This window comes from Cynocephalus volans, chromosome 1 (genome assembly GCF_027409185.1).
Source record: "Cynocephalus volans isolate mCynVol1 chromosome 1, mCynVol1.pri, whole genome shotgun sequence".
NCBI classification, from domain to species: Eukaryota; Metazoa; Chordata; class Mammalia; order Dermoptera; family Cynocephalidae; genus Cynocephalus; species Cynocephalus volans.
In genome coordinates, this window is record NC_084460.1 from 241,898,466 (window position 1) to 242,020,361 (window position 121,896).

A 121,896-nucleotide genomic window follows, 5' to 3' on the forward strand; every position below is an offset into this window, starting at 1 on the left:
CCCCCAGTCCGTTTTCTGCTTGCAGACTGCTGGCGAGAGTTGACATTTTCATTTCTGCCCCAGGAGCTAGACATTAGCGCTGGCTTCATAAAGCGTCCTCTTCACCTGTGGAGCCAGAGAGGCCAGAGTATTTGCTTCCTTTCCTAACTACTGAGGGCGAGTCGCCCTCCGACCAGCGCTGGGAGACGCGCCGAGGCCGGGCGAGCTTAGGCGGGAACTGGCTGGCGAGGGCGCGCGGCGGCCCCGACGCGCCGAGCCCCGGACGCAGCTAACCAGGCCGGCAGCCTCCCGGAAGGGCCCGGGGATTTCTCCCGGGTGGGTTTGGGCCACAAAAGCGCGGGGGACCCGGGCAGAGAGCTAACCCGCGCCCTTTCCTGTTACATCTTGTGGGTAGGGAGTCAAGCGGCCTCCTCGCGCGGTAGGCGTCTCTTCTAGAAGGGTATGCGCCCCTAATTCTCAGCCTTCCATTTAGGTTTGGTGTTCAAAAGGTTGCCAGACGCGCGTGCAGAAGGCAAGCACCAGAGTGCGCAAGGTGCTGTCGCCCCTCTGGGGGTGGGAAGGGGAGACCCCTACCAGCCCCCTGCCAGCTCCCTTCCGGTTTGGGGCGATGTCCTTGGAAGCCACGCTCTGGTCAGCACCCGAGCCTCCAGACCTCCACCCCTGTCCACCCCCTCGGGAAGCCCGTCGAGCCGACCAGACTGGGGTTTTCTGCGGCTCCGAGCCGGGGAAGGCGGCCCACGAGCGTGCACTTCTTTTCATACCAAGCTGCACCTCGCTTCATTATAACTGTTACCTTCTAGGGATTCTGGGGATGATGATAAGTGTGGCGGGAAGGGAGGAGAGAGAGGGAAGGCGGTGAGGAGTTACCTGCTTCCTTTTCCGTCAGCAGGAACTGGGTTTTAGGAGCCTCAAGAAGTCAGGAGAGCTCTCAGTCGCCATCGCGTTTCCCAAACATTAGAAAACCTTCCCTTGATCTCAGTTATTCCTCACAACTTTTAGAAAGCGTTTCTCCTTTTTAATCTGAAAACGCTCCCAAGGCCTGCAGCTATTGCATGCCTTTCCTTATCTCTTTTCAAGAAGTGGTAACTAAGCAAAAATAGGGTTTTAAAATATAATCCATTGAAGCTAAAAATGCAGATTTCTTCGTGGTCATAAACACAGGGCGTGGAGGACGCGGCCTTCCTGAGCGGCCTCCACCAGCGTCTCTGGCCCGGCGGTGATTAGGTAAGGGAAGAGTGAAATGGCTCAGGTGGATTTTGGACTCTTTTAGCTTCAATACTAAAGCATATTAAATGTTTGGTGATTAAAACTGGGAAAGCCTGCTCCCAGCAGCGTGGACTGATCTGATTCAGTATCAGCAAGCAGTCTCAAGGAAGAACAGCAAGAAAGGTCTCTCCAATCCTTTCAGATAAAAAGCTTTCTTCAGATTACAGCCATATGATTCAAAACACGATCTCCACTTCACAGTGCAAGGTAAGCAGACCTTCCACTATGCTACAGCAACCTCTGCCAATTTTGGCATTCATTAAAATAAATTATGACTCATTTACTATGTAGACATTCAGATAAACAAGTCCTAACCCTAGCAACCTGATCTTTCCTGGACATTTATAAATCGACAGCACCTCCTACAGGAATTAATTTGCTAGTGTTATGTTAAATGTTAGGCCAGGCAAAAAGGGGGAGGACAGTGTCCCCCAAATGTGTCCTATGCCTTTCAGTGCAGTTCCAGGCCTATGCACAAGTAAAAAATATTACACAGATTTCTTAAAAAGAACTTCTCTATTAAGGATAAGAATGACAAATTTCACCAGACTTGTTTTCTAAAAAACAACACTGTGGAAGACGTTTGTTTGGGTTCTTAAATCATATCATTAAATTTAGAGGATTCTTCTTTGTATTTCTATACTTAGAGGAACTATACATACAAACAGACATACTTTTTTATTATGAGGTTCATCTCTTTGGTTTCTTCCATTACATTTCAAAAGCAAAATTAGATGCCTGATATTTTTATTTAAAAAAACACTTTTAATTTTTTCCCCCCAGTATCCTTAGGGTAGAACACAAGGTGAGTCTTTTTAAAGCTGTTTGTCATCATGTTATGATTGTGTATGAAAATGCTTCCCTTCCATTCTCAAGTTTACAAAGTTAGAATGCTAGCCCATTTGGGGCTGTTTAGCACTCTTGGATGACCAAGGCTGAAAGCCTAACAGCAAATCAACATCTTGCGTAACTACATGGGAATTTTTTTCAGAATTGGATAGTAAGAATATTGGGATTTGGATAGCACTATATAGTTTCTCAATCTTAAGAATAAAGTGTAATTAAATCATAGATTTAAAAAAAAATTTTTTTTTTTGCTGGCTGGTCGGTAAGGGGATCTGAACCCTTGACCTTGGTGTTACAACACTGAGTTCTAATCAACTGAGCTAACTGGCCAGCCCCAGCTTTTAAAAAAATTCAAAGGGCCTTTATAAACTTTATAACTTTATAAAATTAAAAGTAGACACACTTTTGTGTAAATCAGATGAAAAAAGTGTAAGAAATGATCATATATTTCTTTAATGCATTTTTAATTACAGGATGCATTTCAACATTTCTCTTAACAAACACTATGGTGGGGTTCAGAAACTAGTTCAGCAGTGAGTATTGCATAGGTTTTGACATAAAAATTACAAAGTCTAAAAAGGTATAAGGTAGAAAATAATGACTGCAGTACTGATGAACTCAAGATGTAAATTAGCAGTCCTTATCATTTTCAAATGCATGCTTTTTGTTTGTTTAGAAGGAAAGGGATCTTTGAGATGCACTGTGAGTTGTTAGTCCTTCCTACTGTAGAAGGAATTCAAGTTCCTGCTCCCCTCCAACTCTCTTAAAAATCTAAATAATCAAGTTTTCTTACACCTTTACTTAGCTTCTTTTAAATTAGAGGACATTTGTTTTGTGTTTACATAGGCAAGACAAAGACATATATATCAGACTCAATGGAGTGGTTTTCACTCTTTTTTCACAGCTATTTACTTTTTTACAGAATTTATGAAATTGTGACTGCCAACTATCAAAACCACTGAATCAGTACTTGTTTTGTACTAAATAACAGATGTTTTTAAAATGTGGAGTCTTGATAACAAAAATACTTGTGTCCATGATGTGTTTTTTGGAATTCATGTTACTTATAATTTGTACTGATTTTTTTCTATAATTGTCCTTTCAGATCATTTGAAACACATGGGAAATTTGCAGCTAAATTTAAATATGCCTTATATACCTATACTCATTAAACATATCTAAGTAATCTGCATTTTCATTTATGACATTATATAAATGCTGAACCTTTAAAAGTAAAATCTTGGGCCGGGCCCATAGCTCACTCGGGAGAGTGTAGCGCTGGTAGCACCGAGGCCGCGGTTTCGGATCCTATATAGGGATGGCCTGTGCGCTCACTGGCTGAGCATGGTGCAGACACCGAGGCCGCGGTTTCGGATCCTATATAGGGATGGCCTGTGCGCTCACTGGCTGAGCGTGGTGCAGACAACACCGTGCTGAGGATCGCGATCCCCTTACCGGTCAGAAAAACAAAAAAAATAAAAATAAAAATAAAAGTAAAATCTTTAATAGTTGTATGCCAGTAGCACAAAGGTCATCTATGATAGGCAGAATAATGGTCCCCTAAAGATATACATGTCCTAATCCCTGGAACCTGTGACTATGTTGCACTACATGGAAAAGGGGAATTAAGGTTGTGGATCAAAGAATCTTGGTTATAGGCTGGCCGGTTAGCTCAGTTGGTTAGAGCATGGTGTTGATAACACCAAAGTCCGGGGTTTGATCCATGTATTGGCCAGTCACCCCCAGAAAACCCTCCAAAACCAAAACAAACCAAACAAGGTGTATTCTAAAAAAAAAAAAAAATCTTGGTTGCTAATCAGTTGATCTTAAAATGTGGAGATTATCCAGGATTCTTTGGGTGAGTCCAATGTAATCACAAGGGCCCTTAAAAGTGGAAGAAGGATGCAGAAGTGTCAGAGTGATTAGGTGTGAGAAGGACTTGACTCCCCTTTGTTAGCTTTGAAAATAGAGGAAGGTCGCCAGGAGCCAAGGAATGTGGGAGGCATCTGAAGTCGGAATAGGCAAGCAAACTTCTTCCCCTAGAGCTTCCAGGAGGAACACTGTCCTTCTGACACCTTGATTTTAGCCTAGTGAGATCTGTGTTAGACTTCTGATCTCCAGAACTATTAAGATAATACATTTGTGTTGTTTTAAGTTTGAGGTAATTTGTATGACAGCATAGGAAATGAATACATCATCCAAATTTAAATAGCTTGCTCTGTAGAACAAAACACCTGAACGGAGTTTAAAAGTCTTAAATACTGATCAATCCATTGTTTAATTCACACTAGTGAATTTCAACAATGATTACACTGTTTCAAGCAAATTCAAATCTTAAAATAACAAATTTTGAATTAAAAAAAGAATTAAATTATACCCATTCAATGTACTGTCACTCTTTTTAATGATGTTTCAGAACAAAGAAAATGTCACAGAGTTATACTGGGATTTTTATCTGGTATAGGGCACAAGAAACAGTTGCCAACAGAAAATATTTCTCCAGCCCCAAAATAGATTACTCACAAATATTTGCAAAATTCATTCTTACGGTACTCATATAGTTTTTTATACTTGAAATGACAGTTTACAGAGAGAGGAAATTAAAATAGAGCTTTTTATTAGAAAGATAATAGTACATAATTTATCTCTTGCTAAAGGTATTCAATAAGAAAGTGGAGATATTTTTATTCCCAGGTAACTGTTACATAGTTTCTCTTTATTCTCTCTCTACTGCTTCTTTCTCTTTATGCCACTTTAGTATGCTTATATCCCGAGTGCTCTCTCTGCATTTTTTTCTCCTCTGTATATATCTGTGCCATGGCTTCTGGTATCATTTCTTCTATTCTGTTCTTCACTGGGACTTCGCTGTGGCCCTTTTCTTATCACCCTTTGCTTACAGCTACCATGACTTCTGCTCCGGCTTCTCCTACGTCTCTCATCCCTGGTGTGGTTTATGCAGCTCCGCTCATTTCTCTCAGCTCCTCTCTTCTCTGGGCTATGATTACGGCTTCTGGACTTTATGTCAGAATCAGAATGGCTCCATTTGCTGTTCTCCCCAGAATGCTCTTGTTTTAAAAACCTAGGCTTTTCCTTGGCTTTTTTCTTGTTACTGTGACTGCTAGAAGTTTCTTCATAAAGTTTTCTCTTCTTAGACTTGTCCTTCTCTTCAGAATCACTGTTGTTATTCCTTGAACACTTGTTTTTCTTTCTTTTCCTCTTTTCTATTTTTTTTTCTTTGTTGTCACTCTCACTGTCACTACTGCTTTCTGAAGTCTCAGTGGAGGAGGAGGAAGACGAGGAGGATGAGGAGGAGGAGGATGAGGAGGAAGATTTGTTTTTATGTTTTTTGTGTTTACTTCTGCTCTTCTGAAACTTTTTCTTTTTTTTACCATTTCTCTTTTTCTTTTTTTTTTTCTCAAGTCGATCCAATTTCCTATAATTGGAAAAAACAGTAACAGAGTATAAAAAAAGTCCTTTATCAACAACTATAAAATTATGAATAGACAATATATTTTCTTAGAAACTACTAAAAATGGTATCCATATATGAACACATTATTTATTTTATTAAATGGAAAATCACTTTCTTCCTTTTAAATTACTCCAGGCGTACATTAAGCTTAAATAAGAGAATTAAATGCATCAAGCCAATTCTTCAACTATACTCCATATACATAACTATACTTTAATAACCATTAAAAAAAAATTCTTACTGAGTCAGAATTTGAAACTACATCGCTCTCTGAGTAAATGGTAATCCTGATCTAAAGAAAGCCTGTGAAAAGTGTGTAACATTAGTTGAGTCTATTGCAAACTCAAATATATAGCTATAGCCAGATTAAAATAATACATACATAAAATTAATTTTAAGTGTCAACATCACATTAACAAAGTTCTAGAGTATAGTCTCCAGAAATTCTGAATAAGTATACACTCTAAAATTTTGATACCAAAAAAGGTTATATAAAACAAAATAATCACATATTAGTTTTGAACAATTATTTAGTTTTCTAAATAATTAGGACAATTCTATTAGGGTATTCAGAATTTCTAAAGACTATTTCACATTCTCAGAAGAGTAACTTGTTTATATTTGTTTCAGTTACTCTGAAATAAGTGTATTCAGTAGGTTCTGTCCAGCTGTTGTCAAAATTCCACATACTTAACAATATCATGAGCTCCCTCTATTGGACTCAGCAGACATTTCTTGGATTCTTTAATCCAGAAATAGTATGTTTAACAAAATTCATATTTGTCTTAAAATTTAAGCATTCCTTCAGCATTCCTCATAAAATTTTTATAAAATGTGAAAAATACATGACCAAAAATATTTTCTATGAACAAACTGTGTGCAAAGATACATATAAATCTGTTATGAAAATTAATATCTATAACTAAGTCTGTTTCCAAATGAAATGTTAAAAGTGCAATAGTTTTGTGGTATAATCTGAGTATGCAATATTATACTCATTTTCCTCTTACTGAAAAGAAAGACAAAATTGTATTACTATAGCTGAAGAATAAATCAATAAATGTGATGCTTGGTCTAAGTACTTTCATGAGTTCTTAGGATCAGAGTTGAATACAATACTAACATGAAACAGAAAGAAAAAAATAAATCCATTAAATATATACTTTTTAATTACCTGAGAAGTTTCTGTTTTTGTTTGGTTGTTAGTGACTTTAAAAATTCAACTTCTGGATCTTCTTCACCTTCACTTGCAACATATTCCTGAGTCAACAAAGACATCATTAAATTGCTAGATTTCAAGATAAGTTAATTATTAGACAGGAAAGGAAACATTTATAAATGAAAAGTTTTGTACTTGGGACATGCTGTAGATGAACGCAGTATTTTGGACTGGGAAATGGGAGGGAATTTAAAATATTTTTTTGTAGTTTACCTGCCCAGGTGGATCATAATGCTTTAAGAGGTAAACGTGACTGTTTTGTCAGCATTAAACTTTAACAGGAAGAGGGCAACAGAGAAACACAGATAAAATATTTATCGCATGGCTTCTACTATCTCTTGTATTTAAACATTTGCCTGTTTAAATATTTTATTTTTAAGTTAAGGAAATACAAAAACCAAGAAGACTGTGAGCCTTACAGGAAGGTCATAATATCCATAATTTTAGCCTTTATAATTTCAACAGTACATTATCAAATATATGATAATATAGCCTTTCAAATTCAACCATTTTCTGGATCTATGCATATGTAACAAATTAAATAAGTTTAAAATATTTTCTATAATTTTGGGGGGTTTGTTTTTATATACTTCTTCCCATCAGTTCTATTTAATATCACTTCAGGAGTAAGTTAGCAGGAAGGAAAAAACCACCTCATTGCCAGTTCGGTTAGATATACTTTATCCACATAAGCCCAAAGAAGCAGTTTTATTTATTAAAATATAGGTTTAACAAATAATTTCTCATTTAGGTTAAAATAATAAAGAAGCAAAATCAAAATACATTTTAGGAATTTTCTTTGCTCTGTCTTACTTTCCTATGGATATATGCATATTGGAAAACATTAAGTAGCAATTCACAAGCAATCACATTTAGGTTTATAGACATTTTCAGCTTACTGATAAAAAGATCATTACCTGTGATGGATCATTTGCGGTCAAGTTTCTCCCCAGTACATTTCGTTTCAGTGCAAACCCACTGTTTCTCATCTCCGCTATTAGCTCCGAGGGGTGCATCGATGGCCCTGTTCACAAAAATCACAGTTTGAATGTATCATTTATATCTCTCTACCTTTTTCGGACTCCACAGTAGGAATGCAGTTGAAGCTTTGTTAAGTAAAATCACAGCTAAATCAACTCAATAATCTTCTGCTGAGCAAATAATCAGATATGATTTTCTAAAACAGCAGTCTGGAGATTCAGAATAGAAAATAATTGCATTTTTCTTTACGTGCAAGGGGAGTCTCTTCTTATGTAACTTTGTCATATTGAAAAAGATACATTTAGAAATTGTCTGGTTGGCAGTTTTCAGAATAAAATCAAAGCAAAATGATAAAAAACTACTATTAGACTTTTAATAGTCTCTCTGAGTTCATTTAAGAGATACTTTTAAAGGTACATGACCAATTTATTGTCCTAGTTTCCAGTTCAGAATTCCTTACCCTTATTTATGAAATACCAATATTGAATACATTGCCATGTAGTTGCTAACTATCAACAACACACACACACACACAACACAGCCTATAGGGTAACCATCAAGTACTTTAGTTAATCTCATTTACATACACATCCAGATTTTGAAATTTCTAGTTATTAGTTTGGGACTGGTAACAAGCAATTTTAGGCTCGCTATAGGTGTGTATGTTTTATATTTTTCTCAAGCTGCTGTTTCCACTTTTTCAAAATCCCAAACTGAAAAGTATGCTTCTTTTTGGTGCCATAATATGTATTAACAATAGATAAATCTTTTTAAAAAGGTTTGTAAAGGTCCACCCCACTCCCTTGAACATAAGGTTTATAAGGTAGGAAAGACTATTTCCTCCTTTTTTTGTATATTTCCATTTCACTTTGTTTTTCCAGCAGGTAGCAAACTAATGACATTTCATGGCAGCTATTTAAAGTTTCTGGCCTAAATCATCTACATAGTTTTTAACTATCCTGGGCAATGTATCTTTAAAATAAGGAAGAACAAGATAGTTACTACTGACAAGGAATTCATAAGGGAGGGTAGGGGGATAGATATTCAGAAATGAATTCTCTAGTTTGTTGATTAAATATTTTGTCTATTTCTGTTTCTTTTTATTGCTGTATTGGTCTTTTACCATTTATTTGCATGTTCACCTACATCCAAAGTTACCATGGAAAGCAAAAGGTAATCAACCCAAATCTGTTCACTTGTCAGTAGGAGCTTTGGAAAAAAATTGGTGGGAAAAGTTCAGGTATAGGTTAATATCTTTTATGGGACTCTGGGCTTTATCATTTTATTCATATTACCAAGAACAACTGAAAGTTGTTAGGGAGATTATAGGAAAAAACTGCCAATTATTGGAGTATGGGGGTTATTAATAATGTGATGCTTTAACTTATTAGGGGGAAAAAAGCCTTATTTAGTTGAAAACAAACAAAAACACCATAAAGCAGCATCTTTATTTCTTTATATTAATTTGGGGGGGGAGCTGGCTAGTACAGAGATTGAACCCTGGACCTTGGAGTTATCAGCACCATGCTCTAACCAACCGAGCTAACTGGCCAGCCCCAGTATTTTATTTTAGAACAATATAGGATTTTTTATTTGATATGTTTTTCTTCTATACAAGATATTTAATTCCTATGGATTACTTTAGTGACACTTTCCTCAATTTGGTTGCTAATGATGACAATAAAGTCTTATATAAAAATTGAATTTTTAAATATTAGTACTGGTTGCCTCTAAACGGCATAAAAGTGCTCATATAACTAATAGCTTTAAATGAATGTTCACTTTGGTGGCTTCTCAAATTTCACATGTAGGAACACAATTTTATAAAGTAGAAAATGTCTCTTCTGAAGTGTCAAAACTACATAACTACATTTCCTTGTCAACAACTTTATTAGATGTCAAATGAATTCAGAAAGCAAACACATTAAGAATTAGGATAAAAACTACTCTAGTAAAGGCACAAAGAGCTTGGCCATTATGATGAGAGGTTACTAATTTGATCAGTCTTTATCACAAGATGGGTAATTTTAATAAGATGTTTTAGAAAACATGCCTTCTTTATAGTACTTCCAACTACTTCAAGAAAATGATCTCTTTCCCCTGTGTGACAGATTATACAGATTACAAAACATTACTCTTCTAGCATTTATATTTCTCTAAAACCCCAACTAAACTCTTTGTGTAGTACATAAACTTAGCATACACTTCCATGGTAACAGTGTAAATATAGTGCTTAGTGAAGTGCCTGACAGTACTCAATAAATAGTAACAACTTATTTTTACCCATAGCTATACAACTCTCATGACTATTTTATGGTATAGTCTTTACAATTTAAAAAAATGCTCTTAGTAGTAACATTTTTCAAAATCCAGTCTTACTCAGATTTTTTTTTTAAACCTTCTTCTATCAAAAGTTCTGGGTTTAAAATTCTGGGTTTCTAAGATGTGACAAGTCAGGATTAATTAAGATATATCACATTTAGCAAAATATCTATACGTTCGTGTCAGTGTGTGACAGTGGCTATGTACAGTTACAATGACAGAAATGACTCGATCTCTAAGAACTCAAAATTTAGTTGATATGAAAGATTTTACAGATAAGTTGATAAAATAGATTACAGAAATATTTTCAAATGCAAAATAACTACTTTTATGCATGGTGCCTTCATAACTTAAATTACAGCTGGAGTTGGGTCTCAGGAATGTTTGGCTCACTCTTAAATTTACTATGGCAGAATAATCCTAGAGAATTCAGAAAAAGGGCATTTTTTCTAAAATGTAGATTTGTGTGGACTCCTTTCTAGAGCATCTCAGCCAAGCTGCGTTAAGCATCCACAGGATGAAAACCAATATTAGAACTTAGAAAAGGAGGTCCACTGAAGAAACTGCTTTCAACATTCATTTATTTTACAAACTTCTTTGCTGCGATATAAATGTGTCAAAATACCAGTTGTGACCATGGTGTTCAATTCCATATCCTGATAACATTAGACCCAGACTATTTTCTACGAGGAAAATATCATGAAATCAGTGTCTCAGGAAAGAAAAAATTCCCAGAAGGTGAATTATGTTGTAAAAAATTATGTTTTTAAAGGGCTTAATCTACTTATGAAGAGTATTATTTTCACATAACCAAACAAAAGCAACGAAAGGTAAAAAATGTTCTGTAGTAAAATAGGTGTTTTATCAGAGAGTAATATATGAAGTCAAAAGTTGTGTCTATGAGGAAAGGCCATGTAACTGACCCCACAGTTAGAGAATGGAAGCCCCAGGTGAATGCCACAAATGGCACAGGAAGGACACTAAGGCCAAAGGCAAAGTTGTGTTTCACTGCAAGCCCTAGGTCCATCTGCTCTTCCCAAGGTCAGATGAATCTTCCATTCAGAGTTCATCATTCTTTTCAAACAATGCATTATCATCTACAATTTTATGGTATTAAGTGGCAGAAGAGTGGGCAATAAGTTGTAGGTTAAATAAGGCTAAATTAGAAAGGCCTTTCCCTCCGTCCCCCAAGTTTAACACATTAATTTAATTTATAGGATGCTGCTGTTTGCTGAAACTAAATTGCTATTCCTAAAGTGATTATAGTTTTGTTTGCTATTACAGTGGTGGTCTGTTTTCTTTGTCTTTCCATTGTGTGAGTGTTTTAATTTAACTTTATAATATTGAAAATTTCAAACCTACAACACACAGCTTAAACAATTAACATTATTTTGCTTTTCTTGTTTTATCTGTTATCTCCAACTTTCTTTTTGGTAGAGTATTTTAAATACAATCTGAGACATTATTTTGGTGTAAATCACTAACAGAAAAAGGACTTTCCTAAAACTGTAATACCTTTATTATACCTATCAATATCGATAATTTAGAAATATCATGTAACATCCAGTCAAGATTCAGATTTCTCCAATTATCTCAAAAGTATCTTTTTACAGTTGGTTCGTTCAGATTAGGATCCAAACATATGGTCCACACACTTGCATTTGCTTTATAAATCTTTTAAATTTCTTTTAATCCAAAAAACTTACCCACCTTTTCCCCCCTATTGCTATTCACTTGTTGAAGTAACTGGGCAGAATTCCCATATTCTGAACAGTGATGCCATTTAGCATGTTCTTCTAGCTCTTGGATTTCCTGTAAATTGGTAGTTAGATCTAGAGGCTTATTATGAAATTATTTTGGTATTTTATACTATATACTTTGGGGCAATATATGGAAAGTTTGCTAAAGTTTGGATTCAGGAAAATGGCAGCCAAAAAGGCGAGACCTCTACTTGGTATGTTCTTGTAACCTCTTTCATCACACATTTATTGTAGTCATAGTAACAACAGTATAACCTTAAAAGTGTGTGTTTTAAAATAAATCCCCAAACATTATCACAAATAAAATGATTATTATTTCCGTGAAAGTACAGCCTTCTGTACTTTTTTCTTTTCTAAAGTTAAATTGATTATATCTAGTGAAATAAGCCTCTCCCTGTCACTAAATGTAAAAAGGACACTTACAGACACTAGTTATAGTATGTGATCAAGAGGGAGATCTGTGTCTAGTGGGAATTATCAAGAATTATCTTACATTTATATTTCATTCCTAATATTACCATAACCTTTTTGCTTTTAAGAAAGATTATAGAAAGTTATCTTTAAAAAAGACTAAAAAAGGGGGGCACAGTAGGAACATGCAGTATAAGAACTGGGAAAAAAGTGAACAAAAAGCTATTAATAAAGTGTGTGGGTGATTTTTATTTATATAGATGAGAATGTTTTATGTATGATTTTCTAAAGGTTATGCAAGAACCAACTGTACTGAATTGTAATAAAACTGCTCCATGCTGGGAATTTTCCTGACACACTGCCAGTTCATCTTAGTGGAGGCTGGAAACAATAGGATTTCTTATTGCCCTTATCCCAAGTTCATACTAAAGACAGCTAACTGATCTCTATTAAAACATACAATGTAAAGGGAAAGTTAAACATTTCATTTTAGTCTGTGTGTCTGGAAAATACACAAAGGCAAAGAAATATGAAACTGTCTTTATTGTATGCTAGTAAAAATCACTGTTTATTAAAAACAACCTTGCCTTACAGAATCAATATAAAGATATATGACTTATATGAGGGTACTTCAAAAAGTTTGTGGAAAAACAGAATAGAAAGATAATATGAATCCTTCCATAAACTTTCTAAAGTACCTTTGTATTTGGTTATGTCTTTTTTACTTATATCTTTTTACTTATATTTTCAACCTAATTTATATGCAACTATTTTAGTTATGATATATCCGGCAATAATAAATTTAATTCATAGCTCTAGAAGACTAAGGAAAATTTGTGTTGGGATGAACATGAAGTATTAGAAGTTAGATTATGTTTTAAACAAGTTATGGGAATATGAATGCTCTTGGAAGGTTGTGCATCCACGAACCTCAAAAACATTATGTTGAATCAAAGAAGTCAGACACAAAAGAGTACATACTACTTATTTCATTTCTATGAAGTTCAAGAACAGGTAAAACCAATATACGGATGGGATTAGAAATTAGAAAAGTGGTAGTGGGGGGAGGAGATGGGCTAGAAAAGAACAGAAAGGCACTTTCTAAGGTGATGACAATGCTCTATATCTTTTCAGAAATGTTGGTTACCTGGGTGTATACATCTGTCAAACTCAAACTCTACAGTAAGACAGCGTATTTTCCTTTTTTTTTTTAAAAAAGGTCACACAATATTTTAAATCATTCAACAATAATTACTGAGTGACTGTACTACTATAGACTCTCACTATATAATAATTTCTCTCTCTAACCATGAGGAGGGCCCTGCATAGGCAATATGAACTTACAGATCCCTAGTATATAACGTAGAAGATGATTTTAAAAATCTGTGTACTATTGAGGGTTTATTATTTTATCTCACTAGTTTCTTGAGAAACCTTGGCTTTTGCCTTCAAGATTATAATATTTTTGGGAAAATAAGTTCATAGGAAAAACATAAATTGTAAATTTGTATTATAAAGTATATTCAGAAGAAATGATAAACAGTGATGTTTAGAATAGTTAGCAAAGCCTTTCCATTCACTCATTCACTAAATTATTATTTACTAAGCATTTATATTGTGTAAGGCATTGGGTATATAAAGACAGATAAGATACAGTCTATTTCAGATGAACTTATACTTTCTAGGAAAGAACCATAAATTGAGTTTGATTTTCAAACTCTCATAGGATTTAGGAAAAGGTAAAAAGCAGGTCATTCTAAGTTAGTGAAAGTTAATTAAGTTTGATTTGGGTAGAAGAATTAATATTTCCTAGGTGGACTAAGTTTAATCCTTTCTCCTTCTCCCAGGTAATCAAATAAAGCTAATTTCCTTTATTTGAAGCTGGCAGAACTTGAGTACATGGAATATTAATAGGAAAAGTCATGTAAAAGTTATGACTGTGATCACAGAATCATAATACCCCTTTCAGATTATGGGAGGTGCAGCATCCACTAGACCCACACAAGCCTTTAACAAGAGTAGAGTCATTTACTGACTGAACAGGATTACAATTAATTTGTTCACATCGATGGAATTTCAAGGAACAGCCACTCTGACAACAAATTTAATCACTAAATTATAATAATGCATATCAATAGTTTGAAATGACTTAACTATTAGTAATCACTCAAAATAAAATAGTCATAACTTAAAATACTTATAAAGAGCATTATTTTGACCTGTGAAGCACTATGACTTGATAACTTTTAATGAAAAATCTCAATATTTCTTTGCAGCTAACCAGCTTCCTTACATAAAAAAATTTTATAACAACATAAAATCACCCGTATATTATAAAAGACAGAAGAACTACAATCAACTACAATCAAGTACAATAAACTACATTCAACTACATATTATAAAGGAGAGAAGTGGTGCCTAACTTCACATCTGTATTTTGAGGTCAATCCTTTATTTATTAGTTTCAATATCTACCTATTTAAGGAGTTTAGCTTTAATGAGATTCTGGCAATACAAATGCTTTTTGTGCAACTGGAGGATTAAAAAGAAGACTGCCATCAGATGTAGGCTCTCTTAGTAGCTATGCTGGTAGGATTTAGCCTCTTCAAGGAATTGTATAAAGGAACTCCATAACAGATTCAGATGGGTATGCCAAGAGGGCAACTGAGTTTATCATCTTTCTACTACAGAAAGTCCCTCCAACATGCTCCTAGTTGTCTTTCCAGCAAAGCTTATGATAAGACAATTATTTTGGTAAATTTCCCAAACATGTTCACAAGCAGCAAAATGCCTTCAACATGAAAGGTTGATGAAAAGATGGAGGAGCATCATTCGCGAGCTTTTGTTTCAGAAGACCCCTATTAGTACTACGGCTTAGTATAACATTCTTCAAGAAACATTATATCAAGAATTAGGGAAAATTAGGCAAGGAAAAAAGCACTGATCCACAAATCTTTGCAACAAGTGTAAAATAAAACTTTCTTTAATTTAAACTATTTATTCATTTTCATATAGTTAAAACACACTAAAAGCTATAGTGTAAACATGATTGGATAGAGACACTTGAAACATTAAGTATCTATCATCATGTTAGCCATCTGTAGTGTGTCCAGACTCAGACTTAGGCAATATAAAGGAAAAGCAATTTTGTATTTGTCTACTACATCCAGTGACACTATTTTGAATTTGAAATTTACTTTTACTAAAATATGAAATTTGCCATATTATCATATCTAGTCAGTTGCAAATATTTAAAAAATTATAGCTAAGTAAAAAGAAAAATTATGGCAAGATATATAAATATATAGTAACTTAAACCTGAAAATCCAAAACTCAAATAGTTGGTAAAATATGAAACAGATGTTAAACTTGGTGATGTTTAGTCACTTTTATATTGCTTTTTACAGGGCCGAGCCCATCGTGCACTCAGGAGAGTGCGGCGCTGGGAGCGCGGCGACGCTCCCACCGCGGGTTCGGATCCTATATAGGAATGGCTGGTGCACTCACTGGCTGAGTACCAGTCACGAAAAAGACAAAAAAAAAAAAAAAAATATATATATATATATATATATATTGCTTTTTACAACTACTGGGTTTCATTCCCATATATAAAGAGCTTGAAAGTTCTCCTAGCCTCACAACAAGAAAAAAGCTGAAAAAAACTGAAAATAAACAAAATCTTACATCTACCAGACAGTTGTGGTCACAGGACGAACCACTTCCCTGAAAACTGGAGAGGCAGGTGATATGGAGAATTTTAGCTTACTGGAATCAGAAATTGCTACTGGAACCAGCAACTGGTAGGAATACTTAAAGAGTAACTGATTAATTATTGGAGACTGAGCATGGACTAGCTGCACAAAAACTCCTAGGGGCCCAACCTCCTGTGGGGTATCCCACACTTCGTGAGTTTTACTTCCAGGAGCTCCACCAAATTCTCACTGTGAAGGCCAACCTCCTTGTGCTTCCATCACTGGGAAGAGAAAAGTAACTATTTTGAAATATGTCCAAACACTTTGTTGTCCTTAACAAATGCTTACTCTCCAGGGAAACTATTTTACCAGAGCCTAACCACATGGGAAAACAAGTAGAGAAGTGGGGCAAAAAAGCTGAGAAGCACTTGTGAAGGTTACAGACCAGGTGCACGGGTTTGCTAAAAGACTGAGATATAATCAGAGGATTACAGAATGCTTCCTTTTCCCCCACCTCTTTACCATCACATCAAGAGAGCTCCTGTATAATATCACAGGATTACAAATGAAAGGACTGCAAGGCTCAGACCCTTAATATTAAAGAAAGAATCTCTTGGGAAACACAAAGATAACAAGTGGACACTACAGGAAATTTTAGCCTCTGACATCTACAGCTATAGCAAACAGTACATACAGCCTAACTCACAGCCTAATAAACATCAAACTTCACTCTAAAGGCCTATTTACCTTAGAGTCCTTTTACCTGATCTATTATGTCTGGCTTTCAACCAAAAAATTACAAGACACACTAAAGGCAAAAACCACATTCTGAATAGCAAAGCAGGTGTCAGAGAATCAGCCTCAGATATGGCAGAGATTCTGGAATTATAAGACTGGGAATATTTAAAATAACTAAGATTAATATGCTAAGGGCTCTAATGGAAAAAGTGGGCATCATGCAAGAACAGATGGGTAATGTAAACAGAGATGGAAACTCCAAGAAAGAATCAAAAGGAAACGCTAGAAATCAAAAACACTAACAGTAATAAAGAGTGCTTTTGATGGGCTCATCAGTAGGAAAGAAATCAGTGAGCTTTAAGATATATCAAAAGAAACTTCCTAAACTGAAAAGAGAGGAAAAAAAAGAATATCCGAGAACTGTGGTACAATTACAAAAGGCACAACCTATACATAATGGGAATACAAAAAGGAGCCTAAAGAGAAAAAGGAATAGAAGAAATAGAAATAACTGAAATAATAATATCTGAGAATTTCACAAAACTAATGATATACAACAAAACATAGAACCAGAAATCAGAGAACACCAAGCAGGGTATTTCAAAAAGTTCATGGAAAGATTCACATTATCTTTTAATTCTATTTTTTCACTTTTTGAAGTACTTTCATACCAAAAAATCTATACCTAAGCACATCATATTCAAACTACAAAAAAATCAAAGATGAGGAGACAATCTTGAAAGATGCCAGAGGAAAAAACACCTTACCTAGAGAGGAACAAGGATAAGAATTACATCAGACTTCTCTTAAGAAACCATGTAGGCAAGAGAGTGGTGTGAAATATTTAAAGCGTTGAAAGAAAAAAAACCCAGCAACACAGAATTCAGAATCTAATGAAATTATCCTTCAAAAGTAAAGGAGAGGCAGGCCACTGTCCTGTGAAGGTGGGGCTCAAAAACAAACAAACAAACAATGTGAAGGAGAAATAAAGATCTTCTCGGATAAACAAAAATTGAGAAATTTGTTGCCAGCAGACCTGCTTTGCAGGAAATATTAAAAGTAGTTCTTCAGAGAGAAGGAAAATGAAGTAGGTCAGAAACTAAGCTGAACATAAAGAAAGAAAGAGCGTTTAAGAAAAAATAAAGGTAAAGTAAAATCTTTTATTTTTCATATTCTTTAATTTAAAAGATAAAAATTGGTTTAAAACAATAATAGCAACAATATCCTGGATGATTATAGCTTGTGAAATGTATGAGAGCAGCACTAAGGGACAGGTGGGAGAAATTCAGTTATATGATAGGAATTGGGTTATTCTGTTATAAGATAGCTGAACTATCCATGAAGTTATATAGTGTTACCTGAAAGTGGACTTAGAGTAGTTGTAAATGCATATTGCAAACTTTAGGGCAACCACTAATTAAAAAAAATTGTTTTTAAAGTATAATTGATATGCTAAGAGAGAAGAGAAAATGGAATCATATAAAAGGCTCCAAACCAGAGAAAGGAGAAAGAGGAGAGACAAAAAAAGAAATAAAGAACCAGGGCAGTGAATAGAAAACAATTACAAATATGTTAGATATTAATCTAACTGTATCAATCACCACTTTTAATATGAATGGTCTTAACAGACCAATTAAAAGACAGATTTAGAGTAGATTAAAAAAATAAGACAACTATATGTTGTCTACAAGAAACCCACTTTAAATATAAAAACACAAATAGATTAAAAGGATGGACAAAGATATTCCTTGCTAACACTAATCACAGCAAGAGTATGTATATTAATTTCAGACAAACAGATTTCAGAGCAAAGAAAATTAAGGATAAAGAGAGGCATCACATAATGATAAAAGGGTTAGTTCTCCAAGAAGACATAATCCCAAATGCGTATGCACCTAACAACAGAGCATCAAAATATATGAGGCAAAAACTAATAGACATCCATTTATATAGCTGGAAATATCAACACCTTTCTATGAGTAATTGACAGATCCAGCAGGCAGAAAATCAGCAGGATAGAGTTGAAATGAATAGCACCATCCAACAACTGGATCTAGTTGACATTTATAGAATATTTCACCTAACAGCCTAACAGCAGAAAGTACATTCTTCTCACACTCATATAGAGCATTCACCAAACAGACCACATTCTAGGCCATATAACACACCTTAACAAATGTAAAAGAATATAAATTATACAAAGTATGCTCTCAGACCACAGTGGAATTAAACTAGAAATCAGTAACAGAAAGATAGCTAGAAAATCCCAAAATATTTGGAAATTAAACAAAACAGGTCAAAGAAGTCTTAAGATACAGTAAAAAATACTTTGAACTAGTGACAACGAAAATACAACTGCTGTGTAATAAAGAATTTGGCTAACCTTTGTCCTCAGTTCCTGGGAGGGAGCCTCTAAACCTTGAAGTTTCCTGAGTGATAGGAGTATCTTTGTTATTCATGGTGGACCCTGATAGTTTGTGTTAATGAGGTGACTCATGGTGGGCCCCTAGATAGTTTATGCTAAGGAGATGACACAGGATAATGGCTGGTCAGAATGAGAAACCAGGTGAGTAGACAGTTGGGCTTTGAGCCAGATATCAGCCCTCTGAGGGGAGGAGAAGGGCTAGCGAGGGGAGATGGTCTGAAGATTGAATTTAATCACATGGCCAATGTTCAATCAATCATGCCTATGTAGGGGATGGCCCGTGGCTTACTTGAGAGAGTGTGGTGCTGATGGTACCAAGGCCATGGGTTTGGATACCTATATAGGGATGGCCGGATGGCTCACTTGGGAGAGCATGGTGCTGACAACACCAAGTCAAAGGTTGGGATCCCCTTATCAGTCATCTTTAAAAAAAAAAAAAAAAAAAAAAAATCATGCCTATGTAATTAAACCCCAATAAAAACTTTGGACAGCTCGGGTAAGCTTCCCTGGTTAACAATATTCTGTGCTTATTGTTAAACATCAGTGTGCAAGGAGGGTGACATGTCCTGATTCCATGGGGAGAGGACACTGGAAGCTTCATGTTTGGGACCTTCTCAGACTTCTTTCTATGCATCTCTTCTTTTGGCTGGTCCTGATTTGTATCCTTTTTGCTATAATAAAACTGTAATCCTAAGTATAGTGCTTTCTTGAATTCTGTAGGTTGGTCTGGTGAATTATTGAATGTGAGGGCATAGAACCTCTGAATTTGTAGCAGGTTGGGAGGATGGCCTGGGAACCCCCAAGCTTGCAGCTGGTATCTGAGGTGAAGGCAGTCTTTTGGAAGACTATTAACCTGTGAAGTTTAGCCTAACTCCAGGCAGTTAGTGTCAGAAATCATTGAAACAAAACCTATCAAAATGGGATACAGCAAAAGCAGTGTTTAGAGGAAAATTTGTAGCATTGAATGCATATATTAGAAAATAAGAAAAACCTAAAATCAATAATGTAATATTTCATCTTAGGTAACTAAAGAAAGAAGAGCAAGTTAAATCCAAAGCAAGCAGAAGAAAAGAAATTAAAAAATAACAAATTTGAAAATAGGAAAACGAGAGAAAAAAGTCAATGTAATTGAAAGCTGGTTCTTTGAAAAGATCAATAAAATTGAGAAACCTCTAACCAGGCTAACTAAGAAAAGAGGGAAGACACAAATTACTAATATCAGAAATGAAAGAGGGGCCATCACTGCAGATCCCATGGACAGTAGACGGGTAATAAAGGAATACTATAAACAACTATATGTCCTCAAATATGTTTTTTTGTTGGTGTTTTGGTGGCCGGCCAGTATGGGAAGCTGAACCCTTGACTTCGGTGTTGTAACACCATGCTCTAACCAACTGAGCTAATCGGCCAGCCTCTCAAATTTGATATACATGAAATGGACCAATTACTTGAAAGACACAATCTACCAAAAACTCACACAAGGAGAAATAAATAGTCTGAATAGGACTCTTTCTATTATAGACATTCAATCAACAGTTAATAACCTTATAAAACAGAAAGCACCAGGCTCAGATGGATTCACTGGTTAATTCTACCAAATATTTAAAGAAGAAATGATACCAATTCTCTACAATCTCTTCTAGAAAACAGAAGCAGAGGGAACACTAACTCGTTCTATAAGGCTAGCATTTACCTTAATACCAAAACCAAAGACATTACAAGAAAGGAAAATTACTGACCAGTATCTCTCATGAACGAACATATATGTAAAAATCCTTAACAAAATAGTAGCAAAGCAAATCCAACAATGTATAAAAAGAATTATACACAATAACCAAGTGGGATTTACTCCAGTTATGTAAAGCTGGTTCAACATTTCAAAATCAATGAATGTAATCCATCACTTCAGCAGGCTAAAGAAGAAAAATCGTATCACATACTGCTTTTACAAAAGTAATATCAAATTAGGTGCTACTAACCCTTGCATTTCAGCAGGCCATAATGCTGAACGCCATGGCAGTATTAGGGCTGGTTCATCTACCTTAAGTGCTGGTACAGAGCTGAATTAACTGGTGGGCATGATGGATGGTTGAGAAGAAAGCTGAAGCAGGGCTGGCACTATCCACTAAAAGTATTTCAGCAACCCCAGGTCTGGCTTTCTACAGTGACTATTCAGAGTTACCTGTCTGCTTCCTGAAGAGAGAAATCTGAAATTCAAACATGGAAAGATGTGCAAAATCTTTGTTTGCTTCTTTAGGAAAAAAAGGAATGTAATAGATAGAATTTTGCCTTAAATTTTTTGCAGACAACCTAATATTAATCTGTTTTATAGGTACCTATACACAAACTTTTATTCTTGTGGGCTAAAGTTTTTAATTATGATGACTATTCACTCTGCTCTGTGTATGTATTTAAGCATCATAGAAAAATACATTCACAGTTAGCTAGAGCACCACCTTGTAACACAAAGGTCAAAGGTTCAGATACATTCCAAAGAAGAATGAAGGGGAGGGAGGGAGGAAACAGTGGCTTTAATTGTATTAAAGTGTGAAATTTCAAGGCAAGAAAAATGCTATTAAAACTACTTTCTTTACCACATATTGTATGATTTCATTTATATGAAATGTCCAGAGTAGGCAAATCTATAGAGACAGAAAGTAGATTAGTGGTTGCCTAGGGCTAGGGACTGGAGGGCAAGGGCTAATGGGTATAGGGTTTCTTTTTGGGGTAATGAAAATGTTCTAAAATTGACTGTGGTAATATGCATGTATAACTCTGTGAATATACTAAAAGCCATTGAATTGTATACTTTAGATGCGTAAATTGTATGGTATGTAAATTATAGCTCAATAAAGCTGTTATAAAAAACACTTGAAATACCACATTGTGGATTTTAAAAAATGTTTAATTTTAATATACATTAAAAACATAAGTAAATGACAGATGCTAAGGGTTAATGATAATAAAAATAAGGACTATGAAGTATAGATAAAAGGCAGGTGGGCTGCCATTTATAGTATAAAATTATTTTATAAAAATTTAGTTATCAATGAAGCTTACAAATTTTACGTATAATTTTGATGTATCTGGAGCAGATGAAAACTTACAAAGTTAAGATGATTTTATCAGTAGAAAAGATATTCTAAACCAGTTTAGCCCCAAAAAGCATTTTGATTGCCTAATTTAGCTTTGTAAAGGAGAAGTAAATCTTATAGCTGGTCTCTGTAAACCTCACAGCTGGAACATGCTAACAGCACCTTGCAGTTTCCAGTGATCAAAGTAAGTTACTTTATATACTAAACTAAGAATTTCATAATAGAAATAATGCAACACCAGGGGGTGCAGTTATCATGAAATAATTACACTCCTGGGAGATTACAGGCACAAGGCTGTACCCCAGGGGTGTGATTATCCCATGATAACCACATCCACTGAAATTGCCTTATTGCAAAAATAATCTCTATTCACTGGTGAGACATTATTCAATAGGTGATTTTTTTAAATGAAAAGATTTTTTTTTAGCTTGAATCAGAGAATGGATTAGGAAATTGGTCAGTTTATTTTTCATTGCATTCAAATTCAGAATATAACATCATTATTTTTTCTTTCCTATTTGATACTGTAGAGTTTTCATTTTGTTTTTGAGAATCCCTTAAGGGTTTCTATTAGCTTTAGTTAAGTATGACTGGTAACTTCAAGTCAAACTTTAAAGGCATTAAAGCAAGCAACACAGTTTTAAATATGTACAATTTTTAATTCTTCTAAGACAGTGCTCATTTAAAAATTTATATATGTGATTTACCTTCATTTTTGGAAGTACAGATATGCAAAAAGATGGAACTAAAAATCCCAGGTAATCCTACCACCCAGACACAACCACTGTTAATATTTTGGTCTATCGCCTTCCAATATTTTTTCTAAAAGTATCTGTCTGTGTCTATATGTCTACCTAAAGATATAAAGAGAAACACAAATGTTAACTACTCTGTTTTATATCTTGCTTTTGTAAACAACATCCATATCATTAAGAAATCTTCAAATCATTTTTAATAGCTGCCTAGTATAGAATTCCACTATAACAATATTCCATTATTATTCACTTAATATCCTTTTATTTTTTCCTCTTTCTTCTACTGTTATACACAATCCTTTGTGACTATATCTTTGGACATACCTATGATTATTTGCTTAGAATTTATCTTTAGGAATCATGCTTTGTAATAAGTACAATACACTTTAAACAAAGAAATAGAAAAAGGTACTATTCTCCCAAATCTTCAATTATTCTTTATTTATTTATTTATTTTTCCTTTTCCCAAATCTTCAGTTATTCTTACATCAGTTTTAGCTAATAGTTCTCAGCCTTGACAGTGCATCAGAAATAGATCAGTAACTTTTATCATCTTAAGTGGTATCATAGATGGTGAAAGTTACTGATCTATTTTTATCATAATTTTATCACAGAGTTCAGTGCCTTCAGATATTCTTAGATAAGATACAGGATTTAAGAAATTAAAATACCCTGTGTATTTACCAGTGTTTGCTCTCACTTATACCTTCTCAGTTTGAAAGGAAAAACTGGAAATAGAAATTTCCCTAACATCTTATTCTGTAATGACTGAGGCAAAGAATTAATTCAGTCTGCTAGTTGTTTCTCACCAGGGACACAGCCTTTACAACACATCAGTAACTCTTTGCTTTCTTCAGGTGTTCAATTATTCTGAAAATAAACTTAATATGGGAGTGAAAAAGAAAACATTAGCCTACTGAAGAATATTATGAGATATACAATGTTTAAAAAGCTGAAATTTTAAGTTTCTTTCTCAATTTTATTTTATTATTTTTATTTACTTGTTGTTTTGGTGGCTGGCCTGTACAAGGATCTGAACCCTTGACCTCTAACAAACTAAGCTAACCAGCCAGCCCTTTTTCCAATTTTAATTATTGCATTTTAATATAAAAATAAAAAATCACCTGCTTTTCACCAAATTAACATATTAACTATTCTCATTTTTCCATGTTTCCTTCCAGTTCTAATTTATATGCATGTAGTTTTATATTAGAATCACAGTGTAGATTCAATTGATATTCTTTAGTTTACTTAACATATCAACAGTTTATTTTGCCATTTCCCTAATTTATTTTGCTGAATATTTAGGCTTACACTAGTGAAAAATTAGAAATAACATTGAAAATGTCCCCTCTCCCCTTTTTAAAAACAATAAAGATCTTTCAACACATTACCATCTTTCCTTTTCCTCTATCCCCCTTCCAAAAAGAAATAAGCAGAAGACACACACACACACACACACACACACACACACACACACACACACACACACACACACACTCACACAATATTCTATGGCCATCCACTTTTAAAAAATTTTAACATTCATTTATTTGTATATTTTTGTGGGGTACAGTGTATTGTTTCGATACATGCATAAACTGCACAATGATTCACTTAGGGTAGATAGCATAGTTTTGTACCAATTAGTCAACCACTTCTCCCCCCCACCCGCAGCCCCCTACCCTCCTGTTCTCTGGTAACAACTATTCTACTCTCTACTGCTATAAGAACCATTTTTTTTTTTTTTTTTTTGCTTACAATGGTTTCCTCAAACTTTTATATCATGAGCGTTATATAGGGGGTAAGATTCTCAGACTCTTCCTCTCAGGACTCTTATTTAATGGCTCTTCTTGGATAGGGGTTTGGGAATCAATATTTAAACAAAATACTAAGGTAAGTATGGGAAACACTGGCTGCTGCATCAATGGCCAAACTTTTTATTTATTTATTTATTTTAATTTATCAATATACAATGGAGTTGATTTTTGTGTCCCTTTACCAATTCTGCCTTTTCCCCCTCCCTCTCCCCCTCCCCCATCAACATCACATCTGTTCACTTGTCTTAACAAGTTCAAGGAATTGTTGTGATTGTTGTGTCTTCCCTACCCAACCTGTTTGTTTGTATATTTATTTATTTTTATTAGCACCCACAAATAAATGAGAACATGCGGTATTTCTCTTTCTGTGCTTAATGGCCAAACTTTTTTTGCCCGGTTTTTTTTTCAATTTTTTTTTTTGGTAGCTGGCTAGTATGGGGCTCCGAACCCTTGACATTAGTGTGACAACTCCATGCTCTAACCAACTGAACTAACTGGCCTGATCCTACTCATTTAAAGTCATCCAAGTTAAATCTTCTGTGCTTATGTTTTTCTTTGGTCTTTCTTTTTGGTCAACTTTTCTACCTGTCTCGATTTTAACTCTTCGAAGGTCATTTTAGTCACACCTCCTCTGTTAAACACCTAGTTTAACACTGAGTTATTCTCTATTAAATATAAATAAATAATACTCTATTAAATATATAATACTCTGGTTTTACTTTCCTGACTAGATTGTAAACTGGGTGTCATTCTCTTTTTTTTGGGGAGGGGGGGGTATGTTCGTTTAATGTTTCTGAATTAGATTGTGAACTAGAGATAGACCTATATCATCTATGAGCTTGTAACATAAAGTTCAAAAAATAAAACTTATTGGCTTAGGTGCAAGATGTCAAATGCATAGTTGCCAAGTACTGTACAAGTATTTCAGAGAGTAAACAAGAACCTTTAGTTCTAAGAATTAATTTTCAAATAGGGCTCTTAATTCAGTGAGCCATCCATTAACCATAAAAGGTAGAGTTTCTAAAATCTTATAGATTAAAAAAATAACTTCATTCTAGAAGGCCAATTTCACTATCAGTGAATGCCTGACATTTTGCAGTTCATCCTTACATATTTTTAAATGACACTGTTTCTTAACATTTTTATTTACTTGATATGTCCTTGTAGATCCTTACATGTCAACAAAGATTTATAGCTATATTCATTCATGAATATCTTATGGCTGTTTGGTATTACATTTTGGGGGGAGGCATCATAATTTTTTTTTCAATACTCATAAGGTACTTATTGTGTGTCAGGCACCATTCCAAGCACTATATATAAACTAACATTTAGTTTTCATAACAACCTTATGAAGCAGGTACTATTACGTCTATTTTATAGACGTTAGCAAACTGAGGCCGGGAGAGGTTAAGTGGCTTGCCTTAACCTTTATCTTCATTTCACCACAAAATTACATAGCTACCAAGTAGTAGAGCAGGGGTTCCAAACCAGGCATCCATGTAAGCTCCATAGCTCCTCAGCCCACACTCTTAACCACAAAGTACATGGCCTCTCAGAACTGATGGTTCCCTCTCTAGGAAAGGCTGTTCATTTTGCCTAAGATGCTAAATGCTCTCTTACCAGATCGTGCATGGCTTCATCCTTCCTGTCATTTAGGTCTCAGCGTAACATCACTTCTTTAGAGGGGCTCTTCCTGACTACTTAATCTAAAGTAAACTCCCCGTTTAGTTCTTATCACAGTATCCAATTTAATTTTCATCATACAACTTATAAATATCTGGTATTTTTTTATTTATTAGTTTACTTTGTGTAATTCCTGATATAATGAAAGTAAGGACCTTTTCTGTTGTGTTTGATATTGTGTCCCTAGAGCCTAGAAAAATGCCTGGCATTGAGTAAGTGTTCCATAAATGATTGCTGAATAAATGAGTGAGTTTATTTTACCAACCCCTTACTGACAGACGTTTAGAATTGTTTCTAATCTTTCACTACTATAAATCTTTGAGCATCTGCCTTATTAATTTCTTATTATAAATTACTGGAAGGTGAGTTTCTAAGTAAAAGGATATGCATATTTTTGAGGCTTTTGATACATATCATCAAATGGCTCTCCAGAAAGCTGCTCCAATTTATCGGCAGAAAATTAAAATGTTCATTTTACCACACCTGCATTAACACAATATATAGTTCTTTTAAATCTTTACCAAATGTGACAGGTAAAAAGATAGTACATTGTTATAATTTTCATTTCTTTGATTATTAATGTTCTCATATGTATAATGGTCATCTGAATTCCTTCTTTTGTAAACTATCTATATTTATGTCCTTTACTCCTTTGTGTTTGTGTGTTCTTCTTTTTCATGTTGACTTGAAAGAACATTTTATATATTGGGGATGTTAACCTCACACAGAGAAACCACGGTATTTCAATAAAGGTAACGCTTTTCACACTCTCCCACCCCAGTGTTCAATTTATTTATATAGAAAGAATCACTAATATATAGATTTCTCAAGCTTGGTCACACATATATGAAAACTTGATAAGAACCAAAAACTTGAGCATTTTTCTACTTTATTCACTTTATTTGGAAAAAGTTCATTTGACTAAAGGACAGTACTACAGTAAAGCCCCACCATAAGTGGGATCCAAAAACTTCAATTGCATAATTTGTGCGGCTGAGTTATTATAAGGTTAATGAATATAAATGGAGGTCTGTAGAAGAGCCAATAACCAGCCTCATTCTATCTGAATTAACATAATTGTAGGGCATGTTATTGTGGGGTTTTATTGTTTTCACTCATCTTAAAAATAGGTTAACTAGCTCAAGTTCTTCTGGTTATTAGTAGTCTTTCTAATGTGGACTCTAGAGAAATAAGGTCTATTGATTAACAAAAGAAAGGGCTACATCTGGAATCTATCCTACTCATTCTCTTAGAAGCAGCATCAGTGTAAGATGAAGCTGAGGAACAAAGACAGCTACTACTTCTCCCTGTCCCAAGCCAACCCATGAGTCATACAGTTGTAAGGGTATTACAAGACTGGAGTGAAGAAAAAGATAAGAAAGATGCAACCCCTTCCAGAAAACAGAATATACTTTCCAGATATAATAAGAGATCCCTTTGACTAATAAAATATGTGGTCAGAAATATTTGAGTCCATGGGTTTTTGGTATACAATATACCCCACTCTATTTTCTTTGGGGCTTTCTTTCCTTTGGGGACCTTCTCCCTTCTTCCACCAGTTGGGTAGGGGTAGGGAGGAGGGAGCATTAGGTATGTGAGTTTTTAAGAGTACCTGTATTGTGGCATCAGTGGAATGTTCTTTTGTCAGAGACTGCCAGACAAAAGTATCAACATCATCACACCACTGAGCAAATAGTTTTCCTTCTACTTAAAAGTTGGTTTCTTAACATATTTTTGAATAAGAATTTTAAAAAAATCAATTTTAATATTCAATTTGTATACTTCCTCCACCCATTTTGACCCCCACAATACCATGAAAGAGATGGTGTCAAACTTAATATTGTATCAAATTCCTAAACTCCTAAAATGAGAACTAACATCTTGAATTCTATAGCCTGAATTTGGCTTGCTGGAAGGAGCAGGATGTCTAGCTATAGAGTAGAGGCTGAAGGTTATATGTTGATTGAAGATGAAACCTGGACTCAGATTGAGGTGGCAGTGAAAGCCACAGGGCATCTAAAGAGGTGTTTTAGAGGCCTTCGTGAGCTGAGAGTATAGGGCTTCATGCCCAGAGCATTTGCTTTAGTAGAGCAGCTCTACTTCTATATACCAGAGTTTTGTGTAAGTTTCTTTAAAAAAAAAAAAAAAGTTTTAAAATGCTGAAAATCTCTGACTTATACTATCATCCTTATTTTAAAATGAAGAATTAAAGTTCATAAAAGTGAAATTACTTGCTTAAGGTCACAGGGTTAAAAAGGTTATTTCTATTATGACCTATTATGAGTTAGGGTTGGGATTAGTGTGGTTATCTCAATAATATACTAACAAAACACTGAGAAATTTAAGTTAAACTTCTCAGTTTTAATATCATTTTATAAAAAGAACCAAAATGATCCAAACCAAATTAGACCAGTTTTCGTAAGTAGACAGTAATATGCAGGAAGATAAATAACTTTCAAGTAAAAACCAATTTTAACACATTTAACATCTTTTTTTTAAACTCAGCTTTGTTTTTATTTCTGAACTAAAATGAAATGATTGCTGAGGCTTTCAGTCCAGTCTATTTTTACAATTTAGGAGGATATGAATATGAGAAATAACCATTTCTTCTATTTTTAGGCTACTAACTTGATAAATTACATTTATTGAATCTTACTTTTAAAATCAAGTTCATAAGGTCTTTGGTTGGAAAAATTAAATTTAATTCTATTACACAGCATTTCAAATTCAACACATATGAATGAAGTTTCCCACTGATCATCATATTTTGAAAATGTGCCTTTCCCACCCACCTACCCACCCCCAAAAAACAATACCCAGAGAGATAAAAGAAAAATATTATTTTATCTTTTTTTGTTTGTCCTTGATATAAATTCTAAAACAGATAAATCATGTCTATTGCCTACCTGAGCCATCAGTGGGAACTGAACTTGCATTGATTCCAGAAAGACCAAACAATGGACATTCTCGATCTGTGTTGACATGACCCCATTTGTGACATTTAATGCACCTCACATTTCGAACCTGAGTAACAGCGAACATTATTTTGGTTACTAAAATACTAAGAATCTAACTAATGTTCCAACTCTTTTTGTCCTGGCAAAGTTTAAGTTAAATTATTCACATTTTAAAAAGGTCTCCAAACTATGTTTGGTAATTTAATACAAATACAAATATCTTCTACTAAAAATTCTGCCTAAAAGCTAAGCTGAATCCTATTTCTTTTTGCCTTTTACTTGGTGGCAATACAACAATGTCATCCAAAAGGAAATGGTAAAATACCAGAAAAGAATGTCATGATTTAATTTTAAATTCTTTCATTTAAAAAGTTAACCTTTAAAGTTTCAAATTTCTAAACCAGGGATTGACACACTTTTTCTGTAAATGTCCAGATAGTAAATATTTTAGACTTTTCAGGCCAGATTCTTGTCTGTGTTACAACTACTCAACTCTGCTGTTATGCTGGGAAAGCAGCCACAGACAATAAGCAAGGCAGTGTTCCAATAAAACTTTCTTTACAAGGATTTAGCCCTCTGGTGATAATTTGTCCTGTTCCTAAACAAATAATAGTTTTAAATCTTTTACTGACCGTGAGCTAATTCTCCAAATTCTTTGAAAACTGCAGAGACCAATATCATTATAATCCTCACTACAAAAGTTTAATTCCTATCTTTTATCAGTCTACTACATTTAATGTTTTCTCCCCACCATAATGCCCTTTGTCACTTAAACATCTTTTGGACAACAATATAAGGATATATACTAAATAAAATTATTCTTACAGAATAAATAAAATATGTGTCACTTGCCTGAATGCCAAAGGGCTGATCTCTGATGTTCATGTCATCTTTGGCATATCTATTAAGTAGAGGAAATGCACATACACAATATTAATAATAATTTAATAATTTAAATAGCAATTAATCTGAAAAATAGTTTAATAGTTCAAAAACCTGACAAAATGTTCTACTTCAGTACGTATACAGAACTACAAAATCTATTTAGTATTCCCAAACACGATTTAGTTATTAAGTGTCTAGTCTGATAATCTGATTTTAAAAAATGAAAGAGTATATGAAACAAAAGACTACAATTAAGCAGACTGGTTGCATAAGACAAGTCATTAAAATTATCTTTCCTATCAGTTGCTTTCTCTAGTAAATGAAGAGGCTTATCCCATAAGACGGGATAGCAGATAAATTTAATATGTATTTTATCTTTAAAGTAAACCAGTCCTTACTTTTCTCGTGGGGCTCCTTTCTGCCATTCAAATTTGTATTCAGTTTCTCCTTCTGTTTCTTCTTTCTAAAAAAATTCATTGAAAATTCTTTTAATTTTTCCATTAAATCACAATTAATTGCAAGTAAATTCAAACAAAAAATAGTGCTTTACCTCTTTGTTTTCTTGATTGTATATCAAAAGTATGGGGGGAAGAAAGGTAGGACAAGTTAAAAACTTCAATATAAAAGTCTACTATATAAAGGTAGTTCAAAAAGTTCATGAAAGGATTTGTATTAACTTTTAATTCTATTTTTCCACAAAATTTTTGAAGTACCCTAGTATATTATATGATGATATCATGGTTTTTAATTATAACTCATAAGAATTTACTGGTTTGACTTTTCTTTTTCTTTCACAAGATAAAAATTCAGGAGAATAAAACACAATATTGAATGAGAAAATATTTAACAAGCATGTTAATTCCTATTTTTAAACTTTTATGCTCTTCATTGACAGTAAATATTGTTTTCTATTTATAAGTATATTTAGTAAGATGGACTAAAGATATGCAAATTTTAACGAATAAATGCACTTCTGCTAATGTTAAGATTTTTTTCTCCCCAAAGAACACATCATGAACTCTTACTAGAAAAATATTTTTAGTATTCTATTGCATTGATTATAGTATTTTTTAAATTATCTTCATAGGATAACGGCAATTTTAAAAGATGAAGAGCAACTTTTTAAAAATATCTGTCACAGCAGTTCTCAATCTTTAGTTGCAAACATATCAAAGACTCAAAAAAAAAAAAAAAAAAGGGAAATAATGCAATTACCTTTTTTAGCTCCTGGTGGGGCCTCATACATGAAATTGAGTCCATTCTTTACACGTTCATCTCCCATAAGCAATCTGAATAAAACAAGACATTAAGTTAACAATTTTATGTAGCAGGAAAATAATTAAAAAACAACCTCCCCATTTAATAAATGTAGAGGGAATGAAAGAAATAGAAAATCACCATGAGAACACCACAGTAATAAATAATTGAAGCAGGCAATATCCACCATTGAATGCTATAATTGGTGGGCAAAAGTTCAAGGGGAAACACGGTATTTGCAGAGCTTCAAATATTAATTAATTATAAAGGGAAAATAGTAATGCTCTCTTTTTTAAGATAATGAATAAACAGGAACACATGATCTGTTTCAAACCTACTTTTCCACTTCCACCATCTCTTTATCCTTCTAATTCAACCACTGGCTATTTCCTGAATGCCCTCTCCATTTTCCCACTGTGCTGATCTTTAATAAACTTTTAGTATATGTAAATCAGGTGCTACTGACATTTTTGGACTAGATCATTCTCTGTTGTGTGGAGCTGTCCTGTGCATTGCAGGCTGTTTTGCAGCATCTCTGGCCTCTACCCACTACATGTCAGTAGCACCCCAGATCCCCAGCTGTGACAATCTAAAATGTCTCCAAACATTGCCACTATCCCTTGAGGGGCAAAAATGGCCCTCAGTTTAGAACCTCAAAATCCTTTATCTTTCTTCACAGTTCAGCTTAAATGTCATCTCTTTGAAGAAGTCTTCCCTTGTCATGCCAAATGAAATTATTTTGTTCTGTATTAGCATGCTGTATGTTTTTTAAAAGTGTGTGCTTTTAATCCATCAGTTATTATATTCAGATGTCAACTATACATACATATCCCTTACTAGATTTTCTTGAGGGTAGTGAGAAACTACACTTCAGACACTTTTACAGGCCCCTGCAACACTATTTGTTGTCATGCATGAAGTAGTTAGTCAATAAAAGTTCACCAAATTAAATAAAATTAGTGAGATGGATACTTAATTGAAGTAAGTTTTTTATTTTTTAAATTTTGCTCTCAATATGCTATATTATATTATATTTTGATTAATTAATTAATTAATTTTTATTTTTATTTATTTATTTATTTATTTTTAAAGATGACTGGTAAGGGGATCCCAACCCCTGACTTGGTGTTGTCGGGACCACACTCACCCAGTGAGCCAACTGGCCATCCCTATATGGGATCCGAACCCATGGCCTTGGTGCCATCGGCACCACACTCTTCCGAGTGAACCACGGGCTGGCTCCTATATTATATTTTAAAGAGTAGTAATAGGTTAGTATTTTGCTTAAATTCCATGTTTTGACAAAAGACAGGATTGAGTAGAGAATTTACTATTCTATTCCAGAGTTTCAAAGGAAAGCAAATGTTCCTTAACTCAGAGTACTGTCTATGTAACTAAAACACCACACTCACTTGATTAACCAAGAGAAACCAGCTTCATTGTTAGATTTCCAAATACTATACAAACATATAATGATCACAGCTAAAGGGCAGGTACCATACTGGGAGAAACCAATGAAGAACTCTAGCCACGATCCTACTATTAAGAGAACAATGACATGCAGGTCAAACAGAGGCACTTCAGTTTTCTTCTTGAAGGAGTCCTGTGCATCTTTTCATTTGAGCGTATGTTAAAGAAATACTTTTTTGTAAGAGGTCTCAGCAATTCAAGCATAGGTGTTTATTGTTCCTCTAAGCTTTGCCTAATTTGGGACTTGTTCACAGACAGTATATGAGTCACATGAATCTACATTTTAGGTGAATTATGGGTAAAGTTGGAAAAAGTGGCCATTTACAGGTATGAGTGTAAAGGAAAAGAACAGAATCCTACCATTGGGACATTCAATTTCAAAAAGCTGACTTAATATATGATTCAGTAAGAGATTATTCTCATGTAATTGATTATACTAAAAACACCAGCACAATGGAATTTCTTACCTATTATCATATGATTCTTGTTCTTTAAGATACTGTTGCATTAATTCTTCTTGTTTCTTTTTATCATATGATATTTTCTGTTCTGCCATCCATACCTAAATGAGTAAATTAAAAAATGTAAGTTAAGTAGTTGGATTTAAATTAAATAGGAAGTTTGCTTTTCTTTTATAATAAAATATAAAATGATATTATTTACAGTTTACAACAAAACCTAATTTGGTCATAATGACATCATCACAAAATAACACCTGAAAAATATGATTTTTTGCCTTGATATAAGTCCTTAAATCTAACCATTCAAAATAGGCAAACTTTCAGGCAAAAATGTCAAGGTTGAGAACCACCCTGAGCATGTGTAGTCCAATAGCTTCCTGTACTCAGTTCCCACATTATTTGAGAGAACAGAACAAGCATCTCTCTCCATAAAATACATCTAATCTAGATAACTCGTTAGCACAGGGCACAACCATTAGGGTTAAACAATGGTCACAGATGCCACCCTAAGACAGGAAAAACAGAGGAGGAGGAGAAGAAAAAAGGGAAAGGAAATGAAAGTAGTTGAAAAAAAAAAAGGGAAGAGAGAAGAGAAGAGACAAAGAGACAAGACAGAGGTATATCAGATGTTCTGGAGTTGCCCAGGGGCACAAACATCACAAGTTAAATGTGTCTTTATGTGAGATACTCAAAATCATAAAAGTGGTGAAGGTAAAAAGTCCACATTCTATTGTTCGTAACTGAAGTAGAAAGTATCTATGAGGACACAATTGGAGATGTGGATAAGAAGGATTTATATAGAGATAAAAGCAAAAACAGAAATGAAAGAGAACCCACTGGGAACAGAATATACTAAAAATTTCTTTGGAAATAAGTTTCTGAAAGTTTCATTCACTGCAATGCTATTTAGTAGAAGAAAAACGTACACTTGGGATAGGAAGTAAAAGGCACATGTCTGGAATTTGCACTGAAGCTCAAAATGTAAACAATGCAACAGAGAACTAAAAGGTTCATTGCCTCGTAGAATAACATATTACTTCTAACAGAATAACTACCATTTATTTAAAACTTTAGATTTTACAAAGTTATTTCACTTGTCTCAATTGCCTAAGAGCTCAAATACTGAAGTAATGAACTGGAATAAGAAGTAATAAAATGGGCTGGCTGGTTAATTCAGTTGGTTAGAGCATAGTGCTATGGGTTCAGGTCCCCATACTGGCCAGCCACCAAGGAAAAAAAAAAAGTGTGTGTGTGTGTGTTATGTTATATATATATATAAAACATATTACTGCCTTCAAAATGCTCAGAATCTTCTAACAAAAAATCATGACTTTCAGTATGTTTAAATTTTTCATAATAAAAATGAAGAGATATAAATTCTGTGAATAAATAATAACAAAGTTTGGTACTTGTGAGATAGCAGGTGCTCAGTTTCCAAGGGTTTGAGTTTCAAACCACTCCCCAAAGCCTCAGACCCCTCCACTTTGCCCTCCCCTAGAGGAGAGTCATTGTTGATTATTGTAACATGGTACCAACATGGAGAGATTGAGCCTATAGGGGACAGATTTATGCAAGACCAGTGGCTGACCATGTTCAGTAGAGAGGAGTTTATGCATACTGACATAGGCTAGTGGTGAAGCATGCTCAATAAAGCGAAATTTATCTTTTGAATGGCCTTCCACTGGCGGCACTAGAGACTGAATATTCTTTAATATATTTAGTGCATATGGTGGAATTTGACCAATGAGCATGCTTTAAAAAAGACCAACTGAGCACATGCAAGACTATGTCACATAACGGAATCACCCCCATAGTAGAATATACATTAGACAGTATGAATATGTATTAGACGATAAAAGTAGAAAGCAGGGTTGGTTGCTCACTTTCCCTGGGACCAACCCACATCTTGCTGGCAAGGTGTGCATGCTTTATTTTTGTATTAAACTTGCTTTTAGCAGGCAGCTGCTCACTCTCTTGAGCCAGTTTGCACTTTGTAGTAAACTTTAAGAGTGTATTTCCGCTTTCGTATTAAACTTAGTGTGGGCCCTTCTCAGTCTGTGGAGCTAGGCTGCACTTTTCTTACAAAGTCTGTACTTCTTACTCTGTATATTAAAGCCTGTTTTCACTTTCCACTGTGACTCTGCTCTTGAATTCTTTCCTGTGGCAGTCAAGAACCTGGTAAGAGAACGGGGTGCGTTGAGGCTGACCCAGATCCTTTCCTCTGGTATCTCTTGGGCATTAGAAATAGAAACATGTCCAAGTTAAAGAAATATGTCCATAGAAATATGTCCAAGTTAAAGAAACAGAATAAAACAGTGATTAATTTGGGGGAGCAAGGAGTAAGGCTGGTATCACAGAATGCTTTATAGCAAGTTTCAGTTTTTAAAAGTTACTTATTTTTTAAATTAAGTAGCTATATTCACAGGTACCCAATGTTATCCATTTCTTGTATATTCTTCTGAAGATGTTCTAATGCACATATATGTAGAAGAATACATATATAACACATGGAAACACATTCTTTTTACATAAATGGCAACATACTTTAAATATATATAAACTATATATAACTCACTGTAACTGGTTTTAAAAACAACAGAAAGCTTAGTTCACTTTCACAAGTTTTTGTGTAGGGGAATTAAAATTTTATTGAGCACCCGGTCTGTGTGGTGGGCACAGTGATAGGTTTCAAATCCTTTATCTACACCATCTCATTTAATCCTCAAAAACAATTTTACAAGTCAAGACAACTGATATCAATTATTCTTAATTTATAGATTAGAAGACTGAGGATCAGAGATATGAAAGGTTTCGTGCAAGGTCTCAGGACTAAAAATGACTGTGCTGGAATAACTAGAATGAATAACTCAGACACTTTCTACTTCACTTTTTCACTGGTATAATATTCAGCACGGGCCCGTTGCTCAGTGGGTTAGAGAGCGGTGTTATAACACTAAGGTCAAGGGTTCGGATTCCCGCACCTGCCAGCCGCCATAAACAAAATAAAATAAATAAATAAATAAATAAATGTTCAGCACGTCTTTCTGTACTGCACCTAGCAGATCTGTAATCAATTATTCAAAACGCTAAACTTCAACGAGATCACCAAACAGAGGCTACATTATCGGGCTGGATGAAGAGTAGGGGCAAGGGGTGAATTTATCTTTTAACATCTATCTTAAATAAACAGGCAGTCTTTTTTGTACAGGGTGCAGACCTAGGAAGCCGTGATCCCCTGGGATGTGAAAAAACAAAACCAGAATCAGGTTAAAGAAGTGTACTGAGGAACTCTAACATCTGCCTCCACTTTTATGGGTTTATTTTCTACCCCACAGAACCGACGAGGATCTCCCATCTCCTCGCGGATGTAGCATAAACGTTGAGGACCCGCTTCGTCAGCGAGTCACTCAGCGGAGAAAAGGCGAGAGAACCAGGGCTTTAGGCCTGGAGAAGAGGTGATTGTCCCAGGGAACCCAGAGACATCAGCAGTCTCAGCAGCCTCTGGGAACCCAGCCGCAGGGAGCCAGTCCCTCCCAGGGTCTCGTTACTCACTTTTTTGATGTTGGATTTGGAGGCGGGATGAAAGTCTTTTTTGCACATGAAGTTGGCGAAGGACTTCCCCATCTTGAAGCCTGAGCTGGGGAAGGCAGCGGCTAGATCTGTGAGCAAAGTAAACAACTCTCCCGCCTACCCGGAACTGCGCCTCCAACCTCAGCGGGAACTTCCGAGGTCAAAGGTGACAACTTCCGGCAACTGAAACTTCTGACGGCAACTCCTCTCCCTTTCTCCCTGTCACTTTGGGTGGCTGGAAGGCCAGGTGAGGGGCGTGCACGGGGGAAGGGCATGAACAGTTGAGGTAGGAACTGGGGAGGCAGAAGTGGGGCGCGGCGCTGCCTGTCCGTGGGGCTCCGGGCCCAGCTGTGCCAGCTGCAGTTTGAGCGCGGCCGGCTGGGGTGCGAGGTGTACGGCGGCGGGTCTTCTGCAAGAGGTGCTTGAAGTTCGAGCCGACCGCTTTCTGTGAACTCTTGACTCGAGTTGCAAAACTTTTGTGCACCAGTTTTCTTTTTTTTTTTTTTTTTTTTTATCTTTTTTTTTTTTCATATTTTATTTTTTTTTTATTTTTATTTATTTATTTATTTTTTTAATTTTATTTTGTCGATATACATTGTAGCTGATTAATGCTCCCCATCACCAAAACCTCCCTCCCTTCTCCCTCCCCCCCTCCCCCCCAACAATGTCCTTTCTGTTTGCTTGTTGTATCAACTTCAAATAATTGTGGTTGTTATATCTTCTTCCCCCCCCCCCCGGTTTGTGTGTGTATGTGTGTATGTGTGTGTGTGAATTTATATATTAATTTTTAGCTCCCACCAATAAGTGAGAACATGTGGTATTTCTCTTTCTGTGCCTGACTTGTTTCACTTAATATAATTCTCTCGAGGTCCATCCATGTTGTTGCAAATGGCAGTATTTCATTCGTTTTTATAGCTGAGTAGTATTCCATTGTGTAGATGTACCACATTTTCCGTATCCACTCATCTGATGATGGGCATTTGGGCTGGTTCCAACTCTTGGCTATTGTAAAGAGTGCTGCGATGAACATTGGGGAACAGGTATACCTTCGACTTGATGATTTCCATTCCTCTGGGTATATTCCCAACAGTGGGATGGCTGGGTCGTATGGTAGATCTATTTGCAATTGTTTAAGGAACCTCCATACCATTTTCCATAGAGGCTGCACCATTTTGCAGTCCCACCAACAATGTATGAGAGTTCCTTTTTCTCCGCAGCCTCGCCAGCATTTATCATTCATAGTCTTTTGGATTTTAGCCATCCTAACTGGGGTTAGATGGTATCTCAATGTGGTTTTGATTTGCATTTCCCGGATGCTGAGTGATGTTGAGCATTTTTTCATATGTCTGTTGGCCATTTGGATATCTTCCTTAGAGAAATGCCTACTTAGCTCTTTTGCCCATTTTTTAATTGGGTTGCTAGTTTTCTTCTTGTAAAGTTGTTTGAGTTCCTTATATATTCTGGATATTAATCCTTTGTCAGATGTATATTTTGCAAATATTTTCTCCCACTCTGTTGGTTGTCTTTTAACTCTTTTAATTGTTTCTTTTGCTGGTGCACCAGTTTTCTGACCTGTGTCATGGAGATAGTAATCCTCGTCCTAACTGTATTACATTTGTGAGGATCAGACGATGTGACGTTTCTGAAAGCGTGTGAAACAGAATATCAGTTCCACAAAGAGGAGGGACCCTTTTTGTTTTGTTCCCTGCTGTTTCCAGCTGTACGTGCCTGGAGCAGAAGGACATTCAGTAGACGTTTGTTGGATGATGGATACGCGTTAGGAGTTAGTAAAGGCTCTCAAGGCTTTACCTCCTCAGTGGGCTAGATGCTATTCTAACTACGGGGCAAGTTTCCTTAGCTTCTCCTACGACCACACTCAGACAGCTCCGGTCACCTAGTGCACTTTGATGGCCCTAGAGACTCCAGGGTTTTGAGTGGACTTGGCTGCTACTGCTGTACGGAAGTCACCAACCAAGTCCTTTAGAGGGGGTGATGTTAAAAGTAAACCTTTTGTGAGAAATTTACTCTTCTGCCAAATAATAATATCTTTCACTTGAGTGTCTACTATGTTCCATGACTGTGCAAAATGCTTTGCATGTTCTTATTAAACTCTTACCAAGGTCAAGTGTTCAGATTCCCATACCGGCCAGCCGCCAAAAAAAAAAAAAAAAAAAAGCTCTGTTTAATTGGCTTAAAAATAAGCGCTTATGTAAATTAAGTATTCTGTTAGCAATATAAAAACTAGCTTGTTTGAAGGTAGAGAGTTATCTCAATTCATTGTTCAGAGTCAGTTACAGATCAAACTCCTTGTTATACTCTTTACTCCCTTCTCACTACTGCATTTGATGAGTCTCAAAAATAAAAAATAAACATAAATATAGAAATTCTTATAATAGCTCCATTAGATAGTATCTTTTATTTTACTGATGATGCAAGAGGCATAGAGAAAGGGATTAAATAGCCTGCCAAGGTTATGTAGTGGTGGAGCTATGGAACACAAATAGAAGGAGATCCAGGACATAAAGACTGAAATACACAAAGAAAAGAACAGAAACAATGGTAACCTCTCTCTCTTCCCATCACTGAGAAGAGAAAAACCCTTAAGAGTGTCAGGCTGAAGTGTACATACAGTATATGAATCCTCTTACTGGACAGTGAGATCCTTCTGGTCTGGAAGCAGGTCTTATTAATCTTTGTATTCTCGTCACAGGAACTTATAGAGAAAAAATCTTATGCACCCAGTATTTCCTTAAAGGTAGGAAGAGAGCGTCTCCTTTGAGATCCCTTCTGTTGGGGAAGAATATACATAGATTATCATCTTTGTTTCTTGGATCGTTTTGTTTTCTTTTTAATGAAACTTTTATTAGATTTAAATTTTGTTTTTAAATTGGTAATATATGCCTGTGTAAAGCCATTCTAAGGTTGAACATTATAAAGTAAAGGAAAGAAGAAAATTTATCAAACAATGTGTTCATTCTGAAAGCAAAATAAAAAGTATAGGACACTTAGGTGTTCTACTAAAACTGAGGATTTAAGATTTTCCAAATTACAATCGAAGACATAATTACATATTAAATTCAGCAATCAGAATTTAGAAGTTACATGTGTGAACTTTCTCGTAGAAATATTAACAATTGGAATTTTATTGACATATTTTTGTATTGGAATTAATGAGTCTGTTTCAAAATTTCAGTCTTACCATTATTGTAGTCTGTGTGTCTTCTTCCCCAGGTCAAAGGAGGCCCTTTCTTCCTTTCTTTGAGGAAATACTAGGTATATAGATTTTTTTCCATAAGATAAGTTCCAGTGATGAGAATACAAAAATTAAAAAGGCACACTTCCAGCCCTCCAGAATTTCATTGTACAGGAAGGGAATGTGTGTGTGTGTGTGTGTGTGTGTGTGTGTGTGTGTGTACATAATGAATATATTAATTATATATAATACACACACAAATATAGTAGAATATAGCCTTTATAACAGTAGAGCTACGTATAAGGAATTCCCAAAATAGAAACAGTGAAAGGAAATTCAGGGAAGACATTGGGAAAGAAAGGTCTTAGAAAATGATTTGAACTGTAGACTAGAAGAAGGTAGTTCTCACTGCCATTTTCTTATTAATTATTGTAGTACAAGATTGATTCCCAAGTCATACTCTTATTGATTTTTGTACTGTAGTATATGAAGTTTAAAACTTTAATGAAAATCCTTTATTGGATATGGCAATAATATACCTGGTCATCAAGTAAGATTCTTTGTTTTGTATGTACTTAAAAATGTTTTCTCTTTTTATTTTGAAACTTTCTTATGATTTTTAGTTTAAAAAATGGAACCGTGTTCCTGTGACACTTTCGTGGCATTACCTCCAGCAACATTTGATAACAGGATTATTTTTGGAAAAAATTCAGATAGACTCTCTGATGAAGTACAAGAGGTAGTTTATTTTCCTGCTGCAGTTCATGATAACCTGGGAGAACATCTTAAGGTAGGTGAAATACATATTTTGTTAGCTACATGCTTCTTTAAAAATATTACAAACTGTTATTTCTGTTCTTAGCTAGCAATTTGGCAGAGACTATAGAAGTTAAAATTCAAGAATTTAAATTTGAAAAATAATTTGAATAAAAAATAGACTTCTGGGATTTTATTTCAGTGATCTGGAGGAAGTTGAAATAACAGTAATAAAAATTGTTAATTCTATGATCAAATATTTGAATGCTTTCCATATGCGAGTATGTTAGATAGGGCAAGAGATTTAAAGTCAGCTGTCAAGACTTGGAAACTCTGTCTTCCGGGAGCTTAGAATCTGATATAGGAATAGGTTAATGCTGTACCCTACAGATGTGTGCAATCAATTATGTTTCAATAAAAATAAAAGAGTAAAAAAGGTATAGGATGTGTATGTAACTAACCCTATTATAAAATAGGATGGCTTAAATGCTGCATTTAAGTAAGAACAGCATGCTGTGGCAGCAGAAGAGGAACATTTAATTCAGACTAGGGATCAAGTCACTAGGAGTTCAGTTTTCAGCTGGAGTTTGATGGACAAAAAGGATTCTGATTGATGTAGAATAAGAAAAATCATTTCAGACGCTGAGAATAACAGTTTTATGGCACATCAAAAAAGGTTTATCAGGCCCTGCAATAATACTATCAACATGCATTTTATGCAGTCACTTGGTAGAATACACATTAATTAAAGGATTCTTTCAAAAATGTATTTTAAAAACCTATTTAACATGAGAGTTTAATATTATGCTTTTATTGCTAAGTTATGTACTTTTTGGATTTTATTTTATTGATATACTAATATTAAAATATGTTAAATATTAGACATTTTTTGTATACAAGGCCATATTTTCTTCCTTTGGTGAGACTATTTATTCCTCTGGAATACCATTTTCACTTTATCTCTTCATATTTAAATCTAGCCAGTCTTGTAAACCAGTGGTTCTTATTCTTTTTACTGCGTGGACATACCTCATGGGTGACTTCCACATGTCACATGGGTTTCTATAGCAATACGCTACTATTTAAAGGCTACCAAATAGGTACTGAGATCACTCATCAAGAAACACTGGACATTGAGGTTGAGAATTGCTTCCTTAAGTTTCAACTTACATACGTCTTCTTCTACAACAATGTTTAAAGATCTCACAACTAGAAATCATCTCTCCTGAGCTTCCATATCACCTCATCTTCACTTCTTTTCATGGACCTTATACTTTATATTTTCTTATATCTTAATTAATGTACAAGTCTTAGTTTCCTGAAAGCAAGATCTGTATTGATTCATCTTTGTAACTAACAAATCTCTTGGGAGAATGCTTTATAATAGGAGATGCTCAGCAAATATTTGAATAAATAAGTGCTTAGGGTAAATTCTAATTAAGTTTTAAGAGAAATGCCTTTATTACTAAAATTTCAATATAGCTATATTTCATTTATCTCTTTCATAATGGTTATGTCTTCTGACTGATTTTTTAAATTATATTTTTTGATAACTTTTCTTTTTTGGTTTTGTGTTTGTTGCTATGACTTTTTTTACAGTGTACTTATATAGAAATTGATCAAGTTCCTGAAACATATGCTGTTGTCCTTAGTCGCCCAGCTTGGTTGTGGGGGGCAGAAATGGGAGCCAATGAGCATGGAGTTTGCATTGGGAATGAAGCTGTATGGGGAAGAGAAGAAGTTTGTACTGAAGAAGCACTACTGGGCATGGACCTTGTCAGGTTATTTTTCTGTTATGTTTTTGCACTATACAACTTGTCTAAATTTAAAATTTTGGTGTAACTCTTGTTTTATTTTTCTATTTTTTCTTTTTTCAGACTTTGATTCTTTATAGTTCGTATCAAGAATGCTTCAGGGAAATACTGGCATGCAATTTCATGACTCTCAAATATCATTAATTGGGAGAAAGGAAGGATTTGGAAATTATGATTCATTGGAATTACCTAATGTCCTTTATTCCACCTTAACTAATTCTCAAAATAATCTCATGGGTTATATTTTATAGTCCTCCTTTTACATATGAGACACCTGAGGCTCTATTTAGACTTTGAACATAGGTCTGTTTGACTCCAAAAACTGTTTTCATGATTTCAAATTGACTTCAGGAAAAAAAGCTTAAAAGTTATATTTCATGTTATCTGTTAACATGAAGGAATTTCTACTTTAAATGTAAATCTCATGAGCATGAAATTATTTGAGAAAAAAGAAGTTTATTTTAATCTGAGAACCTTAATATTTTTATTTTAGACTTGGCCTTGAAAGAGCTGATACAGCTGAAAAAGCCCTCAATATAATTGTTGATTTATTAGAAAAATATGGCCAGGGTGGAAATTGTACAGAGGATACAATGGCATTTAGCTATCACAACAGTTTCCTGATAGCTGATAGGAATGAAGCCTGGATTCTGGAGACTGCAGGGAAGTACTGGGCAGCAGAAAAAGTACAAGGTTTGAACAAGTTTTCATGATTTAATTTGTTTTACAATTAATAAAATGCACCCTTAACTGCAGATATTGCATTTAATTGTCTTTCAAGATTTATAATCCAGTGCAATGAAGGGTTGAACTGCAAGGGAAATTTTAAAATTTGAAAGAAGAGTGAAAGAGCACTATAAAGAGCTTTCTTGAAAAAGATTAAAAAGGTCGTGTTATCTCTGTGAATATGAAGTTCGTATAACTTGTATGTACTTTCTGTGTAGCAGCTTTTGGCCATTTTATAGTACTTTTTCACTTTTTAATAACCTCTTACTGTTTTTTCATCTTTGAGCTGAACTCCAAAATTGTATCATGTGTAAGTATGGAGGTGAAGAAAGGGGAATGGAGCTCGGAATAGGTGTCTGTGGATTAGTGGTTAGAAAGGGTATGTTGATACAATAGTAAAACATAAAAATTTGATATCGTAAGACAACACAATTTGATTGTTTTAGAATGCTTTGTTTTTTCTTTCCCATGGTTTCTTTGTGATCATATATTATTCTCATTTTTCAAGTGAGGAAATCCAAAGATGTAAAATGACTAATCTTTCTGTACTTATTCCCAGTTCATTGTTCTTTCACTAGAGTACAGCCTTGTGTTCAAGAAAAATCACATCTTTTTGTGTACTTACCTTCTGGATCTCCTACTTTTACTAGGGAGATAAGATATACTTGTAAAAAATGTTAAATGTGCATGAATCATACAGACATGTAGATGATGCGAATATTTAGAGAATGGAATGGTCATTGTGAGCTGGAGTTCAGAAAGGTTTCATGAAAGTAGGCTTGAGCTTTGGGGAATTTGATGTTATTTTTCAAAATAGGTCATTGCCAGTTGTTTTGATGGACATTTTGTTTTATATTTTATGTTTTATATTTTGTTTTGTATATTTTATGTTTACTAATACATAAAACTGAACTATTTCTCTTTTTGTGCTAATTGGCCTGAATGTACAATGGAGCACTTTTAATAAAGTTAAAAGTGCTCCATGCAAGAGAGAAATGAATGAGCACATTATCGAAAAAGCCTCACCTGGCCATCCAAAATTAACACTTTCAATGTGTCTGATTATCCAGTTATAGATTAATTTTGCCAACTAGTTTCTCTTCCTATTACTAAATGAGCCCAAGAACTAAATTGTTAAACTGTAGGGAATTATCTCTTAGATGGAAAATTCCTCTTCTCTGTCTGTGATTCTATTATGACTCAAGTTGAGTTTTTGTACTGAGAAAATCCCAAGTATGACTTCATTAGAGTAATTTAATGGTTTTGTACTTGGCAGACAGTTCTTCTAAGTCAGTTTTAAAACATTACTAATTTTCATTTATCATGATCTCTTTTATCTACTATGATCTCTTTAGAACAGGCTTTTATTGTTTTTTCTGTTTTGGATTTTAGTTGAAAGTTTTGTTTATAACTTAGTTTTTAACAGTTTCTATTTATAAGATTTTGGAAACCTAATATATCTGTTCTAAACTTATTTATGATTATCTTTTAAAAGTAATTTATGGAAAATACTAATATCTAGAATATATAAAGAACACTCAAAATTCAACAGTAAACAATCCAATTGGAGAACAGGCAAAGGTATAAAGAGACATTTCACTTAAAGGGATATACAGACATCATATAAGCACATGAAATGATGTTCATCATTATTAACCATTAGGAAAATGCAAATGAAAACCACAGTGAGATATCAGTGGACCTCTATCAGAATGGTTAAAATAAAAAATAATTATATCACCAAATGCTGGTGAGAATGTGGAGACTGGAACATTCATTTACTGCTAGTAAAAATGTACAGCCAGCTGCTCTGGAAAACAATTTGGCGGTTTCTTGAAAAACTAAACATGCAACTACCATACGACACAGTATTTTCACTCCATGCATTTATCCCAGAGAAATAAAAACACTTTACACAAAAACCCATACACAAATATTTATAGCAGCTTTTTCCATGATGACCCAAAACTGGAAACAACTAAGATATCCTTTAACTTGTGAATGGTTAGACAAATTGTAGTACATCCATACCATGGAATACTACTCAGCCATAAGAAGGAATGAACTGTTGATATGTGCAATAATCTGGATTAATATTCAGAGAATTATGCTGAGTAAAAAATTATTCCATTTATATAACATTCTTTAAATGACAGTTATAGAAATGGAGAACAGGGTGGCTGTCAGCAGTTAATGAGGGGTGGGGAAGTGAGAAAAGTGGGTGTGGCTATAAAAGGGCAACATGAGGAGCCTTGTGATGCAAGTATTCTTTATCTTGACTATCAATACCAACATTCTGGTTGTGATATAACACTATAGTTTTGCAAGTTGTTATCATTAGGGTAAAGGGTATACAGTATCTCCTTGTACTATTTTTTATACTTATACATGAATCTACAATTATCTCAAGATAAAAAAATGAATTTTAAGAAGTAATTCATTTATCATTTGAATATTCAATAAATGCACATGGCACAAAATTTAGAAGTTTGTATTTACATTTAAATAGTGGTTAAGAATCATAATGTACAGATAAATATTTTATGTTAAATGTAACTTTTCTTTTTCCTTCTCTGCTTCTTTTTAAAATAGAGGGAGTTCGTAATATTTCTAATCAGCTTTCTATAACAACCAAGATTGATCAGGAGCACCCAGGCATGAGAAACTATGCTAAGCAGAAAGGTTGGTGGGATGGTAAAAAGGAGTTTGATTTTGCTGCAGCATACTCTTATCTTGACACAGCCACGATGATGACTTCATCAGGCAGATATTGTGAAGGCTACAAGCTTCTGAATAAACACAGAGGTAATTTTATTATTTAAATAATATCAGAATGACAAATTACATTTTGAATAGATATAATGTAGGAGTGATAAAATATATTTTGAAAAATAATAGTAAAAATATAGTTTTATTAAAACTGAAAACAATGTGATATTGTAAGCTATTTTTTTTTTTTTAGATGAGTGAAGTATTATACAATTTTGAGAGAGTGATGTTTCTTTTTGAAGGTCAAGTTCAGATTCTCAATCCTCAGACCCTTTTTTTAGTTCCCATTAATATTCTTTTTTTTTAGTGCCCTGAATTCCCCCATTAATATTCTCAAAACAAAATTGGGATTACTTTTCTTCTCAGAATTCACTAGAACATGGAGACAACTTCTTTTGATAGTACTCTTATTGGTTATTTTCTTATTACAAAAGTTTTATCTAGAACTTCTGGTTGAGAAGACAAACTGAGCAGATATAAGAATTTTCCTTTCTACTTCAAAATTTTAGAAATGTTGAATAAAATATTTAAACATTAAAGACATATATAGCTAGTTTCAAATACAAGAAGAGGACGTCACCAAGTACCAAAAATGAAGAGAGGACCCATAGTGTAAGGAAGATTTGAGATGTCTCCTTCCCACAGAGACCTCTTTATCTCTGGATCAAGGGGTGGATTTTGGACCAAATGTATACCTTAGAGGCAAGAATTTTAACATCCACAAGAGTGTAGCTATCCATGTGAAGACCCATTCATGGAGTAGGAACTGGGCTCCTTTCCAAGGCTACAAGTCTGAAAAATGCCACTCTGCTCTCTGCTCAGAATCCTGGCCTGGAACTGAGCTGCCTGCTGCCCCAGGCTTCAGGTCAGTAGTCTCTTGTAAGAGACTGAATTCCGAGCCAAATGTATTTTGTGGGCTCAGCTGGCACTACATATGCCATACTGAGAAACAAACACTGGTTTGGAACTAGTAAACCACACAAGATCTCAGCATACTTATATTTCTGTATCGACTATGTGAATATTTGGTATGACAAATATTTAGATTTTACTGAAATTTCCTATCCAAATGGGAAATCTGCTGTAATGAGTCTACATGTAACTGCTATTGAAAACATTTACGTTACTTGGAGTTTCAGGTGAAAGGTTTAGTTTCTGTATCCACTATGATAGTTTCTACTGTTATGTCCCCAAGTTCACTGATCTTTTCTTCTGTATTATCTAATCTGCTGTTAATCTCATCTAGTGATATTTTCATCTCATTTATTGTATTTTTCATCACTACAAGTTCCATTTGATTCTTTCTTCTTATCTTCCATTTTTCTATTCATTACCTTAAAGTTTTTCTTTAAGTCCTTGAGCAAATTTAGCATATTTATAATAGCTGTTTTAGCATTCTTGTCTGCTGACTTCATCATATCTGTAAGTTCTGGGTCTGTTTTTCTTGACTTAATTCTGTTCTAGTTTTGTATCACATTTTCCTGCTTATTTATGTGTGTAGTAATTTTTGATTGGATGGGCATTGTGGTTTCATTTGCTGAGTGCTGGATTTTTTTATATTCCTTTAAAAAGTTTTAGGCTTTATTTTGGAAGTTAGTAAGCTACTTACAGAACAGTTTCATCCCTTTTAGGCCTGTTTTTAAGCTTTTCAAGGGTAGCTCTAGAGTAGCCATTACTCTAGGGCTAGTTTAGTCCCACTCCTAAGGGATGTGATCCTTCTGGGATTTCCACTAAATGCCCTATGTACTAAATGAGTTCTCCCTACTCTAGCTGTAGGAGGCTTGAAAGATTCCCAGCCTTGTGTTAGCTTTATGAACTTTTAAAAACTTACTGCTCATGATAATTACCTTTTCCTTAAAATTTGTTCTCTGGCCTTGTGGAATTGTACCCTGTGTATGTGTGCAAGCCGGTATTCTGCCAAAGACTCAAGGGAACTACTATACAGATTTCTAGAGCTTCTAGTTTGGTTAGCTCCCTCTTCTTTGTTGTACTGCTCTGCAAATTCTAGACACTCCTGCCTACCTGAGCTTTGGTCTGTCTTCTCAACTTAGAGTAACCTTTGGGCTGCATGGCTGGGTTCCCCCTCCCTGCACTGTGGTCTGGAAATTGCCTCCAACAAGAAAGTCAATGTGATGGTCAGGCTTACCTTGTTTGTTTCCTTTTTCTCAGGAGACATAATCCTACTCTACTTGTTGTCCAGTGTCCTAAAACAATTTTACATATTTTATCTAGTTTCCTGTTGGTTTATAGGATGAGGGTAATTCTGGATCTTCTTGCTCATACATGGTTGGAAGCAGAAATCCTATTTACATTATAGCAAGTGCTTTTTGCAGTGTAGGAAGGAAATGTAATTCTTATCAAATGAGATACATTATTATTATAAACTGCTTACACTCACACCACTATAAGTTCATTGAGTATTAAAATAAATAGGTAATTGGTGTTTTATGTGTTTTCTGTTATGCAGAAATTCTTGGTAGATTGTCACATAGGTTTTAAAAGTGTTTTAGTAATATTTGGGGAAATTGATTGAGTTTTAGAATATGGGCTAGGAATACATTATTATTTTCCCACAAAATATAATAAGCTGTAGGCTCCTGCTACTCAATGTTTTCCCGAATAGTTCAGACTCAGGTAAGGAGGATGTATGTATTTTAGAAACCACCCATATGGAGATCTCCATTACAATGCCAGGATTCTCACAAAAGATGATTCCTTTTGAAGATAATTTCACAGAAACATTATAAACACAAAAGCAAATTCAGTACCAAGACAGAAATAATTCATAGACCCAACAAATACATTATTAAAAAATTCAGGTGTGACCATTATGTTTAGGTTATGTTTATAAGTAGTTTATTTTTTATAAATACATACTGAAATATTATAGATAAGATGATATGAACTGGGATTTGCTTCAAAATCATTTGGTGGGAAGCATTTCATAACTGTTGAAGCCATGATGGATATATGAGGGTTTATTATATGATTTTTCTAAATTTTTATATATTTGAAATTTTCTGTAATAAAAAATTAAAAGTAAAATTAAAATATTTGAAGATATAAAGGAAGAAATCCATAAAGCAAGAGTTGGAGATTATGAAAAAGAACAGATGAATTTGAAAATTCTAAAATGCATAGAAATTATAAAAATGAAAATATAGTTATTGAAACAAAATAAATGTTCAAAAATCAAGCATTTGGAAGATGCAGGTAAGCAAAAAGGAGAAAAATCACTCATAATGAGCACTCAGGGCTCACTTAACATTAAATTTTTTAAATTACAAAAGTAAAATATATCATTGTTAGCATATATTTTTTGTAGCCATATTTCTAATTATATATACATAGCTTATTTTTAACAATAAAAATAGATCAATACTGTACATTTTATTTTAATCCACTTTTTACTTGATGATATATTGGGACCATCATTCCACATCTTTTGTTATCATTCAATTTGAAATATTTTAAAATTTTCCTTGTGATTTCTTCTCTGACCCATGGATTATTTAGCAGTGTGTTATTAATTTCCAAAATTCTGGGGGTTTCTTAGATATCTTATTGTTATTGATTTCCAATTTAATTCCACTGAACTCAGAGAATATACTGTGTATGATTTCAGTCTTTATAAGTTTATTGAGATATAGTATGGCTCAGAATATGGTCTGTCTTGGTGTACAGAATACATATTTTTCAGTTGTTGGGTATAGTGTTTTATAAATATCAGGTAGGTCAAGGTGGTTGTTGTGTCATCTGTGTCTTTACTGATTTTTTTCTTGTTTTATATATTTCTGAGAAAGGAATGTGAAAATCTCTAATTATGATTATATAATTGACTGTTTCTCCCTTTAATTTTGTCAATTTTTCTTCAGTTATTTTGAAGCTCTATTATTAGGTACATATACATTTATGGTTGTTATGTGTTTCTGGCAAATTGGCCTTTTTGTTTTTGTGAAATATTTCTTCTCACTGGTATTATTCTTTTTCTTGAGGTTGGTTTTAGCCCTGTCTTCATCTGCTCACTGTTTACATGATATATATTTACCTACCCATTTACTTTCCAATTATCTGTGTCTTTATATTTAAAGTGTGTCTCTTGTAGAAAGCATATAATTGGGTCTTGGTTTTGTTTTATTTTGTTTTTAGCCATTCTGATAAGTTCTGTCTTTTAATTAGAATGAACATTTAATGTAGGCTGGTTTTGGTTCCAGGTAAGATGGAGTAAGTACACACTACTCTGTTTCACCCTCTGAATGTAACTAAAAACCTGGAAAGTGTGCATAAAGCATCTTTCTGAGGACTCTTAAAAGTAAGAGGGAGCAAAGCAGTAGAGGAAAGAAACCAGAACTCAAAGTAGAAATGATCCAGTGGTGAGTTTCATGGGGTTTTTCTTTCCTTGTCATCCAGCCTGGTTTCAAATGGCATGAATCCCAGAACTGTGCACTAAATGTGAACAGAAAAAGCTCTAACAGAAGCCTTTTTTCTGGTCTAAGGAGAGGGAAGGTGGGCTCCAACAAGCCCCAAGAGTGGGAGAAATCCCTGGGGTGGGGAGTTGTTTTGTTTTGATTTTTTCTTTCTCTCTTGCCCCAGCTCCTATGGAAGCCCCTGTCCTGAAACTGCAGTTCTATCATGGCTAAGTAATGATGGTAGCAACTGCTGGCAGGCATCTAAAACTCTAAGGGAAAGGAATTCTTTCTCACCAGAGGAATTATGATCCAAAGACCATGGAACAAATTTCTGTTGCTTTTTTTCTCCTTTGTGTTTTCTTGCCTCTTGGCTCCAGAGGCAGACCCAGATGTTGGAAGACAAAAGAGACTGAAGACCTTGTGTTCTAGCTAGAGAAATAGGAAGGGGCACCCATGGAAGCCAGAGAGTGTCAGGGAGATTGAGGATCAGTAGTAGTTCAAGAATCTAATCCCACAAAGTTGTGTAAGAATGCCTGGGCTCACCCTCAATCTGTATGTATGTGTATCAGAGCCTAAACAGCGTACTGAAGGCTTTGAGAACTAACCTACAGAGTACGCTACTGCTTAGGTCCAGACTAGCCACTGGGTAGTGCTTATGTGGGACAGAGAATAGCACTGCAAAGGCTTTGAAAACAACTAGCATTGGAATACAGCCGCAGAAGGTGGATCAAAACTATTTAAACAAGACCTAAAGTCTCACAACATAATGTTACAATCCAAATTATATAATACAAAATTACTCAATATACAAAGAAGCAGGAAAATCTCAACAACTAGCAAGGGAATCGACAGACACCAACCACAAGATGATCTAGATGTTAGAATTAGCAAAGACTTTAAAGCAGCTATTTTAAGGGTGAACACTCTTGATGTGAATGGAAAGCTAGAATGTCTTAGCAAAGAAACAGAAGCTATAAAGAAGAACTAAATGGAAATTTCAGAATTGGAAAATATAATAACTGAAGTAAAAAATTCACTTGATGGGCTCAATAGCAGAATGGAGATGACAGATGAAAGAGTCAGTAAACTTGCAGATAGATTAATAGAAATTTTCCAGTCTGAACAACAGAGAAAAAAAGATTGAAAAGAAACAATAAAAAGAAAAGATCCTCAGGGATTGTGGGACAATACCCAAATGTCTAAAATTTATGTCATCAGAGTCCCAGAAAGAGAGTATAGTATAAAAAAATGTTTTGAATAATGGCTGAAAACTTCTTAAAATGGCAAAAGATTCAAACTTACAGATTGAGGAAGATTAACAAACTCTAAATATGATAAAGAAATCCATGCCTAGACACATATAATAATCAAACTGCTGAAAACCAAAGACAAAAAAATCTTGAAAGCAGCTAAAGAAAAATTGCACATTCCATATAGGTAAAAAATGATTTTTTATTATAAACCATGGATGCCTAAAGGCAGTGGAACAACATTTTTAAAGTTCTGAAAGAAAACTGGCAGCTTAGAATTCTATGTACAGCCAAATATTCTTTAGGGATGGAAGGGAAATAAAAACATTCTGACATGTAAGAAAACTAAGAGATTTTGTTGCCAGCAGCCCTGCTCTAAAAGAAATGCTAAGGAAAAATTTTTAATGGAAATGATACCATAGAGAAACAAGCAGGAATGAAGAGCCACAGAAATGGTAAAAATGTGGGTAAATGTTTCTCCTCTTAAGATCTTAAAAATATGTTTGACAGGTATAAGCCAAAATTACATTTCCTATAATATATGTGATAACTATAGTATAAAGAAGGTAGTATACAAGTATATGTTCTTACATGGTGGCAAAATTTTTACATTCTACTTGAACTTGAAAAATTTTAATTCTAGTAAACTGAAAAGTTAAGTATGTATATTGTCCTACAGCAACTATTAAAAAGCTATATAATAAGATACAGTAAAAAACCAAACAGATAAATGAAAATGGAATACTAAGAAGATATTCAGAAAGAAGGCAGGAAAGGGGAAACAGAGGAACAACAACAAAATAAAAGAATGATCAAACAGAAAATAAATAATATAATGTAGACCTAAATTCAAACATATCTATAATTGCATTATGTGTAAATGGTCTAAACATGCCAATTAAGAGACGATGTGTCAGACTGGATTAAAAAATAAAAACAAGACTCATGTATATGCTACGTATAAGTAACTCAGTTTAAATATAATAATATAGATAGGCAAAAAGTAAAAGAATAGAAGAATATATAACATGTAAACACAGATCAAAAGACAGCTGGAATGACTCTGTAAATATTAGACAAAGTAGAGTTTAGAGCAAGGAGGATTACCAGAGAGAAAGAAGGACAAAATGAAAAAGAGTCATTTTACCAAGTAGACATAATTCTAAATGTGTATGCACTTATCACCAGAGCTTCAAAATACATGAAGCAAAAAACAATAGAACTGAAAAGAGAAATAGACCATTCCACAATTATAGTTGGAAACTTCAATATTTCTCTCTCAGTCATCATAAGAACCAGTGACAAAAAATCAGCAAGGATATGGAAGAACTGAATAATACCATCGATCACTGGATCTAATTGATATTTACAGAACACTCCACCCAACAACAGTGGAATATACATTCTTTTCAAGTGCATATGGAACATGTGGGGGTACTTCAAAAAGTTCACAGAACGATTCACATTATCTTTTAATTCTGTTTTTCCACAAACTTTTTGAAGTACTCATATGCTTAATGAAATAAATATGTATATGTATGTATATGTCTTTTTTCTTATTTTTTACAGTAACAGTACCACCCATTCACACTTTTCTGCATAAGTTTTTTTTAAATTAGCAATATATAATATAGACCAGTTAACAATATATGATGAAAATCATTTTATTTCAATACATACAGAACCTTCTCATTTTTTAAACAGATGCATAGTATTCTATTATTTTGATACCTCCTTATTTCCATGTGGTAGGATATAGTATTTTAATTATTGTGTAAAAAAGACTGATTGTATAAATTGTACTGTAGCTAACAAATCTCTGTTATTTAGGTTATTTTTAGTTTTTTATTACTGAAAACTATATTATGTGTTTATAGCTTATTTATATTCACATCCATGATTATTTTCCTAGATGAGTTTCTAAAGAAGAATGTGGGATCAAAGCATATGCATATTTTAAGGCTTTTGAAACACATTGCTGAAATGACCACCAGAAAAGCTGAGTCAATTTGAATTTCCACCAGTAATATTTGAGTGCCATTTCCTAATATACTTATCAATATAGGATATTATTTGTTACAACCTTTATAAATTTTGTAGGCAAAAATGGCATGTTATTATTTTAATATGTATTTCTTTTATTAGTGAGATTAGACATTTCCTTGCATTTGCTAAAAATTTGTAATTTTCTTATAAATTGCATGTTTATTAATGTATCTTCTTCCCACTTTTATATTGGGTTACTTCTTTTGGGGGTTTCTTTGGCAGCTGGCCGGGGATCAAACCCTGGCCTTTGGTGTCATCAGCACCACACTCTAACCAACTGAGCTAACTAGGCTATTAACCCTACTAACTCTTTTTTCTTTTTTTTTAAAAGATGACCGGTAAGGGGATCCTAACCCTTGACTTGAAGTTAGCACCATGCTCTCCCAAGTGAGCCAGGGGCCGGCCCCTAACTCTTAAAAAGTAATTTCTAATGTACCTTTCTCCCATTGCTTCCAAATAATTCCAGCAAAATAACTTTTACCAAGATTACTGAGTGGCAAATAATTGCTAAAAGGGTCATTCCACTAATAGAAATATGAGACTGATAGACCCTCCTACATTTGAAGGATAAAATGGGTTCATAAGTCAATCAGAAAGCAGTTACTCAAGATGGATCACTCAGTGATTGATATTTGCTTCTTAGGTATTCATTAAACAAATTAATTATATGTTAGTTATTTGGTATAGTAGAAAAAAGTTTGTGACATGATATGTTGGACTTTCAAAAGGAGAAAACAGAACTGAGGTTACCAGAGGTGGGAAAGGAGGAAGTCGTGGGGGTTAAGGGAGGAATTGGTAAAGGGCCATGAAAAACGATTACATTGTATAATGTTGAATATACTAATTAACCTGATTTGAGCATCATATATTGCACACAGTTATTGATATTCAACTCTGTACTTCACAGATAGGTACAATCAACTATGTTTAAATAAAAAAAGGAAAAGAAAAAGTTTGTGACAGAATATTTTTAGAATGCCTTATTTCAAAGTATTTAATATCTTATATTTTAATTTCCAAAAGTATGTCTTACCATTTAAAAAGTTTTCTGTAAAGTTACTTAGTTTATCATTTTATAAGTAGGTTATTTAAACTATCTTTTTTTCCTTGTGGATAGGTGTGTAGTAAATGCTACAGCATGTTATACAATGTATTTTAGTTTTAGACTTATTATTGTAAAAGTGGATCAGGAGTAGTGGTTGCAGCAACACCTGTTTCCATTTATTAAATGCTTATCAAGGATCAGACATTGTGATTTACTTAGCTTCTTTAAGCAAACATGTGAAGTAGAAGATATCTCCATCTTACAAATGAGAAAACTATGTGTGTTTGTGGTCTTCATTTATCTTCTCTGTGAAACTGAAAAAAATGGACTTTCTTATTTGTCCTTATTTTTCTCTTAGCACTTAGTTCAGTGTTTTGCACTACTAGTATGTTGTATATAAATTAACAATGGATTGTTAGTTGAATTAAATTGTAATTTGTAGATAGTTTAACAAAGATCATTGTTGTGTATTTTTTTGTGGCAGTAAACTTAACGACTCAGGAAATAAAACTAGCAGATATTCTTTAAAAATTAAGAACAACTATGTATAATTAAGATGGAGAGGAAAATGTCAAGAATCCTAAAGTTTAGGGTAATGGACAAAAGGGAGAAAAACAGAGAAATAATTATAAATTAATTAGCCACTGCATCATCATAATTAATTGTCATATTTAACTACAAAATAACTGAACCATAGACTTGAAATGCATACATGATTATAGAAATGGATGCATCTGACATGAAACTTATTTTTCCAAGTGTGAAGTACAGTCCATCCAGTTTTTTGTGTTTTGCCAAAACAATAAATATCTTTCTCATACTTTCATAGAAAATTGTCTGCTAGTACGTTATGGTTAACTTTTCCTATGATTTTTCTAGATAGAAAAGCCTACCTCTCTTCTTTGCAACTGTCCTACCTGATAGCTATTAACTGTGCTGCATGTATATCCAAATTGTATCTCTATGCACTCATGTATTTTAAATAACTAGTTTAAATTGCAATGAAATTGCACCCTGTGTTTTGAATTCATTTTACTGAACCCTGCCACTGCAGTCTCAGTACTTATTCAGTGCTTGCTAGTGGATTACTTACAGCTCTCCTACTCAAGTAATCATGTAAATCCTCCTTTCATTTTGAGAATTGTAGGTTTTGAGTGCAGAAAACATTTTCATAATACCTGTATTATTGTGGTATTATGTTTCTGACACTATTTTTATTAAAACTTGCGTTTTATAGGTATTTAGATTTGAATCATTTTTAAATCTCACTAGGTGTTGAAGCTCTGTGCCTGATAGATAGACTTTAGCTTTATTGTTTTGTTTTAATATTAAGGGCTGTTTTTAGATGCACTTTTTTTTTTTTTAACTTTTCCTGTGTTTTCAAAATTAACTGCTCCTGTAACAAGTTATCTATAAACTCAATAAATTATTTTTCTTGAATTTGAATTCATAGCTATACTGTGGAGAAACTAAATAGGAAAATATAAACTTGTATAAATCTATTGCTATTAACAAAATAGTTGGTAGCTTGTATGATTAACTGAGGGTGGAACATTAGATTTTTTATAAAGAAATAACTGTTCTTTTAACCTTTTATCATGGGAATTGGGAGAGGTTTTTGCTTTTCATGCTCTGTCTTTGTGAGTTACTTCATTTTTTTATTCCTTTACTGTCATTATAGTAGAGTTTTGGGAGAGAGGAAAGAAATACCTGTGGTCAATCAACCATGTTAAATGAAAGTTATTTGTATCTTTGGAACTAATTTTAATACAATAATTAAACATTTCCATCTAAAATATCTGAAAATATCTGATGGTAGAAACTATATATTTTATGTTTTCTTTAAAACTGTACTTATTACAATATGGATCTACCACATTCATTACTGTTATTAAGAAATTAGTACTACTTCAGGATAAATGATGTATTAATAAATGGAAGGCATAGTAGTGGAGTGGTTACAAACACAGGGTTCGTTATGGAGTAGTAACTGGTATTAGACTAACTTCCTCCCAAGCATAACTATAAGATCAGGAAGGAAAACCATTGTTTGAAGGCGTGGATGAACACCTAAAACAGTTAGGACATGAAGAGCCTAGACCAGGAGGCTGAGAAAAGATTGTCTAAACTTTGAGAAGAGGCTGACTTTTTCTTTTCTTTTCTTTTTTTTTAGTGGCTGGCCCATACAGGGACCAGCCAGATCATGGCTGACTTTCTGTGTCACAATTTCTCCTTAAACCAATTGTTAACTTCTAAGCAGCACATATACGAGGGTACTTCAAAAAGTTCATGGAAAAGGGGCTGGCTGGTTAGCTTAGTTGGTTAGAGTGTGGTGCTGTTAACACCAAGGTCCAGGGTTTGGTTCCTGTCCTGGCCAGCCACCACAAAAAAAAAAAAAAAAAAGTCATGGGAGGATTCATATTATCTTTTAATTCTATTTTTCCACAAAATTTTTGAAGTACCCTTGTATAGGATGAGACAATGAGAAATCAAAAAAGTAGATTCTAAGAGCCTTAACAGCTAAGCAGAGATGTCGGCAGTGTCACAAGGCCTTAGAGACAAGAATTGGATTTGAGGGCAAACCAAGAAGAGGGGGCTTGGGAAATAACCCAAGCTTCCAGTTGAGGTTTCAGAAAGGCTACTTTTTAGGAGTAAGAACAAACACGGAATAGAGTAGTCTCAAATGGATCAAGGTAATCTACCTATATTCTGTTTGCCAGAAAAATATTAAATCCCCTGCAGAAGAAAATGCCATGTAGAGCCTTTACAAAAATTCATTTGCAGTGTTCAGCATTCAATCAGAAATTATCAGACATGCTAACAAATAATAGGACCAAATGACTGAATACCAAGAGCAAGCAGTAGAAACTGACCCACAGGCTATCTGCACATTAGCTTCATCAGAAACAGACTTTAAAATAACTATATTTTATATGTTTAGAAGATTTAGATGAAAAAATGGAAAATTTCAAAAGGGGACTGAAATCTGTGAAAGAGAACCTAATGGAAATATTAGAACTAAAAAATTATAATAACAAATTAAGAATTTAATAGATGGTTTAATAGCATATTAAATACAGCAGAAAAAAAAAAATAATGAGCTGGAAGATCAGTAGAAAATATCCCAACTGAAACAGAGAGGTAAACATTTGGAAAATATAGACAAGAGTGTGAAAGGCATATGAGACTCAGTGAAAAGGTCTCATCTATGTAATTGGAGTCCGGGCAGGGAAGGAGAAAGAGTAGAGAGAGACAAAAGCAATATTTGAAGGCTACTAGCTAAGAATTTTCCTAAACTAATAAGTCATCAAGTACAAACTCAAGAAGCTCTGCAAATCCCAGAAAGTATAAAAAAGAGAAGACAGGACCCCTGCTAATATCCAAATTTGTGGATGCTCAAGTCCCTTGCACAAAATGGGACAGTATTTGCATATAACTTTTGCACATCCTCCTAAATACTTTAAATCATCTCTGGTTACTTATAATACCTAATACAATGTAAATGCTATGTAAATAGTTGGTATATTGTATTGTTTTTTCTGTTATCTTTATTTTTGTATTGTGTTGTTTTTAAAATATTTTCTATCCACTGTTGGTTGAATCCATGGATTTAGACTCCATGGGTATGAAAGGCTGACTATATAATGTTAGCTGTAGCTTTTTGGAGATGCACTTTATCAAGTTTATTAAGTGGAGGAAGTTCCCCTCTATTCCTTATTTAATGAGAGTTTTTATAATGAAGAGGTGTTGATGTTTCCAAATGCTTTTTCTGTATCAATTGATATGATCATGTGATTTTGTTTTATTTTCTTCGTTAACCTGTTAACATGATGAGTTACATTAATCTTCTAATGTTAAACCAGCCTTGCATCCCTGGAGTAAACCCTGCCTTGTCATGGTATGTAATTACCAACTTCGCATCCTTGGAGGAAACCCTGTCTTGTCATGGTATATAATTCTTTTTTTATATTGCTGGATAGTATTCACTGATTTTTTGTTGAGGATTTTTGCATCTATATTTATTAGAGATATTGGTCTGTAGTTTTTTGTTTTTTTGTTTGGTTGGTTTGTTTGTCTTTTTTTTTGTATTATGTTTGGTTTTGGCATTAAGGTACTATTTAGCTTCATAAAATGAGTAGGGAAGTGTTTACTCTTTTTTTATTTTCTGGAGGAGATTGTGTAGAATTAGGGTTAATTCTTCCTCAATATGTTTGGTAGAATTCTCCAGTGAAACCATTTGGGTCTGGACATTTCTTTTTTGGGAGTTTTTAAAACCACAAACTCAATTTCTTTAAAAGTTATAGGGCTATTCAAATTATCTATTTTATACTAAGTGAGTTTTGGCAATATGTGTTTTTCAAAGAATTGGTCCATTTCTTCTAAGTTGTCAGTTTATGTGAATAGAGTTTGAAGCAGTTTGGATATGTTGTCCCCTCCAAAACTCATGTGGAATTTTGATCCCCGATGTGTTAGTGTTGGAAACTGATTGAGTCATGGGGGCGGATCCCTCCTGAATGTATTAATGCTCTCCCTGGGGGAGGGGAGATTAATGAGTGAGTCCTTGCTCTGTTAGTTCCTGTGAGAGCTCGTTGCTTAAAAAGACCCTGGCACCTTCTCTCTCTCTCTCTCTTGCTTCCTCTCGCCATGCGGTCTGCTTGTACCCGCTGGCTGCCTGCCACTTTCTGCCCTGAGTAGAAACAGCCTGAGGCCCATGCCAGATGCAGCTGTCCCAGAATCATAAGCCAAATAAACCTCTTTTCCTTATAAATTACCCAGTGTCAGGTATTTCTGTTATAGCAACACAAACGGACTAAAACAGAGTTGTTCATAGTATTCCCTTATTACGCATTTAACATCTGCATGGTCTGCCATGATACCCTTGTTTCATTCCTGATGTTGGTAATTTTGTGATTTGTATCTTCTCTCTCTCTGTCTATCTAGAGTTTTTTTGACTTTATTTTCAAAGAACCAGCTTTTTGTTTCATTGATTTTTCTCTATTTTTTGTCTTCATTTATTTCTGCTTTTATCTTTATTGTTTCCTTCCTTTTGCTTGCTTTGGGCTTATTTTGTTCTTTATCTTATTTGCTAATGTAGGCGCTTAGAAGATTACTGATTTCCACATTGACTTTGAAGTTTTTTCTGGTATTTTATATTTTTTGCTGGTGATGTGAATGGGAAATTTTCTATTATATGTCCTAATTGTTGTTTTTGATTATAAGAAAACCATTGAGTGTTTTTATTTATTTAATGGGCTATTTCACTGATATCTTATTTTTGTAGTTTTAAGATCAATTTTCTTGGATTTTGCAGGTAGGTAATATGTCAGTAGTCCTATTTTAATTTTCTAGTAGAGTTATACTTTTAGAAATATAAACTTTGAGCAGACATATAAAATTAGGAAATAATGTAAGAAAATTGGGGCGATATAGGTGCATTCCAAAAAAAAAAAGACCTCACTTTAGTTATCTGTGAGCTGGTTAATGAAGCAAAGATTACAGAAAGAGGTGAGGGACAGTAGGAGGGATGTCCATTTGATCAAAATTTTCATTGATATCTCAATGTTGTAAAGGTTGCATAGGGAAGCAAAAGTAGTCTTAAACATAAAAACAACCACTAATGACTGTTTATTTGTAAAATTAGTCCTCATTCAAACATCATTTCCCACTTAGCACTATATTTCATCTTCTTTGCTATCAGCATTTTTGTTGGTCAGTCCTTTAATGTTATTAAATATTCAACAACACAATACAGATAACATAAAAACTGAAAATCTTGTAAATGATTTTAAGAAGTTTATGCAAGTAATACTGGGTAACTGCTTAAGTCTTATACAAAGCCAATGGGCAGAAAATCAGACCTATTAACAACTGAAGAGAAAACTAAGGATGATAATATGACTAAGTCCTTGAAAAGAAAATGACTTGACTATTAAAGGATTAAGAGAGTGACTTGAGAAACTTGAAGTCCTCAAATATGTTTGCAAAAATTATCTTTATGATAATGCTGCAATAGTAAAATAAAGTTGTATTCTCCTAAAACTTTGTTGGAAAGTTATACTCTAGTCTTTGTTCTAAGAATTAGCACATAAAAATTTTCACCTAAATTTTGTTAACTGTAAGCTTATATAAACCTATTTTTGTAATACAGTTGTATTGCTTAACGACTGGAATATATTCTGAGAAATGCATAAATAGGCAATTTGTTCACTGCGTGAACATCATAGTGTATTTACACAAATCTAGATGATATGGTCTACTATACATCTAGGCTGTATGGTATAGCCTATTGCTCCTAGGCTATTAAACTGTACAACATGTTACTGTACTGAATACTGTAGGCAATTGGAACACAACTGTAAGCATTTGTGTATCTAAACCTATCTAAACATAGAAAAAGTACAGTAAAAATATGGTATAAAAGATAAAAAAAAAAAGGTACACCTGTATAGGATGCTTACCATGAATGGAGCTTGCAGGACTGGAAGTTGCTCTGGGTGAGTCAGTGAGTGAGTGGTGAGTGAATGTGAAGGCCTAGGACTTTACAGTGCACTACTATAGACCTACAAACACAGTAGACTTTTTTTTTTTTTTTTGGTGTTACAAGGCAGTGCTGTAACCAGCCAAAAACACTGTATACTTAGGCCACACTAAATTTATAAAAAAAAAATTGTCTTCAATAATAAATTAACTTTAGCTTACTGTAAAATTTTTACTTTATAAACTTTTTAATTTTTTAAAACTTTTTGATTCTTTTGCAACAACACCTAGCTTGTATAGCTGTGTGAAAATAAAAAATATTTTCTTTCTTTATATCCTTATTCTATATGCTTTTCCCTATTTTAAAAATTTTTTATTTTTTTAGTTTTTAAACATTTTTTTAAAAAACTAAGGCACAAGCACACACATTAGCCCAGGCCTGCACAGGGTCAGGATCATCAGTATCACTGTCTTCCATCTTTACATCTTGTCCTACTGGAAGGTCTTTGGGGCAATAACATGCATGGTACCATCATCTCCTATGACAATAATGCCTTCTTCTTTCTGTAATACCTCCTGAAAGACCAGCCTGAGGCTGTTTTACAGTTAACTTCTTTTTTTTTTTTTAATAATTAGAAGGAGTACACTCTAAAATAATAAAAAGTATACTGTAGTAAATACGTAAATCAGTAACATAGTTGTTTATTATCATTATCAAGTGTTATGTACTATGCATAATTGTATGTGCTATTTTATTAATGTCACGCACAGAAATTATTATAGGAAAAATAATTTATTATTTTGTAAAGAATATCCTATATAATATAGGAAACTAAACACAATATTCTCTGAATATTTGGTTCCCAGAATGGATATATTCAGATAATAGTTATTGTCAGTTCATTGCTGACTAAATATACTTTTAAAAATTCTGTAGTGGCAATGGGATTGAGTGTATTTTTGTGTTATTGATTCCCTCTTTTTAGGAAGTTTTTACCTGAAACAATGGTTTTTGAGACTTTGCATATTTTATATTTTTAAAAAATATCTTCCTTGTGATAGTGAAATGAGTCTAATTATAGTTGATACCAAGTTTGTTTATAGTCATTCTCCTATTTAATTTATGACCTTATCTCATACATTATCAGTAGAGAAAGCAGTTTGAATTCACAAGGCATCTGTATATGCATACGTATTTAATGGTTTTTTAAATTATTTCCCTAGGAAACATAACTTTTGCAACAATGATGGAAATTCTCCGAGATAAACCAAGTGGTATTAATATGGAGGGAGAATTCCTGACCACTGCAAGCATGGTTTCTATTTTACCTCAAGACTCCAACCTTCCTTGCATTCACTTCTTTACAGGGACTCCTGATCCTGAGAGGTGAAGGCACAAAATACTATAAACTAGCAAGAGGTCAGGGGGTGGGGTAGAATCATTAGTACGCTGATAATTTTATCAAGCTAAATTTTTGTTATGTAAATAAGACAGTAATTTTTTTGATGTATCTTCTGTTCAAGTTTGAGTCTGCAATTTCCATATGTGCACAAATGTTCTCATTTTTTATGGGAAGAACATGTTAATAGTTTTTTGTATGCAGTTATCCCTACTCTTCCTTCCCACAAATGTACTTAACATGGTCAATAAAAGAAACTAGATAGGTTTTCTTACTCATATTTCAATATTATAATATTAGATGATTAATAACTGTAAAAAGGCTAAATGATGTTGTTGTGCTAGATTTACTTATGCACTCATCTAGAAAATACATACATATAAAATTTAAAATATCAATAGTTCAAGTTATATCTTAACTAGGACTTTTATAGACTACTTTAATTTGTCATTATTCTCTCTCACAAAACTTAATGCATGTTACATTTAGAAATTATTTTATATTTACTATCTTTTAGTGTTATAGTCTTTCATATTATTAAAGATATTTTCAAGAAAATGGAATGAAACCTGTGTCTCTCTTGTTAATATTGGTGCAGATTTTCATGCCAGGTCCTAATCCTCAATCTGTAGCATTGAGGATTATTCTCAAGTGACAACTGTGGCATTTGAAGTAGGAAATGGCAAACTATTACTTCTGTTATGGCACTGTTTATGTGCCAGGCCCTCTGTTAGGTTGATGGGAATGTGAGACTAAATAAAACGTGGTCCCCTGCCCCAAAGGAGATCCCAGTGTACCAGGGAAGACAGGCATGGGTATAACTAATATGACAGGAACAAATTAGTATATAGCATCATTAATAGAAATGTCTTATTAGAGGGAATCTTAGAAGACTTAGAATAATGCTGAATTATATATTGACATGTCAATTTAATCAAGCTTGTTTCTTCTAGATCTGTTTTTAAGCCTTTCATATTTGTGCCACATATTTCACAACTATTGGATACCAGTTCACCAACATTTGAATTTGAAGATCCACTTAAAAAGAAGCCAGGCTTCAAGATTAAGCCTGACAGAAGACACCCACTCTACCAAAACCATCAACAGGCATTGGAAGTAATAGAAAATAATGAGGTACAATTAGATTATATTCCTGTTATATCGTTAAGAATAACGTAAAATGTGATTCAATTCATATTTTGAACTTTGGAGTGTCAGCTTTCTTTCCTTCCTTCATACAAAAAATTGGTTTTGAAATAGTGTAGATGCTCAGACTATAGTAGAGCTGTATTATTTTTTACCTTTAGTTAAGAATACATATGCTATGAATCTTATACAGAAATTTAGTATATTAAACATAATAACAATAGCCAATATTTATTGAGCACTTACTATATACCATATTATTAAGTACCATAATACTTTTACATAGATTATTTTATTTACTCTTACATTCACAACCACTTTATGAGATAGGTACCATTATTATCCACATTTTACTGATAAGGAACTGAGACTAGGAGAGTTTAAGTAACTTAGTGTACGTCCCACACCAAAAATTACAAGGCTTCTGAAGAGCAGTTAGCCTGGTCTCTTACATAATGGTCTTAGTCACGTAGCCCAAGATTAATATTAATTGAAAGTGACTTGAGACCCCATAGACTTAAAATAATAATAATAGTAATAATAATCTGTTGTAGTTTTATAGAAATGATATATGCTCCTTATTTTAAAATGTAAACATTATAGAAGAGCAGTATAATCACCCAAAATCTCATCTCCAGATGTTTTTATTTTTTTCTGGCATAGATAGATAACTTTATAATATCCATACCTCTTTAGCGTTCCCTACCCCTCCCCGCTCCACCCCAGAGAAAAAGAATAGATAAGAAGGAAATGGGAGGGCTACCTACAGGCAGCCATCAATTGACTCAAGGCAACGAAGAAAAAGAGTGGCCAGTTTATATCTTTTCTTGACTGTTTCTACCACCTCCTAATTTTTCTTTCCTGTAATTCCTTTTACTTTGTCAAAGCGTACACATTTACATTCTTCCCACATTTAAATGAATTTTCCTCTAGGTAATTATTTATTTTTGTCTGTAGTATATTTGCCATGCCTATTTTTCCCTCCCTTATTTCACTTAGGCTTAAAGCAAAGAGCTCTGCCAGACTTCCTGTTTGCTATGAATTCTTGATGCTGCTCCTGCTTTATGTGGGACCAGTTTGTTATCACTCTGACCTCCAGTCTAAACACAATTTTGTTGCTTGGTGGCATGGATTGAGGGGTAAGCACTAGGAGCCAATTTTGTGTACTGACTGGGGCCCAATCCACTGTGCCAGAGGTGTCATCTACTCCCCTTATCCTCCAAACTCAGAACAGTACTGTGAACAACAATGAGCCCTTTGGTGCTTTGTGCCTTTGCTCAAGTCCTTTAGTGATATGTTTCAGGAGCTTCTACTCTGGAAGGATTTTCCTTTATTCTTCCTTGAGCAGCTTCCACACAGCCCTCATTGCTTATGGTAGTTCTCAAGAGTTGTCAGCTGCCTCTTTCCCCTTAATACTGCTTCTGGGAGGTGAGTTTTGTACACTTAATACTAAATGTTTGTTAAACTAAATTAAATTACTGATTGACATTTTTTGCAAAGTAATATTGAAATAAAAATTATAAAGTTGTTACCATTTTAGGCTTTATTTAACAGGCATTAAATGTTGATTAACAATATAAAGTAGGAGAAAGATAATGGAATTTGAGGAAAGAAGTGTCAAAGATCTGGGTTCTAGTCCTCGCTCTGCAAATACAGTACCTACTTTTATGTTTTAGGGAGAGTCAATCCTACTGGTAGTTTAATTCACATTTTTTGATTACTAGTGAGATTGGAAATCTTCTCCTTTGTTCATTGGTCATTAGTATTTCCTTTTAAATGCCTTGCCTATTTTTTTTTTAGCTTATTTTTCAATTAATTCTGGGTTTTAGGACTTTTTTTGCCTCAAAGAGGCAAAAATATATAAATATTAACTCTTTGTTATAATGCAGTTTTCATCTCAGTTTACTGTTGGACATTTAACTTTATTGTCAGACAGAAAATTTAAATTTAGTCAATTATATTTCTTAGTCTTTTCCTTTAGGACATCTTGATTTCATGCTTCGAAAAGGCTGCCTGAGCTCAAAATAAATATAATTTCTATATTTTTTTCCAGAATGTATGTGTGTTTTTTTAAAAATGTAGGTCTTTAATTCATCTGGAGTTTACTTTTGTGTATGTCCTGAAGTAGGGATTTTAGTTTTGCTTTCCAAAAAAGTAACCAATTATTCTAATACCATTTATAGACAAAATCCACTTTTTCTCCACTGATATGAAATGCATTGTTTTCTCAGAAAAAAAAGTTGATTACAATTTCATATTGAAGTCCATGTTATGGTTTAGAATCTTTGTTTTGTGGAGTTCTGCTCCATATGGTTCAAATATTTTTAATTACGCTCACTTCCTAGTAACTTTTTTCTTATATACTTTTTCTCTCGGTACCTACCTGATAACTGATCATGGCAGTCCATCAACAATTTAAAAATTGCTCCTTTCTGTAAAGGTTATGGACCTTTTTTCCCCCTTCTTGAAAGAAGGAGACCATAGAGAAAATGGCTTTTCTTTTAGTTGCTTTTTTCCTTGAATATTACTGTTCTATTTCCTTAATCTAATAATACTGGTTTTAAATATAGTAGATCTAAATTCATAAAAATATCTCTGCCTCAATTTCCAGCAACCTTTCCCATGTACAATTAATATCAGATTTTCAATTGTCCTGTTGTCTTTCAGGTTTCTTGCTTATATACTAGTCCTATATAATTGTTCTTGTCTTTTCTACTAAAAGTAACTAAAAATTTGGTATTAATGATTAACTCAATCTAGAGCAGTGATTTTTCCCAAAGAATTTCATTCCTTCTGTATCTAAAGAATAGGAGGGGAACAAAACCAGAGATAGAAACCAGAATGAACAAACCTGTCTGTAGAGGTAGGTTGGAATTTGGTTAGACTCGTGTGTGTGTGTGAATGTGTGTTTACTTCTATATTTATAATTTTTCAGGAAAAAGCCAAAACAATGTTGGATAACATGAGGAAACTGGAGAAAGAACTATTCAAAGAGATGGAATCAATCCTTCAAAATAAGCATCTTGATGTGGATAAAATCATTAATCTCTTTCCTCAGTGTACAAAAGATGAAATTAGAATTTATAAGTCAAATATTGGTTCTTAGTGATCATATAAATGGTCAGCAATCTTTCTCAAAGTCAGAATCTATTACCTTAGTAAGTGATATAAAACTAGTTTGAACAGATCTGATTATTCTTTAATAGCATTCAAATGATGTCTTGACTATTAAAATGACATATAGTCTTGCTGAAATACTGAGAAAGAAAACACTGGAATTGGACATATATATCATGGGATAGCCAAGTGTTACTTCATGTGATGGACTTGCATTATTTTTTTTAGCCACAGTAACTTTTTTGTCATAATAATTAAGTATTCAATTCTGCATAAAGTATGAATCATTAAAATGATGCATGGATTTAAATGCTGGCGAGGTTGCGGAGAAAAAGGAACTCTCATACATTGTTGGTGGGACTGCAAAATGGTGCAGCCTCTATGGAAAATGGTATGGAGGTTCCTCAAACAATTGCAGATAGATCTACCATACGACCCAGCTATCCCACTGTTGGGAATATACCCAGAGGAATGGAAATCATCAAGTTGAAGGTATACCTGTTCCCCAATGTTCATCGCAGCACTCTTTACAATAGCCAAGAGTTGGAACCAGCCCAAATGCCCATCATCAGATGAGTGGATACGGAAAATGTGGTACATCTATACAATGGAATACTACTCAGCTATAAAAACGAATGAAATACTGCCATTTGCAACAACATGGATGGACCTTGAGAGAATTATATTAAGTGAAACAAGTCAGGCACAGAAAGAGAAATACCACATGTTCTCACTTATTGGTGGGAGCTAAAAATTAATATATAAATTCACACACACACACACACACACACACACACACACACACACACACACACACAGAAAACTGGTGGGGTGGGGAAGAAGATATAACAACCACAACTACTTGAAGTTGATACGACAAGCAAACAGAAAGGACATTGTTGGGGGGGAGGGAGAAGGGAGGGAGGTTTTGGTGATGGGGAGCAATAATCAGCCAAAATGTATATCGACAAAATAAAATTTAAAAAAAAAAATAAATAAAATAAAAACTGTGAAAAATAAAAATTAAAAAATAAATAAATAAATAAAGCCAAAAAAAAAAAATGATGCATGGATTTATGTTTATCGTAATTATGTAGTACCCTCAAATCATTTTCTCAATTACATCAAGAAAGCAGATCTTTCTTTAGTAATGGAAAATATCTCAACTGGTAAGATTTTTGTGCTTTTGGCAACTATTAACCAGCTCTAACAAAAAAAATTTCTAGATTTACACATTAAATCTTTGTCATTACAGTGTATTAATTTCACAACTGCACTTTTATTAAACTCAAACATGCTCTTTGTCAAGAGTTGGCTGACCAGTGAGCTTGTAGCTGTTATTGTCCAGCATTTTTTGAGGCCATTCCCCTTTATGGGCTTTTATGTTAAGATATTTTTCAGAAGAGCTTGTCTGAGAGATTAGAGAATGGAATAAGAGAACCAAGACCTTAGGAGACACTGTTTCTGTGTGTCAAATCTCTCTCATCTTTTACTTCTGTTCATTACGAATATTGTAATGTATTATGTATTATGAACATTATAAATGAATGTCTTCCCAAAGTTTACAAAACTTTGTTAAAGTTACAAGAAAATTACCAAGTAAGACTCAAAATTGCAAATATAAGCTAAAATCCAACTCAAAATAACACCATTTTTTGTTTCTAGAAATGTCCATTTTTGGTATTTGACTACATTGTATTTATTGGTTGTTATCATTGCAATTAGGATTATAATAAAGAAGTGGGTCGTTATATTTAAAGAGTGCCCAGAAATTTATTTTAAAAAGTTCTCATAAAAACTGTGATCTGCCTGATATTGTTCTTGTCTATTACAGGGCTGCCCTTACACAAAGGAAAAGATGGCTGACTCAAGTACTCAGTTGATTCTGTTTGCCTTATGTATGGTTCAGTTATAGGTTGTCCCTAAATCATGAAGACCCCTGACCAAACCCTATTTTCCTCTCTCTCCCTCTCCTACCTCCCCGCTCAATATATAAGGGAACTAAGGGTAAGCAGTTCATTGATTTATCCAGGGATACATACTTGAATCTTATTTCTTTCTGTAGGGCCAGCATATTTTCGCTTTCTCCTTTATCACCACCCTGGACCAAACGAGGACCATCTCCCACCTGCACCTGCAGTGAACTGTTCTTCTGCACCCATTTTTGTTCTTTATTTCCATCCATGTAGATAATGCTGCAAGAGTGATCTATTAAAATTTTAAATCTGATCACACATTTCCCTCCTAAAACTCTTTTTATAAAAATCAACGTTATTTTTTAGAGCAGTTTTAGGTTCACAGTAAAATTGAGCAAAAAGTACAGAGTTCCCATATTCCCTTGTCCCCACACATACATAGCCTCCCCCACTATCAAAATCCCAGCACCAGAGTGGTACCTTTGTTACAATCAATGAAACTGCATTGACACATTGCCACCCAAAGTCCCTAGTTTATTAGAGGTAAACCTTGGTGGTGAACATTCTGTGTGAACAAATGTGTTATGACATGTATCTACCATTATAGTATATAAAATAGTTTCACTGCCCTAAAAATCCTCTGTGCTATGCCTATTCATCTCTCCCTTCCCCCCACCCCTAGGAACCACTGATCTTTTTACTGTCTCCATAGTTTTACCTTTTCCAGAATGTCATATAGTTGGAATCATACAGTATGTGGTCTTTTCAGATTGACTTCTTTAGCTTACTTAGTAATATGCATTTAAGTTTCCTCCTTGTCTTTTCATGGCTTATTAGCCCATTTTTTTTTAGTGCTAAGTAATATTCCATTCTCTGGATATACCACTATTGCAGAACATCTTGGTTGCTTCCAAGTTTTGACAATTATGAATAAACCTACTACAAACATACATGTGCAGGTTTCTGTGTAGACGTGTTTTCAACTCATTTTGAGGAAATACTGAGGAGTGCAATTGCTGGATCACATGGTAAGAGTATGTTTAATTCTGTAAGAAGCTGCCAAATTGTCTTCTGGAGTGGCTACCATTTGGCATCCCCACCAGCAATGAGTGAGAGTTCCTGGTGCTTCACGTCCTTGCCAGCATTTGTTGTCATTGTCAGTGTTTTGGATTTTAGCCATTCTAATAGGTGTGTAGTGGTATCTCATTGTTTTAATATGTAATACCTTGATGACATATGATGTGGAACATCTTTTCATATACTTATCTGTCATCTGTATATCTTCTTTGGTGAGGTGTCTGCTCAGATCTTTTGCCCATTTTTTAATCAGATTGTTCATTCTCTTATTGTTGAGTCTAAAACTCTTAAAGAGTTCCAGTCAAGATGGTGGAATAGACGGTCCCCAGCATCACTCTCTCCCATAAATCAACCAATTTACAACTATAAAAATGTAACAACAGCCAAGCTGGGTCTGCTGGAGCTCAGGGGAAGAGGAGGAGAGACCTATGGAGTTCATGAAGGTGGGAGAAGCCACAATGAAAGAAGGAAAAAACTGCTCAGAGGGTTTTGGGCCATGGCCACTCTAAGGCTGGAGCTGCTGAGCACATGGAGCAGGAGCCGGCAGAAGCTGTAGCTGTGCTCTTTGGATGGAGTTGCTTGGAGGCAGCAGGGAAGAAGAGGGCCTTGGTGACCCCCAGGAGAACAAGACCACTAATAGGATTCCTGTGGACCCACACAGGAGTGAGGAGCCAGAACAGCTGAAAAGGGGAACCATTCAGAGGCTGGTGAGTCATCACAAGGGACTGGCACATGGCTGTCCCATGGGAAGTGCTTGGAGCATGGACAGTGGGGGAGATGGGCCCACTGGGAGAACACTGGGATACAGCAAGGACAGCCAATCTGCCCCCCAATCAGCACAGGGCCACTGAGAGGAGACTGGTTGGGAATGCAGAATTGCATGGGGTGCAGTTTGATGAAAAAACTCAGGCCCAGATCAGAGTTTCTACACAACCCAGGTGCACTGGGTCTCTGGAGAGCTGGAAGTACCTATAAGGTCAACCATTAAACCCTGAGCTGCACAAAAAGCCTTCCCTAGGGAAACAGCAGCAAAGCAGCAATTTAGTTCAACCACACAGTTCAAGTACTGGTCCCTAGAGGAAGTTCCCCAGTTTTAGAAGTAAGCAAAGGACAAAAAATTAGTTCTGGCCCAGGCACACCACCAGCACCTCGGGGCCTGCCAGAAGAGCTGAGGTATGGAGTTTGGGACCAGACCCCCTATACACACAACCAGGCACACTGCCAGAGCCTCAGGGCCCACCCGGAGGCCTGGGGCATGGATACAGGGACCGGACCCCCCCCACAACCAGGCACACCACCAGTACCAAGGAGCATGCCAAAAACATCACCTCCGTGTGAGTGGCCCACCACAGCCACCACAGTAACCATGGCTGCCGCGAAAGTGGCTAGACATCAACCACCACACAGATGATTCACCAGCCACTGGAGTGCATTGACACAAGGAGAGTCACCAGCAGAGACCAAAGGAAAGAAGAGGATGTCTCTCTCCGCAAAGCCCATTCCAGAGTGACAGAAGAAGCATCTGCTCTATGATAATACTGGGGGACCTGATCACACCTCTCGGCATTGGACAGATCATCTGGGCAACAAATCAGCAGAGTTACCATTATTCTTTCAGAGGAAGAGAAGAAATCTATCAGTGATGGGAGCAGGGAGGGAGAGTGGGATAGGGAGAGATTGGACAAGGGGCATAAAGAAAAAGTACAATTTGTAACAATATACATATTAGTAATATTGATTTGATCAAGATATGTCAGCATTGAATCCCAAAAATATGTATAGTCAATTATGATTCAATAAAAAAAATTTTTAAATTAAAAAAATAAAAGCCTCTTAAAGACTCATTGTTCTTAGGTCAAAGTCCCAGTCCTTAACAAATACCTGATCTATGTTTTATATACCCTGTCTATATTTTATTACACTTTCACCATTGTTTAAGTTTCAACTATTCTGCTCTTTCAAGTCCTTAAATGTGCCCATTCCTTCCTCACTGCTGTACCTCTGCTGACACCATTCATTCATTTCATGGTGGGCCCTCCTACTCCCCACCTCCCTTTATATTAGTAGTTCTTTACCTCCTTTGAAGTTTTGCGGACACATGACTTCCTCAGGGAAGTTTTCCCCATACCACCAGATCAGTTCTCCTGTACATACCCTTAGAACCACATGTGATCCTGATTACAAGTTAATTATATGCATAACACCTGTCTTTCATGGTAGACTAGAAGCTCTGTGAGGATAGGAATCATATTTGTTCCCATTGTTTGTGCTCAGTGTTCAATATTGTGTCTGGCACATGCTAAGTTCTCAATATTTGTTAAACGAACATTTAAGTACTGATGGAAAGAATTTACACAGCCCTCTTCTCTGCCTGTAGAAATGTAAAGTTGAAAAAATTAGCTAGACAATCTATTTGTACAACTTGGTATCCTTTGATAAGTCTTAAGTGAACCTGTTGCCTCTTTCCATATTAAAAATGGAAATAATAACTCTCTATAGAGAAAGGCAAGGATTATTACAAGGATATGTGAATTAATTTCTAAAACAGTTAAGAGACTTTCACTCTGTAAATCAAATATGGTAATTGAGCTGTGAGTACTTGTATGGGTAATTAATGCCTTGTGGTATATCTTAGAAAATTTAAGGTTCTTAAATTTCATCTGTATCTTAAGAGTAAAAAACATAGTAGCTGAAATTAAGCTTTTTTTTTGGTCAACGTTTGAATTATATTATTATTTATAATTAACCAAGGGAACCAACCAGTGGAATAATCTAATAAACTGTGTTTTAGGGAAAGCTAGTTTGTTTGATCTTTGATGAAAACTTCAGTTTATATATTATAATCTTCAATCAAAAATTTTGCCCTGGAAATAATTATGCAGCCTAGAATTTTGTAAAGTTAGTTTCTTCTTGTAAAATTTGCCAATGACAGGTCTACAGAGTGAATGTTTTCTCTTTTTAGTTAATTACTTCAGGCTTTTATCATACTAATTACAGAAATTTATAATCCTGTCTTTTTCTGAAGAATGGTGATAAAATTTATGATCCTGAACTGTGTTTCCAACCATTACTGATCACATGACTACCTATACCCAGAGGTATAAAGTAATTTAATATTTTGTATGATATGAGATATAAAGAGGCAAAAACTAAGAGCTACATTCTTCTGCATAGCCAACATGTAAAACGAGTTTAACATTTTTTTTGCTTTTAGAAATTTACTTAAGGGCCGGGCTGTGGCTCACTTGGTAGAGTGCAGTGCTGATAACACCAAGGCCACAGGTTCAGATCCTATATAGGGGTGGCTGATTAGCTCACTGGCTGAGCGTGGTGCTGACAACACCAAGCCAAGAGTTAAGATCCCCTTACCGGTCATCTTAAAAAAAAAAAAAATTTTACTTATCATTAATCATTATTCTCAAAATGCCAAGTACACCTTATCTTCTAAAAATATTGAAAGCTAAGCACAAGCTAGGCATGGGGTCATTCAAGGAGATTTTTTTTTTCTTCTTTTTCTCTTGACTGGTAAGGGGATTGCAACCCTCAGCACTGTGTTGTCTGCACCACGCTCAGCCAGTGAGCGCACTGGCCATCCCTATATAGGATCTGAACCCGTGGCCTCGGCGCTACCAGCACCACACTCTCCCGAGTGAGCTACGGGGCTGGCCCCATTGAAATTTAAGAAAACAATTGACTATGCTGAAGATTAGTATAAAAGAGGTAGATTTTGTTTTATTTATTTATTTAAAAGATGACCGGTAAGGGGATCCTAACCCTTGACTTGGTGTTGTCAGCACCACACTCTCCCAAGTGAGCCAACCAGCCATCCCTATATAGGGATCCAAACCCATGGCCTTGGTGCTATCAGCACCACACTCTCACAAGTGAGCCACAGGCCGGCCCTAAGGGGTAGCTTTTAAAATTGTATCATTTTTCCAGCTGTGATCTTGCATACTAAAAATTATGAAATGTATGAAAAGGATTCTACTGCCATATTGACTCATTCTTTTTTTTTTTTTTTTGGTGGCTGCTCAGTACAGGGATTCAGAACCTTGACCTTGGTGTTATCAGCACTCCCTTCTAAGCAAGTGGGCTAACCAGCCAGTCCTCATACTGACTCATTCATAAAAAGTGTTTACTCAGTGCATAATTGGGCAAGACCCTGTATGTCGAACCCATAGTTTCATGAAGAATAGAACAATCTCAAGAAACCCATTTAAGAAAACATTAAAAACCTATAGAAAAGACTTCTATGATGGCTTCTACATTATTCATATATTCATATTACTCAAAGAAAAGATGTCAGCAGTGCAAATCAAATTAGGTATTTTATTGAGAAACTTGCTTTGTCAGTGAGAAAGTAACAGTTACAAATATTTTTATATAATAAAATTAGCATATCCTTAATTCTAAAAACGTCTCTTAAAAGCCTTTATTATCTGAAACTGCATATCATTCTGATCTGGGGTTTTCTTTTAGCGTGTCCCATGGAAAAAGATATTGCACATTCCATTTGTGCAAATAACAAAACATATGTAATATGACTTGTTCACAAACAAAACAAATTCTCCACTTGTGTTTGAGTTGCCTGCATGCATGTGAATTAATATCTCTATTACTGTAACTATAAAAGTCTCCAAGTACAGCAATGAGGCTTTACACCTCCTCCTGAGCATTCAGAAAGTTATAATATTGTCATATTAAAAAGAAAGGTTCTGTAGCAAGCCACTTCTGCTTAAAAACATCCCCATTCCCTAGTCATAATTTAAAATTGATATAAGTTAATTCTACTATAAAGTATAATTTACTTGTTAAATACACTAGGCTTCCATGCAAGTTTTTAAAAATTATTCTCATATATTTGTTGCATTAAAAGGACAATGATATTAACCCTATAAATTAATTTCTAAATGGCTCTTATATATGAGATACTAAAAGTATGAGATAATTAAATATTTGAAACATGTTTTAAATTAGTTAAAGCAGCACTGACACCTAATAATTAAGTAGATGTTCAAAGGTAAGGTGAATAGATCTCTTTTTAATTTACTCAAAATAGAGCTTATCTGAGGGTGCTATGGTCTAAATGTTTTGTGTCCCTCCAAAATTCATGTTGAAATCTAATCCCTGATGTGACAGTATTAGGAGATGGGGGGTCTTTGGGAGGTGACTAGGTCATGAACGTGGAGCCCTCATAAATGGGATTAGTGTCCTTATAAGGGGCTGAACAGACTACAGTTCTTTCCTTCCACCATGGGAGGCCACAGCAAGAAGGTAACATCTATGAACCAGAAATCAGTCCCTTATCTAATCTACTGGTGCCTTAATCCTGGACTTCCCAGCCTCCAGAACTGTGAGAAATAAGTTTCTGTTGTTTTGTTTTTATAAGCTATCCAGTTTATGGTATTTTGTTATAGCAGCCTAAATGGACTAAGAGAGAGGGCAACATTTAGTAATTTAAAAATTTATAGATTTTTATACATGGACGTTTAATAAGAATTCTAAATGTAACAATCAGATGCTACGTTTAGATTTTAAAATGTTGGCTTCAACTATATAGTGGTTTTTGTTTTTTGTTTTTGTTTTAACTTCAGAGAATAAAATAGAAGGGTTATCCTTCTGCATGGTGATGCTGTGTGCAAATACCAGAAACAATACATCACATGGCAATAGTTTTGTTGATAAAATTTAAATGAATCCGCCCAAATTATTATTTGTAGTACAAAAGTTAAAGATCAGATTATATTTCTGTTGAAGGACTGTGGAGATAATATTTATGGAGGTTTTTATTCCCTTCCTAATGGTGCTTACTAGTACTTTGGATAGCAAAGCAAGAAAAGACAAACCTTAAAAAAATAATGCTTCTGGTTTTTAAATGAGTACTACTTGTCAAGGAAATGGAAAAAATAAAAAGAATAATAACCTCTTATTAGAACCATTAACATTCTTTTTTAGGAGGTACTATCAGTAAATGTAAAGTTATCTTAATTTAAGGCCCACTTCCTGCCAGCAACTGGTAATTTAAAGGAAGAGTTAATCAGATGTTGATTTTGAAATTATAGCAAACAGATGCAGAAAGCAATGATTTTAAAATGTTGGCACATTAGTATTATTTACAGTAATTATTATATTCATTATCAGAACTTCAAATTTTGATTTGGTTTTCTCTTTTTCCTAAGTTGGTTTCCTATGTGTTTTACATACACATAAAATCCCAGACCCGTAGCATGGGGTGGGAATGCATCTTGTCAAATTTTGTAGAACAGGCAACTGAGGCTTAGGTTGTAACTTGCCTAACGTCACACAGCTAAAATGTAACACATCTGGGACTAGAACATGATTCCATATGGGGTTCTCCCCTTCATAATTTAGGTCTTAGGGAAAAGCGAGGAGGGGGATGAATGTTCAATTTCTTTATATCTTTCCTGTTGGGGGGTGTTTGCATTAATAGCAGGAGGACTCTGTTCAGGATTCTTCTGAAGAAATCTGTAAAACAAGTACTCATCCCGAAATTCATATTCGTTGGTAATATGTTGGATGACTCCGCCTTGCACCAGTCTATCTCCATATATCACAGCTTCACCACGGTCAGAGGCAAGGCCAACTTCAATTAGCCAGTTCACCAGGTCATAGCCACAGAAGGTCCCAGCAGAAGTCTTTGCACCACACCTGTATGTCAAAGGAATGATTCACCCATATGTTCTGTAAATCTGGTATCAGCACTGCATGATAGAGGACAAGCAAGGAAAAATAGAAGGAAACAAGGAAAGACAGCATGACAGTTAAAAGTATGGCAGGAATGAAAGTTCTGAATATAAAGGGTTTGCAAACTCATCTGACTCAAGAAACACCCACTGGAGAAAAATAAAATATGCCAATAATGCTTGTGAAAACAGAAACGTTTAAACGGTAACCAAAAATGACATAGGTAATATAAATGCATCTACAAGGAAATATTTTTTTATAGTAGCATGGCCTTTTGTGATTAGATCTATCCTATAGATGGCTGAATATTATATATTTCAAATTTATACTCTTATACTAGGTAATTGTCTCAGAAACATTAAATATTTTTCACAAGCTCTTGATAAGTGACTATTTTCACTAAACAGTTTATTTTCAGCTCCATATATACCATATATGTATATATAAATACATGTATGCACTATATATATATATATCATAGTGCCCACAAGTAGCCTTTCTTCTTATCCTCAGCAGTCAAGAAAATCATATTGATGTGTTTGTCAGGAATTTGCTTCAATAGGAAGCTAGGAAATGATAAGTAAGATCTGTCTTGCTACAAATCTACTTCTTGATTATTTAAAATTTGTCTTCCTAAAGCAAATATGGGATGCCTTAAGTATGAGCAAATAAACAAGAGAAAGAGAAATGCAAAAGAAAAAATTACATTAATTCTGTACATTTTCATACAAATATGCAACAGACAACATGAGTCTGTCCACAAACATCATTCAAGCTATAAAACCTAAAGTGCCTTACAACAGGAGACAATGGATGAAGATCAAGATGAAATGAGAAATAGGTGACAAAAATGTTAAAGTATTTAAGCATAAATGAATATACATTAAAGTTTCATATAAAAAATAGAAAAAAGTTTAATATACATGAAAAATTTTCTCAAGTACATAAAATCATAATATTTTAACATCAGTATTTCACTTAGTGATATCTTAATTTATGTTTTGCAACTACAAACATCACTTTTAACAAAAGCCTGAATATTACAACCTGTGTCCAAGCCTTCTTCCTGCTTGATGATTTTTAATTTATAGCTTAACACCTTCCATCCTAGACACCAACTGAATAATATCTTTCCTGATGACTGTGATTAGGCAGCTGTAACAAGAGCCCTTGGAGTTGTACAGAGTGGCAGAGAATGTGATGCTGCACAGGCTGTAGAGCCTGGAAAGACACATGAAACAGGCCAGCATACCACCAGCCAGTGCCTGTTCAGCCATCTGGGACTGAGGCAGCCTGGCAACCCTGTAAATGGCAAGAGCTATGCTTCCTGACAGTTGTCAATCATAATGGGCCTGACAGAGCTAATGTGGAGTTCTCTCTTTTAATTTTAAAAAGCAATTTTAAATTGCTATCCATAGGTGGTACTTTGAAATAACTGTCTTGGCCTTATAGGAGTGGAAAACCGACTTTTCTACATAGTTTACCATTGCTGGAAAATGGGCCAGCCCCATCACATATTATTATCTAATTCAAACAACCCTGAGAATCAGGTATTTTAAAGAAGAGGGAAACTGAGGTTTAGAGAATTGAACTTGCCCAATGTCACACAGCAAATAAGTAGCAGTTTAGGAGCTGAGTTCTAGTCCACCCCCAGCAAATCCCCTTTCCACTATGTATACCAGACTACCTTCTGATAATAATGACACATCTGTTAAATATAGTGGCATAATATATATAAATAATTAATCCCAAATAGTAATTTGCATAAATTTCCAAATTTTCAGTTATACATATAAAAGTATTAGGTTCTTTATATTTTGTTTTCTTTTGTTTTCTCTTTTATGACAACCAAAAATATTGGCTCTATAGCATTTGTTTATTCATCATATCCTACCACATACTCCAGCTACATACTTGGAGATTAGAAGAATAAGTATAATATCACAGACTAAAGATTAGGACTTGAGGTGAAATATAAACAGCAGAATTAATTAAGAGGCAGAAATTTCATTTCATTTTCTTGACAACAGCAGTCTTAATATGCAATAACATACATTTAGGAAATGGGAATATAAAATCATTTCTAAATCCAATGTATCTCAAAGTTTTGTGAGAGACACTAATGGCCAACATGAAGTGAATTTTTTTTTTTTTTTTTTAAAAGATGACCGGTAAGGGGATCTCAACCCTTGGCTTGGTGTTGTCAGCACCACGCTCAGCCAGTGAGCTAACCGGCCATCCCTATATAGGATCCAAACCCGTGGCCTTGGTGTTATCAGCACCGCACTCTCCTGAGTGAGCCATGGGCCAGCCCAAAGTGACTGTTAATATGCTACAACATTTTGGTTCATTCTTAAGTTTTCATGTTTTATAAGCAAATCAGAATTTAGATGACTTCTTAAAATATTAAAATCAAAGTGATGTGGCCCTTTTATATACTATTTCTTAAACTATAAACTGACTATAACTATTTTAACTTCTACACATATGTGTGTTATTGAAAATAACTGTCATAGTCAGTCATGGCCACATTACTTAGCCTGTTACAATCCAAAGTTAATCATCTAAAATATAATTATCTGGAACCTGTACTGGAGTTTGCTTACCTTCTTTTCTTGACAATGTTTTGGATACAGAGGTCACGGTGATAATGGATAAATTGTTGACAGGTCATTTTTATTTCTTCAGAAACAGGAGAATCCCTATTTCCTGATGTGTCTTTATTCTTCCATAGGAATTCAAGTCTGGAAACCAAAATTTAAGGAGGCCATTTTTAAGGAAAGAAAAGCACTTGACAGAGAATACCTTCTGCCCGATTACCCCATCAAAATGGCTGTTTCAAAGCTATCATTCACCAAGGTGGTCATCTACAACACCCAGACATCATTAGTCTTTGAAGCAGAAACATTCTTATTCTGCATTCAGTTTCCTATTAAAAACAGGGTGGGGTGGAGGACTTGATCATTTTATAAACCCTCCTGACACATTTGACCCACTTCAATTTCTACCAATAAATTGTCCCTTATTCTATGTTCCACTGTTTTGAAACACAAATGTAAATTAGAGGTCAAGTATTTTACTTATTCATTTTTCAATTACAGCACCACAGAGAGAAATACCAGGATCTGGAGTATAGGACATGTTTGTTTCTGCCAGCCCAGAGAATAGCACGGTTGACTACTTCACCTGATTAACATTCTGAAACTGGTAACTAAGTTCAGTGACTTTCCTATTATGCTTTTGTTCCTTTATGACATGATTATGACCCTAGCAACTACATCTTGATGATGATGATGATGATGGATAAGAAGAAGTACGAAAGGACAGATACCATTTACTGGCCACTTTTCATAGAACTGGTAGGATAAATTCCATTAGCATTTCTAGTTTCTACTAATTTTGACTTTGAAAACAAATGAAGAGTATAAAGACTTGCCCCCCTGCTTCTTCCTCCCACCCCCAAGTTGGAGTATTCCCATTTGTTACTTTTCATAAAGAAATCCCTGATCTTAATTCAAAGAAAGCTTTCATTAAGCTAATAAAAACCCAAAAATTTAGAAAAACTTGAGTTTTCTATAAGCTGTCAGTTTGATAGAAAGAGGAATCATGTTGTGAAAGGAGAAAGACAATCAAAATATAGACCTCTGAGGGCAAACCACCTACCACTTCCATTTCTAAAGACATTTTCAAGTTTCATTTAACTTTATGTGGTTAATAGCATACATAGAAGTCAGCATCCATCAATTCTTATTAAAATGCAAATTACAATGCTGGGTTTATAATAGTTCTTCCAATATTTTCTCTGCAATTATCTACAACAAATATATGAATCAACAGATAACCTTTGTGTGGCATTTAGTGGTCTCCTAGCAGTTACTAAAGGTTTAAAAATATCAGTATCTTAATAGAATGGCTTTGTCATCACCTTTACAGATTTAGGTTTATTTCAAAACTAAATTTACCTTCTTTTGAAAGGTAGGATGATTAAATGTTTGTCCAATCCAAAGATTCCAAAAGAAATAAAACCCTAGGGAAGAAAACAAAGTTATTTTTTTCTGAATTCAAAAATAAAATTTTAAGATAGAGAAATTAAGGACACCACCAAATTTAGTGCTCAAGGAAGCAAACCTATAGTGATTGGAGAAACATTTTTATTGATTTTTTATTTTTTAATTTATCAATATTCAATGTAGATGATTTCCATGTCTCTTTACCAATTCCTCCCTCTCCCCCACCTCCCATCAACATCATATCTGTTCACTTATGTTGTGTCTTCTTTTTTTCTCCCCTCCCCATTTATTTGTATATTTATTTATTTTTATTAGCTCCCACATATAAGTGAGAACATGTGGTATTTCTCTTTCTGTGCCTGGCTTATTTCACTTACTACAGTTTCCTCTTAGTCCATCCATGTTGCTGCAAATGGTAGTATTTCATTCTTTTTTACAGCAGAAAAGTATTCCATTGTGTAGATATACCACATTTTCCTTATCCACTCATCTGATGATGAGCATTTAGGCTGTTCCCAACTCATGGCTATTGCAAATAGTGCTGCAACATGGGAGTGCAGGTATTCCTTCAACATGATTCCCATTCTTCTGGGTATATTCCCAGCAGTGGAATAGCTGGGTCATATGGTAGTTGTTTTTTATGGTCATCTGTAATTGTTTCAGGAACCTCCATACCATTTTCCATAAAGGCTGCACCATTTTGCAGTCTCTACAACAGTGTAGGAGGGTTCCCTTTTCCTTGCATCCTTGTCAGCATTTATTATTCTCAGTCTTTTGGAAATATCCAAAAGATATTACTTGTTTTTTGCTGTTAAGCTGTTTGATTTCCTTGTATATTCTGGATATTAATCATTTATCAGATGCATATTTTGCAAATATTTTCTCCCACTCTGTTGGTTGTCATTACACTCTGTTAATCATTTCTTTTGATGTGCAGAAGCTTTTTAGTTCAATATAATCCCATTTGTTTATTTTTCCTTTGGTTGTCTGTGCTTTTGGGGTCATATTCATAAAGTCTATGCCCAATCCTACTTCCTGAAGTGTTTCCCCCATGTTTTCTTTTAGGAGTTTTATTGTTTTAGGATGTATATTTAATTCTTTAATCATTTTGAGTTGATTTCAGTATATATTGAGAGGTATGGTTCTAGATTTATTCTTCTACATATGGATGCCCAATTTTCCCAGCACCATTTACTGAAGAGGCAGTCTCTTCCCCAGTGTGTGTTCTTGATGCCTTTGTCAAAGATCAGATGGCTGTAGGTGTGTGGATTGATTTCTGGGTTCTCTATTCTGTTCTATTGGTTCATATGTCTGTTTTTATGCCAGTACCATGCTGTTTTGATTACTATAGCTTTGTACTATAGTTTAAAGGCAGGTAGTGTTATGCCTCTGGCTTTATTTTATTTTATTTTTTTGCTCAGAATTGCTTTGGTAATTCGTGGTCTTTTGATGTTCCCCATGAATGTTGGAATTGTTTTCTCCATTTCTGGGAAGAATGACACTGGAATTTTGATGGGGATTGTGTTGAATCTGTAGGTCACTTTGGGTAGTATGGACATTTTCACAATGTTAATTCTTCCAATCCAAGAGCATGGGATATCTTTCCATCTTCTTGTGTCCTCTTTAATTTCTCTCAACAGCAATTTGTAGTTTTCATCATAGAGATTTTTCATATCCTTGGTTAATTTAATATTCCTAGGCATTTTATTTTTTTTGGTGACTATTGTAAATGGGCTTGCTTTCTTGATTTCTTTTTCTGCTAGTTCATTGTAGGAGTATAAAAATGCTACTGATTTTTGCATGTTAATTTTATATCCTACAAATTCGCTGAAATCATTTATCAACTCTAAGAGTTTTTTTGTAGAGTCTGTAGGCTGTTCTATATATAGGATCATATCATCTGTAAACAGGGAAAATTTGACTTCATCTCTTCCAATCTGGATGCTCTTTATTTCTTTCTCTTCTTTGATTGCTCTGACTAGTTCTTCCAATACTGTGTTGAATAGGAGTGGTGAGAGTGGGCATCCTTGTCTTGTTCCTGTTCTTAAGGGAAAAACTTTCAACTTTTCTCCATTCAGGATGATATTGGCAGTAAGTGTGTCATATATATGGCTTTAATTGTTTTAAGATACTTTCCTTCTCTATCTAACTTATAGAGAACATTATCATGAAAGAATGTTGAATTTTTTCAAATGCTTTTTCAGCATCTACAGATCTAGATGATCATATGGTTTTTATATTTAATTTTGTCGATGTGGTGTATCACATTTATTGACTTGCATATGTTGAACCAACCTTGCATCCCTGGGATGAATCCCACTTGATCATGGTATATAATTTTATGTATGTATTGCTGTATCCTATTAGCTAGTATTTTATTGAGAATTTTTGCATCTATATTCATCAGAGATATTGGCCTGTAGTTTTCTTTATATGTTGTATCTTTGTCTGGTTTTGATATCAGGGTGATGTTTGCTTTGCCTCATAGAATGAGTTTGGGAGAATGGCCTCTGTTTCAATTTTTTGGAATAGTTTGTAGATAATTGGTATTAATTCTTCTTTAAAGATGTGGTAGAATTTGGCAGTGAAGCCATCTGGTCCCAGGCTTTTCTTTGTTGGGAGACTGCTGATTACAGCTTCCATCTCTTTGATTGTTACTCAACTGTTCAGAATTTCTATCTTTTTGGTTCAGTCTTGGTAGTTTATGTGTGGCCAGAAATTCATCCATTTCCTCCATATTTTCAAATTTATTGGTGTATAGTTGTTTATAGAAATCTCTGATGAATCTTTGTATTTCTAAGGTATCAGTTGTAATATCTCCTTTTTCATTTCTTATTTTTGTTATTTGTGTCTTCTCTTTTCTTTTTTTAGTTAGCCTAGCTAATGGCTTGTCAATTTTATTTATCTTCTCAAAAAACCAAATTTTCGTTTCGTTGATCTTTTGTATCATTTTTTGAGTTTCTATTTCATTTAGTTCTGCTCTAATCTTAATTATTTCTTTCTGTCTACTAACTTTGGTTTTGGATTTTTCTTGTTTTTCTATTTCTTTAAGGTAAATAATTAGGGTGTTTACTTGCCATCTTTCCATTCTTCTGAGGTAAGCATTTGTTGAGATAAACTTCCCCCTTAGTATTGCTTTTGCAGTATCCCACAGGTTTTGGTATGATGTGTCATTATTTTCATTAGTTTCAATAAATTTTTTGATTTCCTGCTTAATTTCTTCTTGGACCTATATTTCATTAAGTAGAATGTTGTTTAATTTTCATGTATTTGTATAGTTTCCAGAGTTTCATTTGTTATTGATTTCTGATTTCTAGTTTTAATCCATTTTGGTCTGAAAAAATACATGGAATAATTTCAATTGTTTTTAATTTGTTGAGACTTGATTTGTGGCCTAACATGTGGTCTATCCTGGAGAATGTTCCACATGCTGATGAGAAGAATGAGTATTCTGAGGTTTTTGGACGAAATGTTCTGTAGATATCTGCCAAGTCCAGGTGTTCTAAAGTGTTGCTTAGATCTTGTGTTTCTCTGTTGATTTTTTGCCTAGATGATCTGTCCCATGTTGATAGTGGGGTGTTCAGGTCCCCTACTATTGTGGTATTAGTGTCCATCTCTTTCTTTTGGTCTAATAGTGTTTGCTTTATATATCTGACTTCTCTGATATTGGGTGCATATATATTTATGATTGTTAGGTCTGCTTGCTGGATAGATCCTTTTATCATTATATAGTGGCCTTCTTTACTTTTTTTTTTAATGGTTTTTGGTTTAAAGTCTATTTTCCCTGACATAAGGGTAACTACTCCTGCTCATTTTTCATTTCTATTTGCATGGTATATCTTTTTCCTTTCTTTCACTCTTAGTCTATGTGTGTCTTAAGAGGTGAAGTGAGTCTCTTGAAGACAGCATATTGTTGGATCCATCCTTTTAATTCAATCATTCAGTCTGTGTTTTTTGTGTTTAGTCCTTTCACATTAAGAGTTACTATTAAAAGGTGTTGATCTACTACTGGTATTTTACTGATTTTTGTTTGGATGTTTTAAATATCTTTTGTTCCTTTCTTTCTGATTTACTGTTTTTGTTCTGATTTACTTCTGTGTTTGTTGGTTTCTTGGGATGGTAGATTAACTTCTTTTCTCTTTATTGTTTGCATTTTTGTTTTACTGGTAAGTTTTGTTCTTTCCTGAGTATTCCTGGTAGTGATGGTTGTTTTTCAGATACCAAACACAGTACTCCCTTGAATATTTCTTGTAAGGCTCATCATGTAGTAGCAAACTCCTGTGGTTTTTGTTTATCTGGGAATTACACTATTTGTACTTCATTTCAGAAGGAAAGTCTTGCTGGGTAAACTATTCTTAGCTGGCAATTTTTGTCTTTTAGTATTTTGAATATATCATCCCATTCTATTCTTGCTTTTAGGGTTTCTGATGAAAAGTTGATGTTAGTCTGATAGGGGCTCCCTTATATGTGACTCGACACTTCTCTCTTGCCGCTTTTAAGATTCTTTGTCTTTGATCTTTGCCAATTTGATTATAACATGTCTTGGAGAGGACCTTATTGGGATGAATATGTTTGGGATCTTTGAGCCTGCTGAATATGAAGATCTCTGTCTTTCCCTATACCTGGGAAGTTTTCTGCTATTATTTCATTGAATATGTTTTCAATGCCTCTTCCTTTTTCCTCCCCTTCTAGGATACCCATGGTTCAGATATTTGAGCACTTAAGGTTATCTGCTATCTCTCTCAGATTTTCTTCATTTAAAAAAAAATTTTTTTTTTTTTTTGTCTGCCTGTGTTATTTTGAACAGGCCCATCTTCAAGGTCAGCAATTCTCTCTTCTGCTTATTGTAGCCTGCTGTTTAAGCTCTCTGTCGTGTTTTTTATTTTGTTGAATGAATCCTTCACCTCCACAAGCTCTGCCACATTCTTTTTCAGAGCATTGATTTCTTTGTACATTTCCTCTTGCAGGTCCTTTATACTTTATCTTATTTCATTGTGTTGTCTGAGTCTTCTTGTACCTCATTGAGTTTCCTTAGAATTGTTGCTCAAAATTCCTTGTCAGTCATTTCAAGGACTTCCTGTTCTATAGGATCTGGTACTTGAGAGTTATTATATTCCTTTGTGGTGTCATATTTTCTTGTTATTTCATATTTCTGGTATCTCTACATCAGTGTTTAGTCATCTGGTAGAGAAGTTACTTTTTCTGGTACTCTGGAGTGAGGTTAGCAGGGAGGGAGCTCCTCTTGCAGGTGTATTTTATAATGATGGTTGACTAGGGTGTTTTAGAATTGGATCAAGGTAGACAGCTTCATGTAGACACTCTGAAGGTATTTTGGCCAAATTCAGTGTTGGAGTTGTGTGAAAGTGTCTCTGTGACCTACTCCCTTGGACATTTATTATTTCTTTGCTGAGGTTGGTGACACTACACTGGTTTGTCAGGACATGGGTAAGCTCTCAAACTTTGGGAGATAGAGCCTTGGAGTCTTGTTACTCTTAGGTGATAGTGGGTGTTCTTGGGCAGGACTGCTGGCACTGTGATTAGCTCACCCTGACTCTGTTGGGTGCACTGAGGTATACTAGTACTCCTCAATTTGAATGGGTGACTCTGGATGGGTTTTCTCTTTTTTCTTTCCTCTTTCCCTGGGCTCTGCTGGTGATGCTCCTTCTGTCTGTGCCAATGTGTAGTCACCAGGAAACCTGTGAGGCAGTGGTAGCTGCTGTTTTGGCAGCAAGCTGTCCTTACAGCAACAGTTGCTGGGGCGGAGGCTGTCACAGTCCACTCGTTCAGCACTGGTGTCTGCAGCAGTGGCAGGGGATGTTGCTGACACCTGGCTGCCTGTGGCTCCTTTGGGGCCTCAGCAGTGGTGTGGCAGGGTTGTCAGAGGCGGGGCCTTGCTTGCCTGTGTTCCTGTGGGGTCTGCCGGTGAGTTGGGGCTGGTCTCTCTGGGCTTCCTGGAGCAACATTTTAAATGGAACACACAAAGCAGGTCCTCTAAAGTTCAATGCTTGAAGTGAGGTGTGAGCCTTGACTGCCTTTTCCCAATCATTCTGTCCTACTAATTATGATGGGTGATACAAACCACTGCTGAGCAACCACATTTGCATGATAGCTTACTGAAGAAAAATGAAAACATTTAAAGGCTATATGTATTTTCCCTTTTTTAAAAAGAAAATATTTCCTACTGTGCTTAAATATTTCTTCATTATTTCTCTGTTAAAACTTCGTAAATTATAAATAAGTGCTGCAGTATCTAATTATAATGCAGTAATTGAACAGAATTGATATAAAGTGAAACTGACTAGTGGCTAGGGAAAGGTTTGAAGGATTTGGGGGTGATGAGGCAAACTAGCACCAGATTATCAGCCACAGATCAGGACAATTTGGGACTGTTTGGGAAGACAAGCGGTTGGGAGCTGCCATTTTTCAGGCATACTGGGATGAGGATCTGAGCGCAGGCTGGTGGAATGCAGGATGGAGAATGCAATATATTACTGACTTTCTTCACTCCAAATGTAAATGGCCAGAAGGGAAGGATCTTATTATAACATCTCCCCAAGAAGAAAATGGGATAGGAGTGGGGTTTGTGTCTCTCTCACTACTCTGAACCACTTGAATCATAAGCTGTGTGGGCACATTTTCAATGCAGCATTCATGCCATTAGCTTCTGTTCAAGGCACAGCTCTGTGGAATGAGGCTTTCTCGGTCCTGGTCCTGAGATGGTTCAGCTTGGGTGGGATTTCTGAATGCCAAATGAGACTATGACTTTCAGCCTACTATTTTACAGTTCTTGGATACAAAATCAAATCTTAAATAGTGTTACCACGTGAGATGGGTATCAAGTATCTCCTAGGATGTTCATGTCTGTCATAAACTGATTGAGATTACTTGTTTCTTTAGACATAGTCATATTTTCTCCCACAATGACAAAACAAATTGGAAATATTTCAAGAAATTAATGTTAGGAAAACACTTGGGCATCTATTGACAAATGTTAACTAACTCATATGGCAAATTATTTCAGATTTAATAGACAAACTCAGTGATTTCAAACACAGTGCTTTTTCCCAACCTGATAATCTATGGACTGATATTCTCTAATTTAAAAATAAGAGTTTGAAGAAAAGATTAAATTTTGAAATTTTCACATAAAAATTATTCCCAATATGTAAAATGTTGTTTACTCTGAAATATCTATTTTAATAGTGACATAAATGTAGACAATAGCACCTATCCTATTTCTTCTTCATGGAATTTCAATGTCCTAATTTCTAAACTGGGGATAGTAATATCTCCTTTGCAGGTATTGTGATGTTTAAACGAGATAATGCATATAAAATGCTCAGCAATGATTGGCACATAGTAGACTCTTAGGGAATGGTAACTACTATCCCTAGCCTAAATTTATTTATACACCATTTGATTTTTTTAAAAAGATTTAAGTACATATTATTCAAGAAACATCAAAATGTAAATGAAATGATATTCATCAATATAAGTGGCTAAATTAAAGGCCCAAGAAGGTAAGCTGTTTTCCCAAAGTTATTAAGATCACAACAAAGTTTAAAAAGAACTTAGGACATCTTGTTCCCATTTAAATTATCGTTCTTTATCTCAAAACCAAAGCAAAGAACTATCTGGTATTTCTGATTGAAACACTCAGGGTACCTTCTGATGACTTTAGCCAGTATAATAACTCATCTCTACTAGGAGACAGGCAGCAGCTGTCAGCTGTCATGAACACCAGCAGCTGGTAAACAAACTAAGCCCTTTTGATTTAAAAGAAAACAACATCCGTACCCCCCACCCCCCCACCCTGCCCACAATCAACCCATCCAAAAAAGCAAAAACCCTTCAGTAAATAAATACCTGGCCAAAGTTAAACACGGCACAGAAAAATTGTAACTCAACATACAGTCTTCCAGGCTCTTGATTAAATAGCCACCACAAACAACTAGAAAGATTCTGCAAAGGAAGGAGAAAAGAGTACTTTAAAATGAAGCAAGCTAATTATTTCTCTCCATCCAGAACACAGTACAATAACTTATCTACTTAATAATTAGGGGGCTTTCTGTCACTTATAACAGCAAAAGAAAAAAATTAGGGGAGAAAAGACTAAAGGGAAAAACACCAAGAGAATATAGAGGCTTGTCTTTCCGACAAGAGGTTTCAACCTCTCCTCCTGACAGATGTCATTCAAATGGCATCTATTCTGATCAGACTTGAAGCAAGAAGACGTGAGCCATAACACAGAACCTTACATAATATATCAGGACTGCCGACTAGCCTAAGACAGAACTGATTTTAAAATTAGTTCCACACAATGAAAACAATTATATCACTAGGCAGCAATTCTTGGCAGCATTTCTTAGTTTTTGACTTTTGTTCTTTAACAGCATTAAAGTGGTGTTAGCTGATTTCACACCATGTAATGAGCATCCTAGTGTGAAAAGGGTTCCCTTATAGGTTATATGGTCCATTTCCCACCTCTTGGGCAAGTTATGCTGGAACCATCTCAAAGAATTACAGTATATAACAATAGCTGATAATTCACAAAAGAGAACATACAACTAATTTTTTAAAAAACCTTTAGTGGGCCAGCCTGTGGCTCACTCAGGAGAGTATGGTGCTGATAACACCAAGGCCACGGGTTCAGTTCCCATATAGGGGATGGCCGGTTAGCTCACTGGGAGAACGTAGTGCTGACAACACCAAGTCAAGGGTTAAGATCCCCTTACTGGTCATCTTTTTTTAAAAAAAAAACCTTTAGTAATCAAAGAAATGCATGCATTTAAAAAATAAAGTTCTGTATTTCACTTATAAAATTACCAAATTAAAAAGTTAACAATATTTAATGCTGGTGAGAGCACTTTATAAATCTATACTACCTTTTTGGAAAACAACTTAGTAGAATGCATCTAAAGTCACAGAAATATTTATACTGTTTGGTCTGGATTTCTCAACTTTGCGAATGTATCATAAGGAAATATAATGCATGGAGATGTTCATTAGAGGATTTTGAAAAGCTAGGAACAATTCATAAGGAAGTTGTTGGGTAAATTATAATGTATCTCTTCTATAGTTTATTGGGGAGCCATTTAAAGTAATGGTTATGAACACTATGGAGCAACACAAAAATGCTTGACATAAGTGACAAAAGCAGGATATATGTAAATCTGTATGTGTGATTAGAACCATGAAAAATGTATTAAAAAAAGAAGGCAGTAGTATGATGGATATTTTTCCTCTTTATTCTGTATCAATAGTATAAAGTGGTTATGTTATTTTCATAATTAAAAATTATTTTTAAAAGTTTATTTATCTGAGGAATATCTTCTGAGAGATAATGTAGGCATTTATCCACTTTGGTCAGTCAAGTACATTAGGGATAAGCGGCCCTGCACACATCATGGAGATGTCAGGTTTTACCAAATTCTAGGTTCAGAACATAGAATAAATAAGTGATTCTAAGCAGAATAGCCTACTGGAGCATTTACGTAACAGGGTAATGTGAATGATTTATTCTGCCTGCCCCACCCCTCCCCGAAACATTTAGCTCAAGATTAGAATTCAGATGACCTAGCCACCACACTCCTGGAAAGCAACAACTAAGCTTCTGCCGGAAGTCTGAATAAAACTTTTGCCAAACACTTAAAGAAATGGCCCCAAAACAAAACCAGAAGAAACATTTACAGCAAACAGGCCAATAATGAGAAGTAAACAGAGGAACACATGTCGAGTCAGTTGCTGGTCTCCACTCTGTAGATACTGTTCTTCTTCCTGGGCTAACATGCAGCTCTGGGAGGTACAGCGACTCACACAATGATCATCTATAAAACAGTACACACACAATTTGTAATCAGAGCTTTTTATCTGAATGCATTTTAAATTTATAATGACTTCCTAAGAGAAACAAGAAAAAAGCATATTCAGCTAAGAATCAGTATATTATTTTAGACGAAATGGTAGGAACGCTTCTTCATGTTTTCCCAGAAAAAAACACCAGTATACAATAGTTCCTTATTCAATAGTGTTATAGACTGTATATATAATTCTATTTAAGCTATATTACATAATTATGTAATATAGTGTAAATATAATTATGTAATATAAGCTATATTATATAATTATATATAATTGTATATATAATTACATAATATAAGCTATATACAATACAAACATATATTTTTATATATATATACACACACACACACACAGTCATATGTCACTTAAAGAAGGGGATACGTTCTGAGAAATGCATCATTAGGCGATTTCATTGTTGTGCAAACATCATAGAGTGTTTTTACAAAAACCCAGGTGGTATAGTCTGCTACACACCTAGGCTATATAGTATAGTCATTATCGTATATGCAGTCAGTGACCAAAATGTTATCTGACACTTCTCGTATATGATTTTTTAAAGGCCTAATTAATAACTCAAGTTTTACCCCATGATAAATCTACATATCAGTCATATATAACCTATTTTTAGCTAACTGTAAAACACATTTACTATCACCTCTTGCCTTTCATTAAAGAGTTTAAAACTTGCCTTAGAAAAGACCTTTAAGGAACCTAATAAATATTACATACTATGTTTTGTTCACATGTAGAACCAAACCCAAATCACAGGCAGGACTGTTCTCTGTCCTAAAATAGAGGTGAGAAATCTTTCCCAAGAAACCTTTGTTTCTACCTCAGCTCCACACTATCTATGGCACAAAAGTAAAAAAAAACAAAAAAATTTTTTACAAAATAGATGTATAGTCTAACATACAGTTTTTATAAAAGCCAGTGGTTAAAAAACCACAATTTTATAGCTCTTATTCCAAGCTAAAAGTAAAAATTTGTATTCCCTGAAGCCACTTTTTAGAAAAGCACATATACAACCATTAAGCATGGTCTTAATAATTGGGATAATAGTCAACGGCATGGGGGAGAGTCCACAATGTTGCTAAATAAAAAGAAGGAAGGCTGCCATACTATCTCTATAGCATGATTCTATTTTAATAAAAATTATTTGTACGTATCTACATGTAGAAAAATCTAGAAGTATATATAATAAACTTGGTTTTAAAATATTATGTACAGAAAAAGAAAAACCAAAATAAATAAATAAATAAATAAATAAACAAAGTAAAATAAAATGTATATGGTCAAAGGTTTGGATCCCCATACTGGCCAGCCACCAAAAAAAACAAAACAAAACAAACAAAAAAAACCCATTATGTGTAGATATTACAAAAATGGATAAAAATAAATTTCACTATCTTTCATTTGCCTTTTCACACATTGCTGCCATTCAACAAGCTAAATGCAATATTTATTTTGCCTTTGTGCTAGGCCAAGGGGTGGGGAATGAATAATATTGTTTAACTCTAAAGATTCTCATTTGCCCATGATTTGATTTCCTTTAGACTTTATTTCACACTCAGGAATGATACTAAATTATATGATTAGCCCTATACAATGACTCTCATTCTATATAATTTTTGAAAAATATGATCAGAAAATCCAAGAAGCCTTTAATAACTTAAAAGAGTTTTCAGGAATCAACATCATTAATGAAGAAAATGATAGATAACAAAAGCCCAAGGAAATGTGGGAGGCAAAAAAAAGCTGCTGAATCAGCTTACTTGTCAAATTTGTTATTAAGTATATTGTGTAGGGAGAAAAAAAATAAGTAGGAAAGCCTTGGGAATTCTGATGTAAAGAATCATTAATTTTAGAAACTTTAAAAACTAAGAGACAGGTTAACTGAATGCCAGAAGGGGTTTCCTATCAGAAAAAGTCAGTGAATGCTCGACATCTGATATATTTTTACTCCCTTTTATGGAAATGTAAATGCTACCATCAAGATTCATTCTTAGCTGGCAGATAGCAGCCAAATATAAACCCCATCTGAACAACAACTATTACTGCTATTACTATATTTACTGAATGCCATTTGCTATGTATACCACACACTGTGATGTATGTATGTGATTTGTGATGTGTGTACACTAAGTGATTTGCATACATCATTTCTTATAATCCTCATGTTTCTCATATAAAAACATAATGACTTTAACAACAATACAATTCACATATACCTCATCATAAAGAACACATTGGGGGATTTCCCTTTCTAGTTTGATTATAAATAAGCATAATCAACTGAAATTGCATTGCCATTCCACATAAGTGCGTTCAGTTGTTTTAAATTATTTGAAATTCAGGCCACAAATGTGATTCAGTCTCTTAGTCTATATGCCACAAAGTTGTTACTTTTAAACTTCTTTTTCCCCCAGGGGCTGCCGGTTAGCTCAGTTGGTTAGAGTGAGGCCTTATAACATCAAACTCAAGGGTTTGGACCCCCTTACTGGCCAGCCATCGAAAGTAAATAAACAAATGAAGGGTTTTTTCCCCTTATTTTACAATAAAAGGCATATTGAAAGCATAATGATTAAAAATGTAATTAAGCACTAATTAATTAGTTCTGGTCCTGGTGGATGAGAGTGGGAGAAAAGTCTCAGGTTCTAAAACAAGGAAAAAAAGGTTTTTAAAAAAATGGCCTTTAGGACAAAGTTCTTGGATTTATCACTTGGGTTAAAGTTATTGGATAATTTGTGCGTGCGCGTGCATGCACACGTGTGTGTATAATACTTTTACTTATTTATAAGAACTTTTTTTAAAAAATGAGTGCTATATCTATGCATAATTATTATCCAATAAGCACTTTTCCCCATCTCATTTAAAAATCCATATTCTCAAACAGTGTACCTTCCATAAAAATTCTATGTAGAGTTTTTTTGAGGTATAAGAGTAAGGAATCCTCTGTTCCTTAGGCCCAACCTCATAGCCCATAGGCACTTACCTTTCTCAAACGGAGGAGTCACAGACCCACTGGTGCTTGTGTTTGCTACTGGCTCTGTTGATGGGCAGTGTAATTCACCATTTCCCATGGAGCAGGAGCAGCAACCTGCATAGATAAAATAGTATGTAAGGGTAGAGGCCAACTACAACAGAAATGGACAAGTTCAAGAAATACCAAACCAACAAAACAAAACCCACTCACATACACTTCCCATGCAGCCTCAGTAGAAATGTTTTCATGTGAAATCTATCAAAAAGTATTCAAATGTACTTATAAAGAAGTTAACACATAAAGAGGGCCAGACAAAGGATCAGCTCCTTTACATATCATCTCCTCACTGTATCAGACAAGGAAAAATGTTTTTATCCGTGCTATTTTATTAGTTCCTATAGTACTTTGGGAAATAAGAATTCAAACACTTTCCTAAAATACAGCTTTTATTTCACTACTCCTCAAAACCATGTACTAATACTCTATTGACTACTACAGTAAATTCAAATTCCTTGGCCTGAATTTGGAAGCTCTTTATTTGGCCTCTTTCTCCTAAACAACCACCCTAACAGTCAACAAAAAGCCTTCCCTTCTTTCAGGGTAATTCTTTAGGGTCCTCCACAAATCCCATTTGGGTCTCTAGGCCTATGCTGACAAGTATGGAATTTCCACTTTCATTAATTCATCTAAATCTTCTCCTTCAGCTCAAAACTTCCTTCTTTCAAAAAACATGTCTCCTACTAGTCTAGAAGATGCAGCAAAAACAATTATATACTTGTTAGGATCATTTTTTCACTTATACCAAGGGTTGGCATTTTCTATAAAAAGCCAGATAATATTTTAGGCTTTGCCGACCACTCGGTCTCTGTTGCAATGACTCAAGGCTGCCATTATAGCATGAAAGCAGCCATAGACAATACACGAACGAGCATGGATATGTTCCAATAAAATTATGAAGCTGAAATTTACATTTCTTATAATTTTTTAAAACCACAAAATATTTGTCTTTCAATTTTTCTCCAACTCTTTAAAATGTGAAAAACATTTTTAGCTAGTGAGCCATACATAAACAGGTGGTGGGACAGATTTGGCCTATGTACTGTAGTTTGTCTACACTTGACATATCATTAACTCCGCCTTAATCAGGCCTCCTGCAGTTCATTTGCCTGATACAATGTTGTTAAATTCACAAATGTATGTGCTTAGTTTCCTAGGAAGGGCTTTCATTCAGTTGTTAATTTTTTCTAAACTCTCAGGTCCAGGGAAGTTTTAGGATTTAACAAAAAATTATCTTCACAGAAAGACTTATAAATAAAAATCTAATGAATGAATTTGCAAGCTCTTTCTATTATTATTATTCAAGTTCTGCATCTGACAAATACCTATGATACTCAAAATAGTTCAAGGAAATTCCTTTAAACAAACATTTAGGATACATGCTATAAAGGCATGTAATAGTTTCTTTATATTTAAAGATCATACTTGTTTCTGGGATAGAACTTGTAAAAAGTTCTGGTTCATTTATTTGCGCTGGACTCTCTTCAAAAGCAGTGTTTCCAGGCTCCACTGCTTTGTGGCTCTGAGACTGGTCAAAACCTTCATAGCGTCCTGCTTGGGTGGTACGGTTCATGCACATGAGTGAAATGCCAGCTATCAGAATGCTGCAGAACAGGGTGACTGCAGTGGTAATCATCTGCCGACGTTAGAAAAAGACGTTAGATCACTTTTCACAATCCCATCTTGATAATCTTAGTACAGTAGGTTAAGGACCTTTTTTTGGTAGAAAATACATCTCCATAGCTGTGAATACTCTAGAACATTGTTCTTCAAAAGGGTAAGCTTATATGAGAAATGTAAATGACTTGTAGAGAAATTAGGGTTTGCTTGTAATCATAAAAGTTTGCTAGATGCTTGTCATTGTACAGCAATTTGTTGCCAATAAAGCCACTGGTTTTCTTTGCAGGTAATCTAAATTATACAGACCTTTTCTTTACTTCTAAGTTTTTGCTCACTTTAATATGTAGTTCAAGTATATTTCAGTCAACCAGGGACTTTTTTATGGTAGTGATACTAAAAATAAATAATTATACCTGATACTTATTGAGCACTAACTAGATGCCAGTGCTACTCCCTTATATACAGAATCTTATTTATTCTTGCAAAAACTCAGTAAAATTCAAAACTACAAAACATAAAAAAAGGTAAGAAATAAAAATCGTATGGTGAGGTTTTTAAAAAATACATACCATTAGGTCCTACCCCTAAGGAATTTAGCAGGTCCCACAAGCTTCCTACCCTATAGCTTTTCAACTACACTTTTTCTCAGATTCTTTTTGTTCTGAAATTTATATTTACAATAGGGTTAGGAGTCAATAATTGACCTTTATCATTACTGCTAACTTATTAAATAGCTTTAAATTAATCACTTTTTCCTCCAATAGAGGAAACATAATTCATCAGTGTGTTTAAGAAGACTCAATAAATTTTAAGCATTTAGAAACATTCAGCTTGGGCCGGCCCTGTGGCTCACTCGGGAGAGTGCGTCGCTGGTAGCGCTGAAGCTGTGGGTTTGGATCCTATATAGGGATGGCCAGTGTGCTCACTGGCTGAGCGTAGTGCGGACCACACCGTGCCAAGGGTTGCGATCGCTTTACCAGTCAAAAAAAAAAAAGAAACATTCAGCTAAAAATAGACTCAGATATGCAAAATGTTCACCACATTTTGAAGTGTGACAAAATGATATAGCATCACTGGGTGAGATACAATAAGTTGGAATCGATTTTCAAAGTTAATATTAATGTAAGTATAGCAAGGCACATTAACAAGCTAAAAAGAGATGTTCTCGAGAACAGAGCTGCCAATAAACTCTTCCCACCTGCTCTTTTCCATAAAAGAAGGCTGAATCAATGCTATCTCCATTGTGTTTTCCAGTTATCAAAAGAACACCAACGAGGACAGCAGGAATTCTATAATAACAAGGATTGTTGAGAGAGAAGAAGAGAATGAATAGTGACTGTGTAAACATAACATGTAAGCAAGCAGAAAACTACAGACTTACCCCCAGCCAGAGATGACGATGATTCCAACAGGAATTTGTACCCTCTCTCGCTTTTTCAAAAGAAACAAGGAAACTGCTAGAAGACCTAAGAACAAGAAATAAAGATTGAAAGAGAGATAACTATTCTTTACATCGATCAGACTTCAGGGAACTTTATTTCCATTTTTTTTTTTTAACCAAGCTTATTTCAGTGAAGTTTGTAGTTTTTTGCCCTATAATTTACTCCTTCTAAATTATATAAATGCTGTCCCCAATATTTTGAAGCAAGTTTTCTTAATTCAAAATCATTCATGTTTTCCCTCCTAGATTGTTTCTTTAATCAATATTCTTGTTTTATTCATTTGGGTTTTTTTCAAAAGCCCCAATCATGTTGTTCTTTTGAACTTAGGTGTTTGAAATCTAAGTAGAATTGGAAAAAAAAGTTTTTAACTATATACAGAACAATTCTAAAAATAAAATACCCCTACTCAGTTGGTGCTAAGAAGTATAGACAATTCTTACACAGGTTTTGTTTTTAGAAAATGCCAAGGTATAGTGATGGGAGCTTAATACAAACGCAATATGAACTTAATACGAACACAATGTTTTGAAGTTCTTGAACTTTCCTTATACCTTATACATAATTATTTATGCAAGTAATATCTAATAAGTTCTACATAGCTTTAGAATCTTAGAACTTTAAGGTTGGAAGGGACCTCTTTTAAATTAATGCCTCCATTTTATAGATATGGAAACAAGGGTTTCCCCAAGTCACACAGTCAGCAGAGGGCAGAGCAGGACAAGAAACCCAACCTACGGACACAAGTAAGTTCTTCAACTCTATCAGTGTTTCTCAAACTCAGATCTGTGGACCTCTGGGGTTCCTAAAACAGTCTTCAGAATCTGGAAACTTCTATGAGAAACTTTCAGTCTTTTTAGTTTATTTTCAATGATAATCATCTGTGTGCCCACTTTATAACTACAGTACAGTCTTAGGATTTCAGAGCTTACATTTAAGTTTGAGCCCAGTGAAGGACAAACGGTATCACAACACATAGTCCAAACGAAGGCTCTTTGGCAGTTTGAAGAAAGAGCAGTTGGAATAACCAGGTCATAACCCAATGTATGGAAGTAAAGGCAAGCCAAACTAAAAACCATCTCAGAGAAATGAGTTCCATTTTACACTTCAAGCTGAGATTTACGTTAGCAAGACAAGATCCTTTGTCCTGTTAATGTTGCTAATTAGAATTACTGGGGGCTGACTGGTTAGCTCAGTTGGTTAGAGCATGGCCTTCTAACACCAAAGTCAAGGGGTTCAGATTCCCATACCAGCCAGCCACCAAAAAAAAAAAAAAAAAAGAATTACTGGGTTTATAGTTTTGTTTGAATCTAATCTGTGAATTTGCTTTGATTTTATAGTGGTATATTAGCTGTATATAAAGAATTCATACCTAGGGCTGGCCGGGTAGTTCAGTTGCTTACAGGTTGGTGTTAAAATACCGGGGTCAAGTGTTTGGATCCCCCTACTGGCCATCCGCCAACAACAACGACAACAAAAAGAATTCATACCTAGATTTAAGACTGTGGAGATTAAATAACACTGTGCTATAATTCATGTAAATCGACACTGAGGTCCTTGAGAGTTGTTTTTCTTCACCCCTGCTCCTCCTTCAATATGTCTGTACACTCTATAATTACAGGTTGTCAAAGTGCAAGGGAAACAAAAAACCAATCACAAAAGTATGCCAGCTATGTTACAATAGTGAAGCCAGTCTTCAAAATTCTAATGTTTTCCAGAAAACTGGATATGTTAAAAGTTAAAAAAAAAATTCTAATGTTCATCATTCTTGCCTTGTGAAAAGAACTATCAGGCAGAATCTAGCCCTAGGTCTCTCACTGATAAAGCTGTGAGAGCTCCTCCTCAATCGGTTTAACTCTTTGGGCCTATTTTCCTAATTTGCAAAATGAAGGACTTATTTATTTATTTAAAAGATGACTGGTAAGGGGATCTTAACCCTTGACTTGGTGTTGTCAGCACCACGCGCTCCCAAGTGAGCAACCGGCCATCCCTATATAGGGATCTGAACCCATGGCCTTAGTGTTATCAGCACCACAGTCTCCCAAGTGAGCCACAGGCTGGCCCTAAAATGAAGGATTTAAACGAGACTAGTGCTTTCTAAAGTGCAGAGAATCTATGTGGCACAAAGGTAAACATTTTTGCAGGAGTTATGCATCTGAAAATTTTTAATTAGCATGTGAAACCTGGAATTGTATTGATATAAGTCTCAAATGATTAAAGTATAAAATCGTGAGTCAATTTTAAGGAAAAAAAGAAGGGATACACAGATATAGCAAAAATTGTGAGGATGGCATGCAAATGGAAGAAATTGAAAACGGCTAAATAGGATTATTTAAAATAACACTTTAAGAGTGCAGCCTTATAACACCAAAGTCATGGGTTTGAATCCTCATACCAGCCAGCTGCCAAAAAAAAAAAAAAAAAAAGATAACACTTTTAGGAATAAATATGAAGGTTACAGGGCAGCTTCATTGGGGTTAGGGAATTCAGAACTTCTTTGGATAGATTTTGGCATGCATGCTTGGAGAGGGTTTCAGAGAGACTTGGGGCTTTTTAATACCTTGATTTATTTGCTTTCTTATTCTCATTAAAAATCTAACCCAAATAAACCTAGGTATTAGAGATCAAGTTGTCTGTCTATTTTGGAAATAAAATGTCTTTAGGCTGTTTTAACTTGCCATCTCTCATGAAACTCTATGCTATGAAAGGTGTCCTTTCCTTTAAGAAGCACAACCATCTTCTGTTTGCACTGAACTTTTCATTCTGTGATTCCTCCATACATCGTTGCTTCACTTCAAAAGGTTGTTGACTTAGATGGGACCTGCTTTTGATCCTAAAGGCATGAAATCAAAGGTCTGTCCTTTGCAGCCACTTTCTGACACTTGTCTCCTACCATTCTACAATTTCCTTTTATATGCCACTTTTCAGGTTCAAATGAAGGGTATGAATAAAAACAGCCAGACAAAATTGTTCACAAACATGCCAGATGTATGCATACAAATAAATGTTATACTTCAGAACAGCAATGTGCTAAAACATTCTGAATATCACTTTTGAAGCCAGCTGAAATGAGAAAAAGTCTTTCTTACTGGGTTCTCTTCTCTTTCCATACCTTTTTATTTCCCTACTTTTCTTGTTCCCTCTATTTAATAACTATTATAGTTCTATTTGTTGAGTACCTACCATGTATCAGACATAAATACCCATATTTCATTTCATCTTCAAAATAACTCACAAGTTTTACAGATGAGGAAACTGAGGCTTCAAAAGTTAAGTAATTTGCTTAAGGCAGAGCCAGAATTTTGCAGTGTAGTTGAAATCTAACAGTGAGCTCTAGGACACACCTCACACATCTCTGCCCATTCCCTCCTTTCTCCATCTGCCTCCTATACCTGCCCTCTTGGTATCTCCAAAGGGGAGTTGTGCTGACAGAGACCTAGAGCTGAAGACAAGGAGGACAAGAACCATGTGACTAAAAAAGGCCATGAGCCCAGGCAGAAAGAGTACATCAGTAAACAGAACTCAGTTTTGCAGATAGCCTATGCTTGTGGGCATAACTGCCTGAGTGAATATCTCCATCCTGTGCTACCAGACTTCAAATAGACCATTAGAAAGCTGAGGGCTTCTAGGATGGGGAAGAGGGGAATAGACCTCAATTTCCACTCACAATCCAACTTACCTGTCCATAGGTAGGTGCTATAGAGGGAGCTGTACAATAGAACAAACACCAAAATTTGTCCAACAAAATTTTTTTCTTTAACAAAATTCCATACCATCATTCCAGCACAGACAATAGACTAAAGAAAAAAAAATTATTAAAAGACTTTGTAAATACCTAAGAAAATGATATGATTCAATACTATCACAGAAAATAACAACTAAGCCAGTCATACCCACATTGGTTTTATTCATGACAAATATAAGTATTCATTTTGAATTACTGCTGAGTAGTTATCAACTATTTTGCATACTAGTTATACTAAAACTTCAAACTTTGTAATAGAAAACCTTTTTCATACAGAGCCTTTATCAATGTACATATCCAATTGAAATAGATAATGACTGCATCCTAAATATGAACCTTATATTTAGTAATGGTTTATATAGAAAATGCTAAACTTATTTCTCTTATGAGACATGCAAAGATTTAACCAGAAAAAGAAGATTGTAACAGAGTTCAAGTTTTAATTACTCAATTACTTCTATTAAAAAATGCAGTTATCATCAAATGCCATGATTAGCCTCAACTTTAGATAGTTCAAGACCTACTGCAATATTTTAATTAATATCTAAATATTTAAATATTTAGAAATCAACTAATAATAATTAAATTTTAATTGACTGCATTTGGTAATACTTCTGACTTTATAACTGGAAAAACCTAGCAAAGTAATTTTCTCCTCCGTAGTAGAATAATCTGGGCTGGCTGGTTGGCTCAGTTGGTTAGAGCACAGCCTTATAACAAACACCAAGATCACAGGTTCAGATCCCTGTACTGGCCAGTCACCAAAAAACAAACAAAAAAATGTTACTGTAGGAGAATAATCCACAAGAAAAGCATAGTTTTAAATATCTGTAGGTTTACTAACCTGAGCAATGAGTAAGTTAGTTGTAAGCATATGAGGAAGCTGTTTATATTTCTTACTCAAAAGAAGAATAGCCAGAGACCAGATCTTGAAGACAAAAAGTTCAAAAGTTATTCCTGTTTCTTAATCTTTATAATTACTTATTAAATAACACATAGATTAGCCTACTTAAAGAATCCTCTCTATCCTGGTTCAGAAAGGAATTCCAATGTTTTATTTACTTTAACCTGTCTAGTTCCAAAAAAGGTATTAAGATAAATTACTATATTCAAAGTAAAATAAAAAGCATGGAGAGATCTCATAGTAAATTAACTGTCCAGAAATTACAGGGTCTTTAAGAAGTAACCCATCCAGTGCATCTATGTTTGGGTAAAGGGGAAAAAAAAGTAATGCCTTGACCAGGGCCTTGTTCTAACTATGCTTTCCCTTCAATGGCTGGGGTGAGACACAGGAAGGGAGCTTTAGTGGGAGATGCAGTTACAGTGCACTATTCTAAGTTTTTCCTTTTCCATTTCCACCTTATTGGCTCATGAAGTATCTAAATTCCAGGCTGTCTTACTTCAAACAACACATACCACCCACCCTAAGATTAATTGTCTTACATTCCTCATATTTAAAAGGATTGGGTTTCTAGTCCACCTACACAGTGGCTGGGTAAGTATGCAGGTTGATTTCCCTCTTTCTCCCGTCACTGCCAATTGAAATTTATGTAGTCTCTCCCCCCAAACTGCCCTCTTATCAATGTGCATAGATTTTTAAGAATACCTGACAGAAGTGGAATTTCTGGATTAATTTAAGTACATTAATCACTCATTTTCACGTTGCTAATGTACATATTTGTCCCCACCTCCTTTCTTTTAATGGTAAACATTGTCGCTTCCCCCCCACCCCAGCCAGAATACTGTTTGAATTCAATAGGAAACACAATCTACAAAATACTCTAGGCTGGCTGGTTGGCTCACTTCGGAGAATGTGGTGCTGGTAATACCAAGGTCATAAAATACTCTAGTTGTCAAATACTTAATTATTTAATTTGAGCTAGATCTATCCAATTTGAGAAATAACCTAAAGTTTCATTAACATTAATTGGATGATTGGACTTGACCCCATGATTCTATAACAGCTAGTATTTGTATAGTGTTTTATCTTTCACAGAATGCTTTTCACATGTATTATCTCATTTAATCCTTAAAAAACCCATGGAAATAGGTGAGATTATTATCTTTATTTTATAGCTGAGAAAATGGAAGCTTAGAGAGGTTAAGAAAACTCCACAGAGACATACAGCTAGTTTGTGATAGGGCTAGGAGTCAAATCCAGGTGCTATGGGTCAAATGTATCCCCCCCAAAGTTCATGTGTTAGAAACTCAATCCCTTCTGTAACAGTTTTAAGAAGGTGGGAAATCCAATTATGATATTTGAATTGTGGAGCCTTTGAGAAGGCGACTGGATCATGAGGACTATGCCATCATAAATGGATTATCATGAGTATGGACTGGTGGCTTAGGAGCACATGAAAGAGCTCTCTGGCCATTATAGACATATGATACCCTAATTGCTGTGGAACCCTGTAGAGAGTTTCAACCCAGAAGGCTCTCACCAGATGCGCCCCTGGACTACAGACTTTCCAGCCTTCAAAACTGTAAGAAATAAATTTCATTTTTTAATAAATTACCCAGTTTTAGGTACTCTGTTATAAGCAACAGAAACGGGCTAAAACACCAGGTCTGACTATATCTCATGCCTTGTCCACTATATAACTCTAATCCCCAACTGGAAAGACAAATCTCAATTAATCAGAAGGCTGATATTTTATGGGCAGCTTTAGTTTTCTCTATTTCTTAAGAAACTAGATTTTAAAATACCTTTATATTACCAAGCTATTCTCAAACGCATTCTGTGGTTTCCGTTCATTTTTACACTGAAACATACTTACCAAGGAGACCAAGCTGATAATACTTATATCAAAACTAACATTCTGGATGGCATATGCCAGTGGCTTAGGGTCCATGGAGGGAAAGGTCAGTAACCAGGCAGAAACGTACATGATCGGAGCAGACACAAATGTGCTTATTACCATCCCTGAGGTTACCTGCAAAAATGAAATCAAATTGAGGAGTCACAATCTCACCTAAACAATTACCTTAATCTTTAAATACCCACAACGCACTAAAGCATTCCAAAATAAAAACAAGAGTCAGTACAGACATTATAAAATCCAGCATGTTATATCCAATACCATATTTCCCCTTTCTGAGAGTCCTTAAAAAAACACAGTCAAGTTCCCTTGGCTCCTCTTCCAAACTATGCTCAATTCATATTTATACATAAATACTAGAAATTCTACTGTTGATAGTCATCTTCTAGATTCTAGAAAACAAGCCATATCAATGATCAAATTAAACCTCTGAACAGTTTCCTTCAATATGATTTCATAAAATACAGGGCAAAAAAAGCAAATAAAAAGGAGAAAAATTACCATGCACGTTTTACAGCTTAAATAATAGAACTGACCTTCATTAAACAATTTAGTTCCTTTGTATTATATTTCAAAATCATTTAATGCTGTATGTAACATGTACAATACACTTAAACACTGTAAGTACTTTGGTGTTAATTGATTTTAGCTATTTGATGCAGTTGATTATGTCATATTTTGCATCTGGTTGTTGAATTATCAATGAATGAAATAGATTTTTTTTCCTGTCAGAAGTCACCCTTCTACAAATATTTTTTAGGCTTAAGTATAAGTACAAAATAAAATACTTGAAACTAAAAAAAGACTAATGAAAAAAGTCATGGCTGAATAAAAATCCAAGATTAAATAACTCTTATTACATGATGTTACACAATGCCTCCTTACTTATAATTAAGTAGTTTATAGACATCAAATTCTCATAAAAACAATGTTGCTTTCTGTGTTTTAAAAACTACTGCTAACCACACAAACAATCAAACTTAGAAAGCAATATATACATACAATCTCTACTTCCATGTTGAACTGTGTTGCAAAGATAGCCACTCCTGGTGCTACAGGAAAGACACCATACAAAAATGCATAATTCGATAAACTTGTATGGTTCACTACACTGTCACCCTTGTCCAAGAGTTCCACCATTTCTCTGCACAGAAGTGGCAGCACCAGGCTGAAGAAAGAAGAGATGCATCTTTTACTTGATACCAAAGCATGCTGGTCCCCAAGTAGTAGACTGCTCTAGTGAACTTGGCATTAGGACCTTCTTCTGCCCAGAAGGTATGTCTATTTGCACGCACATATTCTGTGCATGCCTACTTGTGGACATTTTGTTGAAAGAATAAAGAATTCAACTTGGAATCATTTAAAGTGCAATGATATCCTTCTGGACATAGTTCAAACATCAACAGTTAGGGGAAAAAACTTAGATTTTTTGCTGTTGTTCTACAAATAATTTTCTTGCAAAAAATTGGTAAAAGTTGCGATTTTAGCTGTTTTCTTGCTTCATCTATTGATTCATTGAAATGTTAAAAGAAAAAAAGGTTGATAATCTGAGTAAAAACTTATTTCAAGAAAATTACTAAACTCATTTTTGATTTAAAAAAAGCTGAACTTTACTATGATTAGAGGTTTAATTGGTTCCATTAATGATAATACTGCTGCTCAATGAGATTCTAAAAACCCATAGAAAAACAGGTAACTCACAATTAGCTTTTCATCTTTGTAAAGGCAAAAAGGTTTAGCAAAGGGAACTGAGACAACTGAGATGGAGCAGAAAAATTAGTGAAATCCAGACCTGGTAAAGAGTCAATTATTAAACAAATCCTTCACAATTCCACAGAAAGAGCATATCAACAGTAGCTGAGCGAATGGGGCTCTCTTTTCATGAGCCAAGTAAGCTGAAGAACTGCTAACCAAGGAGCTGATAAGAACTTTTTATTTGACAGGCTAGGATCAGATGGTTGATAATATTCATTGATATTTGACTTACCTATATTTAGAAAGTTCAACCAACTTTAGAATTACAGAATATTTTCCCAAAATTCATGAAAAAAAGTTTAGATTAAAATTATTTTTCTCATTATGACTAAGATGTTTTTGACATTTGGATTTTAATGGATTTAGAAAACTTAGAAATCCTGCAAAATTTCTTTGAAAATATGATCAAATGGAACATTAGGAGATAATAAGTAAACTTTATGTAAAAGCTGAAGGAAAACCAATAGTCTTTATACTCTGACAGTAAAGTGTAAAGAATAACCTAAATGGAATAAGAAAATGACTTTTCACGATACACCAACATCACATTTTCCTTTACATCACAACTACTCTATAAAGAGAGATTATTAATATTTAAAGGAGAAAATAGTTGGAGACACACCCCAGTGAATTGGCTAAACAAGGTTTTCACAAAGTACAGTCCCCAAGTTAAATAAGTAAAACTTACAGTTTAGCTGTGATGAGAAGAATTAGTACAACAAATGCTGACTTCTTCAGTTTCTTTATTTTTCCTACCATTGTAAGACCAAGATAAAATAGGGCTGATCCAGAAAAAGAATTTCCGAGTCCATCAAGAAAATTTTCTATATATACAGGCACCTTTCGATCAAGAACAAAATTGAAAGCAATGCCAATGAAGACCATAAATACTATTGGGTTCTGTAATACACGCAGAAATCCAAGTCCCACAATTTTTACTTTGTTTTGAGAAGCACTTTGAGTGTCTTTCCACTTCTGGATTTCACAGAAGATAAACCCTATAGGGTTTAACATCATAAGAGATATTGGTGCCACCAAATAAATGTACTGCAGATATTCTGGGTATGTAGTTTGATATAAAGCTTCAACTGCAAAATAAAAATTATACTGATTTTAAAATGATTACCACAGAAATATGTATTATACATATAACATTTTTTTGTGCTTCATTATAGCATACTGTAAATTAACCTAAATAATTCCAAATGACCTCATTAGCCTATTTTTGGAAAAGCAAATTTTAGTAATAAAGCTGAAAAAGAAGAAAAACATTAAATATCATCTAGCTGATAAGATGATAATCAACTTTACAAATTATTTTTAGTAAAACCTCACTAATTTTTAATGTCTAGGGGCTAAAATTCGTCTCTAAAAAAGGGCAGAATTGTAGAATTTTTAAAAGAAACGATTCAAAGTAAAAAGATAGTAACAAACTAAACGTTTCAGTAGTAACAGCGACAAGGTGGTTGTTGGTACCCATGGAGAAAGCAGTTTCATTGGAGTGGTGAGGCAGAAGTCAGACTACAGAGGACTGAGGAGAGAACAGGAGACAAGGAACTCAAGAATGAGCACTGAAGTGATGAGTGCACGCTGTATGGGGGAAGGAGTGAAGGTGGGAGATGGGTGACAGAGGGCAGGGGGCGAGAAACTGGAGGCCCACGCGAAGTCCAAGAGCTAAGTGCACTTCAAAGTTCAGGAGTTCAGAGCAAGTCAGATGGTGAGCTACTGAATTTAAAATTTTGTACATGACTAGGTCCAGAATGTGGCCATGGGAGTTGGTGGCTGAAATGGAGTAAAGGAGTTTTCCACTGGAGATTAGGAGGTCAAGGAACTGAGAGGGCAGAGAATCTGTTGGGTCGTTCACAAGGATGTTAAAGTCAAAAAAGATAATGGTAAAACTTTGGATAAAGGAGATGACAGTCAAATGATTATTAAAGGCTTCAATGAATGAGGTCAGCAGATGACAGCAATGAGGATGAGCAGTCTACCAGACAGCATGATCCTCAGAGTTGTTTTTAACAACTGAGCAGAGCATAACAGCCTAGCAGTGGCAGCAGATAGCTATGAGGCCAGTCCTATCTGCTAGTGCTTGCATGGTATGCAGGCTATGGGAAAATGAACAGACTCCATTTGAGGTGAACAAAAGGAAATGAATGCCTTCAGAGAAGATCAGTGAAGATGCTAAAGAACTAGGGATAGAAAGATGGATCTAAGAAACCTTTGGGAGGAGAATACAGTGGAGCCACATCAATGCACATTTAACTAATGCAAGTTCAACTGCACTCTTTAGGGAAAACAGCTTCATATTTTTTCATATAGCATGTTCTCTAGAGCAAACTAACTACTTCACCTTGTTCATTAAAGAACAACAATGTGAGAGAAAAAATCAGGCTGTGTTAGATTTATGAGAAATGGTACAATATACACAAAATATGTGTGCTATAATTTGTGGATGATTTGAGGGATTGTTCAAGGGTTTGAGAATAAGATGTGTTTCTTTGGAGGGAGGTGAATGGGTTGGTTCTGACTTCCAGCACCTTCTTGGTGGACATGAAGGTTGGTGGCCTGACCTTGGGTTGTTTAGGGCAACTTAGAGCCTTGGAGCAAACAACCTGGTTTCTAGACACATTTTTGGCAATGGGTCCTGAAATTATCTAATCTAATGCATACAAAGGCTGATTCATATTTGATTTGAAGTTGAAAAGAAAGATAAAAAAAGAACAGCTACAATAATGAGGAGAGAAGCAATCGTGAAAAAAATGAAAAAGATTAGGTTTCTCAATTTACATTAAGATAAAGTGACACAGGTAGAAAAATATATTTGTTAACTTAGGACACAAAAGTTGTTAATGACATGCACATGCTTGTTAAAGTTATATAACTAGATTACACAACCTTTAGAAGTTCACCTTGTTCTCATAAGCTAACACCTACTTTTTATAAGGTTCAATTCCTTTTTTTTCCAGCTAGGCACATACAGATGTCTATAATATCTACAAAATGAAGCAGTGGTTAAAAAAATATTTGATTACATAAAATTTCATAAATTCTTTCCTCTGATTTCCAAGTTAGAAATGTAGCTGTATAACTTAGTGGTTTTCTTTCATGTTTCATTTAAATAAAAATGAAACACTTTTTTTTTTTTTTTTTTTAAAGATGAATGGTAAGGGCATCTTAACCCTTGACTTGGTGTTATGAGCACCATGCTCTCCCAAGTGAGCCACGGGCTGGCCCTAAAAATGAAGCACCTTTGCTAACTATTTCTAGATAACTACACTTCTGATTAGATATTTTATCTCTAAGAGAAAGGCGTCCATACTTGCCCAGCACTCAATTTTTTAAATAGAGTATATATTTTGGAAAAGTCTTCTGTTTTCAGTTTGAGTACAAGAATTTTTCCTAAGTAGTCATAATAAAATGCATAAGATGTTTCCTATAACAACTTACAACTATAGTTCTGTGATATACTCAAATCCCCTTATATTAATGCCTTTTTCCAGAAATTTACTTTCCTGGCACACTAGTAGGTAACCACCACCACATAATAATGGACTTTAGATTGTTTTAAGAGCTAATGCAAATTTGAGCAACAGTTTTTATTATCTATAGCTGTCCAATCACTTTCTTTTGCAGGATCTTTTGTATTTTCTCTTCTTGATTCTTATTACTATCCTTAGTCAATAATCTCCAAATTAGATTATTTAATGTGTTCATTGACCTATACTCTTTTAGTTTTTCTCAGCCACTCCCTTCATCCATTTTATTCACTGCTAACAGTACCATCTAAATCTTAACTTTCAAGGATACAATCCCTGTACTGGCCAGCCATCAAAAATTAATTAATTAATTAATTAATTAAATCTTGACTTTCAGGGTGTACAGTCGAGCTAGGCATTTATAATTAACAATAATTTACTGCATGTTATCAGATGACTAGAAGAGAGGAGATTGAATGTCTTCATTACAAAGAAATGATTACGTTTTGTAACGATGAATATGATAGTTAACCTGATTTGCTCATCACACATTGTATGAATGCATTGAAATACAACTGCCAGTTAGCTCAGTTGGTTAGAGCGCAGTGTTATAACACCAAGGTCAAGTGTTCAGAGCCCCATACTGGTCAGCCACAAAAAAAAGAAAAAAAAGAAAAAGAAAAGCAACATAACTCTATACCCCACAAATATGTATAATTAATATGTTCCAATGAAATTTTTTTTTTAATTTTAACTTTCAAAAGTTAAGGTTCTCCCAGGGTTCTCATCACCTACAGTAACAACTATAAAACCTTTCTTTTGACATTCACAGCCCAGTTTCCACAATTGGTCCCTTATTTATTCAACTTATCCCTTAACTACTCCTTAATGCAGCCAGTTTAATGTCATAGTCACACCAGACAAACACCATGCTCATAATTAGTGGTTCTAGAAGCTGATCATACCATCACCATTTAACTTCTTGAAATCTTTCCTTTCATACCTAAATCTTGTCTACTATTTAAGGCCTGTGCCTGATACTACTTCTTCCACCAAGTCTCCTGGACACATCATTAATCTCCCCTTCTCTGGAATGCTATGGTACTTTGTTTCATTTAGTGCCGTCTCAACAAATTCTAAGTTGCTTGAAGGCATAATTTTATAACCCACAGTCCCCAGTACTGTGCTGGGCAAAGCTGAAAATACTTGCTGAATGGAATTAGCTAACACATCAATGAATGCCAAAGGTATCAGACACAGTTAAGAATGTATTTTGTGACACACAGCAATTTGTATCTAATTGCTATCAGTTAATCCATTCCTTATATATCCACTTTAAATTTATTTTTGCTCTTTTAAAAAAAATTTTTTAATGACAAATAAAAAGTGTATATATTTATCATGTACAACATGTTGTTTTCAAATATATATACATTATGGATGGTTAAATCAAGCTAATTAACATATGTATTGGCTTATTTATTTTACTTATTTACTTATTTTAAGTGGTGAGAACACTTAAAATCTACTCTCTTAGCAATTTTCAAGAGTATAATACGTTGCTATTAACTGTAGTCACAATGTTGTACAATAGATCTCTTATCCTATTCCTCCTAACTGAAACTTTGTATCCTTTTTACACATTCTGAATATTTATAAAGCTGGTTACTATTGGGGTATATTAAGTCAGTTGAACAAGTATACAAAGGCAAAAGAAATACAGTTTAGGAGGAGAGCAAAAACTTTTGATTAAATAAATACTTGCTAAATTACTATAAGAACAGAGTTCAACATGGGAATTTTAGTCTACTTCTGAAATTTATCTGTGTATTTACTTAACATTACATCTTTATCTATAAACTGGCTGTGCTGTGCTTTTCTCTTGTTACCAATCTGAAGGTGGCTTTTCAAATCTGAAAAAAATACGTATGAAAGCAGTGACCTATAATAACTAAAATTAGATTTATAATAATTATATCAACTACTAAGTTCTAATTAATTAATGCTTATAAATAAGGCTCTTGGAGAGAGGGGAGAATTCCATTATAAGGAGTTATTATATAGCTCTGAAGAACTAAGAGACAAAATTAGCCACCCACTGGGGCTCCTATTTTGATTCCTGCAGGGTTTCAATCCCTAGCACATAACACAAAGACCCAGACAAGATCATTCTGTTATTTAATGGCATACAGTTAAATGCTTCATTTCCTTTCTGTATACAGCTCAAGCTCTAGAGCATAATTATGATTAGTCAGGGTACTTATGCTACCAGCATTGTTTGAAGAATAAATTATAGGACTTAACTATGCCCTATTAGTATCCTTTAATGACAGAGGCAAGGAACCATTTCGATTTGCTTGAAATCAACATTTCACCTTGGTAGATTCTTGGTTTTTTCTCACATTTGAATTTTTTTAAAAGTACCTTTGGAAAGAATTGTTCTAAAAAACAGTGAGCTTCTTTTTCAGTCTGTAATAGTGCACTATCCTGTCACTTGAGTAAAGATAAATCATTTTAATGTAATTTCATAGACCATTATTATTGTCATAATATACAGAAAAAGGAAACATGGCTGTCCTTTCTCTTTATTCACTAACTCATCTGCCTTCTCCTTGCCAGCATTTCCTGAGTCATCTGTAAATTGAACAGATTGGATCAAATGCAATCTTGAAAAGGACATTTCTTATAAGCTACAATCAATGCTCATCTGTGAACACGAGAGTGGGAATTCCTGGGAAAGGCCATGAAACAAACAGAAAAAAAAGGTCTTCTCTCTGGAGACAGTCTTCTCTGTTCACCCCATGCAAGGTCAGAGGCAGATGGGCACAGACAGCAGTAATAAATAACCTCATCAGGGAGCAGATACCAGGCCCTTACAGTTCTGTACCACACCTTCCAATCTGCAGGTGTAAGAAAGCACTTCTGTCTATACTATTGGTTTTTAGTAAAGTTATCATCTACAACCTAATGTTACAAGAGCTCTTATTATTATTTGTGATTAAAAAATTTTAAAAATCAAAACAAAAATTACAACTCAAAATCGACAAACATAATCACCAAGGCAACTTGGGCTAGCACGCTGCTGAGAACATGATTATTACTGACTGTGGAACATAGAAAAGCAGTGATGAAAATGGCTGATTACATTTTTTATTTGGAGATTCTGCCTCGATATGAATTAACTCACCTAACAATTTTTTTTCCACTACTACTCACTTTATGGAATATTTTTAGTATACTGTAGAGGAAAAAAACTTTGATTCTCTCTAAAACTAATGTATTACAAGGGCTGAGTGGGTCTTCTGAAGATTAGATTGGCATGTAATATAACTGTGTGACATAAGAGAACGCCCAGGATCTAAAACCAGAAGACCTAGGTTTGGATCTGAGTCGACTGTTGGTTGTTTGACCTGGCATAAAACAATTAAATCTCTGTAAGCCTGTCTACTTATGTGAAAATGAGGATAATAATATCTGCCCTACTCAATGAGATAAGTATAGAAGAAAGTACTCTGGGGCTGGCCAGTTAGCACAGTTGGTTACAGCACTGTGTTATGACACCAGGGTCAAGGGTTTGGATCCCCATACTGCCAGCTGCCAAAAGAAACAAACAAAAAATAAATAAATAAAATATGTCTTTCATTTGGCCAAAAAAAAGAAGAAACTACCCTGTAAACTATAAAATTACAAATGTTATCTCTGTGTAGTTACATAGTTCTATGAGAGCAAGAAACTATATACTTCTAATTCATGTCTAAAGTAAATACAGCAATATTTATTAAATATTTAATACTGTGGTACTGGGACATTTCTAAGGTCCTTATATCATAAATTCCTTGACAAATTCACATTATTAATGCTCCTGAGGAAATGAACAATTAACTCTAACTCCTTGCTCTTTTATTTCCAAAAGTCTTTATTTCATTTTAAAATTCAGTAACTTAAAAGAAACACCTGTATAGTTTCTGACTATTTATAGCTCGGTTATCTACGTAGTTTTTCCTCTCTTAAACCTCCTGCTTTACTCATAGTTATGTGATTTCTTAAGTATTTCTCTATTTCTGGTAAGCAAGATGGAAGAAAAGAAGGTCAAAGGAGGAGAAAGGTAAAAAGCATAGTTCACTAGAATCTTTTTGGTGCCAGTTGTGAAATAAATTGAGCATGGGGGGAGAGGACAAAACTACTGTATAAGAAACTTGAAGCCTCAATGGAAAATGGTATGGAGGTTCCTCAAATAATTGCAGATAGATCTACCATACGGCCCAGCTATCCCACTGTTGGGAATATACCCAGAGGAATGGAAATCATCAAGTCGAAGGTATACCTGTTCCCCAATGTTCATCGCAGCACTCTTTACAATAGCCAAGAGTTGGAACCAGCCCAAATGCCCATCATCGGATGAGTGGATACGGAAAATGTGGTACATCTACACAATGGAATACTACTCAGCTATAAAAACGAATGAAATACTGCCATTTGCAACAACATGGATGGACCTTGAGAGTATTATATTAAGTGGAACAAGTCAGGCACAGAAAGAGAAATACCACATGTTCTCACTTATTGGTGGGAGATAAAAATAAATAAATAAATTCACACACACACAAAAGAAAAAAAACGGGCGGGGGGAGAAGAAGACATAACAATTACAATTCCTTGAAGTTGACATGACAAGCATACAGAAAGGACATTGTTGGGTGGGAGGGGGGAGAGGGAGGAGGGAGGGAGGTTTCGGTAATGGGCCGCAATAATCAACCACATTGTATATCGACAAAATAAAATTTAAAAAATTAAATTAAATTAAATTAAATTAAAAAAAGAAACTTGAAAGTTAATGGTAGATTTCAATTGTACCCTTTAATAAGTTCCATTCAAGTTTCTGCTCAGAAGACATATCATCAGAGAGTTCTTCACTGACACCCTACCTCAAATAGCATCTCTTCATTCCTATCTCTCTACACTACATTATTTGTATGGCCCTTGTCACCACCTGATATGATTTCAATTTTAATATCTTTTTTCCCATAAAATGTAAATTCAATATGTGCAAGAGTTTTGTTTACAGGTGTATTTCCAGCAGCTAGCACAGTCACTATTACGTAACAGTTCCCTATGAATGAGTGAATGAATAAATATATACATAATATTCAGATCCTCACATTACGATGTAAGATCAAAGTACACATAACTTTAATTTATAAAGATAGAAAAGTAGTTACTAGGTATACATTTTCTTAGTGGCAGAGTGTTCTTAAAAATGGAGGGTGTTTCCTTTCAAGATATCCCAACATTTCAAATTAGTATATTTACTGTTTCATTAGAAAAACACACCCTTAAAACATAAAATTAGACTGCTTAAAGAGTTGGAAAGATAAAAAAGGAAAAGTTGGAAAGGAAAAAAGGCCTCACCATTTTTGTTCTTAAACAAGAAATTAAGTTAAATGAAAATACACTGAATTTTTGAATAACAAGCTCAAAACAATTTTTAATGTAAAATATATATTCTAAATGGTAAGAAAAATAAGGGAGGAAAAAAATCATTCATAAATTTTGACCACTAACATACAATAGTGACTCTTTTTATATTGACATAAGCATATCTTTTTTACATAATTTAAATCAGAATCTGATCTCTTCTGGAAACTAAACTTCTTTCATATGTGATTATTGAGAAGAAAAGAATACTATTAGAAAGGCTATTCACAAAAGTTATTAGGATATGACCATTTATTTTAGGTAGACATTTAAAGGATCCTTAAACTCTGAAGTTGAGGAAAAAATATAATTCATCTCAATTTAAGACAAATTTATGAAAAAAATATGAAAGATTTCTTAGACACAAGAGTAAGAATCTGTCACTAACAAATGCTTAGGTAAATTAAAAGCTAATATTTTATTAGTTCCTACAACACCTGAATTTTTTAAAAACTTTAAAAATAAAAAATAACTTACCTATAGGGTATCCCAATGCAAAGTCATTACTCTGTGTAGCAAAAATAGGGAATAGTCCAGCTTTGCTAAATCGACTGTCAGGACTGGCAACCAATAAGGTTAATACACATACAATAAAAAATACAGAAGCTTTGGAAATTAAGATACTATATAGGAAAGACCAATCCACATTGGAAAAATTAAGTATAACCATGTTTTTAAATAATAAAGCTGGAAGTGCAAATCTAGAGACAAAATTTCCCAGTCCTTTGGCCTGTGTTGATGTTATGATGTTGGCCCTTCCTGCTATATAGCCACAAAGGACTATGCCAAAGCATTCTAGTAAGGCTGGAAAAAGCCTTGTTATTGCCATTGAAGGTGCATCATTGGTGGAATTAAATCCATGAATTACTGTTGTAGGCAAAGTCTTGGTCATATTAACGGCAACGGTTAAATTCTCTGCAGGTAAATTAGAAAAAGAATTCATTTTCTCTCACCCGCCAACTCCAACCAGATTTCTGGAAAGAAAGTAAGAAAGATTCAGTGTCAAAGTCAATAAAAATTCTAGTTGAAATGATACATTGGCAAACCTAGACTGATTTACTTATTGAATGGCTACTACCAGGGAAAAATACAATGAAAAAAAAGTGGGAGGTTTCTAAAAATAACCTCTTCACTGTCAAAGATAGGTCAGCTAAACATTTACATTGTCGTTCTATATTCAGTATCAGGCATGAGTAAATTGAGATCCACAGATATTACAGCTGCACTGATGCTCCGTGCAGTTCTCTGGTGATCCGCAATCGGGCGCCACTGACTGGACAAGAGCATGGGCCCACAGAGTCTCTGCTGAATACCCACCTGTATCCAAACTCACTGAAAATTTCAGAAGTTCTCAGGGCTACCTCAAGGAGTCACACTGGGACCAGAGGGTCCTTTCTAGCCTGTGGTCATACTTGAGCATAGGATAGAAAGAAGAATATAGTAGAGCACTTACCAACTTTGAACCAATAACTTTAACTTTTCTGGGCCACACTTTCTTAATCTGTAGAATGGCAATAATAGTACCTACCTCATAGGAACTTGAGGTTATTTAAGTAAGGTCCTTATAATCACAGCTGGCACAGAGTCGTCACTTAACCAAAGTTAAATTTAACTTTTCGTGTAACAGAAACAAAGAAAAATGATGGCATCCCACCAATTCACCTTAGTTCCTTTTATACCAGCCACACACACTGGCCCATAGTCCCTGTGTGCCACTATCCACATAATTAACACATACTTATCCTCTAAATCATACAGTTCAGGACTCACTTTATCAGGTAAGGCATCTCTAACCTTATAGCTAGGCCACAATTCTTTCTCAAATAGAATCACGTTCCTTACGTTTAGGCCACTTTTCTTAGTTTGAAATTATACTATGCATTAGAGTGACTGTTTGGTTTACATCTGTCTCCTTCACTAGACTTTAAATGTCACAGAAGCAAGAAATAGCATGTTTTTCTCACTGTCAGTTTCCAACATCTAGCACAGTACCTGGCACACAGCAGACACTAAAAACCCTTTTTTAAATAAATGACTAAAATAATAAATTGCACTTAAATAAACCTTTTACTTACCCTATTATGGATCAATGCTCTCTTTCAGGCACTATCTGGTTCATGGATAGAAATGTTTTTTTCTGTATGATAAAGTATGGACCGAAATTTTTTTTCTGTATGATAAAGTATTCCAATTTTTTCACTATAGTAACAGGCCCAAGAACACAAAATGTATGCTAAAATGTTCTAAAGGCATTCATAAAATGTTAAAGGACACCGAATGTGTTATAAAATGTCCTAAAGATGTTCGGAAAATGCTAAGGCAAGGAAAAAATTCTTTATGCTAACGTTACAGTAATTACCAGACACCTTTCTTGCTGACAGGGACACAATGAACATGAAGTCTGGATAACTCTAAAACTAATCAGCTTTTACTAGTAACTGGAAATTAATATGATGACAATTGCCAACTTCTAAGTGATTATTCTGGGCTTACGCTCTAAGGTGGCATTATGCAAGAGAGAAAGTTAAAAAGCTCATGCTTCCTGAAGTTTACAATGCCCAGGTGAAGTTCTCTAACACCCACATCACAGTAGAAAAACGCAGATGGCAGCCCAGATATCACCAATTGATACATGGGGGTGTGTAAGAGAATTTTCTCCGTGCTACCCTGGTATAAACCAAACCATTTAAAAAACCTTACTTTTAATCTGGATTAGGACAAGTATTTTTCTACCAGGATTAGATAGGAGTGGTCAATATACACAAAACCTACAATACCCACATACTTGAAGTTTACCAAATAAGCATTAAATTATACCCTGGGAAAGCTACTGGTTTGTACAAATGCCCGTACCTGAAGTGAGGAGCTGGTAAACAATTGAATAAAGGTGTTAAACATTTTTTTGTTTGTTTTCTTTTCTTTTTTATTTAAATGTGTTAAACATTTGAAGCCCTTAGAACTGTGGACTTGGAAAGGCAGTGCTAAAGAAGGAAATGATAAACTAGTTTCTAATGTTTTTCAAAAATTCCCTCTATATTTGCCTGGAGTATTTATAATGCATACTGTTCACAACCCCTTATTTGTACCACATAAGCATATCAATGTATTCCAATAATTTTTTTAGCCAACCGTTTTAACTAAACTAGCAGTAGCTCAGTGAAAAGAATCAGATTCAGGGCCGTATCAGCTCCTTGAGTAAGTGAGGTAGCCTCCCTGAACCTTTGTTTCTTCAACTGTAAAATGAGAGTAAAACCTCCTGAGAGTGATACTGTGTGGAAAAGATATTACGGACACAGCTTAACCCAAAGTAGGCCCTCAAGAAACAGTGGCCATTGCTATTAAGACCTGTAATCCTAATAATAAGAAGAAGAATGGTGGGCCTAGCCCGTGATGCACTCGGGAGAGTGCGGCGCTGGGAGCGCAGCGACGCTCCCGCAGCGGGTTCGGATCCTATATAGGAATGACCGGTGCACTCACTGGCTGTGTTGAAGTTATCGGTTTTTGTTTCATACCAAATAATTAAGAGGAGTTGAATTTAATTTAGTTTGATCTTAAATGGTTCTCAATAGTGAAGGGAGAGCTCTTCATTTGTCTTAGGGTGATGGTCAAGTAGTTGTAGCAATGCCACGGTTTAACTTTTAATTAGTTGAAAATTAAAAGAAAACTTTGAAAAGTAATCTGCCCCTTCCCATGAAGATTCTTTTAATGTTTTTTATTATAAAAGCAATATCTGCTAACAAAGGGAAAGCCAAAATAATCAAAACGGCTTATAAAGTTTTATTTCATCCTAATCTTTTTTAAACGGGAGAAAAATATGCTTTGTAAAGCATTATTTAAAAATGAACAGGAGCCACGGCAAGGAAAGTTTTTTTAACATTACATCCAGTCTTGGGCCGGCCCGTGGCGCACTCGGGAGAGTGCGGCGCTGGGAGCTCAGCGATGCTCCCGCCGCGGGTTCGGATCCTATATGGGAATGGCCGGTGCACTCACTGGCTGAGTGCCGGTCACGAAAAAGACAAAAAAAAAAAAAAAAAAAAAAAATTTACATCCAGTCTCATCTATAAAAACAAGGTTTGACACAGAGCAAGCAAGTTGACCTGTCACAGTAAAAGACCGCCCACTGGGGCAGGCATTGGAGAAATACTATATACAAACCGCTTCTGGCCAGTTCACACTTGGATTATATAACATCAACAAGCCACTGAGATTGTAAATAACTGCAATTATTAAGTGAAAATGGGAAGGGGGAGGGGTGAATAACTTAGAAGAAAATGCGTAATGCGTTAAACTGTAGACTACTTCTCAAACACCCCAATATCCTTTACCCTGTGGGAAAAGCATAATGCAGTGTGGTACTATTAAAGCACTCTTCAAGATCAACAGTCACACCATTCGCCCACTTCCACCTACTTGCAGGAGACCAGATGTCCTCCCTAGAGAACCAGGGTACAGAGCGCTGAGTACTGCCTCCTTCCCTTGTCTTCAGGAACAGACTTTGGCCCTCCCAAACAGTGGGTGTGGAGAGTCCCTAACCAAGTAGGCTGTCCAGAGAGCAGCTACCACCCAACATCTGGGAAGACAGCACTGGAAGTGGAAAGGCAACCTGGGGTCTATGCCTGCGGTCTGAAAAAGGTGGTGGCTGAACTTCCCAGGGCATGGGAGTGTCACAACATCATAACTAATATGCTCCGAAAAGGTGTAGGGGAGAATATTAGGCGCAACGCCCCAGGTATTTGGGCAGAAGCTCTGGGCGGGAGAGTAGGGGGAAAGTGGGAGGGGGTGTACCTTTATGCCCCCCTCGGGATAAAGGGAAGAGTCTGGGAATGACAGGGTGGGCGCACGTGCAGTGAGGCGATCCCCAAACTAGGGATGACAGTTCTGTCCCCCAAGGGGACAACCGCCCCTTCTCCTGCGCAAGCCTTCCCGGGTGGTTCCGCAGGTCCCAAAGGCAGGCTCTGTGGGGCAGAGGCAGGCAGGTTCGGGCAGCGGGCCACGGGGCTAGGGCTCGGAGGGCCGGGCGCTGTCCACCTGCCCAGACCCGAGGGGCTAGGGCGGGATCACCGGGTCTCTGCAGGGCCGAGTCAGAACCGGCAGGTCCGCGCTCCGTGGGTCCATCTCACCTGTACGTCTGCAACCCCAGGACCGCGAGGAGAAGGGAGTCGGTGCTAGCAGAGGGCCAAGCAGGGAGGAAATCAGCGTCATCTCCCGGCCCTAGCCCTCTTCGCCGACGCGGCCGTGTGGCAGCTGTAGCAGCTCAGGCACTTTCGGGGAAAGTGAGCGGGGTTTAAGCCTCTGTGGCCCTGTCAGCGACTCCCTGCTGTGGCCGCGCGGCCCCGCCCTCGCCCCACCCCAGACCCCGCCTCGCTCTCAGGCCCCGCCCACGGCCTCGAACTTCGGGGCCCCAAGGCCCCCGGCCCCGCCCCGCCGGCCGCGAGCCGCCCAACCGCGAGCCGCGGGAGGCGGGACTTTCGGCCTCACCGCTGTCAACATGGCGGCCACCTTGGGGAATTACCAGTCTTGTTTTCCTTTTCCTAAGCTCAGGAACAGGCGTTTCTCATCTTTCCGCCTAACTCTAGCCTCGTATCATCCGTCCGTTCCCCTCTTGGTTAGCCTAGTCCTTTAGAAGCAAGGACTTAGACCTGGGTCAAAATCCTGCCTTCCACCTTTCCCAAGGCAGTGTGACCTTGACCTTCCTAACAAAAGAGATTAAAGTGTCTGTAAAGCTTTAGCCCTGTGCTTGATTTAGAATAAGGGCCCTGTATGTGACTGATGTAATTCTATATTGGGGAGAACTACATGCATATCCCCTCAGTATACCGAGAGGAAACAGGTTTTATTGGTGGAAAACTTCCAGAGCTTCTTGAAATAAAGGTATCACAAATATAGTGCTCCGCTTTGAAACCTGAAGAAACCCTGTAATTGAATTAGCCTTTAGGAATAAAATTTATTTCAAGTTAAAAAATATTTATAATGTGATCTCACTTATCTCTCAAGCAGTTGTCCCTTATAACCCTCTGTTTTGCTTTGTGTGTTTAACTTTTCTGTCTGGCAACTTAAACGTCTTCCTATCAATTCTGCAGTTTTATTTTTAATTAAAAAAATTTTTTTGCGGCTGGCCAGTAAGGGGATCTGAACCTGTGACCTTAGTGTCATCTTGGCAGTTTTAGTGCAAAGATACAAAACTAGATGGCTAAGAAAAATCATAGTAAGCTAAGGTAGGTTAAAGGAACTGAAACTTGGCAGGAGAGAAATAAGCAGAAATTGAAACTATAGAAAAGGCATGAATTATTTTGTTCCTGTTCTCTTCATTTCTTTGTTCTGTCTTTTTATTTTTTTTGGCAGCTGGCTGGTTTGGGGATCCAAACCTGTGACCTTCATGGTACCAGCTTCTTCACTTTTAATGGCTTGCTTTGTTTCCCTTGAATATGGCTCCTTCCTTCTTTCTTTTTCTTTCTTCTTTCTTTTATTTCTCTCTCTCTCCCTTTCTTTCTTTCTTTCTATCTTCTGAACATCTCAGTTATTTCAAGGCTAAAAGGATTTCTGTTTAGAAAGTATGAAGATTAATTCAATTAAATAAATACTTATTGAGCTTTGACTAATACAGAGAATACTGGAAGATAAGCCTGGAAAGGTGACCTGTAGAAAGTTTCTTAGGTTAGTCTTAGAGTTTGAATCTAATTATTTGACCATGAAATATTTTTTCACAGGAGCATTTTTTTTTAAAGATGACTGGTAAGGGGATCTTAACCTTTGATTTGGTGTTATCAGCACCCCGCTCTCCGAGTGAGCCACAGGCCGGCCCTCACAGAAACATGTTTTAATGATCAGCTATTTTTGGATATGTAATCTGAATGCTTTTCCAGGATTAGTTGAAAGAGAAACTGAAGGCAAGAAAAAGTGTGGTGATTTGGGGAAGAGCCAAGACATAAGGAAGTGAAGAACTGCTCTAGGATTATGGCAGTGAAAAGAATGGAATAGGCCTAAGAAACATTACCAAAAAAAGCTGATGGGACCCAATGACTGAGAGGGCTAAAGAAGTGGAAGGACTGAATGAATCTATATATTTCCTCATCCGTTACAATGAAGAGAAGGAATTGAGCTAGAGAATGTCTAATATCCTTTCCAGTCCTAAAATTACATTGTTTCTATCACTCTGTTATCTGAAGATGAAAGGAAGGAATATTTCAATAGGGGAAGCAGTTACAAAAGGAAGATAATGAATTTGGTTTTAGACTTAAAATCTAAAACCTGGAGATATTATCTAGTTTGGTCTCTTCTCTTGAAGCAGTTATCATCCTCTCCACCTGAGGTTCTGACAGATTAAGTAATTGTCTAAGAACATGTAGCTAGTTGGTGAGAGAATGAGAATAAAAGCCCCCACTGTCCTGTGAGCTAAATGCTCATGAAGCCATCAGCGGATGTATGTAGAGATTTTCAGTAGACCCCTACAGAGAAAAAAGAAGCTCAAGAGAGAGAGCAGAGTTAAAGATGTGATTGAATGAGACATCCATATGGAGTGGATGAGGTTTCTGAGAAGAGCAGGTTGCATTGGGAAACTCTAGGAACAAAGTATATGCAGAGATGAAAGACTTCATTAAAAAGTCATCCTTAGAGAAGCAATTACTGATGAAGGCCATAAGAAAATAATTTAATTCCACTATCATCATATCTGCTAATCATTCTGTGCTGACCTATAATATATTACTAACTGGGGGGAGAAAAG

General features: G+C 35.0%; 3 protein-coding genes across 5 annotated transcripts; 1 reads left to right on the forward strand and 2 right to left on the reverse strand.

The window, feature by feature from the left end:
- Nucleotides 1-4,856: 4,856 nt before the first annotated feature.
- On the reverse strand, nucleotides 4,857-37,236 carry CIR1 (corepressor interacting with RBPJ, CIR1). The gene is given in 11 exon segments (XM_063085847.1): nucleotides 4,857-4,904; nucleotides 4,906-5,545; nucleotides 6,758-6,843; nucleotides 7,720-7,826; nucleotides 29,394-29,511; nucleotides 30,297-30,345; nucleotides 30,728-30,792; nucleotides 30,880-30,890; nucleotides 31,545-31,618; nucleotides 33,524-33,618; nucleotides 37,070-37,236. Coding segments are annotated over 11 exon segments (1,365 nt in total). The 5' UTR covers nucleotides 37,142-37,236.
- A 16-nt stretch (nucleotides 37,237-37,252) lies between these two features.
- On the forward strand, nucleotides 37,253-68,184 carry SCRN3 (secernin 3). Its single transcript, XM_063109965.1, has 8 exons — nucleotides 37,253-37,334; nucleotides 40,904-41,070; nucleotides 42,636-42,817; nucleotides 43,344-43,543; nucleotides 46,169-46,381; nucleotides 62,797-62,959; nucleotides 63,926-64,106; nucleotides 67,054-68,184. The coding sequence occupies exons 2-8, from the start codon at nucleotides 40,912-40,914 to the stop codon at nucleotides 67,222-67,224; spliced, it is 1,269 nt and encodes a 422-aa protein (XP_062966035.1). The 5' UTR covers nucleotides 37,253-37,334; nucleotides 40,904-40,911; the 3' UTR covers nucleotides 67,225-68,184.
- Nucleotides 68,185-74,573: 6,389 nt separating this feature from the next.
- GPR155 (G protein-coupled receptor 155) lies at nucleotides 74,574-119,478 on the reverse strand. 3 transcript variants are annotated; one of them, XM_063112179.1, is made up of 17 exons: nucleotides 119,294-119,478; nucleotides 114,651-115,147; nucleotides 106,162-106,310; nucleotides 105,911-106,062; nucleotides 104,470-104,635; nucleotides 103,426-103,581; nucleotides 101,493-101,576; nucleotides 100,583-100,700; nucleotides 96,846-96,930; nucleotides 96,663-96,753; nucleotides 95,270-95,480; nucleotides 93,797-93,901; nucleotides 90,634-90,770; nucleotides 88,810-88,905; nucleotides 80,896-80,960; nucleotides 79,540-79,677; nucleotides 74,574-76,897 (listed from the first exon to the last, which is right to left on the reverse strand). In XM_063112179.1, the coding sequence occupies exons 2-17, from the start codon at nucleotides 115,114-115,116 to the stop codon at nucleotides 76,597-76,599; spliced, it is 2,520 nt and encodes an 839-aa protein (XP_062968249.1). In that variant the 5' UTR covers nucleotides 115,117-115,147; nucleotides 119,294-119,478; the 3' UTR covers nucleotides 74,574-76,596. The 3 variants fall into 3 exon arrangements, with proteins under 3 accessions (XP_062968249.1, XP_062968242.1, XP_062968258.1); XM_063112172.1 differs by having other exon boundaries at nucleotides 105,911-106,310; XM_063112188.1 differs by having other exon boundaries at nucleotides 76,805-76,950; nucleotides 105,911-106,310.
- Nucleotides 119,479-121,896: the final 2,418 nt, after the last annotated feature.

What these genes read in the sequence shown, in the direction of transcription:
- GPR155 (XM_063112172.1), bottom strand. Translation starts at nt 115,116, where the DNA reads ATGAATTCTTTTTCTAATTTACCTGCAGAGAATTTAACCGTTGCCGTT. An exon ending in CTTCTCATCACAGCTAAACT is followed by an intron (nt 104,636 to 105,910) that starts GTAAGTTTTACT and finishes TTCTTTCTTCAG; the next exon opens with CCTGGTGCTGCCACTTCTGT. An exon ending in ATCGTCATCTCTGGCTGGGG is followed by an intron (nt 96,754 to 96,845) that starts GTAAGTCTGTAG and finishes TTGTTATTATAG; the next exon opens with AATTCCTGCTGTCCTCGTTG.
- SCRN3 (XM_063109965.1), top strand. Translation starts at nt 40,912, where the DNA reads ATGGAACCGTGTTCCTGTGACACTTTCGTGGCATTACCTCCAGCAACA. An exon ending in CTGGGCATGGACCTTGTCAG is followed by an intron (nt 42,818 to 43,343) that starts GTTATTTTTCTG and finishes TTTTTATTTTAG; the next exon opens with ACTTGGCCTTGAAAGAGCTG. An exon ending in GCTTCTGAATAAACACAGAG is followed by an intron (nt 46,382 to 62,796) that starts GTAATTTTATTA and finishes TTATTTCCCTAG; the next exon opens with GAAACATAACTTTTGCAACA.